Here is a 138,366-nt window from a genome sequence, read left to right on the forward strand (position 1 = left end):
CCTGTTATACTTGCCTGGCACCAGCTGACCTTGCCCTGGTCAGAGGAACCCTCAAGCAAAACATTAAAAACAGAAAGCAGGCGGGGGCCCAGATGCGGTCGACCTTCCCATCAACCAAACCATTCCCAGTGCAGAGGGGAACACAGGAGAGCTTCCACTTCTGCTTGAGGTGCTGGGATCCCATGCTGGTTGGGACCCTAAGAGATGCTGGGCCAAAACCCCCGAAGGGTGCAGGGCTGGGCAAGGCTGCTTGACAGAGATAGGGCAGCTGTGTGACGCTTCACAGGACCACCAAATTTTATTAAAGCCCCAGTGATTCAAAACGCTGAAAGGCCAAACTGCGAGCCTCGGCTTTACTCAAAACTCCGAAGTGGCCGCTCCGTGCCCTCGGCAGCCAGAGAAGCCTAAATGGCTGAATGTATTCTGAGATACCAAATCCTACCCTGGCTATAAGCTGCTTATCAGGCTATTTTAGGGCCTGCTGGTGATGCGTTAGGAGGTGCCTGCTCGCATCTCATGAATATTTATCAGCAGGTATTCAGGTCATAGCCAAAAAGCCAAAAAAAAAAAAGGTATCTCCACTTCTGGAGTAGGACGGGGCAATGAAAATCCGAGCTGCTCCTCAAGAGCAAGGGTGCTGTTCTGGCCTAATCCCCCAACTCTGACGGTCTGAGGCTAAGCGAGGCCCGCTGTTTAACTTTTTGGCGGCAACGTTACCTTGTCATGCAGGTAAAACAGGCAATAAAATCACTGAACGAGGATGGGGGAGGTGGGGTTGGCAGGCTCAGACACGAGGACTATTGATGAAACACTTCAGAGGGGGGGGGGGAAAAGAGGACTGGCTGTGCCACTTAACCTCCCCTCCTGCCTGGGGCAAAGGAAGCCTTCCTGTTTCCGAGGTGGCACTAACTTGGCAGCTCCAGCCTTCTTCGCCAGGAAACGGCCTGACGCAACAGAACTGACGGCTGAGAACCGCTCCACTGATGATTCCTGCCACCTTTCGATGCTCCGTCATAGCTGGCAACCTGCCTTTAAGATCAGAGGGTGGCAGCAGCTGCAGCCGCAGCCCAAGGCTGACCTTCAAGCATCAGAAGCAACAGCAGAATTAGTAGAATTCTTTGCTAAAATATGGGCATGGAGAGGGCAGGGAAGAGACCAAACTCAGTAGGTGACTCGGTGGGGCTCAACGCACGGAGGAAAAACCTCCAGAGCAACCTCTGCCATAAACAGACTTGCACCTACGCAAGGCCCCTTCTCCCAGGCAAGACGGGCGCTCGAATTCCGGCCCATGCGTTGTGCCCCGTGCTGTTAGTGTGAAGAATTCAGCAGAACCCGGGGCTTCTGGCCAAGCGCCCCCTCCCTCAATGAGCCCTTGAGCAGCAGCCCTAGCGTGGGGCCGCCGAGCATCCTTCACAGAAAGAAAACACACTAAACTCCCAGCAGCAGCGCAGGAAAACATGGGCGCTTGCTAGCCCAAGCGAGTGAGGGGCGGGGGAAGTGATATGGCATCGAACAGGACACACAGAACAGGGGCGGGGCGGGGGGGTGGAATAAACCCTGACGCTAAAGTGCAACATGTCCCACATGCTTTGCCATCCGGTGTTGCAAAGAGGAGCCGGCGAGGCTTGGACTTCCAGTTGCTGGAGGAAAGCAGCTTTTTCAACACCGCGGGAGAAAAATTCACACGAGAGTCAGCACTGGAAACTGGAGCCCTTTGGTGCAATACAGAGCGGGGGGGCAGGAGGGAGACTTGGCCATGTCCGTGGCGGTGCGAAAATGCCGCAGCGTCGGGAGCCTTTGGAAGTGGCGGCGGCATCGAGGCAGAGGGAAGTCGGTAACCCCTCGGCGAACTCAAAACCCATCACTTTTTGGCATCTTCAAGATCTGCTCCAGCCCAACGCCTGACGGAACGACGTAGCTTTTTTTCTTCCCTTCTTAAAAACGGAAAAAAAGCTGCCTCTGCTGCGAGGCACAGCCACTTGCCCAGCGAAAGCGGGCAGGCGGTGCCACATATATCCTAGCCAGCATGGATGCGGAGGGAGGAAGCGAGAGGGGAAGGAAGGAGCCGGATTTGTTTCAGCTCCTTTTCGAGATAAAGCAGGAAGAGGAGGGGGGATAAACGAGAAATAACTGGGGGGGCGAGGAGGAAGGGGACGGAAAAGATCCAACTTCACAGCCGGGAGGCCAGGCTCGCCCCTCTAAGACCGGGGAAGCTGGGGAGGGGGTGAAGGGCTCCTCAATGCCGCCTCATTTTCACTTTCCGGGCTGGGCTCCCGTCCTCCTCCTCCTCCTCCTCGCCAAAGTCTTCTGTGTACTCGTGCGACTTCCGCCAATAGTTCTCAGAGCTGAAATGGCTCCGCCTCCGGTGCTTCGGCAAAAGGACCGAGCGCCTGTTCTCCTCCTTATCCATCTCTAAAATCCGAGGTCTGCGGAGAGAAGGAGACGGGCGGGGTGGCCCGGAGGGTTCAAGGGACGTCCAGCGGCTTCCCGGCCGGCCCTCTTCCCTTTTGTAGCTTTGTGGTGGCCTCCCGAGAGCCGCTACAGGCTTGACGGAGGCATCATCACCTTTTCCGCCTCCGCAAAACTGACCCCGACCCCGACCCTTGGGGCCTTCTTACAAACTCCCTCCCAAGTGCTCTTTTTCTCCTTCTACCCAGGAACCACCCTGCAGAAAAGGATAGCTGTGTTCACACAAAACCTTAAACCCGGGTTACTAAAACACTGTAACTCCACTCCCATAATAAGCTGTGGCCAAACACCAGGACAGCTCGGTTTAGCGAACAGGCTAAGCCGGGTTCCCACAAAATGCTGAGCCACGCGCTACCCAACCCCGCTTCAGCCTCATCTAGCATGTTGTGCAAACGTGGCGAACGCATGTCCTTGCAGTTCAGAACTTAGAACCACCATCTTGTGGAAACTCCAAGCTCACCAGCTCCCACCAGATGTGTAGGGACTACAGCTCCCATAATTCCAGAGTTCTGCAAGGTGCAGACCCAGCCACGCTTACGATCAAGAGAAGGCCATCCTGCATATAAGCCCAGACCCAGATGAAGCCAGAGGCAAAATGCCTCTTTTATCAGCACTCCCACAGACCCCAAATGCCAACTTCATCTTGCAGCTGGAAACCCCTTGGGGGGTTCTAGTCTAGGTGCTTCACTCTGGAGCCCAGAACCTGGGAAACGATTGCATTCAGGGGCTATCAAGTGAAGCCGAGATTCTACTCAACCACAGCCTTGCTTCCCCCCTCCCAACACACACTCGCCAGCCCCAGCCTGGCTCCCGAGGAGCCTCTTACCGATGAGCTGCATCAGGGTCTGCTTTGCGATGGGACCTCTTTGGCTTCAGGATGGGGTCCCTGTTGCTCCCCGACAGACGGTCCGAAGCGTAGCCAGGTACCAACACGGAGCTGCTCAGGGATCGTGTCTCCAGCCGGGGAGCATCTAGTCTGGTTCTGGAAGTGTCAGACAACACAATATCATCTCCGCTACCGGGGGCAACTCATCGTGCATACGTCCCGCACCTAACGCTCTATGATCGCTGCGGTGAGATTATTATATGCACAGAGATGGAAAGACTGGACGCTACCCACCGTGGAGGACTGGTTGGTGAAACTGACGGATCCTGCTGAGATGGATAAATTCGCTTCTTCAATTAGACAAACACCTTGTTGCTAGCACCCACGCCGTCAGTTCTCAAATTTTTATTTTTTAAATGTAATTTTATTTTGTATCCCACCTTCATTATTTTTACAAATAACTCAAGGCGGGGAACATACCTAATGCTCCTTCCTCCTCCTATTTTCCCCACAACAACCACCCTGTGAGGTGAGCTGGGCTGGGAGAGAGGGGCTGGCCCAAGGTCACCCGGCCGGCTTTCAGGCCTAGGGCGGGACTAGAACTCCCCGTCTCCTGGTTTCTAGCCTGGAGCCTTAACTACTAGACCAAACTTTCCATTTATCACAATCTGTCAAATTATCCAGTTTTATTTTTCAGGCTGGACATCAAGATATTCTCAGTCTACAAAGCGTATAATAAATGCACCCCTCACAGTCCCGCACGATTCAAGCAAAGCAGTTAGTAAATGGATGCAAAACTATTTGCTCATTTAATTCAAAAAATCATTCCCTGAGAGTGAAAGACAAACATCCAAGTCTCAAATTAAGATTGGTATGCTGATCAGCTGATTAAATAGTCAAGTATTCTGGGAAGCGTAACGACGAGAACTGGCCTGTTCCAGTTTAGAATAACCGCTTTTAAAACAGCAATGTTGCCCTTTGTAGTTAGTAGCTTAAAAATAGCTTCCTCATTTTTAATAATTCATTTTCAGTTTGCTTTTGTTTAAATTCCCTTATGTTTTAAAGAACCTAACCGTTCCCTGCTGACATATTTACCTTAAGACATTGTACAGGTATGAAACATCAGAAGCCACAAAAAGCACGCCAGGGCCAAGGAACTGAGGTGCTCTCTGGTATTTCCATTCCGATCACAACGTTCAAACAGGCTCCAAAGTCTGCCCCGCAGTAAGAGGGCAGTGGAAAATTCTCACAGTCATTCATAAAATCTACTGAGAACCAAGCTGGACCATGGTGTTCTTTGTCTGTGCTTATCCTACAAACCCAGCACGTTTTTTCCCCCGCTCACCTCCAAGTTCATCGACTACTTTTCTGGCCTACAAGAAGATCCCATAAAGACACACTTCAGCTGCCCTGAAGTGTTTACGATCAGGCTAAGGGAAATTCCACTGGAGCCAAACAAGCGCCAGATTGTTCCCCGCAACGTGCTCCTGTTTTTTGGCAAGGGCTGGGTCTCCAGGACTGCGGGAATACAACGTGTGCAAACACCTTGGCACAGAGCTTTGTGCTGCACTGCTGGATAAATGCAGGGGCCAGCTGCTAACCAGCGCAAGGTGCGGGGAGCGTGTGATAGCACTGGAAGATCCATGCTGGCAGCCAGATGCTTCGCACGCACAATTTGAGATGCTGGTGTTGACTTCTGAAGCCCAACAGCGCTAAAGGACCGCCACTCCCAGTACCAACCTGCCCAGGTACTTGAGACCACAAGCGAAGCCCTTCAGAAACGGCCTTCAGAGGGGTGACCACGGCATGCAGGGGAGGGTCTTCCCCAGGGGGGCTCCCAGGCACTGGAATGCTCTCTGCAGGGAGGTGCATTTGTCCCCCTCCCCCCGAACATGTTTTTAACTGTTGATTTTCATGGTTTAGTTCTGGAGGTCATCCTTTTAGTTTATATTCTAGGTTTTGTTTTATTGTTGTAAACCACCTCGAATGCTTATAGGAGCATAACAACGAGGTATAAACTTAAACGGTAATTATTACTGTGCAAAGCCTCAAAGCCCCTGCATGCTCTTCCAACAGCTTTCCTAATACAGATTACTGGAGACACCAATCTCAGAGGTTAACTGAAATAAGATGACACCGTTGCTTCCCTCTTGACTACAGAAGTAATTAATCTATTTCCTGCCTGCAAGAGCTATTTCTGCCTCCTGTTGGTGTGTTGGGGCATGAGATCTTCAAGAGAGAAGCAGAAAGGGGGAAAGGAGACCTTTAGTGTGGTCAGTCTGGTGTGTTTCCAAGTTTTTCAAGCCCTTAGAAAACAAGGCAAGACATTTGTGTGTTAAAAGGCCCTTTCTCAGCCTCCCCCCCACCCCCAATTTCCAGCGGTTCAGTGGTTCGTCAGATGCGACTGCAGAAAGGATCCAAGGAGTCTGCCCTCTCATTAAATGAATGTTTCAAGAGCCAGCATCTCAGAAACAGAGAGGGAGAGAGTGCATGGGTGAGGACAGTCGGCGTGTACCAACTCAGGTGTGGCATCAGAAACCAGCGAAAGTGGCTGGCTTTGATTTTTTTCAGAAAAACAGACGAATAACCTTCTCTTCAAAGAGATTCTGCCACTTACTTCCGAAGGATGATCACTGCTCTCCTCTCCTTGATGTCCTGTGGTCGAATGCAGTGCGTAATTTCGTCAGCTGCGTAGCCACTGTATGAAACAAAAATGCATCAAAAGGGATTTTAGAGCCAATGAGTTTACTCCGGGCCCTCTTCTCAGCCAGTCTACAGCCACAGCCCCTCCTTCCAGGCTTACTAAATATTGTGCCTCTTTCAAACACTGACTGGGCAGGCCTTGCAGAAAAAGTTATTGGGGGCTCTGAAGCCCAAGGGGCTGCCCACATTCTCAATACTACTTGTAGCACTCTGTTGCCTCCCCAAACCCCTATTCTGAGCCACAAATACGGGCCCAACGCAAGTTGGGTCCCCTCGTATGCTCCAGGTCTCCAATCAAGTTGCTTTGAGTTTTCCCAATCACCTTCTGTATCCTGATATTCCACTCTGAGCCCTTTCTGACAGAAGGGCAGATAAGCATCTACCCTGTCCAGCATAATGCTACAGCAGAGAAGATGGAAGACAACAGAACGTAACAGTTCTCGTAGATGTACTGGGACAGCAGCACAAAAATTCAGGTGGCTTTGAAATTCCTTGGCAGGCGGCATTTACACCACAGCATCGTTAAGACCCCAGTGAGCTAGCAAAGACAGGAAAATCTGCCTTTTGCTAGATACCAGGCCACTGCCTGATCCTTCTGTGAAAAAACATCACGCATCAGACGTTCTTGGTCAGTTTGATAAAGTGTTCAACTCAGGAATAGGTTGCTGCCCACAGCTAGTGTGACCGAGTATCTGTGCTCTAGAAGATGGGCCCCCAGAGGTTCAAGGGGCCAGGACAGGTGATGTAGCACAAGTTCAGTGGTATTTTTCAGCCAGCTACCAAAGTCCTAAGATACTTGAGATAAAGTATAAAATTTTGTAGGGCCAACACTGGTTCCAAGAAGATATTCCAAGACTAAACTCCAGTTCTTGCTCTGAAAGTTAACTGGTCAATACTAACTGGTACTCCTTCACTGGTACTAACTGGTACACACATAGAACTATCTATGGTATCCCTGAATGCTGGAAAATACTAAGGCTATGTGTCTCAGGACGTTTTTTAAGGAACATTAATGTGTAAAATAAAAACAGAATGAAACCAATTTGAGGCAAAGCAGATGAGCACAAATTGCAAGATTGGATAGATCAAAAGACTGGGCCAATAAACAGGATTTTGGGCTGGTGTCTCCAGTAGAAGACATTTCCCAGAAACGTCAATGTGGGGGTCATCTTGTCTCTTACAACCAGCCGCTACACCTTGGGAGGCAGGACACTCAAAAAGGGCCCCAGGTTAGCTCCTACGGAGAGTGGAAGCTTTTATTTACAGCCTGGCAACTTCCCTATAAAGCCGTAGTTAAGACTGCCGTTTCATTTCCAGAATTCACTGGAACAGTCATGGCTATTAATCCAACTTTGGCCTGCAGTGGAAACATATGTCAAATGCATTGTAGTCTTCCAATATGAACTACCTCAGCTATTTCAATAGTGCCACAATATGGCTACGTTCTCAATACTTTCATCAGACACAGAAGGTTAACTTCATGCCCGCATCAAGCTTTGGCAAGAACTGGATGGGAAAAGAAACCGAACTGTTCTAATTTGTCCTTAATGCAAAAACTCCTTGCTACCTCTTAAGAGAAAGACATCATTCCAACTGGACTGCAATCAGCGTTGCAACGGCTATGCATAGCGTTCATACCTAACACTTTGTATGGTATTCTTCTCCCACTAAAGAGGAATTTGGGGAGCGATTCTTAAGTTTGGAGACAGAATCATCTTCCAAACCAGCATGAGATGTGGCTTCCAGAGAAGCATTTCAAATGTACGGTAGGGGGAGAACAGGAAACATCGACACTGACTCTCTCCCCCTTTTCCGCACCTCTTTGTAATACCTGAAGTGGAACTTATGGAGCCCACCTCCCTTCCTAAACCAAGCAACTCAGATGCAGGAGCCAACTTGCAGCTGTAAATATGAGAAAGCACAGCCTGGCCATCACACACCGGAGAACCGGGGATGGGTTTTGGGAAGCCACGTTATTGAACCCTAGAAACTGTGGGAACCCGACGGCCATCCACATTCCCCACAGAAGTTCTCTAAACAAAATACAGACGGTTTCTTGCAACCTCTGTAGAGGGCCGCCTTGCCAACAGAGGCCTCTGATCAAGCAGGATTAAGAACCTGTCGCTGTCTGCCTATGCTACCGAGCCACGCCGGATCTAGAAGTGCCTACTTCCTCTCTGACCAAGTGTTCAGACCCAGTACATCCCCTGGATGTGAAGACTCTTCTGGTAGTTTCAAGAAAACCTGAAAGAAGTGGGTGTGTCCCCTTACTGAACCAGCAAAATTCTCAGCCCAGGTGATGTCTTCCTTGGTAGGCTGCCTTTAGGTTAATGCTTGAGAACCCTGTAGCTACTGCCCTCAGACTGAAGTAAACTCCTCGTTTAAAGGGCATTTAATTGCGAGATGTTTGCGCCTCACCTTGGAAACCAGCCTGCCAGAAAATAAATGTCAAGGCACTGCAGGCTGCCCTTGGCCCTATAGTAACCATAGAAGATTCCTGCTCCTAGAAAAAACCCACTGGTTGCCCTGGAAAACTGGCAGAGGCAACCTTGAATAGTCAAGCAGCTCTACAGACAGGTGATTTTGTAAATCTGCTCACCAAACATTTCCCCCAGGCAGATGGGCCAGAATCCCATTCCCCCAACTTGGGAAATCAGGAACACAGGAGGTGGGCGTTAAAACTGTCAAAAAGAAGCACCCATCTTTTTATAAATAAGGCCCTGCTTGACACAGGAAACAGATTAGAATGTCAGAGAGCTACAGTGATTCCCAGCCAGACTTAACAATGAAAAGGCCCAAATACAGGAACACCTGCCATCCTGCAGAAGCAACTCTTAGATAGAAAGAAAAAGCTGTGAAACCAACATCTGCTCAGCTATCTGTGCCATGCAGATATAAACTGGTGAATTAGAAACCTCCTTCTTTGGCTGGGCAGGGCTGAACGGAGTCCACTGTACCAGCAGAGGCAGTAAAGTACATACCAAATGCAATGCCTGCTGGTTGGGTTCATCTGGTGTTGAGCTTTAACTTGCTTTAACCATGTTTGTAGGATCATTGGGAACACATATTTACATAAACCAGAGGTGGGCAACCCATCACCCCAAGATCATGCAGCTAAAATTCAGGGGAAAAATGGCCACATTTCAGCAGGATAGTCTGTTTTTCAGGGTTTTATGTTTTTAAGAGGAAGAATGGGAGTGAGTTGTCCTGGGAGGCCTCCCTTGCCCATCCTCACTTTTAATCCACCTGAAGACCAAAAGATTCAGCAATGGTCCTTTCAGTGATGTGACAGCATCACCAGATAAGCCCTTCAGGGGGTCAGGAGGCAGTGCTGAAGCTCCCAACTCCTCAAATATTGCCCCCCTGCACTTGGCTATAAATCACAAAACACAACGATCGAGTTCACATGACCTAAGCCAAAATTTTAATTTAATGTTAATATGTGACCCGTTATTTTGATAGTGTTGTGCAACTTGGCTGCATCACCAGAGCTGCAAAGAGCTACAGCCAGGTTAACAGAGTTTAAGTCACACGCTGCTTGGAACACAAAAACCAAACTAGAGAAGGTCAAGTACCAGCTGCAAGTTGGCCAACTGAACAAGAATAATTTTTTGCTCCACACACAAGTCAGAAGCTATCAAAATATTCCCAGTTATTATCCTGCCTGAAACTGCTTTGCTACCAGCGCACCTCAGGTTTTCAGTTTATTTTTCTGTGTAGCAGCTTAGCTTCTTCCTGAGAGTTGATGCCACTTTGGCTCCTATGTGAACCTTGGTTAATGTGTGCAAGGCACCCTGGATATAATGCTTAGTTTTTGCTTCTCTTTATTATTAATGCACCTGGGCTATTGGACAAGACCATGCTTAAGCTAAGGAGAGATCTTCCCTCCAGAATTGTGTGGAGATCAGCTTACCAAGGCAAGCAGGGGATCACATTACCCCTCAAAGAGCGTTTCCAAGTGGCAGAAATGTTCACTCCTCAGACCCTCAAAATACCAGTTGCCCTCCATTTACCATGGCAACACCGAATCGTTAGGGAGGTTTGACTCATCCTGGCAGAACACTGGTTTTGGCTTACAAGCCTATAAATACAGTTTGTCACGAGTTTGTCCTGACCCAGCATTTTGTACTCTTTCACACTTAGTGCTTGTGAAGCAGCAGCATCTTCACTAGGCGCTGTCACAGGCAATACTATCTCTTGATTATCTATGATCATCCACCGTTTTACAGAAAAAGAATCAGAGCCAGGAAGCGGTGGGATGTACAGAAAAAATAAGAGCTAAGGATTGCAAGTTCCAGTCGCAGCTTTAGCAGAAATTGCCCTGGATCGCTGAATTATCGTACACTCCTCCAGAAAAAAAGAGGTATGTTTTAGAGAACTAAGTGCATCTGCAGAATCCACCTGATGGGAAAGTACAACCCTCACCCCTTGTTTGTGAACATGGTAAGCAAGTCCTCGCCAGGCCCTCCCAACGGGCCAAAGACAGAGGTTCTGCTGACTCAAGAAAAGACCCTCACGGTCTGGCATGCCAGTGTTAGTTTGCTTCCAAGTGGCAGCTACTGCTTTACTGTATACTGTAGGGGTTGTGTTTTGTTTTTAAAAATACTGCCATGGAGAACTGATCTCAGCTATATAGTTCTCCAATTTGCATTCTGAATGCAAACACAAATTATTAGCTTTGAATTCAGCTGGAAGGTGCACCCTGGGAGTCAAAATAATTCCTGCAGAGATGCAAACTCATACAACCCTTTTCTGAAAGTGCATGAACCAGAGTAGTTTCCCTCCTTCTGCCTTCTGGGTGGGTTCCTGATGTCTGGGGTCTTCTCCCCACACTGCTCTTTCTTCTAATGTACCTATCTTACAGTGAACTGCATTCTACTGTTATGGCTTGGATGCTGCTCATGTCAAGCTTCCTTCTGCTTCTATGGTTTTCAGACTGCCTGCTCTCTGCAAACTCACTCCATGCCAAGTTTGTGGAAGTAAGGAACTCAACTGCACTGCCAGCTGCAATCTAAACGGCACACTTAGTTTACCCCACCAACCAGTCTTTAGTCTTACCTTACCCAAATCTGAGAATGTGCTTTGAAATAACTTCTTTGCGCACAACGGCAGATTGCTGAGGCGGCTTAAACCATATACGGATGCTGGTTCATCACCTTGTCAACTGAGCCTCACTTAAAAGGCTCTGAAGGTTCCCAGAAGACAGCTTGAAAATCAGCCTTTCAATAATCAGGAACCACTTATAGGAAGGCAGACTGAACCAACAAAATCCTCGGTGGCTCATCAAGGAATCTCTATCCAATACTGAAGCCACTCACTCCCTCTCAGGCTGCTCTCCCCAAACTGCAGACAGGGAAAACGGCTTTCATAAAGACGGACGGGGCCCAGAGAACCTTGAGCACTCCAAACACACCAAGCAAAGTGGCTGAGCGGTGAGCCAAGACAGACTCAAAGCTCAGGAGAGCCTCCCGGGTGGCATTTCCTTACCTGAGTACAGTGACACTCCCCCTTCTCACAGGCAGGAAGAAGACTGGCTCGGAGACCCTGATCGGCTTGAACTGGAACTTGCAGCCAAAGCAGAGTGCTGAGTCACTGAAGAACGACACGGACACAATCGGCCTCTCAAAGATGTGGATGGGGTCCACGTGGGAGACTATGCAGCCTCCGGGCTGGTAGTCATTGATCACCGCACTGTTCACAAAGCCCTCGGGGATGACCCGGTGTTCCACCAGCTTGCGAATGACCAGGCCGTGAACCCACTCAGGAATGGTGTCCACTTCCCCACGCGGGTACAGCCGCTCCTGGCCGGGGCCTCGCCTTTGCAGCTGTGACCCGTACGTGTAGCCCTCCCCAAAGAAGTACTTATTCCGGAGTGGGGCCCTGTCCACCGTGTGCTCTTTATAGAGGCCCTTCTCAGCCCTGGAGACCACCTCGTCAATGCGCGCCTCGATCTTGACACATTCCTCAGGGCTGAACAGGCGCAACTGCCGGATGCCGCTTTTGACCTTCTGGGCCTCCTCCTCCTCCTCCTCCTCCCTCTGGGGCTCTTCGGAGTCGGAGGGCTCTGAGTCGGAATTGTTGCGGTGCTTGCGCTTGCGCTCGGCCGCTCCCGCCCCAGCTCCATAGGGGGGCTCTGCAGGATCCCGCCTGCTGCTGCTCTTGTAGCTGTCCCGGTAAGGCATCATTGACTTGAGCTTCTCTCTTAGGTCTGTGTAACCACTCCCAGCCATGGCAAGTCCCCCGGTGGCCGCTGCCCTCCCTATCAAACTCCCTGAGGTGCGGTTCGAAGGGCCGGTGAGTGGGACGCACTGCTAACGTTCATGGCATCGTCTGTCACGGTGGAACAATCTCCGGGGAAAAGAAAGAAAAAAGCCAACAGCTTAGCTCCCACCAAATCAAGGGCCCTTCCAGATGGGCAGGATGCTCCCCGCTTCCAAGAGTCCCCCCTTGCCCCCAGAGCAGGGGCAAGGGGACCCAGCGTCTCGTGAGAAAGCTACGTATTCGGTTTCAGCCCAAGCACTGAAACAAGACGGGCACCGAGCCCAGCATTTCCGCCTGCAGCAGAACCAATCTGACTTCCCCGATGTGTGCCAAGACAACGGAGACCTTGTCTGCAGAGAGAAAAGTTACAGAATACGGTCACAGTGCTGAGAAAAGGTTTCAGCATAAGACAGCCCTTGTGCACCACTCCACCCACATCGCCCCCAACAGCCCGGCCTGCCAGCCTTTACCCGGCTCGGGGCAAACGAGCTCTCCCTTCAGCGATGAGCTGTGGGTCCCATTTTAACCATGGATAAAAGTTAGGAAGTGCTGACCGGAAAAAGGGAAGAGAGGACAGGCTCTGCTTCAACTGTACTTCCCCTCCAGCCAGCCAGACTTCCCCCGCGTTCGACCTGCTCAGCTACACCTTACTCCTTCCAACCTCCCGCCTCAGCAGCGAGCGATGCCCCGTGACGACACCAACAGGGAAATCGCAGCGTTCCCGGCCGCGCGTATCCTCCGCCGGGGAAGGACGGGGGAAAGTGACTCAGGCAGGCTAGCCTGGCCGGGAAGTTCCCGCCGGCGCCCACCCCCTTCCCGCCCGCGAGCAGGGACGGAGGCAGCCCCTCCTCTGCGGATCCGAGGCCCTTCCGAGCCGCCCCCCGGCAGACTTTGCTCTCCGCTCCTCATCGCCCCCCCGGGGGAAAAGGAGGAGGGGGCTGCCCCCAGGGAGGGGCCCAAGAGAGGAGCCGCGCGGCCCTCTCCTCTCCGGCAAGCTTTCCGGCAGGGGATGCTCCTCCCCGGGGGCGCCCCAAGGCCCCCCAGAGGAAGAACCCCGCCGCCCCCCGACCTCGGGGGCGTCCTCCGCCCCCCCACCTGTCACGTGCTCGCCAAGGAACCGAGGAGGCCCTCCACCCGGGGGGGCAACCGGCCGACCCCCGGGATGCAGGGGGGCCCCGCGGCTGCGGGCCGGGACCCCGGGCAGAGAAGGGGGCGCGAGAGGGCAGCCGCCCGCCGGCCCCCCGGAGGGGAACGGCCCCGCCAGGCCGAGGGAGTCCCGCGACGGCGGGGCGGGCGGGCGGGAAGCGGCGCCGGGGCCCTGCCCGGCCGGACTCACCGCGCTCCGGCCGGCTCTCCCGCCCTCAGCACGCGCCGCCCGAGTCCGGCTCCAGCCGCAGCGCCGGCCCGGCTCCCTCCATGGCGGCGCAGGCCCGGCGAACGAGGGGACGGGGCGACCACCGCTGCTCCCACTGCCCGGACGGCTCGCTACGTCACCCGCGGCCGGCCCGACATTATAAATAACTTCGGGGCATCCTCCTCCGCCTCCTCCCCCTTCTCCTCACAGCGCAAACCGCGCCTCCCGCGCAGGCGCAGGCGCCGGCGCGCGTCATTGCGCAGCCGCAGCCCAGCCCCGCCCCCGGCCGCACTCCGAAAGGAAGCGGACTCCCGCCTGGGCGGTCACTGCGCATGCGCGCTAGGGCTCGCCACCAACGAGTGGGCGGGTAGAGCGGCACGGGAGGCGGCTTCACGCTCGGAACGCTTCCGCGGGAAACTCTTTTTGCCGCCCCCCTCGCCCTTTTCTTAGGGCAGACAAATGCAAATCAGGAAGAAAACTGCAGGCGTTGCCGGCTGGTTGCAAAACTCCCCTCCCCTCCCCTCCCCTCCCCTCCCCTCCCCTCCCCTCCCTTCCGTTCCGTAAAGGTTACGCAACGGGTTTTTTTCCTACGGCAGCCGGAAATTCAACCAGCCTGCAAAATTCATGCGTGAAAGGGCGGCTTGAAGGCCTTGGAGGTAACCCATTGCGCATGCTCAGCTGGAGAAGGGCGCAGGCGCACAAAGCCTCGCTGCCTCGGCTGCCCACGCAGCCTCTCGCCGGGCGGTGGGAATGCGCGGGGCGGAGCTTACGCCGAGGGACTTTGAAGTGAGGACGAGGCGGGGCCGCCTTGGCGCCGATTGGCTACGCTTCCCCCGCCAGGCGCGGCCTCCTGAAAAGGCTGCCCGCTGATTCGCCGAAGTGAAATCCGCGCGCGGGAGACCCGCGGAGTTGAAGAAGATGGTGTCTCTTCGGAGCGCCTCCCGTGATGCCTTGCGGAGGCGATTCTGGCCAACCCTGAAGCATTGTGGGAAACTCCTTTCCCAGATGCTTCCAGGCAGGCTGCAGGCAGGACTCCTTGGACTCCCAGTCCCATCATCTCCAGCCAGCCCTTCGGAGCATGCTCGCAGGCCCTAAATGGGTCTGGGTGGCAATACAGAGTGCAGAAAGAACCTCTGCCTGCCTCCCTTCACTGAGGGCATCCTGGCTGTGCCCACCGAGCCAGTTGAGAAGCACCATGGAAGGGGCTGCCCCGTGTGAGCCCTGTTTTTAGCTCTGGGGAGTGGAGATGCCCGGGGATGGGAGACCACTAGGAGATCCCAACGGCATCAGGGACCATGCAAAAGCAGGAGGAGGAAATGGGAACCAACTTCCATAATCCGGCTGAGCATGGAGTCACCAGGGGCTGATCCTGCCCAAATGAAGCATCGCTTTTGGGAGCCAAGCTTAGAGCAAGGGTGAGGGGAGGAAGAGCCACCCCAGAACTCTGCTCTTCTGGCTGCAGGGAGGCGGAAGAAACAATGCTGCTTATCTTGCATTGCTCGAGGCTGCAGACCACCCCTGCCGTCACAGCTGCAGAAAGACCTTCCTGCTCACTGGCTCGCAGGTCATGTTAATTTCAGAAAAATCCCTGGGAGGCCAGATGAGAGGAAGTGGAAGTGTGCCCAGGCTCCCTGACCTTGTTTTGCCCTTAGCTCTGGGATCTTGTCCTTGAAACCGAACCCTGAGTAATAGCCGTCTTGCTGCAAGTCCTAATCAATGGGGAAACTGAGCAGACTCCACTGAACTCGTGCTATTAAGCACGTTGGTGTCTTTCTTCACCTGGAAGAAAGCCGGTCGGATGTCACAATTCCAAACCCACTATTTTGTACAGCCGCCATGTCCTACCTTAACACGAAACCCAAAATTTTTAAGCAATGTAGATTAAAGTCGCTTCTGTCCCCAGCCCGGGTTAGGGGCCCTGAAGCTTAAGCTTCATTAGTTTCATAGTAGATCCGTCCCTGAACCCATGGGCTGTTAGGAAATTTGGAATAATTTTGACCTAGCTGAGCAACAAAGCCAACGAAAGATTCACTCGTTGGTAGAAAACCTAATTTGAGTTCTGTGGACATAGGGAAAGGATATATTACCATAGTACTTTGAACCATAAACTGGTCAACACACTTCAAGCATGTATATGAGCAAAACTAGCTGTGGGTTTTTATGTTGTGGGAACCCAGTCGACTGGGCTAATTCGGTAAACCATGGTGAAAATTATCCAAGCATATTATACAAATGCAGTCAAAGAATTCTCTCTCAGATTTAGGGGCTTCAAGAGATGAGCAGCAAGCATATAGAACTTTTTTTTTTTAACTTTATCCTCCTATGGGATGCATAGAGGCTTAAGATTTATGGTAGGAGCTCACAATTGCTTTCCTCCATCCACATACGACTTGATTTTGTTAGTGCCCATATTTGAGATTTTCTCTGACTTGATTTTGAAGTCCCAACAGGTGAGCAATGAATGAGAGACTTTTGGGCATAGAAGTAAAAGGACACTGTTAATTTGCATTGTGAACAGTAACCCATGAATAATATAATTGGGATGTACAAGTATTATAAAATAAAGATGATGGAACATTTATTTGAGATGGTGACATGTGCAGTATGTCATTTCTTCTAAATATAGATCAACTGCTTTTATCATGAATAAATAAAGAGCTACAGTTTGGGGACACATACCATGAAATAGGAGAATAATTATTTTAAAGAAACAATAATTCTAAAAACCCTTTTTTGAATATAAACAGCCTGAATACAAACAATAGATGAATCATCGTATTTTGCTCAGACGTTTCTACACAACATCTGGCCAACAGCTGTTGGAAACAATATTGAGCCAGGCGCAAACTTGGCCTGATACAGCACAGCAATTTCTTGCTTCGGCCTTAACCACAAATTTTCACCCAAAGGAGAATTTGGTGTCTGGCTGATCTCTTGCTGGCTGAGTAAACCTGCTAATATAGGATAGTCTGCATGAAAAATCAGAGGATGCAGAAATTCTAGTCCACGTGAAAAAAATAGAGGATGCTGTTAAGAACCAGCTGGAATTGCTGGCAAGTTAGGTGATTCCTCTTCAATTACAGCAACTGAAAGATGCTGGGAAGACCAGCATATATTGCATCACACAGCTTGCTGGGAGCTATTGCTGCTTGTGTGATGGTCCCAGTACCAGGATCTTAAAGCCTGACAGTTTGTTTTCTCAGGTTTAAACACCCAATTTCATGTGCAGGCAGGATAGTAATGTGTATTATCCATGTCTACTTGGCTGGTAGTGTTAATGTTCTTGAGAACCTAGTCTTGATATAAAAACTCCAACCTTCTTAAGCTTCCCCAAGTCACTGATTTTGAGGACTCTAAGAGGCAAAGCATACATTCCAAACCTGTGTTAAGAACACAGCCACTGGCTGCACCTGAAGCTGAGGTATCCAGTGAGTGGCTAGCCCAGTGTTCCTCAACCGTGGCCACTTGAAGATGTGTGGGGAATTCTGGGAGTTGAAGTCCACACATCTTCAAGTGGCCAAGGCTGAGGAACACTGGGCTAGAGTAGTAGATTAAGGTTGGGGAGACCCATATTTCAATCGTTGCTCAGCAGAGATGCTGTCTGAGCATGGACAAGCCACAATATCTTGGCCTGGTGCACTAATCATAGACATGGAAGAAAAGGTGGTGTGTTTGTGTGCATGTGTGGTGGTGCTGAGGGAACAGGCATGCCATCTTTTGGTCCTGGAGGGAAGGTGGAATACAGATTTAAGGAAGGCATCTAATAACATCCTATGGCGTGGTAATAAATGGAAATGCAATGACACCATGACAGAAACGAAGAAGTCCCATGTCTCTTCCACTACACTGGTTGCAGGGCTGGTGTTGGGATCAGCAAAGGTCCCTCCGGGTTTCTGTCCTTAAGCCTCCTGCCTTCTCCTTGTAGCCCATGCTTTAGTAAGTGTGCTAAAAACTACGCAAAAGCATTGCCTTTCTCCACTTGCTTCACTAGTTCTGGGTGGATGGGGCCTGGAGGGATTGGCCAGCGAAATGGACAGGATGAGATGCCCTGGGGTCACTTGCTCTCATCCATGCATTCCCTCCCCTAAATCTGGAGATGGCAATGGGGACATCATTGAGCTCTCCAGGAAAAGCTGTTGACAGCTCAGAGGTATCTTCCAGGCTGGTTTAGAGTAGGACCAAGCTCTGTTCTGGAATCTGGAAGAGAGAGATGCAGAACAGCAGATCCGGTCACAACAAAGTAATCTCGCTTGGGGGCAGCGTCAGCCGCTTTTCACGTGCATGCAGCAGGCTCTCCATGTGGGTGGCAATGACACGACACAGTTCCAGGCCCTGTGGGGAGAAAGAGGGCACAGCAGAAGTCAGAATGTACCTCTCAAGGGTTGATTCCCTGCTTTAAAAGCTGCATGATCTGCCATGGTGGGTTGTCCAGCTCCTCCAGTTCCATCAACTTCAGCAAAGAGACCCCATCCTTTCAAGTTTCTTTTCTACTGCCTTTGGATACCTGGGAGGATCACCTCTTCCAGATCTGCCCACAAAAGTCATTTTTCCAAGACCTTGGTCCTTTCTATTGTAAGAAAGCCTAAGTCCATGTGATGGGATATTTTTAAACTTGACTTTTAAATCATTAGCCTATTGGCACAGGGAACAACTTCATTTGAACTCTAAAGTATGATGTACAGTATATTGAGGGTGCTGCGTAAATAAATATGGCCAAAGTTTTCATAAGAAATAGAATAGCTTAGCTGTTAACATTAATTCTAATATTACTAATAATAATGGCAGGAGCTCAAAGTTCCTGGTGCTGTACAAAAAGGTAAAACAAAATAAAAATAGCAAGACTGAGCTGATTGGTAAAAATTGTGCTCCTTTAACGGTTGTGGCTGAAAAGCCCTACCTTATTAGCTTCCTCAACCTGCCACTTTCCAGATATGTGGAATCTGAAGGCCATGTGGATATGGAAGTCCGTCTGGGAGTGATGATCCCAGGATATCTGGAAAGCTCCAGGTTACAGAAAGCTGATAAAGTTTCTTGCAATTTTTCTTAATTCATGAGTTTTTGTCCTGAACTGAAAGCAGTGGAATTACAGTGTACAAAACCACAATTTAGGGGGGAAAAGTTCAGAAACTATGGGTTAACTCAACTTGTAAATGATTCTTCTGAGATAGGAGCGCACTCTGTTTATGAGGCAGGATTGCAACTTGGAGACGGAAGAGCAATGCCAAATTTCAGCAGTTCGAATGCTCTCCCATCCCAAGCTCACAAGTAGATCCTAGATCCACACCCGCCCCTCCCAGCCCCTCCGGTAGAACTTGGACAGCCATCTTGCCCTACTTTGCAGGTGTGGGGTAAGGATAGCAATATAAACAGGTGAAGCATCTGGAACGCTTCAAATGCTGTACCCCAATACCTTATCAGTATTATTATGAGAAAACCACCTACCATCTGAAGGTTAAGCTTCACAAAGCCAGTGGAAGGAGACAGGGGAGGAGACAGAAAGAGACAGAAAGAGAAAGGAGGAGAACGAGTTAAGCTTATTTCACAGAGTTTCAACACATTTCCAACAAAGCCAAAATACGTCTATCATATCATGGAGCCCATGTTCTGAAAAGATGGGCCAGATCTGCTGCATTTGTAACTGTAAGGCAGTTTAAATAAAAAAAAAAAAAAGAATTCTGGCTGCAGAGTCAAATCTAGGGTCCTGTTCAAATAATGGGTTTGAACTCTGCATCTTTCTTTTCCTGCTTGTCTTTCAGACTTTTTTCTTTCTTTCAAACTTGCTTTGGCAAGCATTTTGCCCGACAAACAGCACCTGGAAGTTTTGAATATTTCCTTCCATGTGTATGGGGTTGTGCACAGAGGCCAGCTTAAGTCTGAAAAATCCCTCTCTAGCTTCCACAAGAATCTGCCTGAGCAGCAACTCCTTAACTTTTTATTTTTTTAAAATTCAGTAATTTGAATGACAGCCCTAGACCTGTGGAACCACCTCCTTGCACCTGGGCCTGCCGTGGAGAAATTGCTCTGCCATCCTGGAGCTGCGTTTCCCTTCCTCTACCTGCTTCAGCTGCAGCTGTGTGATCCGGCAAGACATCAAGTCTCCCAGCATAATCTCCACGTTGGGGTAGCTGGACCCGGCCGGGGCTCGCTGGGTGCGAGTAGAGTGGATCTCCTTCAGAGCGAACGTTGCAATGGGCTCCTGGTGCAGCGGAAGAGAAACTTGTTGGAAGGAGGGTAGGCCAACCATAAGGCTGCTGATGTCCCCCCAGGCCCTCGCTGTCCACTGTTGCTAAGAACCGGAGAATCCCAGGCCCCAAGCTGTTGTTTTGCCCCCACATCCTGGATGTAGTCAGTTGTGAGAACTACGAAGCAGGGGACCAGCTGGCCTCCCGGAGTGTGGGTGCTCCATCGCTGGAGGTTTCCAAGGAAAGGTTGGACAACCGTTGGTCTGAGATGGTATGAGGACTCCTGCCTTGGCAGGGGGTTGGACAAGAAGACCTCCAAAGGTCCCTTCCAACCCTACGATTCTATGGTTCTAATTTACTGCTCACGCCCATCACGCTCCAGTCTTGCATGAAGCCAAGAATGTTCCTGCAGAGATTCTCCCACAAAACAGCTCTTTGGAATCTCCCAACCCCCTCTGCCCATTTGGCCCCTGGAGGACTCCCTCCCTCTCTACTGTTCTTCCTTTGGGGTACATATATTGTGTGATTGTGAATGGAATGTGTTTGTGTGGGTGCATGCACTTGCAGAATATATTCTAAAGTAGTTAGTAAACAATCAATTATGTTCCTGTCTTGTTCAGTGGGAGCTTCGCTGTCCATGTTCTGATGCCGCATATGAGATCCTTTATATTTTGCAGCGGAGATGCCATCATTTTTATTATCCTGTGGGATCATCTGCTGGTAAGCCACTGGCAGGCTTTCCCTGATGCCCAAGGAGAGGCGTTAAGACCAAGCATCCTTTCCTTCGGAGAAAGTCAGCAAGCAGCTGAGCAGAAGGAAGCATCTTGAAATGTCAAAGGAATGAACATGCAATGCCTACATGAGTTTCCTTGTTGAGAAAATTCAGCCCATTCTGGTTCACGGCCAGGATGCACGGGGAAATGATGGTGTTGTTGCTGCAGCTCTGGATGTAGAAGAACGAAGAGCCAAACGTGGGGAAAGCGCTCAGGAGCCCTGCAACGAATGGAGGTCAACCATCAGCACCGAGAAGGGGACCTGAACCAGGAGGCCGAGATGCTCCTTGCCCAGTGAAGAATAGAACCCAGGAATAAGATGGTTCAGCACATGCTTGTGGAAAGCTCTTCCTTGAACCAAGGTTTGCAAACCCGGGGAACTGTGTGAGGATTAGTTGTTTAGAAGACATTCGAATCACTAGAGGACTCTTAGAGCATGAATAAGAAATCAAGGACTTCTTAGTGAGCGGATATCTTGCTCACGTGCTTGATACTCATCTCAGGAGAGAATTATTTCTTCCAGAAATCACATCTCCTGGAAGCCTCTGGTCACTGCTTTCCAAAACAACCATTGGACCCTTGAATCCAGACAGATGACCAGGGCTCTTTCTGTTCGAACCCTTAGTCAACCCTCCTTGTATGTTTATTGTGCGGCTGCCAGAGAATCCAGGTGATTAACAACCAAAAACTCTTGTAACAATAAACACAGGACTATGTTCCATTGCAGGCGTTTCTTTTTGCCAACTCGCATTCTTGCAGCTTAATCCCAGAATGCTGGCTGGCCTGCCCTCCCTTCCTGGCCCCTTTGTAAGAAAAGGCCTTACCTAAGAACTGTGCCCGGGCCTGGTGGGCACTCAAGGCCTGTGCTTGTTGCAAGTAGGGGGCAACCATGTCCAACCACGCCTGAGCCGTCTGCAGATGGTAGAATTGGGGTGGGATGTAATCCTGAATTTCCGGTCTTGGAGGGGGAACAGAAGCACAAGGTGAAAAGTCACAGACAGCTGAGGAAATGGGGGCATAAGGTGCTAAAGTTTCCATAAAGGGGGCCTCCACCAAGCCTCCTCTCCTCCAAGCCAAGGAGATGGAGGTTAGCCATCCCAAGGAGACGCTATGGCCTCGCACCCAGGATGTGAAGAGGGGACCACCCCAGCCAGCATCTGCCTGCTCCGCGTGGACTCCCAGGAGACAGCCACCCTCTTGCCTGCAGCATCAGCCTTGGCCAAGCACCACCATATCCCAAAGCCACCTACGGGGTTGCCAGGCCCTTCACCCAGAGCTGCAGAGCAGCCAATTTGGAGACTTGCTGGAACTGTTGTTCACTTGGCTTTGCAGAAGACGAGATACTGAAGAGACCTTTCAGATAGTCAGGTAGCACCTGTTGGAGAGACACCAGGAAAACCCCACAGTGACGTAGTGACTGCCATTTAGCGGCCTTAACCCAGCTTGATACCCTCCAGGTGAGTTTTGTGGGGAGGACAGCAGATGAAGCTTGACCCACTTGGAAAAGACCAGCTTGCAGAAGGCTGTGTTCTGCAGTACAAGCTACACAATGTATTCTAAAGTATTTTCATACTGCATGGCTTTGCATGATTGTATCGTATTAGTTGGATGTTTCAGTATTTTACTGCATTTAAATGTGGGTAGGACAGGCACTCTACTTTAACTAATGAAATCAGGTTAACTTAAGGAGGGTGCTTGAGTCTTTCCAAAGCAGAACAAGGTCCCCGGTTGCCCTGAATTTTTCCTCCAAATGCTTCCTGAAAGGATTTCACCTGATTGTAATGGATGGTGACGTAGAGCTCGTTGTCGAATTTCAGCGGCTGGGTCCAAATCACACGCCGGTACCAGAACATGTAGCTGCTGTCCACATTCTCCATTTCCATGGCAACGTCAAGGATGTACTCCCGCCTGTCCAAAGGCCGGACATTCTGATCTGGGATGGGGAAATTGGGACACCCAATTTTTTGAAGCAACCTACACAGCAAAGTGGGGAGGTCTGGTGGATGGACCAGCTGGCTCTTTGCAACTCCACGCACAAGGCCAAGTATCTGGTAAAGGGAACATCTACTTTTTTCCTGCTTAGACCGAGAGAAAGAGAACCACATCTCTTGGCTTTAAATCTATGCATCTCCAACTGCCATATTCGATGTTAAGGTGGATTGCTTAGACAGACAAAAACTCGTCAACAGCTCCAATGAATGAATTCTGTTCTGCCCAACCAAGAATGTGAATCTGGGCTTACAGCCTAGCTCTATTGCTTTTACATTGGTTTAACCATCACAGCTTTCTATAAACCTTCCTGGGAATTATAAATGGATAAGGGTGAGGCAAGTTCCGGGTGTGGGGGAGAAGCCCACAACCTCCCTTAGTATTAGAGGCCCCAGGAAAACTTGCAAGTAATTATGAAACATTGGTTGGCTTTGTAGCATGGGTACAGCTGGACATCTGAAGGATAAACCAGTCCACAGAAAGGAAGGTGATTATTTCTAAATGCCCGGATGAGGGAAATTATCTCCACTCTAGCCTCATCAACTCACTTCTACTAGAGACAGCAAAAATGATATATTCTCTGAAGGCTTCAGGCTGGTGCAGACCCATTTCAAAGCAGATCTCTTCTATGACATCCTGGGCAACCTAGAAAAGTGAAGGAGGGGACAGAAAGTTGCACCACTGGGAACTGGAAAAGCCTATCCACGGGTCATAAGGTGGAATGTGCAAGTTTCAGAACTACACAGAACTCTTCTGCCAGATGAATGTTAAATCTAGGTGTTTGTAGAGGAGTCTGTAAGAAGAAATGTTGAGAGAGGGAATGTTGTTAACCTGACTTTGTGGAAAAAGGTGGAGTAGGGCCTGTCTTTCAGGGAAGTAACAGAGTTGACTCAGCACATTTTTGGCTGAAAACACATTTTGAACGTAAGAAGATTTAAGTGGAATGGAGTTTGCTCCCTGAAAAGATACGTATGTTTTTCTGTCCGGGAGTAAGCTCTGGAAACAAACTGGTAACACAGAGATATATATTCTTCAAGTTTTCATTGAATGGGAATGTTGGGCTGGCTGGTGCAAAATGCCTTGCACTTCTGGCACCTGAAACACGCCACCCAAACCTTTGGAGTTTTGTTGACAAAATATTCCCCCATTTATTTACTGGTTCCATCAGATCGACAAGCATCAAGGGGAGGGAGGGTGTTTCTCCGCACTCACCGAGCAAGTCTTGATTTTGAGGTGCCTTTCGATCCCTCCCGGAAGGAGAAACAGCTGACGCTTTGAACTTCTTCCAACCTTGGGTGGAGGAACAGCATGGCAAAAAGCAAAATTATTAGGGACATAAACAGGGGGAAATGGCGTGCTGTGGGAGCTTTAAGGCACCTTGCTTGCCCATCTCTCTTTCTTTGTCCCCTTTCAGCCCGTAGCAAAGCCATCATCCTTCCAGAGCCTCCCTGGGTGCCCCCTTCCCAGCTGATGGGATCTCAAACTTCCTTCCAGGTTCTCCAAGGATCGCTTGTCAAGTACTCACCACCACGGCTCTGAGCTCCACGTTACTGGGAAACTCACAGCGGCCACCAAACTTGAAAGTCTTCCACAAGTTCTGCTCGCAGGCCTTGGCGATGCCTGTTGATGGATAACAAAGGGAAGCAGAGAAATAAGCACCTTGAAGAAGAGGTAGAAGGACTCCACTCTTGATCTGCCAGAGAGAAATCCCACTGTTGGGACTACTGTAAGTCTTCCCATTCCAGCCTGGGTGGAGCTGATTGCCCACATTTGCTACCCTCTGCTGAATTTAGATTTGGGCAAGCTCCTGAACCTTGAAAGGAAGGATTGTGTGCCACCTGGAGGGTGGCAATCCTCTTTTTGGTTCATTTCTTAACTTCTCATGGTGCGCACCTCCCAAGCTCCCGATTTTCTCCAATAGCAGCAATGTTTCTCTCCAACAGAAAAGATGTGCTGATGGGCTGCAATCATCGCCCAGCTGGAAGTCAAGCTGGGGACAATCCATCTTTGCCAATAACATGCATCCCTCTGGACAGTTTTTAATGAGAACATAACCATGGGTTGTGATGTGACCTAACAGGCTGTCTTCCAGCAAGACACAGAGCAGATGGATTCATTTCCGCGTCTGAAGGACTGGAGAGGGCTGTCTGATTGATGAATTTTGGGCTGGGCCCTGTCAGTTTTCTCCCTCGTACCGCTAGATTCAAACACTTCCTTGTCCCAGGAATCTGAAGCATTTAATTTACTCTACATCCCCACGGAGAGAATGTCTTAGGTGGACAAGAGAAGGAGAGACCACCACTACTATCAATGCAAACATATTTAGGGGGGGGGGGTTAATCCCATGGAGTGATTATTAAAAATGATAAAACCCAAACCCTACAAGACCCCCGTTTGATCCTTTCAGATTGGAGATTGGGGGCTGCACAGAGGACCAGTGGCAAACCCCTGGGATTTCCCAGACACATTCCCTATTTTATGTATTTATTTATTGATATTTCAAATTTAGTCACCACCCCTCTCACTCAAAGATTATCTATTGTCATTGGCAGCCATTTTTCAAATTTTAAAAAATTAAAATTAAAAAGTGAACGTATAGACAAGTTGGTGCGTATGGGCCTCAAAGAACAAGCATGAAGCCCAACTGAAATCCCCATAAATTTACAAATATAGGCAAGCAGCCCATCCCACGCAAGCCTATTAGCTGATTCGCCACCCTCTTATGAAGCAGGAAGGACTCCAGGCTCATTCTGGCCCTCTTGAAACGTCATGCTTGCTGATCTGCCATCCCAGGAGGAATACTGTAGTCCTCCACCCATCCAATGCCAAAAATTGGCTAGCCTAGACCGAGAAGGGCCAGGTTCGCGTGTGGAATAATCTTGCGTCCTTTAGTGGAAAGTTCTACCAGCTCACCTTGGAAATGCAAACCAGGGCAGCCAGAGACCTCCTGGAGGAACTGTAGAAGGTAGGGCTTGAAGACCTCGGAGCATCTATAGTAGGCACTCAGGATATAGAGAAGCTTCCATCCTCTCTGGCAGCTGTTCCTGTGCCAAAGGAGCCAATGCGAGCGTTCAGCCGGATCTTGTGTCTACACAGAGCTAGAGGTAGGAGCAGGAGCTGACTCGGGCAATGGCTGTCCTGGCCTGTCTTGGGACTCCAGAGCTAAAGCCAGGCTTGGCTGGCATCGTCCTTCAGCCAGTGGCTTGGAACATTAGGAGGCTGCACCTCTGCCTTCCACCAGAGAGAAGATGCCAGCCTCCTCCTGAGAAGTCCCAGCAGAGTGAAGCTTGCCCTGAAGCAGCTCTGTCTCCCAATTCATTTGGGTTGAGAAGTATTCTGCTCCACCCCTTGACTGCCCAAGGATTAAAGGTGAGTTACAGTATATGAGTAGGGTATGTCCACACTTCACTATTATCTCCTGCGGCTTTCTCCAACATGCTGTCCAAGGAGCATCTAAATGCGCTACTTCAACTCCCATACTGGAGCTGAAATACAATTCACCTGGAGGACTCTAGGGACGGGACCACTGGACTCCTGAAAGCCAAGAGCATGCAAGGTTGAGGGGCTGGCTTACATCTTGCTGCTGACATTGTCTGTGATCTGCTTGAGGATCTGGCAAAAAACTTCATCCCGGATGACCTCGTGGTCTCCACAGAGCTGGAGAAGAGGCAGGAAAAGAGGCATGGGAGGAGGGGATCGCCAGAAGGTGTAAGTTCTTGCTCTCTTCTCTTTTTCATAACTGGTCAACCACTACTTCCCCCAAAGACCTTCTCACCTGGGAAGTCTCAGCCAGAATCGAACACTTCTGCAAATCCAGAAGCCCTCCTCTACAGAAGGGACAAACCATCCCTGGTTGGTACTGAGCTCCCTAACTCCTAATTTTGCAGGGCCTCAAACTCCCAAAAACAGTACCATGGAAATTTGGCAGCAAAACACTGGTTTTCAGTGATGTGATTTTTAATCAGAATTCAAAAAAGACCAAAAGACTAGAAGATTTAGGGCTAGCCTTCACTTGGCTTAATGTATCTTCACCTTTCAACTGCCTTTTCACTGCACTCCCTCAACTAAGAAAGCACATAACAAAAACCCTGAACTTGTTCATCACGCCCTTCATGGACATTGCTGCCAAGACCCCCTGGCCTCTGGCTGCGAAAAAGGACGTCTTCCCCTGCTCTAGAATAACGTGAAGCCATGGCCCTGGAGATGATGGGAGTGGAACTCTGCACACGAGGTAAGATGTTGGGTTGGTTGCTGGAAAGGGTTAAAATAGCCAGGAGGAGGAGGAGCACCTTGGGGTGACAAGGCAACCCAACCTTGCAACCAAAGTGGACCGACATGGAGATGGAAACAACCAGCCTCTTGTTCCATGGCGGCTCATTCCAGCATCTGCCTTGCCAGGTAGACCAGACAGGAAGCACAGACAGGTGAGCTAAGTCTACTTTACTGTAAGGCTACATTGACAGAATCTTGAAAGTCTGAAAGGACAATTCTCCCGCCGTCTCCTTTACAGCCAGAGAAACTAGGGAGGGTCCCTCCTGAGCCTCTTTCTCCTCCCATTATGCAGCTGCGGGCTCTGCCCTCTCTTATCTGACCGTTCCCTTGGCAGTGTCTCTTTACTCCGCCTCCCAAGGTCTTTCCCACACACCGTTACAGATATTACAAGTCAACATAGGAACGAGGGTTACCTTCAACAAAGTATAGACCACATCCAGTTCAGACAGTCCTCTGAGTGGAAGGTCACCCATGAACTTCATCACAGCTAGGGGAACAAAGAAGGAAAAAACACATACACACCCCGAACAACTGGGATTGTCCCTTCAACTACCCATGCCTCGGTTGGGTTCATATGTCATAATGTAATCTAGCTTGTTTGGTTTTGACCTGGCATGAGGGAACCGGCCACTGTTGTTTGCCCATCGTACTGCGTGATCAGCATTATGCGTGGACATTAACGTAGACTGTGAAGCTCTATAGTAGCTCCTTGCCTGCTGAATGCGGTCATCTCCCTGATTCACACCAGAAACCTACTCAGCAGCAAAGCAGCTGTTGATAGCTGGCTGATGGAAGACTCTTCCAAGTCTGCTGACCTTTGGAGCGGTGTCGGAATCTCCAAAGCTTTGCATATGAAGATAATAACCATAACCAAGTAAATCATAGAGCTTGAATCACTTATTACTGTTTTTACGTGCAAAGCGTTTGGACGAAAGCAACCTGTTCCAGGACTTGGATAGCTCATGCTGCTATCATAAGCCAACCAGTCCTTGCCAAACTGTCATGGCTGCCAAGCTTGTAGAACTGATCTTCGGAAGCTGGCGAGAGAAAAATAAATGGTCCACGTTGACTGAAATGCAATGACTGCAAAACCCGGGTCTCAAAACTCTCCAACCATAATAGCTTTCTTCACTCTGAACTCACGGCGCAGAGTGCGGATTGCTTCCTAGGAGAGGTGGGCACCTGGCTGCAGGAGAAAGACTCACCCTGAAAGGATTCTGCTGCTATTTTGTTCAGGCTGCTGTTGGTGAATCCAATGAGCGACTCCTGGATGGGGCACTGGAGGGCCAGCAAGGGAGAAAATGTAAGATGATAAGCTGGATGTGGGAATCACCCACGCTGGAGGAAGTCACGTGTGCAGATAAGTGGGCAAGACGGTTGGCACACTCTGGGGGATTTCTCCAGAGCTCCTTGTCTTGGTTCAAAGGGGAAACTGCCAAGAGCATAGTTCTGCTGTGCACAGGATGCTCATTCAAAGAAGTGCTTGGAAAAGTGGGAATATAAGCCAGCAAACCAGGAGATCTGTGCTCCTGAAGGAAACAATCGTTGTTACCTTGGTGTATTTCAGAACATCTGCCACACTCTTGGATTCGACACCCTTCTTCGATTTCTGCTTGTCCCTGAAATCATAAACAACAAAGTAAATCAAGAATAAAAACATGAATGCCGTGTGCGTTGGGGGACAGAGGGATACCAACTGTAGGATGCCCAGCTCCAACCAAACTCTTGACTGGAAATAAAATAAATAGCTTCTTTTCCCATGCCCTGGTGAGCACTTTAGATAGTTGTTATATCTGCACACTACTGGAATCAAAACTGATTTCTGTTATAAAAGGTTCTCTCTCTCTTTTACCATGCCTGCTTCTCCCACACACCCCCTCTTGACTTACCTCTTGGCCCTCCCAGGGCCCCCCTAAACAATAACAGGGATTTCATAAATAACTGGTGTTCCAAGGTAACATGAGAGGTGGTGACCTCCTGGAATTCTTTCTCAGGCCGCTGACCCCTTCACCTCCTCCTTTTTCCTTCAAGGGCAACACACTCACGTCTTTGCCCTCTGCCCTTCTCGGAAATACTTCTTGGCAAACTCCAGCATGGTGAAGGGGCCTCCTTGTGGTCTCTTCTCTGGGGTGCTCTTAAATTCCTCCCAGCTCTCCAAGTATTCCTCGCCACCTGGGGAAACCTGCAGTGAGGGCAAAAGAGACCCATAACGGTTTGCAATGGAGCCTCTCCAACAACCCTCAAAGGTGCAGCCGATACATTTGCCCAGCACTGTTGTGCCAACCCAGGAGATGGGTTGCTTGGGCGTGTTGGCTGAAACCCTCAACACGCACACGTATAGTGTTTGCAGAGGTCAGAATGCTATTCAAGCATGGGTCCCCATTTGACCCAATGAAAGGGATCCATATTTTTCATCCCCAGCAATGAGTTAAAAGATTGAGCAAGGGAACCATGGGCCCCATATGCCTGCTCCTGCCTCCTTCCTCTTGAATCCTGGCTCCCTGCCAGACAAGGACATTCACACCTCCATGACCAACTTGCCTCAACCTTCCTGTCCAGCTCCTGAGCCACAGCCGCTGATGCCACAGCCACAGCCACCGAGGCCGGGCCAGCCACCTTGGCCTGCTTGTTGTTGGGGTCCTCCTTCTTCTCCGTGGGCAGGTGCGTGAAATCCGGGGCTGCCACTGGTTGGACGCAACTGGCGGGGAAGAGCCCCGACTTCCCGTAGATGGCACCGAACTTCCACCCTATCCCAGGAATAAGAGATCCCGAGAACAGTTGTCAAGAGATCTTCCCTCTTTATGGCCCTCCAAGCACCTTCCCCCAAGGAAGGGGAGTGGGTTACATAGAGGCTTGCTTGTTTGCCTGATAGATTTCTACTCCACCTTTCCTCTAGGAGAACAAGGTAGTGTTTTTCTTCCATTTTTCCCCCAGCAAAAACTCTGTGACATAGGTTGGGCTGAGAGAGAGGAAGTGGTCCAAAGGCCCCTTGCAAGCTGCTGTCTGGCTTCCAAGATTCTGTTACCATACCCTATTACAATAACGTCAAGTTCCAGTTGCCCTTGCATTGTCCTTTCCTTGATCTGACCTCCCTTGAAGGACCGTCATCAGTCTTGAAAGCCTGACCATGACCTTCCGTGGCTAAGGGAGACTTGAACCTGGCTTTCCCCAAGTACAGTCCAACACCTTCACCAAACTGGCTCTGATTGCTGGCTTTTTTCTACTACAGCAGAGTGAAAGGCAAAGCAGGAGGAAGAACAGCATCCCACATTGCTCGGTGGTAGAAGAAAAGTGCTTTTGACTTTCCCCCTTTGGGTCAGGATCCAGCAACCTCAGGAATCATAGATTTGGATGGGCCAATCCATCTGTTTCTCTTATTTTTTCTGACTCTGTCACAATCCCTCTGTCAACACTTCCATTTTGTTTAGTTTGACGTTTGCTGTAAGATTGGGCAAAGTGGGTGCGCTCCAGGTCCCGTTGATTAAACAGTGTGATCTGTTTGGACCTAGGAAGCTCTAAACATCTCCAACCAAGGAATGAGTTTGCTCAAGGGGAAAAAAACCCCAGCATGCAGCTGAAAGGTAGAACAGGTCAAAGGACAGGGGCCTGGAAGAGAGCAGAGCAGAGCAGAGCAGAGCAGAGCAGAGCACACCACACAGAAGCCACCCACCAAAATCCAGGGTGCCTTTTTTGACCTCTTCCAGGAGCATCACTTTCTTCCTCACCACGCAGCCATAACAGTGGTCTGTGGGTGGGAGAAGCACAAGGGCATCAGAGGGACCCCAGAAACACTTCCACATAGAGTGGGGGACTCAGGCCCACCACAAATCTCTCCTCTTGCATCTGCAGTGACGCCGCTAAACTTTGCGTTAATTCTTTTGCAAAATTCATTTTTATTTCCATTTCTCTTATTGTTAACACAGGCAGCTGGTGTTGTGAAAGTTTAATCTGTGAAAAAACATTTTTCCTTCCTGGAGACCTCATTAATTCTCCCTCCATCTTTATCTCCATTAAAGTCTTTTGCATCTTCTCTTGTCTTTGTCTTTCCAGTGTGCTATTTTGCTGTATAAATGGCCCTCTCATAAAGGCTTCACTAGCATCCCATATTGTCTTTATGACTGTGCCTTTATTGAGATTATTCTCAAAAAAAGCCTTCAATTTCTTTTTACAGTCCTCCATTACTGATTCCGTTTGTAGCAAAGTCTCATTTAACCTCTATCTATAGGTTTTAGCTCTCCTCTTATGTATTAGTGGAGGATTGCATTCATTCTTTACGCTCCTCCTTCATAGTCTCTATTGGAATTCATCTTTCTGGTGCACCTTCCAGGCTGGAGGGTGTTTAGGTCAATAGCATGTTGGAAAATATGGAATTCCCATTCATGCTCTATTAGCCACCAAAGTGGCCTGGGGAGCAAACTCCGGTTTGACCTTGATGATTATGAGAGGGAATTAAACTTGCAGACAGCAAGGCAAGGATTAGAGCTGCATGCGAAGTAGAAAGGGGCAGAGAATGATTTTTCTGCTATTTTAGGAGTTTCAATTAATACCCCAGATTCAGTTAAAGACATTCAGAAATGGGATGACTGTCCTTCAGAATCCTCTCTAACCTTAGTGGGTTAAACACATTCTTTGTTCATTGATAGGCCTATGTTTATAAACGATTGTTAGAATATACCAAATCAGATGTTCAAGAATATCAGAAGAACTGGAGCATCTGGTCCATGAATGTCAATGGAAGGAGATTGTGGCATCTGGGGGACACATTTCTATTCATTTTAAATGATGATTAATTCAACAAATATTAGTTTGCATCTGTTGGACACCTGTGCATTTTTGAGGAAGGAAGTGGTGGGTGGGTTCAACTCTGTATGCCAGTGTTTCTCAACCTTGGCAACCTTAAGACACGTGGACTTCAATTCCCAGAATTCTGGGAGTTGAAGTCCATGCATCTTAAAGTTGCCAAGGTTGAGAAACACTGCTGTATGCCATAGGTGAATTTTCCGGCTCTCAGCAAAGTGGAATATTTGAGAGATGAATGAAACTGATCACCTTGGGAAACTTCCTAATCATTGTGTCTGCAAAGATAAGCTGAAGCAATGCTTTCTCCCCCCTGCACATACATTTGCAAACATTTATTACAGCTGCTGTTGTTATGGTTGACTGTACAGTCAGCCAGATGTTAGGCTGGATTTGGCATTTTTCTCCACCCATCAAGTCCTTCCCAAGGACCTGGGATAGTCAAATGTTGTTGTTTAGTAATATTAAAGGTATTGTTGCAGGATGGAAGCTGTTCCAAGTAAAGCTGCCTTCTGCAATTGGCTGACGGTGATTATTATCCTCCTGCTCCTGCTGCTGCTGCTGCATTACATTTCTGCTAAAATTCTTCTCCTGTTATGTTGCTCACCTGGTTCCAAGCCCTCCATGGGTCGCAGGCAAATGATGTCTCCCTTGTGAAAACTCAGAAAGTTTTCAGCATTTGTGATATGGTTCTTAATGGCAACCATATATTGTGAGTCCTAAATCAGAGAAAAAACCACGAGTGTCTGGTTCAAAATGCTGGACCAAGCAAAGCTGTCCTGCTGACCCTCCATCCCTGCAAGGAGACCCCGGAACAACTCAGGAGGCAGTAAGCAAAATTTAGCCCCCCTCCTGCATACTGCAGTCTGCCAGAGGCAGCGGAACCCCAGATTAATCAACCAACTGGAGAGAGGAACAATACTAATACTAAATACTAGTACTAAAAAATACTTATGTTAAGATCAAACCCCTTGTCTTTTGCACCACCCAGCCTGGCTGACAAGAATCAAAACCAATGCAGTACAACAAGCCACAGAAAGGATTACAGGAGGAAAAGGGAAGTATTATGTCACAAAAAGAGGCAGCTAAACCAAAGCACGGAATAAAGAAATATGAAGGGGGGAGCAGGGCCTTCCTAAGTCAAAAAGCTTTTCACCAGCTGGGATAAGGCTACTCCGGAGAGGGCCAGAGAGACATCCAGAAGGTTCTGCAGTTCAGGGCTGGTGAGCTACAGTATGTTTGGGTTAAAAACATTTTAAAAATCCCTACTGGTTGAAGGTGAACTTCCACCCCTTCTAGGATCCTGTTTCCAACGCAGTGATCAATGAATCAACAATACGTTTCTTTATCATGGTTTATTCTAAACAGACTGCTATTCATTAAATGCAGTCCCCAAGTAGCTGCAACCTTCTCCCTCTCCAATATAATTTCTGGCCCCACAGGATTCCCACCACCATCATAATCAATAGCCACTCGTACCGGAGACTGAATTTCTCTAAGCTCTTTTTAAAGCCGTTTATCTATTATTATTTATTGAACACATTTCTGTAAGTTAGGGGCTGTTCCCACGATTTGGGGCTGTGAAATATTGGCCCCCCATCTGTTCTTTCTCCCTGACAGCCACCTCCCCCACCAGATCCACCATCTGAGCTCTTACCTTCTTGAGTTCCATGATAAAGTGGTCAATCAGGGCCTTTACCTGGACAGCTTTGGGGGAGAAGAGGATCAGCTTCTCATTGACCAGGTTGAATTCCAGCATGTTCTTGGAGGGGATGCTGACAAACAGGAGCTCGCTATAGCTGGGGAGGAGGGGTGTGGAGAGAGAAAAGGGGTTCCTTGGTTAATTGCTAAGCCAGGATGTAGTCCAAAAGAGGCACACTGAAGACCTCCTTGTCATTGAGATGGGCTGCTCAACCTCTTCCGTCTTGGAACCCAGATAAAAAGGTCTTCTAAGGAATCTTGAATTCCAAGGAACTTGGGAAGAACAGCCATTCTAAGGGTGATGAAAAAGGCCACCACTTCCAGCCATTTGTGATCTGGCCAGCAGCCAACCATGAATCCAGTTCAGCGGCTCTGCCAATTTCCCTTTTTGCTTGATCTGTTGCTGACCGTCAGTTCAATCTGGCCCATTTCTCGACCATCTAACGGGCTCAGCCGCCCCAACCTGCAGAACACCTACATGAAATTTATTCAACCTTTTATTTATTTTATTTATTTATCAAACTTTATCACCGCCCATCTCCTCCACATGGGGGGACTCTGGGCGGTTTACAATTTCATGCATTATCCTTCTCATGAGCCCGTTTTTATATGTACTTCCCCTAACGTTTTTCATTTTGTTTGCATGGTTTTTTTTAAATACAAGCATCCTTACGCATTTTTTTACTCTTTCTCTTCTTTTTTGCTTTAAACTTTGTACGTGTAGTCAATTAGCTAAAAACTGGATAAGAATTTAGATGGGAGACGTTTCTTATCTATTCCCTATCTGTGAGTTCAGGTGGAAAATTTGTAAAACCCGATGAGACTCAAGTGATGTGAAAAATGCCAGCAACTGCTGAGAGAGACGATTCCTTGCTAAATCCCCATCCCACCCCTTCGCTTTGCATTTTCCCCTCTGGACAGGGGCGCGCTGGCCTTACCTATAGCCTCGCAGCACCCGGACCTGCTCCCCAGGAAGATTGGCCCCTTTGACCAGTCGCAGGAGTTTAATCCCCGTGTCGGACACGGCCAAGATTTGCACTCCGGTGCCAACGCTGCCCTAAAGGGTGAGAGAGATTGGTTTGCGAGGCTGGGCCCAGCCCCCAAGGAAAGCTGAAGCTTCAAGACAGCCCAGGAGGAAAACTTTCTTCTGTTCATGAGTTCACGCCATCGGAATGAGAGCTGTTTTTAAAATTAAAACATAACAGTGGGGGATATCAATAGTTTGGAAGGCCAAGGGAGGAAATCTCTGAATTTTGGAGCAAATGAAGCCACGGCTGGCAAATGAAGTCTCCAGATGAGGGCAGAAGCGTGCCAATGGGCTGGGTGCCTTAGCCACCCAATTTGCAGGAATTGCGCTCAGAGTCTACTCCAGTGTTTCTCCACCTTGGCCACTTTAAGACGTGTAGACTTCAACTCCCAGAATTCCCCAGTCAGCATGGCTGGCTGGGGAATTCTGGGAGTTGAAGTCCACACGTCTTAAAGTGGCCAAGGTGGAGAAAAATTGGTCTAACCCATAGGGCAGAGTGCGCTGTCTTCTTTCAAGCTTTGGCTGCAGCAGCAAATACCATGTGACGCTGATCTGTTGCATTGGTTTAAGTCAAGTGTGTCCGTGGGGTATGGTCAAAAAAGTCAAGATGACAGCTGCAGCGATGCAACCGGTGTCCATCAAACCTGGATGGAGCTTCACAGAAGCCATCTTGCTGTTTTGACCACCGCCTGGTTTAAGTGAATCTCACAGCTTTGTGGGGTGGGGGAATTCTCTTACTGTAGCTGGAAAAAGACGGGAGAAATACACCTCCCAATTCTCCCGGGCCACACGGATAATTTCCTTCTTGACGCTTTCATCAGCTACCGGGCTGAAGGAGTCCAGCTTGTTTTCTGCTGCAGGGAGAAACCACACCAGCGTTCTCAGAATGTCTCTGAGAAGTTAAAACTGGCACCCAATCCCTCTCTCATCCTGATTTCTTTTAAAGGCCTGTGAGTTGAAAAGCCAAGATTAAAGGTCAGTATTGAACCAGCAAGAATGCATCCAACTTTTGCAGAGGGAAGAATCTCCTTCCCTCAACGGCCAGCCTAGAATTTCTCGAAAGGACTCCCAGCAAGAACGACAAGGAGGGCAATTTTTTCCTCTCTTTTGGCAACCGGTGCCCAGAGGTAGACTGCTCTTGAGCACGGAGCCTCCAGTAGGGCTCTGCTCATTACTGCCGGCTGATATAGACAATTCTTCTCCTTGATGAAGGGCAGAAAAGATGCTCCAACCACTAGTACGTTTTGCCACTGGACACTTTTCCAACATAGCATGATAACACCTGGAGATCTTCCCTCCTCCCTTCCTCTCAAAGAAGGTTTATCTATTTATTTATTTAATCAAATTTTATCACCGCCCATCTCCCCCCCAGAGGAGGGACTCTGGGCAGTTACCAAAAAGCGTTTTCATGTGTAACTTCTCCCCCTCCGTGACACGAATGCAGGCGTCAGACAGAGTATCGTTGAAGATCTGCGAAGAGAGTCACACAAGGTGGGAAGGAGAGGTCATTGCTGGCTCTCAGAAGGGCCCTCAAAGCAGAGCGTTGGCTTCAGTCATAGAGGATATGCACGGCTCCAGGTTGAACTGCTTTGTTCCTGGCGTTCTCTGAGCTTGGTGGTTTTCCTGCAGACCGTTCATTATCAGGTTAGGCAGCATCCCCATTGCCTGGAGGAGTAGAGTTCGCTGGCGGTCTTGACTGGAGTGTGGTTCAACTCCACACCCCCACGCCTTGAGGATGCTACCGAGCCTGCTCGTGAAACTTTTGCAGGGAAACCACCACGCTCAGGGAAGGCCAAGAACTCAACCCACGTTTTCTTGTTGAAAACAGTTTTCATTGCAATTTTATATTCAATCATCCTAACCTTCCAGGAGACCTCCGTAGTCTTGGGGGCACAGAAAGTAAAAACAATGCAGCTTTGCAATAGCACGGCACCCCTCCCAGGGAAAAATTCAGCCTTAAAAATCCTGCCCAGGGAGGCCTCTGAGGTCCGAGGGAACCGGGAACATGCCTTCTCAGGTGACCAGCGGTGAGATTAGCATCAGTGGCAGAACTACATGCGGAGGCCACTCACCTGCCGAAAAAGGAGGTCCAGCAGAAGAGGGCTGCTGATATTCTCCTTTGGGTAAAAAACCTGCAAGGCAAGGAAAGGGGAAGGTAGGGCATCCTGATTTGGGGGAGTGCCGGTAAAAAAAAGAGGTCCAGCATCTTGTCTTCAGGGCAAACCGGGGCACCCCTGCAACAGCTTTCTCTGGGATGTTTTCTGCAACCCAAAGGTAAAGTGCAACTGAATATGGAGGCCTGATCTCGCTCTCAGAGCCTCCTCGCCATTCATGGACCTCTCTTCCCCCCCCTCCTGTGCCATGATGAGTTCCGTTGTTGTTGTTGTGCGGGGTGTGTGTTGTGCCCTTTCTTTGACTGCCATGAAACCGTGTCACGGAGGCTGCTTTCTAATATTTGAAACAGCAAGCCGACGTTTCTCCTGCACCGTCTTATAAAACCTGGCCGTGTTTCCCTCCCCCCGCCCCAGCCGGAAGAAGGCGCGAGAGAGGGGTCCGTAAAAACATACCTCCTTCCTGAGATAGATCTTCCAAGAGACATTGTGGTACCCATAAAACCCCTCGCTGCTTCGACGGTGGAGCCTCGTCTGGACCGGCTCGTCCTCAGATGCTAACGCTCGCGAGACCGGGGCTGGACAAGAGAAAAGCCGTCTGTTCTTTCTCATCTTTCTGAAGGGGAAAAGTACCCACGTGGCATGTGCTGTATGTACCACCTACCCCCAAAAGCAATCGCCGTCATCACAATATCCACATTTCGTGGCTCTAATCAACTGAGTCGGGGGGAGGGACACTGGTGCTGGTGTGGCAGAGGCAGCCACGCGTCAGCGGGCAGGAAGTTGGTTCTCCCAGGCCAGGAATCCAACCAACAGAGAGCAGGGGGTATTTTCTTACCTGAAGAGGCATCAGGGAAAGGCCGGGCCATGGCAGGGGGCTCAGCGGCCTTGGCACTAGCCACTGGCCTCACCATGGCAATGGTCTCCCTTGGTGCTGTTTCTTGGACAGCCTGCAAGGAAGCCATTTCACACATTACCCAAAGGGGAACCCGTGCTGTCCTTTGCTGATGTTCAGCCTAGTTCCAGTACCTGGTTGCCTTTTTATCTTGCCTTCTTAGGAAACCTAAGCCCTAAGTTTCAGGGGTCCTTGGCCAAGATGCTTTTCAAGTGCCCACTGCCGTCACCCCCATTCTAAGGGATCCAATTTCCACATTAGCACTGCCCCTTCATTTGCTGCCTCTCTGGCATCAGTTGGCATGGCTGCCCCAAAGGAAATGCTCCAACTTCTCCCTCTGACCCCTCTTTACAGTGGCCAAGAGGGCCAGTGAGCAAGCAGAGGTGGCAAAAAAAAAAAAAAAGAAAGGAACAGCAGGAGGCTCAGGGACCAGCTACCAAGATTTCGTGTCAGCTCCTCATTTTTGAGTTAACAGACTTTTGGCTGTTCTCTTCTCAGCTTAAAGTTCTCTACATTTATTCCTGGTTTATGAAGTGGCTTTTTCTGGCGTGAGAATCAGGGCCTTCTTCTCACCTGCCTCACCTTTCCTACCAGCAGCAGAACCACCAAGTTAGCTGGGTCTCGGAAAACACCACTTGCTCATGGACAAAGCCGGTTTTGCTGGGGGGCTCCAACAAGTGGGTCTGCTCAGCCAGCCATCTGGCCATACCTGAAGGGGTTGCCGGGGTACCTCTGTAGGTGCCATCTGTCTCTTCAGGATCATCAAGGCTTCTTCATGGGGGTCCATTTTCTTCACAAAGACCTTCCCCCCTTCCTTTCTGAAAAGACAGGCCGGGGCAGACAGGGGTGTACAAATCCAATCAATCGATCAGTCAGTCAAAAACCTTCCCAGCAAAGCCCCAAAACAGAACTCTAAGAAATAGAACTGATGATCTGGAAGCATTCCCTAACCGCCGACGTTTTGAGATACACTGCCTCTAAGCATGGAAGCTCTGCATGATCAGGAAGGAGCGTAAACCGTTTTTTCAAATGTATTCATGGGGGGGAAGGAGGCGAAAGGCTGTTGGAGGAGGAGATCTGACCTGATTGGCTCTGGAACCCGCGAAGGTTGCTGGCACTGTTTGATGATGTTGCGGATATTCTGCGTAGGCTCGGGGTTGTGTTCCGAATTCAGCTTGGAATGGCGGACAAGCTCACCAGCCTGAAACTTGGAGCCGGACTCTAGACAAGGAGGTGGGAGAGAAACCGAAGTAAGTTGGTGGCAGATTCTTGGGATGAAGGTTTCGCTGGGGCTGGCCCAAGGGCTGCATTCACACATTGTCGGAGGACACAAATGGTTTCAAGCTGAAGAGCTTGTGTGTCAAAAAAGCTGATCCCAGACATTGTATCATGCCACAAACTATGTTTGCAAGCCACAACGACCAACGACCGGGCTTCCACATCATCAAAGCAAACAAACCATATGAGCTTGATAAGAGTCGGTCTTCTGAACCTGCAACAGCTGACCTTATAAAAGGACTTACACACATTGGGTGAATCACAGAATCTTAAACCCAGATTAACAAGCCACAACTGCTGGCTTCCACGACATGCTATAACCAAACCAATCAACGATATGATGGCTTATCCAAAAGGCCTTGTTTTTACACCCCACAAAAGTTGGACCCCCACTACTCAGCCCCTTTTAGCCCATTGTGTCAATACAGCCTCTGTGTGTGCGGGGAGGGGCGTAAGCAGATTTCTGTGCCTTGCTAATGGAACGCCTGCCACGGATGAGTGTTAATTTTCAGATTAAGCACACGGTATTTAAAGCAGTCTCTTCTTCTGCGCCACTTGCAGCTGGCAAGTCCTCTGATTCCTCCTTACCTGGTTTCTGAAAGGTCGTCGTCCTCTGGGCAATGCCTAAAGATGATGCAGATCCACCCACAAACCTTCTTCCAGCTTCCCCCTGTCAAAGGGAGGGTGGGGGTGGTGGAATTAATTACCACTGGGAATCATGCTTCTCCCGGGGCAGGGATCTTGGCCTGTCTTGTCCAACCCAGGCCCCCTCCCTGAACTTCTGCCCACCCTTACCAACTTGCCTTCGACTAATCTGGGGGAGCCAAAGAGGACCCCCTGCGAAGCTGTTTCCCCTCCACCCACAATTCCCCAGACCTGGGCCATTGCTCCAGGGCAGACCGGTGGATTGAAAGCCTGGCCTTGCCCAGAGGACGCGCAGCAGAAAAAGACCCAGAGCAGCAGCGCTTGCCTCTGCCAGCCTGCAAGAGGAGTGAAATGGATACCAATGCTGCTTGGGAGGTAAGTATCCAATGTCGGGCAGCCAAGAAGAAAACAAAGGCGCAGAGTTGCCGGAAAAGGGGAAGGGATCGGCTGGTGGTGCAGCCTCGGTGGATGGCCAGATGCCACCCCAAAGCAGCTCCTGGCATCCTCGCCATCGCCCCAGCTGGCAGGGCTGGCAAGTCTGATTGTGCTTCGCTTCACCCCCCGCCCCATACTCCTGTGAAACTGAGAGGTGTCTGTCTGAGCCATTTCCCCCTCCCCTTAGATAGCTTTGGGCTTCTCGCTTCATTGCTCTGGAAATGGATCTGGCTTATCGCCGTCAAAGTCATCTTGACTTTCTACACCAGTGATTCTCAACCTTGGCCACTTTAAGATGGGTGGACTTCAACTCCCAGAATTCCCCATGGCTGGCTGGGGAATTCTGGGAGTTGAAGTCTGTTGGCATTCCTTTGTTTTTGCTCGGACCAAGCCATTAGGTTACCATGATAATTTAGTACTTCCTTAAGTATCGGCAGGGTGAAGAGGTCGAACTTAATTGTCCTCAGTTTGGGTGTTAATAGCTGCATTGCCTGGGGGAGGGCAGCTTGCCTGGGCTTGTTTAGTTTCACTTTTGTAGCCTGCCAGCCCAGGTGCAGCTCAGTCCTCTCTGAGTGCTTGTGAGTACACAGCTTGTAAAATATGTTTTTGTGCTTTCTGTAAATACATTTATTTTTATAGAAATGCCTGGTGTGTGATTTTTCTGATCTCTTGGGCCAAACACTTTCCAGCACTCTGACAAAGTCCACCCATCTTAAAGTGGCCAAGGTTGAGAAACATTATCCTACATTATCCAGTGTGTCTGCTTGAGAATGGGGGTGGAGAGAGAGACTTTTCTAACCTGGTTTGCAGCTGTGATAGCTAGGGATGGGCTAGAATCCACACCCCAACGTGGACCCCAAACCACCTCCTTTTAGGCTCAGTATCTCTTCCTGCTTCATCAAAAGATGTTCATTGGACCTCCTGGGAGATCTGGCAGCTACGGGGCTTTCTGCCCCTGGAGCAATTTTGGAGGGGGGATCTTTTTACTACAGGGTTTGATCACCCAAGTTGCAAAGGAGGTGATGAAGGGCTTCTGAATTTTGGTCTGCAGATGGAAGGAAAGCACATCTGATGCCTTCCCCCCCGTTAAGGAGAGGTTGGACCTCTCTTCTCCAGGCTCAGAGCAAAAGCCAGAGAGGTGGACATGCTTTTCATTTACTCTGCAGCCTCCTCGGTTTCCTAGCAGAACCATGGTTAATGGACTCACCTGGAGAGGTAGATTTGTGGGAGAACTGGAAGCAGAGCTGACAATCCTCTGGGCCCGGGAAGGACTTCTGTGTCTGCGGGATCTGGGGTTAGTGTTCCTGAACCCACTGGGGGAGGATGGACCTGCTGCTGCGGCCACAACTGCCTGCTGCTGCTGTCCCCACAGCGTAGAGACCGGTTGTGATGTGTGATGAGCCTGCCACAGGAAGCAAGGGCTGGGGTTAGTATCAGCCATGCGCCCTTCTGGTTGCGTAAACATAAAAGCTCACAAGCCTGGAGAACCTTCCTGAAAGCTGGTGATCCTGAAACAGGGGTGCAAAACGTGTAGTCTGTGGGCCTCCCACAAACCACCAACACCTCCTGTGTGGCCTCTGGAGACCCCCAGAGAAGATAGGGCCCAAGTATTTCCCCCAATTCATTTGGGGGAGGAAGTTTGAGAGATTTGGAGGGGGGGAAATGTGTGCCTTAATATTTGCCCAGGCAAATGCACCACCGCGTCCCTTCAGGACCTAAAAAGCCTTCCAACGTTGGCATTCTGGCCCTGCCCAGCTTTGAAAGGTAGCCTTGGTCACCCTTTGCGGTGCAGGCCTCAAGCCAGGAGACACCCTCGTGCAGAGACACGGGCTGGTGCCTGTGCTCAAGCTCTACTTGTATGATACCAAGGGTGCCTGGATCCATCTCTCGACTGTCTGGATCTGTCCCAGGAAAAAGTGTAGGAACCTGTCCAGCTCACCCTGGTTGCTCTCCTGACACGGAAAGCAGGAGAGAATTAAATTTGTACAGGATACTGTACCTCCTTTTCAGAAAGTCACAGCTCTGTCTAAGCATCACTTTTGTAAAGTACCTTTCGTTCAGCCGGACAGTTCCTGCCTTCGCTAACTGGAACTGACGCTTGCTGCTGGTCGTAAGCCGGCTGTGTCAACAGGGTCTCCTCGTTCTTTCCTGTGGAGGGAGGGAAGATGAAAATAGCATTTGAAGAGTTAGCCAAAGGATGCTGGATGCTTGCGAAAAACAGCCGACACTCCTGGCTAAGTCAGTGCTTGGCATTGAGAAATTCACGAATTTAATCCCTAGCAGCACCACCAACTATAAGATCAAGCCGGGAGCTTCTTGGTGAGGTGGCCCCTGGTCTTTGGAATTTCCTTCTTAGTCATTGACAGCCTTTGTACAAACCATTTCCATTCTAATCCCCGCCTGAGTTAACTTGGACTTACCATGTCTTCTTTCAGCACTGCTGAGGATGATGGTTGTAAGGGTTGGATCATGGATGTTATTGTTCCTCTTGTGTTTCTGCACTTCTAAATGTTTGTAAAGTGCCCTGGGAAGACTAGTACATCCTAAAACAGCCTTTCTCAACCTTTTGACCTTGGAGGAACCCTTGAAATATTTTTCAGGCCTTGGGGAACCCCTGCACATTCAGTCTCCAAAGGGGCCAGAAGCTACACAAAACTATTAAATTCATTTCATGGGTAGGCCTGTATAGATGCCTTAACAGTGTCCTTAAACTAAAAACAAAGAATGAAGCTAACCTCTTTAATGAGAAGTTGCCCGGATCTGAAATAATTTTTTAAACAAATCGTGATCTCCCAGGGAACCCCTTGGGACCTCTCGCGGAACCCAGGGATGCCACGGAACCCTGGTTGAGAAACCCTGCTCTAAAAGGTTGCAGAGAAATCTTCTTTTTCAACAAATATATAGGATAAGGCAGCCCAGCTTGTACTCACTGGAGGTCTGGGGGACCCCAGCAGTCACATCGTCACCGTTGCCTTGTCCAACGCGGCCACCCCCTTTCATTCTGCGCGAGATAGCAGCTGGCTTCTCTAGTTCCTGAGCCGGGCAGAAATCAAAGCAGACACATTTTCCATTTCAGCCCCCCAAGGCCTGAACCCACACGGGATGAAAAAATGCTTTGAGCTGAGTTCCTTTATGTGTTCTTAACCAATCTGGTCTTGGAAAACCGATTTCTATGGGAAATAAGATGCAAGGCGCTCTGGGGTGGCCTTCTTTGAATCTAGGGGGTGTGGGAGAGAGGGATGTTGGTCTTACCCCTTTCCCATAGGAGAGCACAGGATCGAAGAGGCTATCCAGATAGTGATCCAGCCCCTTTTGGCTCCGGGGTTCACTGAAGGTATCTGAATCTGTTCCCAGGTTAAAAGAAACCAAACGAACAGAAATACGATTAATTGCAGATAGAAAATGACATTCTTGCAGTTTGGATTACTGGTAGAAGAAGGCATTTTTAAAAACACACGTTTCCTACATCAGCAGCCTAATGGGTGACAGGTTGCAAAAACAGTCCTAAACTGTTCTGTGTGGATGCGATCAACAGGACAGTGAGAAAAGTGCATCCCCTAATGCAGTGTTTTTCACCTGCGGCCACTTAAACTTCACTGCTCTAACACCAACTCCCAGACACAATAAAGCAGGAAAACACATTTCTTTGGGTTGCACCCCACGGGGATTTCAACAGACACGCCAGCCTTCACATCTACATGGCCTCAGCTCCACGGCTATCCCAGATCTTGCAAAGGTCGATCCCGTGCTTGGGCACAAACCATAAGCTGCATCCCGGCCTCTCACCGTGGCTGCAATATCCCTCGGAGTCTGGCAGATTGGCAGAGGCCACAGTGGGGGCCTTCGTAAGTGGTGGAGGGGGAACCCCCCCATCTGAATCCAGACCACGTTGGAATACTCTAAGCAGAAGGAGGAGAGGAGCAGCAGAAAATGGAGAAAAGACAAAAGCCAAGCTTTGAACAGGGGTTGTCCAGAACAGGTCTGGACCCATGATACCTAAGGGCAATCTCTTTCACAGCCTCAGCTAGGAAAAAAATAATTCTGTCGCTTCCAGGATCAAGACCACAGAAGAAGTCAGATTCCAAAACCATCCCGACTCCGGGACTTGGTGCTCCCGCTGTTGGGGTAACACTACCCCACACTTTGGCTGTTTTCTTCTTCCTTGGTAAACTGTTTAACGCCCCCCCCCCAAACTATTGAAAGCTCTTGAATGCCCCCAGCCCCACACTATTTGAAGGGAGAGCCAGCGTGCTACCTACAATTTGCCACCAGCGTTTTTCTCTGGATCTTCAGAGGCGAGGATGAAATACGATTTCTGCTTGGGGAAACCTCGGATCAGCTCCAGGTCAGAAATCAGATCCAAGACATAGTCGTGGCCAGCCAGCTCGGCCCACTGGGTGCCGTCCCTCATGGTGATGGACCAGCCTTGCCATCCATCTGTAAGACCCCTGTGAAGGAGCACTGGGGCTTGGCCACTGTGGGGTCTCCTGGGAGGAGAGGAGACCCACACTGGGAAGTTGGCGTCTCCATTCTGGGCTTGGAGACAACATCTCCAAGGAGCTTCTGAGCAGCTCCTTGCCTGACTTCCGGTGCTGATGGGCAGCTTCATCCCCACTTGGCTTGGAGGGCTGGAAAGGGGCACTGAAATGCACCCCGCCCCTCCCTCCCCTGCCACCCATATCCCCCACTTCTCATCTCTTCTACCTGTGCTTCAATACACTTGCAGCAAGGCCTTCGCCTGTGGTCCAGGAATGGACAGGGCAAGAAAAATGATCTCCTGTTAAAACAAAACCCAAGTCAGTTGTACTGATGGATGCCCCTCCTGGTGCCTTATGGATCTGTTCTCAGTTTCCTGCAAGTGGAAATCTAATTCTTTAGCATTACAGCTTTGGGCCTTGCCATCTTCCTGCAGAGGGTGTTTCTCTAGCAAGCTCCCCGCTCCCTTTGCTCAGCTCATCTGCCTATCGATTCCCAACCCGTCCAGTGGTTTCCCTTAACTCACCGTTGAAGCAGTAAACATCGAGGGCCATGTTCACTCGGTCCCGGCTGGCTGTCCACTCCAGCAGGGTGGGTGGATAGGCGCGGGTGGCTTCTGCGCCATCCTGCCCCATTGCCATTGCTTGCATGAGCTTGTGTTGGCAGACAGGTTTATAGCCATCAAAGGCATAGTCAGAAACAAACCTGGGGGGTGGGGAGAGGGGTGCAGAGGGAGGCAGTGAATAAAAGAAGATGCCAGCCATGGAGCAAGCTTGGCATCCACTCTCAGAATAGAGCAGTGTTCTTCAGCCTTGGCCATTTTAAGATGGGTGGACTTCAACTCCCAGAAGTCCACCCATCTTAAAGTGGCCAAGGCTGAGGAAGACTGGAATAGAGGTTCAACTAAGGTTCAGCTAACTGAGGTTCAACTGAGCTGTGTTAATATATCTCCTGGCCATGAACTTAGGCCAACTGGTTGACCCCCCTTTTTAAATTCCCCGTGTGGCCCTAGGAAGAAGATGAAAAGCACTGCCACCATCACCCAGTGCTCCTGCCATCTTCCATGGCCGCCATCGTCGCCAGCTAAGATCTCCAGGCCAATGGCAGAAAGCCAGGGTCAAAATAATGCGGATTTGGCACCCCAAATTTTGCAGTCAGCCTTGCTTCATAGGATGGGGAACTTTCATGGCTTTGCAAGCTGCAGTTGTTCATCATTGAGAGGCTACTTAACACAATTGTGTCCTGCATTTCATATAAAATATTACATGTTACATTATTTTATAATAGTATTTCAACAGGGATGCAATATTGGGCTTTGGAAATGGTTTTGTGGAGATGAGGGGGCTCGCGGTAGGGTAAAGGAGGAGCGAATGAGAAGGGCACAATGACAACATCACCCAAACAGCAGCATGAAATGCCTTCAACGGACATTGAATCACAAGTACGTAGTGGTGGCATTTATGCGATGTAATTGCACGCTCACGATGGCATTTGGTTGCAGAAGCTGCTGGGGGAATGGGTGGGTTTTGTTTTTTGGCTTCTCTGACGGTTAAACCTGCTTAACCAAATAGTTTTAAGGATTCACTGGAGCCAAAGTTTAGCCATCATGTTCTTGTGCCACTGCCCGAGTCCCTTCGGGGAGCAAGGGCTCCTTCGCCACATGGAGTCATGCGCTCAGACTCCCGGGTTGAAGTGGCGCTCCAGAAAGCAGCCACCCTCTTTGGGTCCCCTTGGGAGGTAGACCTGACCCCACTCACTTCAGCAGGTACTTATCCAGCTGGGGGGAGGGCACAAAAGTGCTGATGCACGAGGCCAACAGGAGCCAGCCCTGCTCTTCGTTGTGGACATTGGTGTTCCGCCACACTTGGTTAGCGATCTGGGCCAGGATCTCGTCCTGCAGGCTTGGCATGGAGAGCCCCTTCTGTACAATATAGTTCCCAAGCAGGTTCTCCTGGGTGCCATTGAGCTGGGCATCACCCATAAAGCGAAGGATCTGCCACAGAGAAAATCCAGAGAGTGACCCAAAAAACCCCACCACCCCTAACACAGCGTTGGTGGCCACCATTTGACCCAGCAGGAGGAATAAATTCAGATTCGCCTACCAGCTTGAAGAGGCTAAGGGCTTCAGGGGCCAGACTGTCATCTAACTGAGTCAGGGGGGATGAGAGGGTCCTTGTGAGCATCCCAAAAAGCGGCTCCTGTGGGATGACAGAGAGGTGACTGAAAGATTCATTCACACAACCTTCTTGACAGAGACAGATGGTGGAGGTCCTACCCGTAGCAAGAAAGACAAAGGTTTCAAAAGTCACGCAACCCCACAAATGTGGTTTGGGATCAGTTCAGCTTAGAGATACTTTATGGATCATCAAGCAAATCAGTCCAGAGTCCTCTCTTGAGGCATAAACAACCAAGCTGAAATTATCCTATTTTAGACGCATTATATCAACCCCCAGCTCTCTGGAGAAGGCTTTAATGCTGGGAAAGGTGGAAGGAAAGAGAAGAAGACAACCAGCAGCAAGGGGGATGGACTCAGTTACAGTGGCAATGCGGGCACTGTTGGACAGCCTGAAGAACCAGGTTGGGGAGATAACATTGTGGAGAAGGTCTATATGTGGTCAGGAAAAGTTGACATGGACTTACGGCATATAATCAATCAATCAATCAATCAATCAATCAATCAGTCAAGAGTTATTCTAGTGACTAGATTCTAGTGAATCTAGTCATGGTGGCTTGTAAACCAGTGTACGTGGCTTAATGTGTTCTGTGATTCTAGTCAACTCTGATTTTGAAAGGGATACACGCATGGCCAGCCACAGTGGCTTGCTGAGTAATACATGTTTTAAACACAATCCATGGCTAAATGCCATGGTAAACTCAACCAAAAATGTCAGCTTTTGGCTTACTTCCCTACAATGGTGTCTGTGAAGCACCCCTTACACCATAAAGCCCAGCACTGGATTCCCTGCTAGTCTCACTTACCTTGAAATGGAGCTGCACATACTTGGCCATGGGGTAGTTGTTGATGTCCAGGGGCAGAGTGAGCTGGGAGTCGGCCTGCATCTTGGGTGGAGGGACAGGAATGACACAGTCCTCATTCACTTGCTTGTGAACTACAAGGAACAGGAATGCAGCAGCCAGTGCAGAGGGCAAAGGAGGGGTCCCCCATCCTAACCAGTTACGTTCATTCATGAGAGTGTAAGAAAACTTTGGCTGGACCAGGTTAAATGGACAATAGGTTCTTTCTAATGCTAAATCTAGTCTCCCCTTTCTGGCAGCCCCAACAAGGCACATCCTGTTTTTGCCTTTTGAAACAATGTTTGTAGAGCACCTGTCCAGAGCTCCTTGCCAAGAATGCAGGTATAGCCCAACAGGAAAGGGCCACAGCCAGAAGCAAACAATTCAACATCTGGTGCATTCTGACTGCCCTGATGTTGCAGTCTACTCATACTTGCCCCTGGTAGTACAGATGAGGAATTAGCTTCCTAACTGGAAACTTATCCCAGTGGGACCTCAAAGATCCTTGGAGATGATTAGAGGCCAGATGTTCATCTGGCCACCATCCTTAAATTCCCTTGGAGAGGATTCCCAGCAGATCATGACCTACCAGCCACTGTGTTTAGGAGTCCAACCAGCTCTGCAGGGACTTCCAAGTGTGAGACTTTCATCACTTCCCGCTGACTCAGTTCCTGGTGGAACCCAGAGAAATGGGTCACTTCTAATTATCATAATGACTGTCTCCCTTCTAGTACATTACACAAATTCATCTTGCTGGGATTACAGGGACTCCACATCTCCATATCTGGATTTGGACACCCTGGAAACCAATTTCATTTGCATTCCCTCTCTGCAGGACTCCATGGGAACTCCATGAGAGCTGTGATCACAGAAGCAATATCCAAACTACACCTCCTGGAATTCTTCTGTACCCATAACAGATGAACCCCCAAGAAACACTTCTAAACTGACTGGGGGAGGCATTCCATCTGCAAACTCTTCCTATCTTAGGATGCAGCTTCCTGGCAACCTGGCTTTTTCTTAAAAAAAAACAACCCAACAACACTAGACCTTATGAATACAAAAGAAAATCCATCCATCATCCATCATCCATCTTCTTCCATCTTCCATCATCTACCTACCTACCTACATCTATCAATCGTGTATCTGGCAAAGTGCTTGAAGGCACTCCTTTCAAAAGCTATCAGAATTTTAAAAACCAGATTCAGACTGAAGGACAATTCCACAATTTTGCAAAGTTCCCTGCTCTTTTTCCAGAAGCCCAGCTGTGATGCATTATGCAAAGTTGCTCCATTTGCATATGCAAGTCACCAAAGTCATTTTTTTCTGCGGTGCACGTTCTCCCCAAAAGGATTTAGACCATTTGCCTTGGGAGTGTGTGCATGTTCAGGATCTTCTTCAACCTGATCACCCACCCAGGCCACCCTGAAGCACCAGAGAATTACCTGCTCAGCCTTCCTCTTCTCCTGTTCTGCAGTTTGACGCTCCTCATCCTTCCTCTGAAAGCAGAGTGAGATTTCCACAGTCAGAGAAGCATTGCACCCATCAACATAATTCTGTCTCAAAGATGATCCAGGATAATTTGCTCCAATTCTGACTCAGAAAGCCCACATGCAGTGACAAAAGAGAAAATGCAGACCGTTCAAAGACACCTTTGAGTGAAGGCAGCCTCTTAGAGATGGCTTCCGTGCTGTTTTCTTGGCAGCTTTATGGAAAACTGCACGGTGAACCTTAAGACATCTGCATCAGGGGTCACCGTGAACATCCGTTCCTTTCAAAAACCTGCTTGCAAGAGATCCCAGGTGCGTTTGGATCTCTGCATGCCAAAGACCAACTTCCAGCATCTCCAGGGACAACTAAGATGTTCAGGCACCACACAGGAGCAGTGTCTTGGACTCCTGACTGTTCAGAAGGCAATCGAACATGTTATTCCCGAGCACCTGAGGGCAGGGATAGAGCAAATGCTTTCCCTGGAAAAGGACCCCATCAGTTTGGGGTTATTAAGAGTGGAATGTGGCAGGTCTGGAGGAAGAGGAATGACCCCTGGCCAGTTATTGAGCATGTCAATATCACGGCTGCAATTTAGAAGTTTAGTCCCCTGGCAGGTACAAGCTGGAATCTAGCACCCTCCAGACATGTGAAAGATCAGTTCCTGTCATCCTCAGGCTGGGGGACGTGGCAAGCGAAGCCCATCTGGTCTGGAGAATACCAGGTGGGTGAAGGCTACAAACCCTTGTTAAAGCTGGGTGGGTCTGAGTGCTGGGAAATCTGCAGTGACCAGTGCTGGCAGGGCTGGCCTGCAAGAAAAAGCAAGTTCCACATCACCAGGTGTGGATGACGGGGAGCAGAGCTTTTGCGTTGACCAAGCCAGATGCTTCGCCCATCTGCCACTGCTCTGAGGCGCCAGCGGCTCTCCCTGAAGAAGCCAGGGACCAAAAATGGCAGCCTTCCACTTGGAGAGCAAGGGCTGATGGCGTTACCTTTTCCCATCTCACTTCCAAATGCTGGGAGGTTCTCTGCAGCGCCATAAAGACCCAGCATTCCTCCCCAGGTGGGTAATAAGCTTCAAAAAGTGTGTCTCTGCGTGCGTGTTAGAGCTATTTCCTAAGGTCTCTCTTAACAAAGGATGAACTTCAGGACTGGCCTGTCCAAGCTCCTGCTCCTCAACCTGCAGCAATGAACGAAGGACCTTCTACTGCTCCCTTTCATAGCAACTCACCCTGCTCTGCACCCAACCCCAGTCCAGCCTCTACTCACTGTATCTCTGGCCCCATCCAGCTGGAAGCAGACCCTCTTCATGGTGGTGTCCCTTTGGGGCAAATGTCTGCGGAAAAACCAAACCGAGCTCGCCAGGCGAGTGCTCAGGTTTCCACTGCTGGTTGATGGACTGGGCTGAATCAGGCTTTAACCCTTCCTGTGCAGCAACTCTCTTGCCTGTCTGGAGAGAGCCTGCCTTGGCTCTGCAAATCAAACCACTGCCACGTTCTCTTCCTGCACAAGGCGGCCTCCGCTCTCTGTTACACTCCAAAGTGTCGTTTCCCAAACAAGGAGCAGCCACTTCATGCTCTTTGCATGCTGCTGTGCCCGTGGACAGCACAAGGAAGGGAACTCAGCACCAGCATCTTTAGAGGAAGGAACGCCAGCGCGTGGAACCTCCGGCCACACAAATCTGCAATTTAGCAGCCAAGAGAGGTGTGTTCTGTACACCTTAAGGAATCCCGCTGTGGTACGTGGAACCCACCTGCACTCTGGCACTTTAAAAACCTAACTGGTGTATTATTGGCAATATGCTTTTCTGGACAAAGTCCTCTTTAGAGCATGATGCATTAAATAAATACAGTTCCAATTCAAGTATGTTCTGGAAAGGGCCGTGCAGCATGCCAAAGAGCTGGGAAAGTGGGTTCAAGTAGGAGGTGTTCCTACACGGCGGGAGGAGGCCTCCGCATTGATGTCTGTCTGCTGTGTGTTTGTCTTCTCAGCCATCCGTTCCTGATCCAGTGGCTATCTTGCATCCAACCAACCCTGCTATCTCTTTCCTATTTCTTCCTGAATCAACTGGGGGTTTTACACCCCCCAGCCATTTTTTGCACCAAGAACTGCGCAGTTCCTGAAAGTTACCCCTTCCGTACATTTCAGAGAGCAGCCCACAAGGGAAAACGCCTTATCCAACCCTGGCCTCTCTTCATCACATCCTCCACCTTGACTTGAAAGGAGCTATTGCCAAACTCCACGTTGTGGAGAGAACTCCCTTCTGGGCATCGCATATCATGCTGCCAGGCATCTGATACAAGCTATATTGATGTCATGCACGCCCCCATGTTATGGTGCAGATGGTGTGATTACATCAACAATATCGTGACATGCAGGTCTTCACTTCCCCCTGCTATTGACATCCTTCTAACACCAACATTCAATCTCTCCATCTTCATTGTATGACAGCCATGAGAGGAACCCGTCTCTCTCTCTCCCTCTCTCTCTCTTTCCAGGCTTGGCACAAGGGTGGGGCAGGAATATAGCAAGCTTTCAGAATCTCCTGCCAGGCAGACTTTGCATTTATTCATTTGGGGACACCTGGGTATCTTTGTGAATCAAGGTGGTTTCAAACAATTCAGCTGACCGTCTGAGTTTGACTCTACACATTTCTCAACAATAGCTGGTTGGGTGGGGACTATTACGATTGTGGAGACCTTGGTGCTCTCTGAGCTTGCTTGTTTGATCGCAGATGTTTGTTGTGAGGTTAACTCCTTAATCTCACAACACATGGACAGACTCAACCATACTTTCAACTGGGAAACAGGGAGCATCCTAGACCAAGCTAAATCCCAAAACGCTAGGGGATTCCTGGAAGCCTGGCACTCAGACAAAGCAGCCATCAACAGACACATGGAGGTAAACAGCATTTACGTACCATTCAAAAGAGACAATATGATGTTCCCTAGTTGGGCAATGAAACGTCTGGCAGCCAACCACCAAGCTCAGAGAGCACCAAGGACTCCACAGTTCAGCCCTGAGCTACAGATAGATTCAAGAGATCTACAATAGATTCTCTTCTATTATGATTGCTTTATCTGCTAGACACCAGCCACCTTTTATCTCAGCTTCCTCTGTCCATCAGGATGATGGGGATTGTAGTCTACCATACAGAGAAGTCACCAACTGACCTAGGCGATTCATTATGGGGTGCCTGATAATAAAATCCCTCTCTCCCAAACCCTCTTCCTGCACCCCCAGTTTGCACTCAACCACCAGAGACTCACCTTGAGGTATCTCCTGCGGTTCATATAGATGCGTACCAGGCATCTGAATTTGATGAGCGTCTGACGCAGCCTCCAATATTTTTGCCTGCAGGACGGGAAACCCCCGGGGTGGAGGTGGGAAAGATCACCCCAAGTCTCAACAACATTTTCTCCTACCCAGGGTAAAAAATCAAAACAAGACACAGTAATGGACAGACAGACCAGACCAAGGATGGCAAACATCTACATCAGAGGGAGAAGGTGGACCAGTTGGAGTAACATTCGCCAACCTGACCTCTGCAGATGTTTTGAAGAGTCATCATGTAACTCCAGCCAGCAAGTCTGTTGGGATCTTGGTTGGCAATTATGTGAGAGGCACTCCAGCATGTCTGGAGAACACCAAGTTGGGGAAGTCCTCAGAATTTCTTCTAAGTTAAGCAAGTCCGCTTGAGTGGCCCTTGAACCTGTCACTCGCTTTCAGAAGAACCTACCTCACAAGGTTGTTAAGATGCGAAGATGAGGGGATAAAAAGGGCATTCTCCTTTAGATGAACAATGTGAGTGAAATGGATGGATGAATCTGTTCAGGGTTCAGCTGGGAATTCATTTTGGACCGCTTCCTACAGTTTTCTGAAATCCCTAGCAATTAACCCCAAAGAAGGGAGGGACTCAGAAGATGATGTAATTGTTTTTCAGAGAATATTTGGTGGCTGGGCATAGAATTAGACTTTATACTGAATCGTTGGAATGGAATGCTAATGCTGAAAAAGGGCCAGTCTTCCAGCTTCCACCCCACCCCTTGCTCAGCACCAGATGCAGCTTCTTATCCCCAAGAAGCCACCATCTAGATTCTGCTCGAGCAGAGAAAGGAGAGACCACCATTTTCTGCAGCAGCTTGTTCTGCTGTGCATTAGCTCATAACAGCTTTTCCTAAAGTTCAGCTGGAATCTGTCTCTTTATCTGAGTTCTAACCTTACTTTCTGGGGGAAAAGAGAAAAAAATCTGCTCCCTTCAAATATCAGAGATATCTTCAAAAGATTCAGGGTTGCAACTTGCTGCTACTGTGCCATTTGTTATTCCTTCTTCCACCTTGTAAGGCCTAGCCCCACACAGGAGACACCTTTATGAGAGCAACCCAGCCCCAAAGCTGGTCACAAAGACAGGAGTGAGGGAACACAACGTACAGAAACGACAGATTGGGCCACCTGTGACAAAGACAACATCCAAGCCCTTCCACCTGCTTGCACGCCCACAAGACTCTCTCTTTCCAGGACAGTCAAACTCAGCACCTGACAAGATAACCCCGTGCCCGGGCTTGGAAGAGGATAATCTTGCAGCGTAAGGCGTAGAAGCGTTTCTTGATCAAGAAGCCACGGACGTAGCGTTGCAGCGTCACCACCGCCATGTGAACCATCTGTTCCCGCTTGGCCTCCAGTTGCTGGTAGATGCTCTCCTTCATGAAGAGCTAAAGGAGGAAGAGGAATGATGGCTGAGGAGAAGCAGAAGCCCAAGGGCCAACTGTCCATCACCCTCCTTTGTTGATGGCACTGAGATTACAACTTTTTATATTATCACTTGGAATTGTTGGCATTCTGTAACAACAAGAGCTAAGTGGCAGGACGCAAAATGAGGAAAAGGCAGGAAGCTGAAGCCAAATAAGACAATTCAGGTGATGGTGGCTTGTTCCTGTTACACGACCATTTCGCAGTGACCAGGTGGAACAGCTGGTGATGGAGAAAATCTGGCACAGGAGAACCTAAATAGAAGTTGGGGACTGTGAGCGGATTCAGCTGCGAAGACTCCACCAAGCCCTTCGCTGAAGACCAGGGACTCTGTTGTGCAGTGTCCATCCCCTATTTGCTCTATTACTTCTTGTGATTAAGCTCTCATCAAAAACGGCAGATTTACCTTGGTAGTTCCAATGCAGTACATTTCCGGGGTGACCGGGCACAGCTTCTTCAGCACCCCCACAGAATTCCACCCATCTGGGATGATGTCAGTACGGATTTCGACAAGACAGCGGTACCTGAAGAGAGACAATTGGACTGGGAGATGGTGCTAAACCATCGTGTGGTATGGGTGGACTTGTTTTTGCTGGGCTGTGATGGTGGCATGACACCTCAGCTACTGTTTATGGTTTAGTCAGGTGGCAGCTGCAGTTAAAACGCTCAACGTTTCTAAAAACGTTCCTTGTTAAAAAGGAAAGTGGCAGAACGATGGAACGGAGTTCAGACAATCAAATGAAATGAGTGTCCTACACAGAACCAGCCATGATGCAAATCATGTCTCAGAGGGACGTGCGAACCTCCTCAGTTAGAAGCTGAAGGTGGAACCGGGCCTCTGCCAGAGATCCGACATAACAAGAGGCAGAACGAGGTCAAATAAAACAAAATGGTCTGTAAGGATTTGAAGGCGGATTCCTCAACCCTGCTGCTCGGCTCCTTGGCTCAGGGCACTGGAGCTCTGTATCTTAGGCCTGGTATAGCTTTGCTCTAAGGATGCCAGAGGGCTTATTGGTACCTGTCAATGAAGATTTGGAAGGGGATGCGGACAGGAAAGCCTTCTTTGCGGATTCGGATGGTCTCCAGGATTCCCGAGGATCGTAGCTGGTTGCTGACTGTATCAGCCTCAAACAGTCCTGGCTCCTGGGTGTGAGATGGAGGAGGAGGAAACAAGGGAGTGTGATAGGATGGCAAACAAAATGAATGCCAAGGTACATTCACCCAACACCTTAACCTTAACCCATCTTCTGGGCTCACAATACAATAAGCCTACTCTAATGAATGGCTAGCTCATCAAAAACTGACCATGGTAAACCACTTAATTTTTTTGCAGCCTACAAGTGCAGATGCTGAACTTTCACTAGCCTGGGTATCTGTATTGCTGGAACACAGGTTGGGTGGGAAGTGTAATTCAAGACATCTTCTACTTTTTAAAGTCAATTTCATAATTACTTTATGAATTACTTAATTATAATTACTACCATAGGTGTCTGGTGCAAGCCATGATGGCAACATACGCTTTGTGAGGTCATTGCAAAGAGCATGCAAATTATTTAAGTTGCATCCTCTGTGTGATGTCACGATGGACACAATGTCCCTGGCCGCCCAATATCCTGGCACACTCAAGCTTACTATAATACAACCATGATTCTTTAGATCTCCATTCAGTGGACTTCAGGTGTAAGTTCTGAAGCACTTCAGACAACTGATGTCATTTATGCCATTGGTGACATTACATCAGCTTTCATTTGCGTCCCTTGATTCACGAATGACAAAACGGCAACAACAAGCACACAAATGATGCAAATGACACTGGTTCAGTAAGTTTGGATTTAACAGCCATTGGGACTTAACAGACACCCCTTCCTTCGAAATGGTGCATTAAATTGAGATTCAGTGTGATTGTTTTCAGCGTGCACCCGATTTCTCCTGCTTACCCCACATGCAGCTCCCTCATCAGCAGATAAAACTGATAGTACTGCAGTTTTACAACACAGTAATCCACTTGTTGCTGTGTGCCCAAAAGAGCAGCAAAGGACAGAGGAAAGCCATGATTTTTGAGTTAAAATGCAATCAGGGGACAGGATGGAGCATGGCGCATACTCTGTGATTAAGGCGGTCATCACACTAATGGAATATGAACCGACCGAGCTGGGGAAAGCTGGAGCAGGAGAGAGGCACACTGGAGCCACCCCTACCTTCTTATTGTTGGGCTTGATGCAGCGAACAAAAAAAGGGTTGCATCTGCAGAGAGAGAAAGATAAATTGCTGAGCTCAGTTTCTCCAAGGATAAAGTGGTACCCCTTGGAAAAGAAGACAAATGTGCCTGAGCTTTCTGTTGAGAAAGCAAGTGAAATTCAAACATGCTTAGCATTAGCTCATAACTAGGACACCGTGGACAAGAATGTCTGTGGCTTAGGGGTGAACCGTGGAGTCCTCGGTGGTCTCTGGGCTTGGTGGTTGGCTTGGAGACGTTCCATCACCCGACGAGGGACCCTCATCAATGCGTTGAGCACTGATGAGGGTCCCTCGTCGGGTGATGGAACGTCTCCAAGCCAACCACCAAGCCCAGAGACCACCGAGGACTTCCTAATTAGGGTATTTCCACCATTTACTCCAAATCCACCAGTTCCAGATCTCCATATCTACGTCCTCCTTCTGCAGCCACAGAGAACGGTTTGGCTCTATTTCTGCATCTCAAATGTTCAAGCGGAGCAATTGCCTCTATCCCCTTAATTTTACCTTCTCTGGGCTTGAGTTAATTTCTGCTGATCGATCGGTCAGTTCTTCGCAGTGGGATTTCATCCTGTGCTCCTCTCCAAGGGTTTCTCCTGGATCAGATCCTTGGCTCTGGCCCCCAGAGGACCCTTAGGGAGACTTCGCAGTGGCATGGGCCATGAGGTATTCGGTTCAAGTCCAAGTTGCATATGCTAATTGACATAAGACCGGAGTCCTGTTTTACGTACCTCTCCATCTTCTCCACAAGATCCAGAAGTGACTGCTGGAATTTTGCAGCTACCGTTTGGGGCTTATACTTCCGTTTGCCGGTGCTGCTTTTCCCCATCATGGTCCTCTGCTGGGCCACCAGCTGAGCGTGACTGAAGAAAAGGCTGGCAACCATCTAAGCCGAGAGCAGAGCAGATAAGGAGGAAGAAAGGGCTCAACGTAATGGTGTGTGGGAAGACCTTGGGAGATGGGCAAAGAGATGCTGCCAGGGGAATGGTCAGATAAGAGAGGGCTTAGCCCACAGCTGGATGGTGGGTGGGGCAAGAGGCTCAGGAGGGACCCTCCCTGAGTAATAGGGCCGTAAAGGATTGTACTTTCAGACTTGCAAGATTCTTGTAATAGTATGTGGGAAAGACCTTGGGAGACTGGGGGGTGGGGAGAGACTGTCCTAACAGCCAGGAACCACGCTGAGACAAGGAATAGATCTCTAGTGTTTTATTACTGCTACATTAGACAGAAAATCCTAACAAACTGAAGAAGCGTGGGAAAACCCAGACAGATAAACCCCAAAAGTTAAGGCGGGTCTGACCTGTGTCTCTTTGAATGACTGCTCAACTCCTTAGTACTACGCATGCGTTTCCCCCCCTGGATAGGGGCCCCCTCCTGCTCACCATCAGTGCTCATGACAGAGATGCTGCCTAGGGAATGGTCAGATAAGAGAGGGCATAGCCCACAGCTGCATAATGGGTGGAGAAAGAGGCTCAGAAGGGACCCTCCCTAGTTTCTTGGGCTGTAAAGGAGATGGTGGGAGAATTGTCCTTTCAGACTTGCAAGATTCTGTCAATGTAGCCTTACAATAAGGTAGAATTAGCTCATCTGGTCGTGTTTCCTGTCTGGTCTACCTGGTAAGGCTGACATTCAACCATGTGTTTATTCATTTATGCCCACTGGGATCCCAGCTTCTTCCAAGAACCTTGAGACACCATACAGTATAGATGGATTTCTCTTTCCCCCCATTTATTTTATCCTCCAGGGATTTGGGTAGGGGGCTAAGCTGGGAGAGAGGGATTAAACCAAGAACCTTTAGTAATTTAGAAGGAAATTGCTAGAGAACTTCAGATGCTGGACAAATCAGAATCACCATCATCTTCATCCCATTTAGACAAACCGTGATTAATAATAGTGGTGGATTTATTGCTCAGCAGTTACTTATATTTTATGTTAGACCACAAGCTGCCTTGCGTGTCCTATTAACTCCCCCCCAATACCTTTATCTCTTTGTTTCTCACTATCTCACTCCTTATCCCTTTTCCAAATACTGCAATTACAATTCTTTTGCAAACATATAAGCCTCTGGAAGAATCAGGGCCCACGGAGAGGTCAGCTCATGCACCTACTTTGATTTTACTGTTGACAAAAAGGTCCAGGACATCCTGGCGAACTTGATCATAGTTTTTATCCAAGAATTTATGTACCTAGGAGGGAGTAGGGAGAGAAAATGCATCTATATAATGTGCTGAAATTAGTGGAGGTGTGTCTCCAAGGAACAAAATGGCAGAGTTCCTTGCTGCTGTCATTACAATGATGGGGCAAGAGGCTGCAGTGTTCAGTCAACCAGGATCAGGTCAATGGCAGTCAATGCCAGTCAATGATTCAGCTTGCATGTGGCAGTGGGCAGTCTTCTCCAGCAGGAGCCACCCCAGTGTAGATTTCAACTCCCAGAATTCCCCAACAAGCAGGGCCATGACCGAGAATTCTAGCAGCTGGAGTCCAATTCTCTGGGTGGTATCCTGCCTGAGGAAGGCTGAACAAACCATGGCTCATTTCTTAACTTGACGTTCTCTGTGAAAGTTGGCCTCCAGCTCCATTTTCCTCAGGCAGCTATGATGGAACACATTATGCAGGATGACAACATCAACCCAGATGGCTCATGGAAAGTTGAGCGCTCAGTCTCTCAGCTTGTAATGGAAATAACCGATGGCACCAAAACTGGCTGCTGGGATCCCACAGATCAAGATTCCCCCCCTTCCTGGCCTCTTGATGGTGCAGGTAGGTCGCTGTGCCCTTTTTCAGCCCTCCCCTCTCTCTCTCCTCCTCCCTTCCTCCTCCTCCTCCTTTCCCGTTTTGAGCCTCACCTGGTAGGTCACTTTGCCTGCGTAGTGCCTAATAGAGAATTCCGGCAGTGGCAGTTTGGGCTTGGAATACAGCAGGTTGGAGCTGTGATGATAGTGGCATTTCTGAAGGAAGGTGTGGTCAGTGGCCTAGAAAGATGGTAGAGGAGTCATCAAGTCAGTCACCCGCAACACACTCAGACTTTCCTTCGCTATAGACTCCTTTTAAAGTCTATGGTTTCCCTCCCTCAAGCAAGTGGGGCAACCTTTGAAAGTGTCCAGAAAGATAAGAGGTAGTCACTTTCAAAAGAAACAGACCCCTGATTGGGGTGTTCTCTGACCGGGTCACCCGGAGAGGCAGCAGGCGGACTCCTTTAGAGGCAAGCGGTGTGCTGCTGTTTTGGGGTTCAGAAGCCTGGAGTGATCTAACTGCCAAGAAGAACAGCCACTGTCATGCCCAGAACACTGTCTGCCGACTTATCCCCAAGCTCAGAAAGAACATCCTCCTTGGACGGAGATGACTTCTCCCCTGCCCAAGACTCATGACTAGGTTTTGGGGTTCAGGCACGCTTTAGGGGGTCTATGAGCAAAGTTCTTCCAGGCCTAGGCAGAAGGCTTTCCATAGGCAGGAACTGTTTCTTCTAATTAAGTCCCGAGGTCTGCCTCGCACCGATCCAGTGGAGGCTGTGTCACCTGAGGGAAACTGCTTTGGTCGTTCAGGATATTCAGAACCCCATGAGGCCTTTGGGAAATCAGCTCGATGCATGGCTGGTTGTCAGCGAAAGCAATTTCTCTCCATTCAATCTGCTCACGGATATATTCTTCCTGAAGACAACAGCAGAGCAGAAGATGCACCACTGAAAAAAGAGCTGCTTTTGCTAAGCAACCTTCACGAAAAGGAAGCACTCGGAGCCCGGGGGACGGACTTGTCCCTTCTGCGTGCAAGACAACCTGCAAAGTCTTCTGTGGCCTCTTGACCATAAAGAGTGGAGATGTATTTTAAAAACTGTATTGCTGTTCGCACACGGCTATGTAGAACACTTTCAAAGCGGGTCACCTGCCTTCTTACACATAGCAGAAAGCCATCAAGCAAAATGCCAGCTCCGTTTTAGATTCCTCTGAACCAGCTGGTGGTGGGTCTGGTTCAACCACCAGCCTTTAAAATCTCAAGGGCTTTGGGTCCTCCTGGTCTTACCTGTTCTTCCTTAAAGACGATCTTGTTAAAGAAATATTGGAGATATTCGTTGGCATAATTAATACACAGCTGCTCAAAACTGTTGAAACCGAGATCCTGTCGGAAGAGCAGGGAGGGTGGGGGGAGCAAAAAGGAACTTAGAAGTGCCATTCATCCAATGTGGATCGTTTTTACAGTTTTTAGAATTCTGTTGCATGTTTTTTATCCAGCCCTATAAACCCCCAGGAGCCAGTCCTTTGACAGCCATAGATTGAATAAACAAATCCACCTACCAACCAACGTTCTTAATCAGATCAGTTATTAGCTGCAAGAAATCACCCACAAAAATTGACCAGCACCTAAGCAGAATTGTTGACTTTCATTAGCAAGCTGAACTGACTTAAGAAAAGGCCCCAGACTTGCAAGATAATTGCTCAAGGTGACGATCCATAATTTTTCTAGAAACTCTCCCTTTCTCACCTCAAAGCCGTAGATATCCAAGACGGCAATCGATAGGGTGTTTTGCTTGGGGTACATCTGCTTGTTGATCCTGTCCATGAGCCAGTTGAAGAGCAGTGAGTAAAGGATCTTGGCAACGGCATCTCTGAGGGAAGGCCATCAACAAGACAGAGTACCAGGACTGGAAGAACACATGCAGGCAGCTGGGGTTGCTTTAAGGGTGGGGGTCTTCATCTCAGGGCACGCAGCTGCACAGCATCACTCTCTTTTCCCTTCCACCATCCTCCCTTTACCTGGCATCCACGGCGCTTTCTACGGTGAGTGGCGTGAAGATCTTCTCCCTCATTGTCTCCTGTCAAGAAAGCAAAGAAAGAACCAAGATGGCTGTCTTCTCCCCGCTGCCTCCACCAGCCTCCCTGACATATTGTCCGCAGTGGTACCATTGGATGGGGTCGATGGCGTTTCCCGACTGTGGAATAGTTAAAAATGGTATTTTCATAGCTGTCTAAAGAGGGGACGTCTAGTTCAGAATATCTAAGTGTCCTCTTATTCTGCTTGTAAGAGGCTTACAAGACTGTGAGTTACAAAGGTTGGAAATGGGAACCGGGGGCTTTGGGCTGGACAAAAAGTAGCCCCTGGCTCATGATGGGACCTTCCAACCTTCCTAGCTTGTTCAAAATGTGTGAATGGAACTCAGGGTGGTGGTGGGCAGCGTCTCAATGGATCTTGATGGATCTACCTTCCTTGGTAAGACCTGATGAATCCTCCTTAGTAGACTCCAGTCTTCCTGGCTGACCCAGCAATGCTGTGGACCATCTCAAGGCTTGTTCCAACCTCAAGTTCTGACTCCACTCACCCCCTTTTGGCCCTGAAGGTGTTGTTTCATGCAAACAACATTTTGGGTGGGGGGAGCAGCAAAAACAAAACAAAACTCCGTAACGTGGCAAGAGGTGGTAAATGAGGTGTTGATCCCATTTCAGACTGAGGCCAACATCCGCTTTTTCTTCCAGACTAAGAATGGCCCATTCAATCATGCTGTTTCCAAATGTTCTGTGCATTTTGACCCATCGGTGCTGTTGAGCTTAAACAAGGAGATAACTGCTCGCATGGATCACCACCACATCCCTAGAGACCTTCTTCTAAAGCCCCAGATTCCCTTCTTTGAATTCTTATTCCCATTACCCTTCAGCACCAGCTGGGTTGGGAATAAGGGGGCCTGCATGCCAATAGTCCTGTTCCTGCTCTTTGCTCTGCCCTAATTCTCTCCATGAGTTAATTGCGCCCATCTAGATTTTAGCTCCCTCACCGTCACTTTGTAGGTGACAGACTTCTGCAAGCCCTCAGGAGAGATCTGCAACAGCTCAGCCACGACCCGGATCTCCTTGGCGCTCAGCACAGAGGCCACCTCCTGGCAGTCAGTCTGCAAGGTACCAAATCAAGCTCAAACAGCTTCCCTCGGACGAGGAATCGTCTCTCCAACGTTCCCTGGGGAACTGCCTCTCACCTCATACTTTTCAAAATAGACGTTCCCCAGGTGAAGGATGGAAGACAGGATTCGGAAGATGCTGTCCTGGTCTTGGAGGCTGAAATTCAGAACTTCCATGGTGTCGAGCAGCCGGTGAAAGTCTTCTAGGTCCATTTTGCCAGGAATCTCACAGTTGCCCCCCTGGAGGAGACAGCAGGAAAACATTTGCCTCCCACTGGCATGTGCAGACTGCATTTTAAGGGCAGGAGAACCAGAGCGAACACCTTTGTTTCCAAACTGAGCCATCAGCTTCTTCTGCTTAAACGTCCTGAGACCAAAGAGTTGAAAGGAAGCACAGCCAGGCTTCTCCTAGCAACGGGGAGAGGTGACCAATGCTGAGTTTCCCCAATAAAGCGGAATCAGCTTGTCCCAGTCTAGATCTAGGGCCATTTTTTTTAGCTCACTCCTTTGTCCTGGATTTTAAGGATTCATCCCATTTGCGTCCTGTATTTTTAGTCTGTGAGAAGTCTCTAAGAGGATACCTGGCTTTCTTTAGACCTTGAAGAAATGGAAGAAATAGGGTCAAAGATATAATCATGAAGAAATAACCATGAGGAGTTCTCACTCAGTTCCCTACCTGGTTCAGGTAATAGTACGTTTCTGCACCTTGAAGACAAAACGCCTGCTTCTGCTGCGTGGGGAGGCCAGCGAGCATCTCGTAGAAGATGTGGTAGTTTCGTTCGTTTTTGGCCTACGGAATGAGTCAGACAAGACTGAGGGACGTGAATACCAGGGTGAGCGAGAAACTGGAGATGTTTTAATCCCCGTGTGCAAAAACCCAGAATGGCTACCAATGAAAGTAAAGAAAAATAGAATTAAAAAAAGGAGTGGACTTGCCCTTGGCGTGATGTTTCCAAGCACACTTGGAGAATAATGTGCCATTAGTTGAGAGGGCTCTCTCTCAGCTTATAACGCTAGAACGGTCTTTCCAATTTTCCTTACTGTCAGAAAAACATCTACTTCTGTTATTTAATAAGTAGTCAAGTGCTGTTCAAATTTAATCCATCTCTCATTCCTTTGCTAGACAATCATCACAGTCTGGACAGATCTGTGCAGCCAGCAGTACCATTTGGCTAATTTTAAAGGATCAAAGTAACCACCCTAATCCGCTGCATTATTCATAACACGTCCATGCTGGACAGATGCCTTTTCCAAACTAGCTCACTACAGATGCTGGGGGTATTGCTAGCTGTTTCTTTTCTTCCCAATGCTTTATTTTCGATTCTTAAAAAGAAACGTGTTGATCCTTTGTTTGCAGTTATCAATCTCTTTTGCTAGAGCTGCGATTGCTTGCAATTACTATGTCAACAGAAGAGGAGGAGAAAAACTACCTGAAAGATGACTCTCGATTTCTCCAGAAGATACTGGGAGGTAATGGCACCACAGATCAATCCACTGCTGGAGAAACAAAACATCCTTTTTCCACCCAACCTCTCCGCACAAGGATACACAATAATTTAATACAATCAGGGAAAGTGGACAGCGATTTGAGGTGAAAGGCCATGGAAGAATCTTCCAGGGGATATTTCTTCTGATAGATTCCATCAAAAAAGAGGAAGTGTTGGGATCTCAGCTTGTAAGCAGCCATACTGCACTCCAATAGAACCAAAAGCCACTTTCTGATATAACCAACCCATGGGATGTTATTACAAAAACAAAGCCAAGGTAACTGGGGCGGATCTGGTTCTTTTGCATTTCCTCTCCTTGCTAAAGGGCAAAATGGTGTTCATGCACTCAATAAATAGAACAATGTCGAATAGGGTGGAAACAGCATCTTAGAATGAAACAAGCAACAACTTTGTAGGGTAGTCTTCAACATACAATTGGGACTGGAACTTCCATTGCTAAGCAAGGTGGTCATTAAGTGAGTCACACCCAATTCTACCACCTTTTTCTACAGTCGTTAAGTGAATCACCATGGTCATTAAGTGAATCACATGGTTGTTAAGCAAAGCTGGCTTCTCTCATTGACTTTGCTTGTCAGAAGCTGGCTGGGAAGGTTGCAAATGGTGATCACGTGGCCCTGGGACACTGGAACCGTCATAAATACATGCCAGTCACCAAGTGCCTGAATTTTGATCATGTGATCACAGGGATGCTGTGACCATTGAACATGCAAGGACTGGTTGTAAGTAATTTTTTTCAGTGGTGTTGTAACTTCAAACGGTCGCAAAATGGATGATTGTAAGTCAAGGACTACCTGTATAATAAAAGGCGGGGAAAATGGTAAGATGGTCCTGGAGAAACCAGAGGCGTGATATTAGGTGGGCAATATCAGGAGAGCTTTTGATGTCCTTGGTGATTGTGACCTCCCTCTGGAGGCAGGAGAAAAGATGACCCAAGCCCAGCGTCCCAGGTAGAAGGTTGCCTCACCTGCCCTCAGTCTAGTCCTGGGAAATGGGCCCCTGGCTGCTTTGTGGAGAGTCAGGCCAGTGGTCCATATGTAGCAGAGCGGCCCACGTGATGGAGGCCATTTCCAAGGACTCAGATGAGGCTCTTTCCAGGCTTCTGAAGAGAGGCCAGGAGCTTGGACATGCAACTTTCTGAGTGCCAAACCCATTCCACTACAAAGCGGGGCCTCTGGAGGCAGGATCGTATGGGAACAAAAGGCAGTGGAGAAAACGATAGGAAGGCCCAGGCGTATGTTTACTTACTCCTCCAGAAAGATTTCCACAAATTTCCCAAACCTGCTGGAGTTGTCATTCCGCACAGTCTTGGCATTTCCAAAAGATTCCAGCAGGGGCGTTGCTTCGAGAATCTGATTCAACCGGAGAAAATACGAAAGCAAGGCGTATATGTATAAAATCAAAGCACAAATAAAGGCGTGGATCTATATGAAAACCTCCAAACCCACAAGCACCACAGGTGATGGGTGCAAGGTCAAAGCTCTGGTTGGCTTAGCCTCCTTGTCCTTCTGGTTCCTGTGCTGGGGGAAGTGAAACGATTAGTCTCTCCCGGTCCCTTTCGGCCATCCATTTCTATATGTAGCAAAAGAGCCTGACTGTGGTGTTTAAAAAAAAAGGAAGAGGAAATACATAATGGGCAGAAATAAATTGCTCAGTCCTCTTCCCCCAGAAACTGAAACTGACTGCAAGGGGCAACCAAGGGGCAGTTTGTCACAATGCCCCACTGGAAGAGAAAAAGTAGAAAGGACCCGAGAACAGGATTCCATCAATCAAAGACACAGGAAGGTCTCTAAACCTCAAAATGCCCAGGCTATTGCATTAGTCTGGTTTTTATTTAATGGCCAAAATCCAGCCTGCTGATGCGCCAGAAAGTAATGCAGAAAACACTGCTGTGCGGGGGATGGACAAAAATATTCCCTGAATGCCCCATAAGAAGCAGGGAGAAGCTAAGAGGACAAGGGCAGAGAAAAAGGCTGGTGTGAAAGTCAGTAAGTCAGAACATTTATCTGCAGGGGCTTGACCTCTGAGCAACCTCTGAGCAACCTCTGGGAACTCTTGCATCAAGGCTCCTTACTGCATTCAGCCGTAAGAAATGTCCCCTGGGTCCGAATCATGTAGGGAAGGCCAGAGCTGATGCTTAATTACTCAGATATGGATGAACCTGCAATTCCGGTCATTAAGAATGATGGGAATTGGGTCGCAAATCATCTAGAAGACTAGTTCGTTGGGCGAGAAGGCCCAGCAGCAGTCTGGATGTTATTCAACCCGACGGACTAACTGCTCAGAGGGATGCCCCGATTCCCAGGACAAGTGGGAAAACGAGACAGAGACAAACTAATCCATGCGCAGCCCTGTCCACGCTTGCACCACTGCATTAACCGATGCTGAAGAACTGGCACAGCACACAACTGCTCCATACCTTTATCTAGGGAAGCGTCAAGAATCGCATGGCAGCAGAAGGGAGGGAGCAATGTCAGGGTCTTCAAAGGCTCAGGGTGGTTCCCCATTCAACCACCCACCTGTTGACCTCAACCGTGCCTCAGGTGAGCGCGGAGGCTCTGGCCGAGCCTGGCTGCCTTTGCTCATCCTGTCCTACCTGCTGGGTTGCAGCGTGTTTCTGGTTGATGGCTGCCAGATAACGAAGAACCAGTTTGGTGGCCTCGGTTTTGCCGGACCCACTTTCGCCACTAAAAGCAACCAGGGTGACATGTCAGGAGAGCCAGGACAATTGAAACATCTCAACAGAAGAAGGCAAGGGGGGGTCCTCTTTCCAGAGAACCGTAGCTAGTTTGAGGACTTACCGTCAGAGGGAACACCCCGAGCTCACCTGATGATGATACACTGGTTGAGTTTGGCATCTCTTAACTTGCTGTGGGCAACATTAGCAATTGCAAAAAGGTGTCTGCAAAAGGGAGGGAGGGAGGGAAGTTTCAAGCTGTCTTAAACATGTGGGACAGGTTGTTCTCAAGACAAGAACAGTGTCCTTCTAGCTGGCATTCCCACAAGTCTGTGACAATATTTAGAAACACATGGAAGGAACCAGTTCTAGAAACACCAGCAGAATCGTAGCTATTCTGCCTTCCCTCGTTTCCTCACCTCAACTGAGAGGGGGTTCTATCGACTTTCAATCCAAGAGAATCACTGCCAGTTAAAGGAGAGATATATGGGGGAAGACAGCCTGCCTGTTGATGCTTTCCAGCTATTTTGGACTCCCAGCCCTAACCAATCAAAGCAGAGAACCAGAATGATGGGAACTGTGGTTGCAAATCATCTGGAAGACTCTAGCTTGTTGGGTGAGAAGGCCCAGCGGCAATTGAGACACTATGCAACCAGACCTCCGACATTTCAAGAAGCACGCACTCTCAGCCTTTCCACAGAGAGAGTTTCAAGGACATACTTATGGCCACCAGGACTGAGAATATGTTCTTTCAAAAGAACCCAGGATAATAAAACTTTCCCCATTTCGGCAGGACTTACGGCGGGTTCTCTCCCAAAGCTTTGCCTTCATACTTCAGGACGTGGTCCGTTCCGTAGATGTTGAACGTTTTGTAAGGGTTCACTGACACCAAGATGCTACCTATGTAGGTCTGGCAGAGAGAAGGAGGAGCACGTTGTGTGTGAGAGAGAGAGGAAAAAAGACAGTCCTGGATGCCTGCAGGGCTCAGTGCTCTGTGTGAATCCAGACACTATGACTTCATGCTCTGCATGTACGAATCAACTCCTCAGCTTCCCTGGTTTACTCTGACATAGGCGATTCCTTTGCTTTATGAACAGACATTGCAAAGAACAAGGTGAGAACTTGAAAGACCGAGCAGCCCTTCAAAATCTTCCAGAACTTTGGGGTTCAGCAACCACATTTTGTTTAAACTTGCATTTGTGAGTAACCGGCAGGGAGTAAGGAAGAGGACTTGTTGAAGGTATGCCAGAGCAAACAGATCTTGACTGTCTCTGTCAAGGCCATCTTCCTTCCTTTCTACATAACAAGAGAATAAACTCTCTACATCTTGCAGAAAAAGGTCACCCGTAATGCACAGAACTCTCTACCCTCCATTCCAGCTTTATCATCACAACAAGGTTGTGAGGAAGACTAAGCCAGGTCCTCCTAGTATAAGTAGTTCTTGACTTACAACCACTATTGGGACCGGAACTTCCACCGCTAAGAGAGGCAGCCGTTAAGCCAGTCACGCCTGATTTTGTGACCATTTTTGCTGTGGTTGTTAAGCGAATCATGAGGCCGTTAAGCAAATCCGGCTTCCCCCATTGACTTTGCTTGTTGGAAGCCAGCTGGGAAGGTCGCAAGTGGCAACCACGTGTCCCCGGGGCACTGCAACCGTTGTAAATACTTGCCCATTGCCAAGTGCCTGAATTTTGGTCATGTGACCGCAGGGATGCTGTGACGGTCAAAAGTGCAAGGACTGGTTGCAAGTCACTTTTTTCAGCACTGTTGTAACTTCGAATGGCTGCTAAACAAATGGTCGTAAGTCGAAGACTACCTGTACATTTTGTGGCTTAGCTGAGGTTTGAAGCTAAATCCTCCCCACCACTCTGGGAGTTTTTCCCAGTGGTTCTGAAGCCCAGGAAACAAAAATAAGAACAACCAACTTACATAGATCAGTCCCCGCTCAAACCTCCTTTTGATGTTGTGAAGGACCACACTTTCTTGAAGCTCTCTGTGGCATCAAAAACAAACATTGCTGAGCACAGGGCAACTTTAAGAAGGGGAAATGCCTATTGCCATGGGCAGCTCCAGGGGGCACACCTGATAAATGAATGGGATGAACGGGCACAAGAAAAGCAAGGAAACTTGGTTCCCTGATGCCTGCAGGTAGCAGGGCTCCAAGCCCCCACGGTCCAGGTGGGAAGAAGTCTGGGCTCTACCCATGAGCAGAGAGAGGTTAGTCAGGATTAAATTGGCCCAGTGTGGAAGATGCTCCCATAAATGGTCTTCCCTCCCATTCATAAACCCTTGGTTCAATTTTGCCTCACCCCAAAATACCACAAGAGGAGCTGAGCTGCACAAAGAACATCCATCCAGATGCACGTGGGGTGGCCTCAGCGTCAGCCATTCCCTCTGGGAGGTTATGATGGTGGCCCTGGAAAGCAGGGGGCCAGGGGGACAAGCAAAAGTCCTACCACACTGTCAGCTTCCTTTTTTAACCGAATGACCCCAGAAAGAGAAAAAATGGAAGAAGTGGTGGAGATGAAAAAAGGAGGGGTCCAACGGAAGCCACCCCTTCCTGTCCAAAATCCCAGGACCACGGCAGGAGAGAAAACTTAGAAATGCCCATAACTGCTGATGTCCACTCTTATCTTAGCCCAGCTTCTGCTGCTCACTAACAGGAGAGGGAGGGAATCCCCATGAGTTTGCCAAAACCAAATTTGTTCATGCCTCCCGTTTGCCATCAAACACGAGGAAACGTCACCCATCCCACGAAGGGGCTGCCAATATTGGCCACGGCTGCTTCCCACCACAGCTGCTGTTCCCATTGCAATTCCCAGAATCCGCAGCTGGAGTTAGCTAGAGATTCTGGGAGGTGAAACACAACACATCTGGAGGACAGCTGGCTGGGACTGTTTGAACCAGGGCAACGTTTGAGGTTCTGGATTTGCATTTCTCTGGGATCCTCTACATCAATGTTCCTCAACCTTGGCAACTCTAAGCTGTGCAGACTTCAACTCCCAGAATTCCCCAGCCAGCTTTGCTGGCTGGGGAATTCTGGGAATTGAAGTCTGCACAGCTTAGAGTTGCCAAGGTTGAGGAACACTGCTCTACATCAGTATTTTTCAGGCTTAGCAACTTGAAGATGGATGGACTTCAGCAACCAGAATCCCCCAGCCAGTTGACGTCCACCCATCCTCAAGATGCCAATCTTGGAAAACACTGCTCTACATCTTTCAGGTGTGGACAGCTCCACTTGATCTCAGACTAGAAACCATCCTGCAATACTTACTCCAGCTGGGTCAAGTCATCCACACTGTCATTACTTGGCCCTCCTGGGTTGGCTGCAGATGGCAAGTTGTGAATGGAATGCATCTAGAAGTTGGTAGAAAGACCAGGAGAAGGTCAGGGCAGGCCTCCAAAATGCCCTTGCCCCCTTTTACCCTCCCCACAGCCCTGAGAGGTAGACTCGGCTGAGAGCTGGCAGTGGCTCAGCGCCACCGAATGCATTTCGTGGCACAGCAGGGATCCGACTGAGGCTGAAACCAACCATTCCTACCAATCTGTCCTTCCCTGTCCACCTTTCCATTCCTTCCACCTAGGAAAAGATGGTGGGTTTGCAAGGGCTGCCCAGCCATCAGTCTGCATCTCTAGAGGCTGCCTCACAACAGCCAGCAAATGCACATCAATCGGATTTCATGGCGGGCTGGATGTTAAACAGTGACTCACTCCACTACTCAGCAGACAAGGAGGAATCGGGTAGCTTGCTTCTCTCTAATTAATTCTATCCTCCGGTTCCAACCCTGCTCGATGTCCTCCCATTTGCATACTGCTCTTTGGTTACAATGGATTGTGCGCCCCCCCCCCCCGCCACTGCTACGTTGGGTTTCTTTGATCTAAGACGTTGCATGGATCACCGAGGGCGGAGCAGAGAGGCTCCTTCGCATGTCTCCCCTGCCAGCTCACCTTTCATCGGACAAAAGCGAGTTTGCTTTTGAGATTCTTTCAAAGGAGAAGAGAAGGTTGGGGAGGAGAACGCAGGACCTTGTGTACGAGAGAGAGACCGAGAAAGAACCAGCCGGCCTTTCCAGTGACTGTGGCCTCTCCGGCTTCTCTTGTCTCCATCAGACCAAGAGGAGACCTCAGGAGGGAACGCCTGTCCGGGTCAGGACCTTTCTCCACCGTGGTGTTTCTGTCACCACTAGTGGCTAATCCTGTCCTGGACAAACTGTTAGAAATCTGAGTGACTTGCCAAGGGCTCTGCTCCCCTTAGGAGTGCACAGACAAGGCTAAAAGTTCAGTGTGATTTAATTTGAATTCAACGAAAGGCAACGAATGGCAATTATTTGCTATGAATGCCGTTGTTTCCCCTCCTTTCTATCTCAATAGACAATATGGTTGGGCGTTAAGCGCTGGGATGGGTTTGGAGGCCACTCCTGAGGTTCTGAGGTAGGGGAGCAGGGCTTACTGTCTGGTCAGAGCCTCTCACCCAGGAGACATTTGGTCTTGCTGTGTGTCCATACCAGTCTCTCAGCCACGCTGGACAAGTCCACGAGGCTACTGATCAGCCTGGCTAGCTTGATATCCCTTAGTGCACGTACAGCCCAGCAGATGACTCAGAAGTTCAAGAGAAATGTAACTCAAGGGCACCTCCTCCAATTCTCACTCCTCCTACCAGTTCTGCCTTCCAGGGCTGGGGTCCCTGATTCCCCCTGCCCCTCTTTAACATCCAGCAGGTTGGGACATTTTCAATTACCTTGCATGGCCGGTCCCTGGTGGTCTCTCCATGTTCGTTGTTGAACTCAGATGCTCCCCGTGTCAGGTACCAGAAGACACTACTGCCTCTCCCTCTTCCTCTTTCTCCTCCATGATGAGCTGCCTGTGCCTTAAAACTCTCTGCTGGAGGGTGTTGGAAGAGCTTCTCCGAGGTCCATTTGTTTGGCATCTCATGCACGTTCACTGTGTGGTACTCAGACCAGGGCTGGTTTTGCCTCTGGGACCTTCTCCGAGGAGAAGAACCCATCCGCTGGACTTGGGGCATCACCACTGCGTATCTCCCGATGCTGCCTTCCATTTCATCTTCTAGCAGCTCCGTAGGTCTGCGGACAGAATCTGGTCTTCCCGGCTTGTTATACTGGGTGTGAAAGGAGGGCGGTCTGGCCAAAGAGGAACCTACTTTCTCCACAGTGTGGGGTCTTTTGAATGAAACCATTCTTTGGGACAAGGGGCTGAGGTTGGTTCTCCCCAAACTGCCAGGATTATCACCAGGGATGGTGCAGGGCAAATTCCCACCCAAGAGCTCATGTCCCACTTTTGGAATAGAAGGCCTAGGAGGGATGGCCTCTGCCTTCTGCTTCACTGATGCAACAGCAGCTGGAGAACGTGGGGAAAATCGCTGCCTTGAGAAAACTTGTGACTGCTCTGGAGATGGACCCAACTGTGCAAGGTATGGATTCCTATCTTCTAAATGTCCTGTTGTTTCTGCAGGAAGGAATTGAATGGGAGAAGCAGCCTGAGCCATTCCAGCTAGGGGCTGACCAATGCGCTGAATGAAGTTCTTCCGGGTGTTTGGAGCTTGATTTGGTGGTCGGGGCAAATCAGAAACATTTCTCAAGCTTTTAGTGGCTCCCATCTTGGGTGAGGAATTCCAAGGTGTCGCTATTTCCTCCCCTGAGACATGATGCCACCTTAGCTGGGGCTGCGCCTGAGCTTCCGTCGGTCTATCAGTTTCACGGGGAGGCTGGGCATAAGGAGATGACCCTGGTGGTGACTCTCGGATGCTGATTCTGTGGCTTCCTTGACGAGCCAACATGTGAGGAGAACTCCTAGCAGATAAAACTGGGGACCGATGGCCAAACTGCCTCATATGCTGGTTTCTCATTAATGGCTTCACTGCTTTGGTTGGGGGCTCAGCCTGCCTGTTCCAAGCCTGGGGCAGGCTTCCTGAAGCATCCATAGATGCCTGATGAACTGCCCTTGTTGGCCGCAAGTGACGTGGTACGGGAGGGGATCCAAAATGCCTAAGAGATGGTTGAGGTGATGGAGGAGCTTTCAAACTCCTGTTGGTGGGATTATGGAATTCTCTTGGGACAAACCTTCCAGAGGTCCTACTTCTGGCAGAATCTTGAAATTCTGGACTGCTGGAGACGTGAAATGATGAACGACTGAAAGGGATGTCCATCAGGCTTTTGACAGATCCTAAACTAGAAGATGAGAGGTTGCGTTGACTCCCCAAACACTTGTGTGCTGATGGGCAAGGTGAAGGAGGGGGCTGGAAGGTAAAGTCTTTTGATGAGTTTTTCATAGTGGCTGTCCTGTGTCCCCATGATGAAACTGGGTTTTCTTTGGCTGGCGTGGCAACTGTCCTCTGAAAAGAAGCAGCCATGGAAGTGTGTAGACTCCTCCCCTTGAGGGAAGGATTTTTATGCCCCGTTGTGGACCATGAGGTGTCCCTCTGTGAAGACCTCAGGTCATCAGATGATTGCTGAAAGGGATTCATTATTTCAGGAATGTGAACATCCACAGGGAGCTGGTTTGAGCCAAATGATCTCATCGTTTGTTTTAGAAAAGGGGCTGAGGGATACCTGTGAGAGAGTCGAGGGGAGCTGTGCCTTTGGGAGTCGGTGTCCTTAGCAGCTGCTTGATGGGATTCCCTCCTACTGAAGCTGAGGTCTCGGAGTGACTTTTTATTGGAAGTTGACTGGATAAACGGGAGAGTGCTTTGCAACTCTTCATGAAGAGCACCTCGTAGTAGTACTGCGGTGTGAGAAGGCGAGATAATAGGGTTGTGTTTCCCTGGATCGCTAAGCCGCCGGACAGATCTTGGGGGAAAGGTGGAACTTGGCTTTTCAAAAGTCCTCCTTGGGAGCTGAGGAGAAGATGGCCCCAGAGGACTGTTCTTCCCAAACCGTGGAGACAGAGTTCTTCTGCTTGGCTCGGGCACGGATGGTCGGTTCCTTCCCCAGTCCCCGTGGTGCTTTAGAATGGGCCTTGGCTGAGAGATGGATTGTTGTGGGAACTGCCCCAGAGGGCTCCCACAGTCTCTTGGAGACAGGTGAGGCTTCGTGTGACATGGATCCCTAACCCAGGTCCTCCTAGTCAAGTTGGTACCGAGGGGCCTCTGAAGCTTGCTCACAAAATGGCCAGGGAGCAGCTTTGGAAAAGTGCTCTGAGACCCAGATGGCTCCAGATAATGACCATCAAATTGGGCAAAAGGAGAAATCAGAGGGACCTGCTCTTCCTCCTCATTGGTGCCTTCCTCCTCAGGATCTAAATAAGCCAGAGAAATCTGCGGGGAAGGAGGGAGCGGGATGTCAAGCTTCTCCTTGCCAAACAACTTCACTTGGGGCCTTGGGAACAGTCGGAACTTCCTGTTCCAAGGTGACATCGCAGCGACCTTTTCTCCTCGTTCAAAAACAGAAAAATGGGATGAAGCAATGGGATCATCTTCTGGCTCAGCCTCAACTCTGTCTGCTTCTTCCACCTCAGCAATGTCATCCAGCAGACAGGCGTATGGGTTGCACGAAGGCTGTGCCTGGGCGACCCAATCTTGCTCACTGTCATTAACTTCCTGCTGACAGTAAACATCTTCCTCCTCATCGGGGTCTTCCAATTCTTGTGTTCTTCCATAATGGAACCAATAGGGATCCCCTTCCACTTCAGAATCACTGCTGAAGTCATCATAAGGTTCATCAGGTGGGAAATCGAAAGAGGGTCCATAATTTTGATTGTCACTGTGGTATTCATAAGGGTCTTGCTCATCGTAGTCCTCTGCCTCATCATAAGGCCCATATTCTTCTTCCATTGGATGCCTCCCATAACAATCCTGGTTATAATTAGAAAAGCCATACTTGAAAGGGGACTGTACATCGTAACAACCTTGTTCTTCTTCATAGCCGTCAAAGTAATCTTGTAGCCTGGCAGAATCCGGGTGGTCCCAGTAGCCAAATTTGTCCTGGTATTGGCCATAGCGCCTATTGACTCCAGGAACTCTTCTCATATTTGCTCGGTGTCTTAGAACTTCATCTTCTGAGGGGAAAGGGAGCTTCTTGGCTCCAATCTTGGCTAGCCAAGATTCATCGGTCACCCCTTTGTCATATCTGTACCCACGTTTGCTCAAGAATTTCCGGGTCAGCCAGTTGGCGATGGCAGCCACTTTGCTGACCAGCTGGGCCTGGGGCTTAAAGTTCTGATTTGCCTTCCTCCGCCGGAACAGGCTGCCCAAAATGCCCCCTCCTTTACTTCGGCGATCTTCCGATTTCCCCCCTCCCAACCGAATCAGCATGAAGGACGGCTTCTTTGTCTCCTTGCCAGCTGTGGCCTCTTTCTTCTCCTTCTTCCTTCCAAGAGACTTGAAACGCATCATCAGGTTGGAGGTGGACTTCAGCACCCCCTTGTTCTTCTTCTGCTTCTTCTTCTTCTTGGTGCTGTACTTCTTCAGCCCCCAGAAGAAGCGTGAGGTGCTCTTGAAATGGCTCTTCTTGGTGCTCTTCTGCTGGCCCATCCCTTTCATGCCCATGAAGAGCCTGGATGTGCTCTTCAAGCTCCGCCTCTTCTTGGGCGGGGCTGCTGGCTCTTTTTTGGCCATGGCCATGGCCTTCGTGGCTCCCTTCAGCTGGGCTTTGGCATGCTCCTTCTTGGCCACTTTCTTCTTCTTGGCGTCATCTGCAGCCAGGCCCATGACCAGCTTGGAGGCCCCCTTCAGCTGCCTCGTCGTCTTGGCAGGAAGTTCTTTGTCCTCCTCGTCTTCTGGCTGCCCTTTCTTCCCTTTGCCTCCCTTCTTGGCCCCTCTGACCGCTCCTTTCTTGTCCTTCCCCTTCTTCTTCTTAGGGTCATCTTCATTCTCCTCCTCCTCTCCCTCGACCAGCTCGCTGCCCATCTCGCTTTCCTCGGTGTTGCTCTTCGCCAAGTCAGTGTCTGACCCATCGTCCAGCTGAGTGACAAGCCCCTTTTTCCCCTTTCTGACGTCTTTCCCTTTGCCCGCTCTGCCCACCTCCTTCCCTTTCTTGGCCATTTCTGTGGGGGTCAAGGATGTTCATGCTCTCCTTGGCTGTGTCCCCTCCAGGGAGAGCTCAGTAAAAATTTGTCCATGGGGGAACAGAGAGGAGGAGGAAAAAGAAAACAGGATGAAGAAGCAACAGGATTTCAGGGCAACACTTAGATGGTATATCTTGGAAACTGGAAACCAGCCTCTGTCTCCCTGAAGCAAGAAAATATCCTTTTCCCCTTCCCTCGTCCTGTTATTGGCAATTACTCATTTCAGGGTTACGCAGAGAGAAGGCGCTGTTTTATTTACCTTTTGAACAAGCTGGACAAAGTTCTTGCAGGACTTCAGACATCTCTCCTTGGTTTCAGCAACTGTGTGGGAGACCTCAATAGTCCTCCTCAAAAGCTCAAGAACTTGGGAGGGTCCATCCAGGCCCAGCAGAGATTGCACTGAAGATTGATCTTGCCCGCTATGGTCCTCCCTTTGGGGCTGGCTGGGAGATTTTCCATCCCTCTTCCCCAGTGTGTTTCCTACAAGGTGCTGGGAGTAAAGGTATAGCCCTTGACGGAGAGCTTGCAATGTAACCGTATCTCTCTCGGGCTCTCATCCGTATGAATAATGTAAATGGACCAGTCCATCTCCAGACTGAGAGTCCTCCGAAGGAGAAGTGGGGAGGACAGAAGAAAGGAAGGGACGAGCCCCCTTTCTCCAACCCGGCTCTTTTTTACGTCCTTGGCTTAAATGCTGTCTTAAAATAGAGAACCTGCAGTACTAAAACCAGAACGTGGAGCAATCATCTGGGCTGCTCGGCTGGATCCCAAGAGAAAAAATCACTTCTCTTTCTCTCTCCCTTTTTATTTTTATTTTATTGTCAGGGTGGTGGCGGTAAAAGGTGCTTCTACCTCTTTCTGAAAAATGCAGCTGTGCTTGGTGAAGAAATGGCAAGAATGGCCCTTTTGGGTTCTTTGGGGGGCAGGGGCGGGGCTGGGGCGGGGGGAGATTATTTCCAGTTAAGTGCAGTTGCTTCAGGGGGGAAAATGGATTCTGCCAGGAGATACCTTATCTCCTCACTGCGCTTCAGGAGATATTAGCGTACCAAGGTCTCTGGGAAAGAGACTGCCAAGCTGCAAGATAAGCTGGAGGAAAGGGGGTGCAATTACATACTGTGGCAGGTGAGCAGAAGGTGGGTGTGCCTGTGCACAGGGATGTTTTCTATTGGAGCTTGTCTTTGTAACAGGTCTTGGGGGATTTAGAAAAACAGCTTTACAAAGCAACAGTGGGTTGTGGCTTGGAGCGAGTGGTGAAAGGCAACGATCAAGGGGGGAGGCAGGGGTATTTGCAGGATGCAGTCAAAAAAGTCAAGATGGTGCCCCCCATGGTCTGATCAAAGTGACCCACAGACAAAATCAGTCATGACCATCACGGCCCACCATCTTTGGCTCTTTGGGAGCACCTCCTGGGGACACCCTGTTTATAGGGCTGTTAGGAGTCCTTCTTTCACCCCGATATGAGATTGACCTGAACATAAATGTAGAAAAGACATGAAACCATTCTGAAGAACGGAGAATGTTTAAGCCTTGCAGATGAACCTCCAAGCAATTCCTCACCTTCATTCCTAAATATCATTCCTCGCTAGGAACCAACGGATGCAGGAATCATGTTAGGAAACAGAAACCTCCGTTCAGCAAGCAGATTCAAGCTTGGAAAGGTCACCCCAGGAACGCCGAGACCCCAAATGAATTTGTTTGCCTTTTCGCTGAGGTGCTGCTAAAAATGGAAACTAGCTGGGAGGAATATAGTTGAATTGCTGTTTGCTGGAAGTGACAAGCAGGACAGAAGAGCAGAAAGCTTGACCCAGTAAATACCACCTCCAGTCCTATTTTTGAAGGGAAGTGAATATTGACAGGCTGCAAATTTAAGGATGAGAAACTGACAAGGACAGGAAAGCTGTGAGGCTGAGGAGTGAGATGTTGATCTGAGTGGCTTCCTGCTAAAATCTGAATGTGCAGCTTTAAAGTGCCATCTACCTGGCTGCACAGATCAGAACCAAAGGGGAGGAGAAAAAGTTAGACAGGATCAAGAGACACCTGGAACCCAAATCAGACGGCCACAGGGCTTACCTTTCGGGGCGCGCACCATCAGGGGTCCCACCTGGACGTTACCCAAGGCAGGGGTCAGTCCCGAGCCCTTGGGTCCCCCGGGTCTGGCATGGCGTTGCAGCAGTTGCCCCCTGCTCCTGGCTCGGCTGACGCAAGAGTCTCTGAAAGGTCTGAAGACCTGCACAAAGCAATCTCAAGATGTCCGGTGCCACCAGGACCCCACGGCCACCATCTTCTGCCACCCCCCGCCGGCAGGAAGTGGCCATCACCAACCAAGAGCCTTGACAACTGTTTCACTCCCACCTGGGCAGGCCTCTGACGTCACACCCCGGTAGAAGTAAATCAAAGACACAATACAAGGGCAGCAGCCCCTTTGCTTGGCAGCTGGCTGGCAAGGGAGCGGCTTGCCGTTTCTTCTCTCGACCTGCCTGCAGTCAAGAGGAAGCCAGGCACATAGGCTGGGATGTTTGCCTCGTTAAAAAAAAATCCCACTGGCTTAGGGTGGGATGCTACTTGGACCCCTTACTGGGGGTTCAGTGCCCTCCAAAGTCTGCTACAACTTAGGATACAGGGCAGCCGCATCTTCAGCGCAGGCAAATTGGACTGGGCAACAGGCATCGGCCCCCAGCTTTTGGCAGCCGGGCTGTTACAGTTGGATGGCATAATTGAACACTTGCAGGAGACGGGACACAAACAAAAATTGTACTGTAAATCCTAGAACAGACTTAGAAAATCTGGACCAGGTCATATTTCTGTCACCCCCCCCCCACTGCCTTCTTGTGCACCCCCCCCCAAATATCAACCCCTCCCAAGATTACTCACATCTGGCACAAATGTGTGCCCCAAAATGCTGAGATGCCAATTCTATCATCCTATTCCCCACACCGGTGATACTTCCTACCATGGGAATCTGAAGAAGGAAGTTCACGAAAGCTTCTACCTTTTAATGCAACGTGTTGGTCTGAAAAAGTGCCACCAGACTCCTGATTTTTGGCTACCGTGGACTCACACAGCTCTCCTCCTGCAATTCCTTATGCAAATTGTAAGGGGGCTGCATTTCTTCACATGTACAATCCCCTGCAAGAAATCCACCCGCCTTCTGAAAATGGGGCATGATGGGCTGCCGCAATTTCACATTCATATTTTATGGGGGAGAAATAACTTTTTAGGTAGGTTAAAGGTGGCATCAGAAAGCAGGGGACGCCGCCCATGGAACAAACTACCCCCACTCCGCCCAGACATACTGCTGGACACCTGCAATTATTTAAAGGAAAAGACATTTTTGTATCCTATATTCTTTACTGTCTCCTTTAAATTAACCTGAGAATTCGCAATTGTAAACTATCTATCACAATACAAACTTATTGACAGAAGTTCTTAGGGCGGTGTTATAATTTTGCACAAGGCATACAAGATCAAATTCTCTCCCCGCTCTGCTTTTAAAGCAGACATAAGGCTAGAGATGAGGTTTATTGCAGAGAATTAGGAAGTTCAGTTTTAGCAGCGCCCTGAAATCCCATCTGAGTCCTCAGGTTTAAATCCATGCTTCACCCTTCCGTCTTGTCAGTTTCGAGCTTTGAAGGTTCCCAAAAGCTGTCTTTAATTTCAAAGCAGCTTTCTCCAGAGAACAAATCGGAGATTTCTGCTTCCCCGGCTTTACCCTTACAAACAGGGTGCTAGGACATACGTTTATGACGCTCACAACAATCCTATGAGGTAGGCTAGGCTGGAATACAGTGACTACTACTCATTAAAAGAGGAGGCAAAATATGTCACTGCAGCTCACCCTTGTGGCCCAACCCCAGCTTTGGAAAGCCTCTGATAAGAAAATTGCCTTCGTTCCCTCAGCAGATGACGCCTCCTTCGAGCTAGCCTACCTCCAAAGGTGGTTGTGAGGATTTCAGAGGAGGGAATAAAACTCAGCCTACCCCTCATTCGTCCAGAAGCAAAGCCTCACTCGATCAATTAACTAAAAAGCTAATAAATATGCATCAAGCAACCGATGCCGATTTCGTGCTCTGGATTACACGACAGCGAGGACCAAACCACATTTGGATGCTCCGAAGAGACTGGATGCTGCAACGAGGGATGTGCCCCACTTACCTGGGCTGGGGCTGCCCACTTCCCCCTTCCTCCCCTCTTGGCTGGCAGCAGGCTAAGCCCTGGGGAGTGCAGGTGACTCCATTTCCTTGCCCTCCAGACGGGCCCGGTAGGGCAGCGTCTTCACCCTGAGCAACCGCCCGCCCCGCATGGGACCTGCCCTGCCATGCGGCCGCCTGACACCTGCCAGCAACATGCATATTTGATGGCAGCTATTCTTCCTGGCAGTCACTGGACAGAAAGAGCTGGGAGGGTGTCCTTCTCTCTGGAGGAAGCATTTGCAAAGGGGCAGGAGAAGGAAGGGTGCACAGGGGCACCTCAATACCCAGGAGTGGCGGCCCACTTCGCTTTCTGCACCCCCAAACCAAAACGCTCTCAAGGGGACCAGGCCGGCTGCATGCTCTGCTGAGAGAGAGTAAAATGTGGGCTCAAGGTGGGCTTTAACCACCTCCCTCTTATTTCCGTTGATGTGTTTTAATGGTATTTGAGTTGTCATATGTGAGATGGGCAGTAGAGAAATTGGACAAATAAATAAGTAAACAAATAAATAAAATTTTCATCCCTTTTCCTTAATTTACACAAGCCTCATGAGGAAGCCCTTTGGGAGGGCTGAAAGCTGGGTGACCAATTAACTGGTGCCCCTTTAAACGCCTGGGAAGCAGTCTATGAACGCCAAGCAGAGAAACAAAGGGGGGGGGGAGTCCCCAAATTCTGCTCCTCTCTGCCAAAAAGACGGAAGCTGAAGAAGTGCCAGTCTCCACCCTTGGCGGGGCCAGACTGGGGACTGGAATGAAAACCTGCTTGCCTGGAAAAAGGCCAGAAAGCTGTGGGGAAGGCTGGTGTCCCCCAAATAGGCTGGGGTTGCCTCATGTGCCAAGCCCTCACTGACCCCGCCACATGGCGCCTTGGAGGAGTGGAAAAGCCGCAGCTGCTGCAGCCACCTCTCTGGACTGGCCCCTGCTCGCTTCTTGGACCGCTTGCTTTGTCTCCCGCAGCTACTGAAGGACAGAGGCGTTTGGACGCTCTCCCTGATGGGACAATCCACAGACTAGCCTTTACTGGGGGAACCAGCACCCCGCCCGCCTTTCCCCACCCACTTTGGCCCGGAACAAGACTTTTGCCATCCATTGTGAATGGCAATCGAGTTCTTGCTGGCGTGTGGCCAACAGGAAAGGAAAAACCACTGGAGGAACCCAGCAAACAGGCTGAACTACGATTCCGGCATGCCGGTTCATCAGCGACTGGAGAGCCGGCAGCTTCCCATTCCTGAAAGCCGTACCAAAATTTCAGCAAAGGGATTCGAAAACAGGGGACCAAAGTTGTCCCAACAAGCTGCCAAGCTTAGCAAAACTAGCTCCGGCGCGATAATGAGAGCGAAGGAATGAGAGCCCAAAACAATCACCAGGGCCCCCCCACTGGATGTTTTAAGTGTACTGGACTACCCATCATCCCCAGCCAGAGCGGCCAATGGCCGAGAGCCCTGTCGCTCAGGACTTCAGAGGGGCACCTGAGGGTGCAGGTGGCATTCAGAGCCACCTAATGAAGCGCTATGCCAACATTTTAGAAGTGCCAAAGGGAAGCGAGGGCTATTCTTTATTTCAGCTGAAGGTCATGGGAGAAGGGGGCGAACGGGCCTGGAGACGCAGGAGGAGATCTTGGGGGGGGGCTGGGCAGCCAGGAGATGGCAGCTTCTCAGCTGTCTGGTGAAACTGGGAGGGAGGAGGGGAGAGGCCTTATCAACCCAGGACGCCACCTGTGGGCAGATGCTCGCCCCAGAGCCTCCAGTCCGCAGAGAAGAGCTGCCGAGGCTGAGTTCTGAATGGGGAGCGGCAGGTTCTTCGTTCCGGATCCGACACCCAGCTCCGAGGCCGCCGGTTCACACATCCGAGGCCACCCTTCGGGCAGCAAGGATGTCACAATCCTTCGGTCCCCAATCGTCTCCCATCAAGTGCTCGAAAGGCGCTCAACAACAGGCTTTACGAAGGCGGCCATCGAAACAAGCCTCTCACTCGGGAGAAAGCCCTTTGCCTTTGTGTCCTGGATGGGACGGCGTTTCCACCCTCCCGCTCTGTCCTCTCTCCTTCCTGGAACTGGAGAAAAATGCCCCCCATCCCCCGTCTCCTTTGACCAGGGCGGGGCAGCGGGGTGTTTCGTTTTTGCACACTGTACGGTTCAGCTGCACGGAAGCTCCGCAGAGCGGCGCAAGGGACTGGCCGTTACTTCTTGACCACTTGGATGACGTCTTCATGCTCCACTACGTGGCTCAGCCCCACCCGCTGGGGGCTGTACTTGGTGCTGGTCCCCTTGAAAGGCGGAGAGAGAACGTTAGGAGACCCAGACAGGAGGAGGCAGAACACAGGTCTACATCCAAGTAGACCATAAAGGTCAGCTCTAGATGGGTGGGGATTGCGGTTCTGGCCACGCCAAGGGCACGAGGCGGTGGCAGATGTTGAAGGCGAGATGCTACAGCGACCGAAGCAGCAACTGATGAGCTACATTAAGCTCGGACAGGTTGTGACAGCCTCGGCTTACGCTCTCGGTGGTGGATCTCTATTTACGTCCAGGTAGTCCTCGACTTATGACCACAGCCCATGGGGCTGCCACAAGCGAAAGACAGGACTCCCCTCTCCATCAGCAAAAACTTACCCACACAAGGGCATACTTGAATTGATCAGCTAACGTCCGGTGAATTCGATGGCACTGAAAAGAGGAAAAGGTCAGGTGGGCGAGATGGGGGCCTCGTGAGTTCTCGATTCAAAGGACCCCCAACGACAAAGTCCCACTGTGAGGCTCATGCATCACAACAGCTGAGTTCCCGCAACACCGTCCAATGGCTTAGCCCGGCTGCCTCCACTTGGGGCACCCTTCAGATGAGTGGATTTCAACTCCCAGAATATCCGGCCAACACGGCCCTTGCTGAGGTTGCTGGGAGTTGAGATCTATCTTTCTGGGAGGTGTCTGGATCCGAGGAGACTTACAGAATGCGGGAAGTGAGCCTCAGATTGAACAAGATTCCCAACAGCCACCGCTCCAGCCCAAGGATCCAGTGAGCTTTAAGGGCTTACCACATGCTGTATAGAGGCCCCTTTTCGCAGAATGATAGCATCGGAAAAATCTGGTCTCTCTGCAAGGAATGAGGGTTTTTTGGTGAAGACAGTCGGAAAGGAGGAAGGAGAGAAAGAAAGAAATACTTGGTTCCCAGCAGACTGCCACTATGGGCCTTTCTCACCTCCCCTGAATCCCCAGTGAGGATCCAGCTTTCTCGGCCATTTCCAACCCGTTACTTACGGCCTCTTTTCTTGGTGAAGATGCAGGTGAGAGCGAGGTATTCCCACAGCATTTCCAGCAGGTAGTCCAAATTCAGCTTCATTCCACAGCTGGGAAGACACAACGGTCAGCGGACACAGCGATAGCTTGTGTTTTGTGCAGGACTTGGGGGCTCCCTTACCTGATCACTGCGCTGTGGGGCCTCCGAGCCAAGCGGTCCACCTCTTCCATGGAGATCTGATCGATTTTGTTATAAACCTAAGTTAAGACGCAGAGTAGGGAGAGAAAGATTCACGCTGCACAACAGTGCCGATGGAACTCCCATCCCCCGTGCCGACTTTCTAAGATGTAATTATGAGCCTCCACCCCAGGCAGAGGAATGCCCCGGGGCAACTGATTTTATTTTGGAGGAAAAATACTCAGGTGCATGATTTTGCATCAGTGTAAGTGCTGGGAACTTTACTGCTTCAGACCAAAACAACAGGTAGTCCTCGACTTACAACTATTCATTTAGCGACCATTCAAAAGTTACGACGGTGCTGAAAAAAGCGACGTACGTCCTCGCACTTATGACCATTGCAGCATCCCTGCGGTCACGTGATCAAAATTCAGGCGCTTGGCAACCGGCATGCATTTACGATGGTTGCAGCATCCCAGGGTCACGTGATCATCACTTGCAACCTTCCCAGCCAGCTTCCAACAAGCAGTCAATGGGGGAAGCTGGGTTCGATTAATGACCACTTGATTCACTTAGCAGCCGTGGCAAAAAGGTTATATAATCAGGCGTGACTCACTTAACAGCTGCCTTGCTTAGTGATGGAAATCCTGATCCCAACTGTGATGGAAAGTCGAGGACTACCTGTATTCTAGTCCCCGAGTGTAGCTACCTGGACACATGGCAAACTGGAAGTGAATGGGCCAAAGGGATGTTTCCGCTCAATTGGAACGACGCAACGATCACGTCACCCCATCGTGGTATGGAGGGAAACTTCCCACAAGGTACTCACGTAAAGGCAGGGCATATACACTCGGTTGCCAACGATCACGTCAATGAATTCGTCCGCGGAACAGTCTTCCCGGAACAGCACCTCGGCATTGAAGGTCTCTTAGGACGGACGAGGTAAGGGACATCACCTTTCTCGGGAACCCGCGTCCCACCTGGCTTACGGCCACACGAGCAGAGCACAGCTGAGATTCAAAGTCCAACTCGCTGGGCAAGGGTGAGCTCTCAGCCCGTTACCCAACCTCCCTTACAACGCTGGGGTGGGGCACCTGGGGAGAGTAACAGGCGATGCCCCAAAGCCTTGAAGAAAAGGTGGCTAACGTGTCATTTAATTTGTTCCTCTTCCTTTGCTGCCCCAGGCTACTGTTCACCTTTTAAGTGGCCCCAGGCTCCCTGAAACCTGGATGTCAGCTGCCACCATCCTTTCATCCTGGAGGGAGGCCGAAGAGATGCTGACAGCTTCAGGCACTGCTGGAGCCCGTCGCCTCACCGGTACCTTGCTAAGCCAGTGCCTGCTGTCCTGTCCCACCCTCTCCAGACCTCACAGGGCTATGTCCCATTAAGCAGAAATCGTATGCCAAAGGGTTTATGCCCTGAGGAAATTTGGTCCACAGAGCGGCTTTTCCAAAAGGAGAGAAAAACAACAAGGCCAGAAGGCGATGTTCTTTTTCACGGCGTCGGCTGTTTACATCCCAACAGCTCTGAAAGAGGTTTCTGTCTGCTGACCACTGAAAAGGGGATTCCGGTTTAATCCCGAGAGCCTCCCAACCAAAGAAAGGCGAACCCCAAATGTTCTGCCTGAAAAGTACAGACGGCCCCAGCCCTGTTTCCCAAAAGTGCCCCAAAGCGGCGGCGGCGGCCCGCCCCGGAGCAGCCGGCCCCAGCAGGGCTCTGGGTAAGGATACTGTATTCATGGAGGATGAGTTGCACCAGCTTCTCCGAGCAGTGGGTCAGCGTCACCGTGGAGTTGAAAGAGATGCCGCCTCCCTTCTTGGGCTGGAAGGAGCACAGGGGTGCTGTTAGGCTGGTGCTGGAATGCCCCTCAGCGTAGAACCCCCCCACAGGTGAACAACCCTTGTGTCCTTCGTCCACCTGGTCTGATGTTTCCCTGGCCTGATCAGTTCAGGACAAAAGAGGGGCCTAATCCAGCTTCCTCTTTAAAAACAAAGAAAGGTCTAAGCTTGTGGGAATGCAAATAAAAACCTGCAGTGACATCTGATCCCGGATTTCCCCAAACTGACCCTCTGCAGTTGCCTGGGATGACAACATGAATAATTTTGGATGATGCACAATGCTGGGTGGATGGGAATTGGAGTCCAACCATCTGGGAGGCCCAAGCTTCCCCATTCCTCCTTAGCTGGAGGTGCTAGGAGAGAAACCTCCCTCCCTCCCTCCCACAGGGCAAGCCAGCACCAGGATTTCAGGCTTCCTGTTTCTCACCTTGAAGTAGATATTGGGTTTGTTTTTATTCAGCCTGATGCCCACTGTTTCTAGTTCCTTTTCCAAGAGAGCTCTGTGGGAGGCAACAGGAATTGCAACACACTGTCAGACTTTTGCCCAAATCAGAAGCCTGCTTATATTTTGCCCATGCACTGAAAACACAACGATGCCACCTTCGAAGGGGGCAGACAAAGAAGGAACCCCCAAGCGACGGAGCACTCTTTCCACACCGTTCTGCCCCTCGGAGGCCCCTTCCCTCCATCTGCTGACCTCTGCACTTCGCCCTTGGTGGCGTCCAGCATCATGATGACGACATCAGCGGTCCGGGCCACAGCAATCACCTGGCGTCCTCGGCCTTTCCCTAAACCCACAAAAGAAATTACTCTCACGGAGAAGCTACGAAGAACCACAGCACCTTTACAAGAGGATGGGACCTGGTTCATTTATGTCCCATCCTGTCATGAGTAAGGATGGCGAGCAGGGGGCTCCCATCCAGGCTGTCAAGCGCATGCGTAGCATGGAGGAATTGTTCAGCCATTCAAAGAGACACAGATTGGGACCGCCTTAACCTTTGGGGTTTATATGTCTGGGTTTTTCCCACGCTTCTTCAGTTTGTTAGGATTCCTGTTATGTACTAGCAATAAACATTAGAGACCAGTTCCTTGTCTCAGTGTGTTTCCTGGCTGTTAGGACACATCCCTTGATCCAAACAAAGCCCCCTCTCTGAAAGCTGACATAAAGACGGCTTTCTCCTAGCCTAGCTAGCTTCCTCCCCCATCCCACCCTCCTCAACAGCTTCATTGCAGCCGATGGTTGCTTTCAACACCCACCCCCCAGTCCACTGAGTGACCTGAAGCGCCTTCCCCAGCTGCTTTTGCCTCATCCCTGGAGCAACTCTCCAGGGTTAGAAGTTGTTCCGTCATCTATGATGGAGAGGGAGCACATGTCTCTCTTAAACAAGCTGTGAACAAACTCAGACAGGGGTTTCACAGGTTGTCCATGTGCTTTTAGGCCTCTCCTGTCCCGGGAATACAACAGGCCTTTTTTCCCTCAAAATATGGACACTTCCTCACCTTCTCTAGGAGGAATAGATACTAGGTCCGTTCCCTCTCGTACTCCCTCAGTCTTACTTGGGAATGCATGTTTAGAATAAAATGGACCCGGGATGGAAAGACCAACATGAAGCGCACATTCATTGCATTTGGAAGGCACTGCATTTTAAAACTACCAACATAATACAGGTGGCCCTCATTTAATGATCACTGGTTCAGTGACCATTCAAACTTACAAAGGTGCTGAACAAGTGGTAGTTACAACCAGTCCTCGTACTTACAGCCATCACAGCTTCCCTGTGATCACGTGATCGTGATTTGCAACCTTCCCTGCCAGCTTCCGACAAGCAAAGTCAATGGGGAAGCCAGCAGGAAGGCACAAGTCGCAGTCACTTGAGGTCCTTGCTTAACAGCAGCAACCGGGACTGCTGGACCTGCCGTCACTAAGTGGTGTGGCCACGTGGTTTTTCGACTTATGAACATGTCACTTAACGATGGAGTTTCCAGTCCCAATTAGTGTTGTTAAGCCAGGATTACCTGTATCAACAGTTAAAAAGCAGATGGAAATTCCAACCTTGAGCAGCTCCTTCAATGATCCCTGGAAGATCTAGAAGCTGGATATTGGCTCCTTTGTACTGCATATACATGAAGAAAAATGAGAAGAGGCAGGGAGGGGTCAGAAAGAGTCCGCCACTAAATCATCTCACATGAATCTGAGGGCCAATTCAAGTTAACAGACGGTGAGTCTTATGTTCGCAGAAGCTATAGTGTCTACTCGGGGCAAATTGCTACCCCAGCAAAAGGCAACCCATTAGAAGTGCATTTACCTCTATGACTCCAGGAATGCAGGTCAAGGTGGTGAATTCATAAGAAGCAGCTTCACTAGCCGTGGAAGTCATTAAACTCAGAAATGTGGACTGGAAGAGAAGACCAAGATTTAGCAAGCAGCAAGGCTTATTTTCAAGGGAGGGAAATGCTACATGTATGCAAAGAGGGTGAACTAGGGACTTTTAAAAGGATTGTTTAAAAAAAAATTATTGAAGAAAAACATTTGTCTATAAACTGCAGAAAAATGCATGGAATAGTTAAAAGCACTTAAAATTAAAGCAGTTAAAAACACCCCACAGGATCTACATTGGGTAAAAACAGAAATTTCCCTCCCACCTCTAAGACAAGGAAAGGAACGTCATTCACAGGGACAGGATGTAACATAACATCCATACCTCTTGCTTAAGGGAATGTGGACTGTATGTACCATTCTGACAGACAGAACAATTAGCCTATCCTTAGATAAATGGATAAAGGACCTTATAGAAAACTAAAATCTCCCAGGCCCTGGACTAAGATGAAGGACAGCCTGTTTAGTTAATTATTGGCTGTTTGGTTTGCTGACTTTTGGTTCCAACTAGCTGTCTTCATTTTTCCTTTTGATGCATTTTGTTTTCTTCTAATTTTTATCTGTAAGTCTTCCAGAGTCGCCACAGAGTGTGGTGGCCTCAAAATTGAAATACCAAATAATAACTATAAAAAACAGAATTGTGTATTTCCTACCCTTCATCCAGGCCTTTCCTAGATATATAGATATAGATAGAATTTTCACTGAAGAAATTTTTTTGCAAAGTTAAAAGCTACAGAAAGATAAAAAAGAATACAGAAAAGCGAAAAAGAAAAATAGGAAGGAAGGAAGGAAGGAAGGAAAGAAGGGTGAACAACAGTACAGATCCAGAAAAGAGAAAGAAAAAAGAAATATTTAAAGAAGCAACTTCCAATCTTCTTTGCAGCAGTTACAAAAATAGTTAATACTGCATCCGCCCTCCAGCTAATGCTGGGCTTAAAAGGCTACTTTGCTCCTCATTTCGGCTCTCATTTTATCTCTCCTCCCCACACAGTTCAGACCTCGGGATAAAGCTAATCGAAGGCTCTCTTGAGGAGGAACTAAGCAATTCCCAAAGAGTCATCGTTTTCCGCTCAGCACTGACCTTACCCACAGAAGGAAAACCGATCAGCGCCACCCGTGCATCCCCTGACTTCATCACATCGAAACCTTCCCCTTTGGCCGCAGCCGCTTTGGAAGGCTCTAGCAGCTGAGCTCGGTACTTGGCAAGCTTGGCCTTCAGCAGGCCCAGGTGGTACTCCGTAGCTGGGGTGCAAATGGAGAAAGAACAAGCGTGTGACCTGGGAGCCAAATTGGCCGGAGGGGGCGGGGAGACTCAGGATCCGTTTCGTTTGATCTGCACGGTGCGATGGATTACACGCCGGTATGTTCTGGCAGAGTGGTGCACTTCAGGCCCCCTCCATTAAACACTGCCATCTTGCAGGACCAGGGAAGCGGGTCTTCTCTGCTGCGGCCCCACCCTCTCGAACAGCATCCGCCAGAGCCATGGATGGCACCCTCTCTCCTGGGGCTCCCCAAAGCCCTCAAAACCTGGCTTTGCTCCCAGGCCTGGGGATAAGATCTTCTTGTATTTTGGGGGGGCCTGTTTTGTGTGATTTGTGTCGCTTTTAGTTTGTTTTAGTCCAGGCTGTCTGTGTGGTTTTACGTTTGATCTGTGTTTATGGCATATTTGGGGGTTTTTACAGCACCCAGAGTCCATTGGAGTTGGGCGGCTATAATAAATCTAAAATAATAATAGTAATAATAATAGTGCATTACTTGTTTGTTTCTCTCTACAGCCTGCCAATATAACTGCTGCTGACCCTTTTCTGCTCCTCTTCCGACTAGAGGGGGGAATCCATCCTCGGCTTCCCTTTTCTGAAACGCAACGCCCCTCGGAGAAGGAAATCCCGGGCTGGACAGACCAGCAGGCAGCTTCTTTCATCCAGGGGCCCCTGATAAGACCCCACCCCAGAATTAGCTCTGCTTCCCCACCTCAATGTCAGCTTCAGGGTTTGTTCTGCCTGTTCGCCTTCTGCCTCCCAACGATTTCAAATATAATTTCGGGATTCAACAATTTCAAATACGATTTGAAATGCACAAGCTGCCTTTCTGCACATGCAACCTGCATGTCTCTGCAAGTTTCTGAGCATGCAACATGCAAGCTGCGCCGGCCATCTGCTCCCACCCGTGGCACCCTTGTGGACGGGCAGGGCGGGGATGATGGGAGTGGCAGTCCGCCGCTTCTGGAGACTGGTAGGAGGAGGATGGGGCGAGGGGAGGGTCGGCCTTGGGACTGGCCCAAACCGCCCTGAAAGCGAACCCTCGAGGTTTGAGCGGCTTTGCTATGCGCTTCCAGGGCGAAGAACTTGCGGGAGGCATCTCCCTCGCCAGTTCATTTATGTAGCCGTTTATTCAGGAAATCTACGGAAGGGCGTAACTCCGGGCAGCGAACCACACATTTGAACACATTTACAGGTTTTCTTTAGATCTACTTAATCCTGTTTTGTATTAAATAAATCCCACCCCCCCCATTAAATTAAATTAACACGGCGCAAAGACAGGCCAATAAATACCCGGCTGCATTTTCCCCAGTCGCGCTTAAAGACGCGAAACGAAGGCACCTCCCGCGCCCGGAGGACTGGGCGCCCCCCAGGCAGCCCTCCGCCCGGTGAAGCCTCCACTCCCGGCCCTCACCTTTGTTCTTCTGGGTCCGGGCGATCTCCTTCTCGATCTCCGCGATCTTCTCCAGGATCCCCATGGTGGCGCCCCGGGAGGAACAAGATGCGGGACGGGCTACCCCGGAAGTAGTTTCCGGGCAGGTCCGACGCGCCAAGCCTTCCGCCCAACAACCAGGACCGGCGATGTTTCTTTCCGCCCCGTTGGGAAGGGCTGGGGGAGGCAGAGGGGCCGCGCAAAAGAAGCCCCTCCTCCTCCTCCATTATTTAAACCAGTGTTTCTCAACCTTGGCGATTTGAAGATGTGTGGAGTTCAACTCCCGCAATTCCCCAGCCAGCCCTGAAGTCCACACATCTGAAAGCTGCCAAGGTTGGGAAACACTGACCTAAACTAAATTTGTACACCACTCAATCACTGACAGTCAAGTAATGTACTACTACTACTACTACTACTACTGCTAATAATAATAATAATAATAATAATAATAATAATAATAATAATAATATCAACACACTGGGTGCTGTCCCAAAAAGCCTGAGACAGCATTTAGGAAACCTGCAAGTTGGCAAACTTTCCATCTGTTAATTATGAAAGGCTGCCCTGCTTGGATCCGCACATGTGCTACGCCAACACATTATGACCTCTGAGGTTTTTGGGAAGAACTCGAAGCGAATGAAGGCCAACACCAGCTAAAGAACCGGCAGCTGCGATTTTCACATGGTTGTGTATATAATAAAAAAATCTTATGTTTTTCTCCCCTTGCCCTTCTGCCCCAACTGTTCCTTTGTGCTCATTGCTGCTGCCAAATGACACTGCAGGGCAGTTGTAAGCCCCCTCACCCTTTGTAGCCCAGGGGAACTGATTGGTCCCCTTTGCTCCCACAGGAAGCTTTTGTGGGCCCTCTGCCTTTGGGCTGTAGAAGTCTGGATGACTGCAACAGAGGGGGAGAAATGGGCCAAACCAGGTACACGATTGCTGCAGCTGAACTAAGTGTGGTAAACCACCTGGACAGTACCTGAGGCTGACTTGGGAGTGATGCTGCAATCACCAATTGCAGTACCGACACAAGACACGGCCCATGCTGATCAAATGCATCGGATGTAGCTGCTGTTCGTGTCTCACCCCAGCCCAAACACCTCGCTCTCACACGAACGATCTTGCGGCAGGCTGGAAGAAATGCTGAGATCAGCTGATAGTGACACTGCACACTACAAGACGCAGTGAGGAAGAAGGAGCAGGTCACTGCTGGGTTGCATCTACCCTGCCAAAGATGGGAGTGTTGACGTTCTAGATCCTTCTCTGCACAGGGAAATCAAATTATGTGAGGATTGTCAACATGGTTCTGAGCCTTTTTGAAAAGAAAGACCAGCCTGCTTATGAATTACAGGTAGTCCTTGACTTACGACCATTCGTTTAATGACTGTTCGAAGTTATGACAGTGCTGAAAAAAGTGACTTGCAACCAGTCCTCACGCTTACGACCATCACAGCATCCCCGTGGTCACGTGATCAAAATCCAGGGGCTTGGCAACCAGCACGTATTTACAATGGTTGCAGTGTCCTGCGGTCATGTGATCACCATTTGCAACCTTCCCAGGGGGCAAAGTCAATGGGGGAAGCCAGATTTAACAACTGCGGCAAAAAAGGTTGTAAGATCGGGTGCCATCCACTTAACGACCACATCATTTAGTGACAGAAGTTCTGGTCCCAATTGTGGTCATATGTCGAGGACTACCTGTATGAGCCTAACTCATTTTGGCAGCCCGTGGTTCAGGAATAAAATAAGGAAAAGAGCATACACAGATTCTTTAAATACACATTCTTTTATTTGGGACACTGATAACTCTGGAAAAAAAAAACAGTCTCTTTTCTGCAATTCATCTATAAATACTCTTTAATACTCTGATTAACTTTATAAAATCCTTTCCATACATGTTGGAAGATCCCACCTTTGAAGCCACTCTTTGACAAGCTTCGTCCCGTTTTCTCACCAAACCCAGAGGCAACTGCCCTTCAGTTGAATGGAGCAGGAGAGAATTAAAGACAAGCCTCGAAGGGGGGAAAAAGCTATTTTCAAAAGAAAAGTTACTGCCCCCCCACCACCAATTTAATTCCCACCTATTTTATCTCAAGTGCAAGCATCGGTTAGAAATAGTGTATAGAAGCATGTACCAAATCAGGGCTATATGCCAAAAATAAGCAGTCCTCTCTGAATGTCACATCAACAGCTTAACGAGACTGGAAATTCTGTCACCTCCAACCCGATTTTGCCTTGTTTGCTCCAACTTATTCAAATCTCCCCAATGACGGACAGAACCCTGATAAATTCCTGCTATGAGGTGTCCCACTGCACAATAAAGAACCTCACAAAGCAGCCTGGGCACTAGTGCAAAGGCCCCTGGCATTTTCAGTGGGTAGACTTAGAAATACATTATCCTGAGAGGGGTTCGGTTTCAAAATACACCTCAACCTGAAGTTGGAAAGGATGTCATACAGTCCTTGAGCCACACTAACTTCAAGCCCAGCTGGAGACCTGTACAGGTTTCCCTCAGGTGGAGCTCTGAGAACACGTTCCCCTCTGCCACTAATGCCATTAGTACGATTTTACTCCCTTAGTCGAAAAACCGCTTTCATGTCAATCATAAAAGACTGTGCCTGAAAGACATCACCCCAAAGCTCTCCAGGGTGCGTGAAACTAGACATTCCATTTCTTGAATCCTGCCCACAATCAGGGCAGCATTACCTTATGGTGGCTTTTGATATTGCGGTACAGTGGACTGGGGAAAAAACATGGATGCCTAGCAGGGAGAGTGACCAAGCATTTGCCCTCCAATGCGTCTCAATTTGGGGCCAGAGGGCCTCAGGTAGCCTCACTCGCACATTTGGTTTCTTCCTGTGTGTTACCAAGAGCAGAAGCACCACCCTCCCTGTAAATTCTCAATCCTTCCTGGCTAGAGCTTTTATAGGACGCCTCTACCACAGAAGTTCAATTCTTTAAGTTTTGCTGCTAAGCATCACCAGCCGGAGTGGCTCCAGGAAATCCTTTAGCTCAAGCTGAAGAAAGCATCATCTTTCCCAGGCAAGCTGTGACCCTCTGACCCATTTTGTTTCCCCTGTGCTCAAAAGGTTATAGGCAAGTTGTAACTCGCCCACCTGGGAAAGGCAGGTATAATGCCAGTCCAATTACAGGCACAGCTACCTCTCCGCAAGACACCCATTTGCCCAGAAATAGGGCCAGAGAAGTTGAAGGGAGGAAGCTGTGGTTTAAAAGGAGGAAGGACTTTGGGCATTCCTCAGGGTGCTCTTGACTTTTTGTGACTGGGCACAAATATATTGCCCGCAGGCCAAATGGGTTTCTTGCATGACTAATGGGAATGCTCGGCTTGGAGGAGGCATGTTCTTGCTGAGATTCACACGCTCCTGCCGAGCAAAGTTAGGCCTCTGCAATGGGCAAGATGGAGGTCAAACTGCCAATGCCAGTGCTCATTAATGAGCAACCTGGTCTACACCATGGAAAAGGGAAGCCAAGGGCCCTCGCTAAAATGCTCAGCTACCTTGGGCTAAAGGATAAAGAGGAGGCCTGCGGGCATTCTTTTAAAATGTCTTAACACACCAAATTCTGAATCAAGGAAAGCAGGACACTGCAATCTAGGGGTCAAATGAGCCAGCCTGAACACAGTTTTATCTTTTGCATAATTTATTCCAGCTTTGCTCACTATCAGGAAGAACAAAGATCTGCAGAGGCAAACTCTATCCTGGCCTGCCATTGCCAACCTCTTAAATCCTTTTTCCAGCGACCTCTCTTCTTTCTGAACTGACGCTTTTTGACCCCGCCATCAAAGGAAGCTAAGACTGGGAACCAAATTCCATACCTCAACAGCACCACCTGTGCTTTTTATCCCCCCCACCCCCAAGACTGGCACGCGCAGTGCTGTAGACAGAGAAAAGTTCTTTTTCAGCCCCAATTACCTGTCAATTTTCAAAAAATCAAGCCACTATGAATGCTTCTGATCCTGCCACACAGGAGGCTGAGCTCCAGATCCCACCCGCAACCCAATCTTTGGCCACTGGGAGCATTCTGCCCCCCTCCATTGCCAAACACTGCAAAGTCCAAGGCACCTGCGGAAGCAGACAGAAGGATCTTCAGGGAGGGGGAGCATTTTGTTGCAAGAAAGCAAGGGGAGCAGCACGCCCAGCTCACAGGCTGCATCACGTTCTTGCCCTGAAAACCCAAGCGGCAGAACGGTTTCCCCCCCCCATCAAGGATGCAGACAAGCAGGTTGCAGAAGCCTCTTGAGGCCACATTGAACAGGACAGCCACTTTTATACTACCACACATGCACGACATTTGGCACAGAAGCCTTAAGTCATTGAACATTTCAAAGTCTTAGGAGACCAGTTTATTTTGGGGTGGGTGGGGAGGAGGCTTTTTTTTTTTGGTCTGATAAAGTCCTAGCAAACATCCATTGTTTTCTGCAGCGCAAACCTGGAGCGCGCGTCAGAAGTTCAATTTTCACACTGCCGCCAAGTGCTTCCTCCGTGATGAGTGGGCGGCAACACTGCTGGATAATTAGAGAGCTCACCACCATCAACCAACGTGAGCTTGCACTTATTTTCACCAGGAGGAGGAGGGAAAAAAAAGTAAGCAGCCATGGTAAAATATAATGAAGAATAATTTGTGCACATACCACACAGTCTCTGAGACAGCGGTGAGGAAGTGGGCCATAAAAATAGCTCTTTAAAGAAGTCCTTAAACATTTTCCGTTTAATGTTGTGAATTCTGCATCGGCATAATTAGATTTCCCACTATTGCAGGTTGCACTAAGCTCATGCTGCTGGGACTGACTAACATTCCTGAGAAAGGCAGCCTTGTAAGCCAACAGGAGGGGATTCCCGCCCCCGCACAGGCCCTCCTTCCTTCAGCCAACGGTTTCCTTAGCAAACAAAACACCGCAGCTGTGGGCCAGATGCACAAGCCTCAAGTAGTGCTTAGACCAGACAGGACCCACTCTGGAGGAACTGCTACGCCAAGCCAAGTAGGAAGCAACATGAGCAGGGGGCAACTTATGTTTTCTTCTACTCCAAGGACATCTGGGGAGACGCAGGCGTTGCCTCCACCCAAAACGAACGGAGGGAGAGGACTGTCAGTGATCGCGAGAGGCGAGCTCTGCAAGAAAAGGGCGTTGAGTGGTAGCGGTTGAACCAGGCTACAGGGTCAAGTTGGCCGCGCAGCTGGAAGAAGGATCAGGCTCCGGCAGTCCCGTGGATTCCCATTCGTGCTTTCGGGCCGGTCCAGTTGCCCGACAAGAGGGGAGCCTGGTGTCTTCTGTCCTGGCTGAGACATCCCCGCGGTCTGAATAGAACAGGCGCCCTTGCACTCGCCTTCTCTCTCCCCACCCCCCGGCCTCTCTGGCCATCTCTTGGTGAAGCTCTTGGCATCCCTGTCACCGGAACTCATAAATGGGCGCACTGTACTCGGGGACATGGGTCAAATTCAGAGATTGATACCTGGGGGAACAAGGAAAACAGGGTGAACTGAAACAAGCATCCCTGATTCTGCAACACAGCAGCCGCTTTCAAAGGCTGTAACATCTGGGAACTGCAGCCTCAGAGCAGTCTGGTTATGGACCCAGCTGGCCCTGGGCAGTGGACTACTGGACTCGGCCCAGAAGTGATCTGGACCAGCAAGGACAGGTGGGCAAAATAAATTAATTTGTATCTCAGCTCATTACAGGAAACTCTTGACTTATGACCATTCATTTAGCGACCATTCAAAGTTACGACAGCACTGGGAAGTGACTTGGGATGGTCCTCGCACTTACAACCATCGTGGCATCCCTGTGGTCACATGACCAAAATTCAGGCACTTGGCAATCAGCATGCATTTACAATGGTCGCAGCGTCCCGGGGTCACATGATCGCCATTTACAACCTTCCCAGCTGGCTTCTGACAAAGAAAATCAATGGGGAACCATGTGATTGGCTTAACGGCCACTGTAAAAAAAAATGTCATAAAATCAGGTGTGGTCACATGGGACCATGTGATGCCTTGCTTAACAACCACACTGCTTAACGACAAATGTTCTGATCCCTATTGTGGTCATCAGTCGAGGACTACCTGTAGTCACCCAAGCACAGCCAAACACTCAGGATGGTGTCTCTACAACTGTGGCTCAGCTAGTCAACGAGGAAGGGGTCAAAGTCCCATCAGCCCTTGTCTTACCATTCTGAACTCCTGTGATAGTAATAGCCCTCTATAGATGCTGCAGATTTCTGGAAGCATATGTAATAAAACCCAGCAAAGGATGCCCCGCTGATGTCTTTAATGGTGTGATCTGGGACTAGGAACTGCTCCTGCACAAAAATTGACACACAAAGACAGGGAAAGCTAAAAGAGAACTTTGATTCATGATCTCCTTTTAACAGCAGCCATCCTGCTGGGGCTTTTGTGCAGCAACCTTCTCCTTTGCAACCTTTATCACTGCAAGATTGCGTTATTCCACCCAATGTTAGCCTGGGTAAAACAACAATTTCATCAGCTGCAGAGTCTCATCTGAGTTTTCTTTCAGGCTCCAAAGTACACAGACAGTGTGCGCAGAGACACACAAAATACAGCTCTTGTGAAGTCTGTATGTTAAAGAATCTTCAGTGTTGTCATATTTTTCGAAGAACATAAAAGACATGATAGTACCGAACAGTCCCTAAAGTATTGTTAACTGTTCCAGTTTTTAAAAAATTCTAAGTAAAGCTGTGATTATGACATACTAAAGACGCTTCAATTTCTAATCAAGTATTTCAGAGGGATTTTTTACTTAAAAGATGATCTTTTAAGAGAATTAAAATTATTTGACATATTGTTATTTATTAAACACAAATAAAACAAACACGCTGAACCAAATCTCAGTTTAGAGCAGTGTTTCTCAACCTTGGCAATTTTAAGATGTGTGGACTTCAACTCCCAGAATTCCCCAGCCAGCAATTCTGGGAGTTGAAGTCCACGTACCTTAAAATTGCCAAGTGTCCTGACTCCCAGGAAACACTCTGAGACAGGGAACTGTTCTCTAATGTTTTATTGCTAATACATAACAGTAATCCTAACAAACTGAACAAGCGTGGGAAAACCCAGCCATATAACCCCCAAGGGTTAAGGCGGTCCCAATCTGTGCCTCTTGGAATGGCTCACCAATTCCTCAATGCTATGCATGCACTTAACAGTCTGGAAAGGAGCCCCCTGCTCGCCATCCTTACTCATGACATCAAGGTTGAGAAGCAGTGGCTTAGAGCAAAGGAAAACATTTCAGCCACCCATCTGTCAAAGTTTCAGACTGAGTATTGCTCAGAAAACCCAAAATCCTATTCTGCTACCCTGGGTTCCCCACACCACCAGCCTGGCTGGACAACGGGCACTTCAATGTTCCAAGAGCTGTAAGGTCATAATAATTTCTTCATCATACTGAAAAGTTTTAAGACTTGTTGCCTGAATTTGGCACGGAAGGGAAAAAACTGTGAGAGTCTTCCATCACATCCCTTTCTCTAGCAGCTCCAGTCTAGTTGGAAAGCTATCTTCTACAGGTTGCTGGGTGGAATTTATAAAAAGAATCTTACTTTTCCTAGATAAAGGGGAAGGAAGAGGGCAGGATCTTTGTTTATACCCAAGTATAAATTTAGCCCCTTGCCACCCAAGCCCTTCCACAAGGCACCCTGGGGAAATGCATCCAGGTGACTCACCTTCCACCTCATGAAGACAAAATCATCGTTCTTCAGATCCTCATAATCAAAATCATCAGAGTTAAATGTCTTTGCAAACTGGTAAAATGCTGGGAACTTCCCCTAGGAGAAAAGGGCAGAGGTATCATTGACGCCCTTGCAATTTCAGCCCGCTTTAAAAGAGCACACACACAACATTATCCCAGGCTCACAGGTTCTCACCGAGCTGGGACACCAGGCCACAAACCCCCAGGAGATGTTCCTTCATCCCCCAAACGTGACCTCACATGGAAAGCTAGCAAGTCAGGGAGAAGGCTCAACTTGAATCCTTCTCCTGCAACATCTCCCATGTAAAAAAGCTCTTTGGTCTACCAGTCTGTACCCACAGGTAGGACAACCCAGACGGGTTTGCCATCTTGGTGAAACCAAGGGCAAGGCGCTCACCCAATGTTTACGATCCACATCTTCATCTGCGTCCCACTTCCGGGTTAAAAATGGATGCTTTTTACTGATTATTTCCCCTTCAAAGAAAGTAGTAAGTGTTGGATACTCCTGCGAGTGAATCAAGTGGGAACACGATGAACATACAGAAGAAATCCAGGGTTATTCTTCCTATTTTCATAAAGCAGTTGCAAGTGGATATTTAAGAATCCCTCCAGAAAGAAATAATCTGTTCCAGACACATACCTCAGTAAGGCCTTTAATCTTCAAGTATCCACAGAGATAGGAGTTATCCATGTCAACATGCTGGAAGACAAAATGAAAACCATCCAAAGATGGCTAAGGCTAGAACAAACAGATCAAAGAACCCAGAGAATCTTCCCCTGCTACTATGAAACAAGTAAGATGCTCTGAGCTTCAATTAAAATAAGAACAGGCCTACGATGATGTTAACACACCCGCCCCTCTTTCGCTACATTCTGTGAAGGTCCTTAGAAGTTTCATTCCTCTGAAAGGAAAAGTCAAAGTTTCAAAGAAGCCACAGCAGCGTCGAAAACTGCCCTGTTCTCCCAACCCCTGAGCCACATTCTGACCACCAAGTGCCGCTTGTTAAAGACAGTTCAGAGAAAAGCGCCAGCACCCATTTATGCATCCCGCGCTTTCCCACCCAGCCTGCAGCTCTCCTTGCCTTGGGCTTCCGCCTCCTCCCAGGTTCCAGCCCCTTGTGTCAAAGGCACAAAGCACCATCGGCTTCCTCTTTGCCTTTTCTAGCCTCCTCGGCCCAACAATTACACAATTTCCAACTGTCACGGTGGTCTTGGAAACAAAGCCTCCGGATTTACTAGTCTGCTTATCTGCAGAGAAACAACTTGTTGGGACAGCTTGGAAAACAAAAAGAACCTCCACCCTCTCTCTTTTATTTCAAAAGTCTCTTCGCATGGTCACCTGGAAGGAACTTCAGGAGAGTATATGAGTAGCTAGAGATGAGGCGACAGTTTCAGGCCATTTCCCCAAAATTCAGCATATGGCTCCAATGTAGTACTGGGGGTGGGGGAATCTCCTTTTCCAGAACTTTTCGAGCTGCCTGGAAACATATCCTCATCAGCACACTTGCCAGGTTGTCAAATATAGCCCAGGAAGCAAAGGCAGAATAATGACCAGCAGAGGCTATTCGTGGCTCCTGACCTTTATGGCTGTGGCATGATTTTGCCTGTACTTTGATAGGGCAAGTCAGATCACAGCAGTTCTAGGGTGGAAACAATGCAGGTCTGGATCTAAAAACTGCCTGGATTTTGGGTGGAAGGTTGTCCAAGAACACGCGAGTCCTTTGAGCTCTTTGGAAATACAGCCCACGGATGACCTGACAGAAGAAGAATGGACTCTGCTGGGCTAACTAGAGTTCTCTGCAGGCTAGCATTTTATTTCCAAGACTGGCCAGCCAGAAGACAATGGTTTGCTCCTTTGGGGTCTGACAGCTGGGACCAAGACCCTGGTTACATAAACTCGTGGAAAGAGGTTTAGGCCACATCCTCCCCAAGGTATCAGCTGCAGGCATCACATCCAAAGGGACCTCTGGAATTACTAACAAAGCTATCTTACTGACATAAAGGTGCTCTTAAGGCTATAACGAACTCCCGAAAGCCAGAATTGACAGCCACAGATCAGTTGGAAGGAATCTGAAAGTAAAGCTCCAGATGGAGTCAAAAGCTCATCGCCTTTCTTCCTCAAAAGGTACGGCCCAAAACATTCATTTCAGTGTTAAGTAAGAACGTAACAACTTGTCTACCGAAAGTCAAGCTTTCCAAAGCTTTTTTCCTTTTTCTCTCGGTCGGATGCCTTGCAACGTTTATTTCTTCATTTCACTTCATTTACAGGACATATGGCCATCTCTCTCACATAAGGATTCTAGGTGGCTCACAGCAACCCATCAAGACGAAGATAAAAGGAAAATCCCTCCTCACCCCACCCCAGACCAATCATCCTTGCAGCTCAACTCCCACCCTAGCCCAATGCTTGGGGGAAGAGCCAGGTCTTCAGCCCCCCCCACAAGCCTAAAGGACAGGAAACCCTTGGATCTCAGGGGAGAGGCTGTTCCAAAGGGCTGTGGGGGGCACCAAGAAGGAGCTCCTCCAAGGCCCCATCAGGTGGTAAGGTTTAAGGGAGGGGGCCTAGAGCGTGCCCGCCCTACCTAAGCTAGTAGGACAGAGTAGACCCCCCCCCCCGCTTCCTCTCCCCTCTTCTGCACCCGCAGGCTTGACAGGAGGACACAGCTGTGCTCCCAAAGCAGTTCCCTGGGGAGCCTCACTCCAGTCCCTGCGGCGTCCTGACGGCCTCCACGCTTTCCTCCCGCCTTGCAGCCCCCCAACTCCGGAGGGCTTTACAGCCCACAGTTCTTGCGAGGAGACACCACAGCAAAAAAGGCGGGGGGGAGATGCCACCAAGGTGCGGGGCGGGGGAAGCGGGCCAGGCAGCATCTCTCTGGGGCTTTGGGGGGAACCCCCATCCATCCCTCCCTCCCTGCCTGGGGCCCCCGAGGGCTGAATCTGGAGCCCAAGGAGCCCCCTCCCCTCTCCCCGAAAGGGGAAAGGACGCGCAGCCTTCTCCTTAATTAATGCCGCGGGGGGGCGCTGCGGGGCTCCACCCCCCCTGCCTTCGGGCCCGCCGTCGCCCCCTTCCCCCCGGCACTACAAAGCACATCCTCCGCCGCCGCGGCCCAGGGAGCGCCGCCGGGCAGGGAGCATGGGGCCGCGTTCCCGCCGGGCCGGGCCGGGCGCCGCTCACCTGCACGACCACCTCCACCTCGTAGGCGTTGCCCTTGGAGCGCTGCTGCCCGCGGAACTTGGCGCCGCTGTAGAGGCGGCTGGTGCTCACGCCGGGCTGCGCCGTGTTGATGGGCGGCGGCGGCTCCAGGCGGGCGGCGGCGGCGGCTCCCGGGGCCGGCTCCGGCGGGCAGCGGCAGGAGCTGCGCACCGGCATCTCGGCCGGGTCGCCCGGCGCCAGCGCGACGCGGGCGGGCGGGCCTCGCTCGTCCTCCGTCCCCCGGCCGGCCTGCCCGCCTGCCCGGACGCGGCTCGGTCCGCCGCGGCCCCTGCCCGCTCCCCTCGCCAACCCCGATTGGCTGCCCGCGGGGCGACGCCGCACCCCCATTGGCCGGCCCGCGTCACGTGCGGGCGGGAGGGGACGCCGCTTCCGCTGGGCGACGGCGCGGCGGCGGGGACAAGAAGCGTTTGTGACGCCGATTGGCCGCGCGGCCGTCCCCGTCCCGGCAAGATGGCGGCGCCCAGAGGGGCGGGTCGCTTACCTCAGGGAAGGAGGAGGGCCGATTGAGAGGCGCCCCCGCCGGACTCGCCTCCTTCCCGGGAGGGGCTCGGGGCCCCTGGGCGACCGGCGGACAGCCTCGCCAGGCGCCTCCGAAGGGCTGCTCCCCGGCATGTGGCGAGGGAGCCTCCGGCGGCTGCTTCCCAAACGGCCGCTCGCGCCGGCTCGCCCCGCGCCCCGTCCGGCGGCTTCCCCCGCGGCCTTCGGGCGTCCTTACGCGGCCCAGGCAGGTGAGGAGGGAATTAGCTGCACTGTGGGCCCTGTGGCCACGCGCCCTTTATCTCAGAAAGCTTAGACTTACTCGTTTTTCAAAAACTCACTTTTGTCCTTTATTTGGGTCGTTTAACTTTTACCGTACAAATGGTACCGTTTAATGCACGGCCTTTCACATTCACGGGAAAAATATAGAAACTGAACTGTCTTTTTAAAAAGTAAATTTACAGTAAAGTTTTTCTTGCTTTTGCTCTTGAATTTTCCTTTGGAAGGCAAAGCTATAAACAATTAAATTTTTTTATCCGTAGGAACCTCTTTCAGGTTTGTTCTTTATTTTTTTTCCAAGAAAATTATGGTCAGTGTGATTATGGGAAATGTAACTCTCTGAGAATGTGAGCTGGGCAAAGCCTTTGATCTGACACGGTCTAGTTGGGGAGCAGAAAAATTTGGAGGAAAAAAATGGAATTGCTACAGCTCTTCAGTTGCTCTGGATGCCTCCTGCTCTGGTGTCGGTGCTGCAAAAAAGATATTATGTAAATTTACACTGTCTAATGCAGGAACATTTGGTCGCTCTGGAGATGCCTGTACAGCGATTCCCGTCCCTTTTACCTATTAAGCTGATACTGAGCAAAACGAAGCTGCTAACTTTTCAGTTTCAAAGGAATGGGAGAAAGGTTGTATAAGATTGCTTGTGGTAAGGTTTGTTGATGTCACTGAGCCCAATTATGCTTCAGTTTATTTGGACAGTGTCCCTTAGGTACATAGAGTACTCATCATTATATGTGTATTTTTGTCTTGCAGAAAGGAAAAGATTTTACCAAAATGTTACCATCTCCCAAGGAGAAAGTAAGCACATTTTACATTGTAGTTCGTGTTTGTCATTGTTTGTTGATCTGGACCCCTTTACTCTATTTCACGATACGCTAGGGGAAAAAGGGGGATTTTGTGGCAGAACAGGAAACTGAATCTATATCTTGCTCATCCAAAGTCAGATCTTTCCAGAATCCCACTGGCATCTAGGTGGTGAGCTGGAAATCCATGTGCAGTGCAGGATACTGTGCTGTTAGAAACAATAAAAACACCACGGCTTTGGCAATACTGATCCAGAGTGTTTCACAGTGGTGAAAACTTTTGTGAAGATCTCACTGCCATTCTTTGCTGATTTTAATGCTATTTTAATTCCCTCATCAGTCACCCCATACAACTACTCCGATGTAGAACTCAGTGTTGTGCGAACTTTGGTTTTTGCGTCAATCAAATACCCCTCCCCCCCTTTGGGAGGAGGAATGGATTAGAATTGGAGACCATCAGCATCTAGAGGGACACGGATTCTCTAGTCCTGAAATAGAGTGCGTGCTGGTAACGTGGCAGAATTTCAACAATTGAAGAGAAGGCTGGATAGGATCCCTGCTAGTTAAATTTCAAGGCTCTTTATGTCTGTTTATGAGAAACATGAGGAACAGTTGGAGGCCTGTTTAGATTATGTCACTGAATACCAGCTGCTGAGTAGTAATGTGCAATTTATATCTGATGTGGGCTTGCAGATGGATATGGTTGGCCACTATGAGATGGTCCTTTCACCCAATCTGGGAAGGTTTTCTTATATCTTTATTTACAGCAAGGCTTGCAAAACTCATCCTTTCCCCTTTACTGAGAGAGGCAGGAATAGGACAAATGTTCACCTCTTGAAGCTGAGGTACAGCAAAATAAAAGCAAATTATTTCAGGGCAATATTTAGTGTCATGGTCTTTTATTTCTCTTCAGGTGGTTTTGAAATCAACCTGGACCACCGGAAGCTGAAAACTCCCCAAGCTAAGCTCTTCACGGTGCCCAGTGAGACACTGGCTTTGGCTGTGGCAACTGAATGGGATTCTCAGCGGGACACTATCAAGTTTTATACCATGCACCTGGTGTGTGAATGGAACGGCCGGCTGAGCAAACAAAGATTGGGAACCGCAGTTGGTTGCGTCTCTTTAAGTAAAATAGCGCCAGGTTGCTGAAACTAGAGTTACGTTAGGGGAATGTTGGTCATATTTGCAAATGCTGAAGAATTGTTTGGTAGATTTTTTTTAGGTAATAATGAACTGCTCTCTCCATTCACCATGTTAAAAAAAACAGTAAAAACAAAAAACTTGGCACATTAGAGTTAAAAAAAAAAAAAGGCAACCTCAACCTTTTAGCCCAATTTTGTGCAATTTTTTTTCTATTTACAAGGAGGCTGTTTACTGTTTTGGTTAAGACAAATACTGAAAGGTCCATAGACCAAATTTAATTAACATTTTGAATCCATAAAGTATTAAAGTCATCTGCTAGGATGCAAATTGCATAGGTCATGGCAGAGGGAACATTTGCACAAGAAATCTGCTGCTTCGCTGTTCAGTCAGGTAGACTCTAAGCTATGAGGTCCGGATCGCTAAAACTACTTTGTGCTCTTTAGACCACCTTGTGCAACACAGCTTTGGACAACCCATCGCAGCGAAGCAAAGATCAGCTCATCCAGGCAGCTATGAAGTTCTTGGAGACAGATACTATCTGGTAGGACTCCATTTTGGCTTCTACAGTTTATTCTAGGTAGGAAAGGTAAAGACTTCCTTGGCCGCCCTTAGCCAGGGAAACTATTGATAATTGGACCAGTCATCTCACAGGGAGGTTGTTTGTGGGAGACAACAAAGGAAGATTTCCATGTAAACTGCCTTGGATATCTGGAGGAAAGATGAGATATATATCTTACCAAAAAAAAAATCAAAGTAGGCAATAAAGGAAAAGAAACATTTCTACAATTTGGGACAACGTAGCGAATCAGGTATCATTTCCATGCGGCAGAACTACGTTTCTCTTTGAAATAAGGGAAGATTGGAGGCTGGAGCTAGACGCAGAAGTGAGTCGAAGGCCTGACTGTAGTTTTTTTTTTAACTTTTCTGGATTCTTAGCTGCCGGGTAGAAGAGCCACCTGCCTTGGTAGAACTGCAAAAGAATGAGTGGGATCCGGTAATTGGGTGGGCTGAGAAAAGGTAAGTATTAGCAGTGAGTCAGTCCTGGGGAGGTGGTTCTGATGAAAACACGCCCATCTCCTTTCTGCCAGCCCTTGACACGGAGCCAAATCTTTGCTGAGACAGAGTAGCAAAGCAGACAATGATGTATTGGAGTGAAATTGGCCGTTTAAAAGTCTTACTCAAGGGGTTGGGAGAACAAGGAAGCTTACAGTGTTCCAGCGTGACTGCTAACAACTTCCTCTAAAGGTATACTGCAGACTTGTGCTTTCAGGCATCCGGTGGCTCACGTAATCCTGTGTGCCCCCATTTCAGGTTGGAGGCATACCTTGTCACAAAAACTCCACACTTTTCTTTCTGAAGTATGTAAGGGAGCAAAATGATACGCCTCCCAAGAGTGATCCCATTTCCTTCCTGAATAACTGATCTGGCCACCCTCTTTATCAGGGGGAGGCAAACTTCTAGATACGTAAGAGAGAGATGGCTGGCTCTCTTTTTAGGAGCTGAACCACAGACACTTTCACTCTGCGAATCAAAGGGAGAAACTGAATAACAGAAAGATGAAGTGGGAAATATTTAGATCACCTAATTAAATACTTTAAAGGGGGCATATTGATAGTTTGTCTTGCGACTTGAAATCGAAGGGTTCCTGCTTGTAAACAGAAAGGGTGTAGGTGGGGTTTGTTACAGGCAGCAGTCAGAAAGGACCAGGAGGCGAGAGAGACACCGAGTAGAAGATAGTCTCAGACCATGTTTCATCCTCGCTCAGACAGCAATGTATCGAAACTCCTTTCCATCTCCAGGTACAATGTTGTGATTGGCTCCTCGACAAGCCTCATGGGCCCAAACCTCCCACAAAGCACAAAGGACACCTTCACTAGCCACCTGGCTTCATACAACAGCTGGGCCCTTCAAGGTACGTCACACGACACCCTGGAATCTGCTGCGTTTCAAACTGCATTGGGTTAAAAAATTATTCAGTCCTTTCTACACAGTGGCGCTGATTAGGGAAGGAGATGGGGAGATTAAGGGACCTTTTCAATTTTAAATTGTGAGGATGTAGCTCAACATCTGGTTCCCCAAGAAGGCAGGTACCAGATGCTCTAGGAAGTCATGAGCAAAGTGTCATGGCAACAGCTTGTTCCCAGCAACTGGGGTAGTGGAACTAGAGGTTCTATTCAACTCTCCCCAGGTCTTATCCTTCATAATCTCCTTCCAGAGATATCTGATGCCCCCCTGCATCACATCCCCGGCAGCAGGTTGCATAACGTAATTTTGTCTGTTTTGACCCCATTGCCAAAATTCTTTCATAATGAGAAGGGAGGAAATGTTCGCCCTTCAGAGTGTGCAAAATATTAGAAATGATACATTCCCCTTGCTAGTTGGCTTTGCTCCCAATTTAATCTCTCACTACAGAGGAAGAAAATCAAGTGGCACAGAATCAGCATTTCATAATTGAGTTTTGTTATTTAAAAACCTAAATCCATTGGGGGAGAGTAATCTGGGTATTTCTGCGTTCCTTGATCTGAATTTTTTTAGCCAACTACCCTCTCCTTGGAGCACAGGAGAATGTACTTTATAAGAGAAAGTGATAATGGTTCCCCTTCTTTTATTAACACGTAAACCTCATTAGTTATTAGCATAATCATTACAGTATCTTTCTCACCAGGCATAGAGTACATGATAACCCAGCTGAAGTCTCTGATTCTTTCCATGAGCCTGGTTGACAAACACCTAACGGTGGAGCAAGCTGTCCTCCTATCTCGGCTGGAAGAAGAATACCAGGTAAACCTTACAATGTGATGGGTCCTGCACATTCCTATAGGCTGGGTTCAGACACTGTGCTCAGCGGCATTGTGGTTTGTTTGGTTTTGGCTCGGCTGTCGTGGAAACCTGCCTTGGTCTATTTCCTAAGTGGTGGTTTACAGCTTTGCCTGCTGTGTGAATCTGGGGCTATTCAAGGAACCATGGTTGAGGAAATTGTGGCTTGCTGGGCTTGGTAAACAGAGCCCTGATTTGGCCAAAATGGAGGTCAGGAACAAACGTGATCTGTCCAAGCTGAACAGGGCTTTAGTTGAGGAATGTCCCCTAGGACGTAAGCAGAGCAAACGGTTCCTCTTCTAGGGATGGAAAGATCAGACTTCTTGAGCCTAGCCAATTGTCTCTGGGGAGGCAAGGCACAACCCATACGGTTAGCCCTGAGTACTGCAGCGGAAGAACTGGGTTGTGTTACTGTTTCTCTTTTGCTCTAGATTCGGCGCTGGGGGAACGTGGAGTGGGCCCATGACTACGACATGTATGACTTGCGGGCCCGCACAGCTGCGGCCACCCTTTTCGTTCACCTTTGCCTAGAGAATTCCACCGTCAAGCACAAGCTGCTTCAGCACTGAGGAACTGGGACACCGAAGAAGGGTGGGCAGGGGCTCTGGGTTAACCCGAAGAAGGGTCGGATGGGGTGGATGACAGAGAGGAGCTGTCAGCATGGCTGGGCTGCTCCCTCAGCCTCTCCGCTGGGAGGGGGCTGAAGCATGCGATGGAACCCTTCTCTTCCATGCCCTTTGAGGCCGATTGTCCCAGGAAGTTTTTGGGAGTGGCTTCCTGCCCAGCCCACCTGGGCTCGCCACCTTGGATGAGATTTCCCTGTATCGCAAGTTTTGCGTTTTGCCTGGCAGGCTGCCGAATTTCAGGAGCAGAGGGTGTGCTCTGAGCCTCCCAAAATGGACGGAGGGCCGCGTGCTCTGTCCTGCAGGACATGCAGCTAGAAGCAGTTAGAGGTGGGAACATACCACGGCAGTTGAGCATCTCTGCTCAGACTGAAGACACTCTAGCTGCAGTCCCCAGGGGTTCCAACATGCCACCAAGATTTCCTTTGGGGACCACAAAGATCCTGCCCCCCCAATCAAATTTAAAAGGGATCATATTGCAAATCAAAATGGCAGGATCTACTACCACCTTTATTTTGAAGAACATCTCTAGGTTCCAAAATAGCCCCATAAGCTTTCTTAGAAAATTAAAAAAAAACAGTTGGTGACTATAACTGAGTGCATTATTTAGAAATATGCCTTGAAGACAGACAAAAATAAGCTGATACTCTTTGCTCTTTTAAAAAGAAAATACATGTATCTGTTTTATTCTACTCCTATTGATCACTAAACATTTCAGGGATAAAGGATTCTCTGCCGTGGGACGTGTTCTTTGCATTAAATGGATTAGATTCGACCAGAAGGAGACCGCCAAGCATATTCACTGCTAGTTGCAGAATCTAAAGCCAAAAATGGAGTTTGCACAGCTTAGTACTAAAAGCAGCTACTGCTCCAGAATGTCCAAGTTGTCCAGCTCGCTGCGGACATGATCGATATAGTGATTGATTTCTAGCACACGGCTTCGGTTTCGGTGGATTTCATCCTTGTGAACCTTCAGGGATTGAAAAATGAAAATGGAAGCCCTGAAGGAGCTTCAACTCTTGCTCATGATGTCTCTTTTTCAAAATTCCCAAAGGCTAGCTAGGAGAACATTTTTCCTAGTATCTTCCTTCATGGCCAGCTCCACTGAGTGCCGTTGATTATGGTATACTAGAAGTTCTCCCTTTCTCAGTAATGACCTTTCTTTTGACAAAAAGCTAACACAAAGAATTTATGCTTACCTTTTCAATCAGAGTGTAAATCCTGTTATTGGCTTTGGTGATGATTTCATCTTCCCGGTTGTCAATCTTCAGGAGGTGGATATCATGGGAGGCGTTGACTGCATTGACAATGGTGTCTTTGTCCACAAAGAGCTGGGAAGAAAAGCCATTGAGAAAGGTTTTTAAGAAGCCTCTGGCTGTGGGAGGGGTGTCTTAGGCCTGGTTCAGAACAAGGGTGGTCCACCTCTTCTGGTCTCGGGTGGGTGAGGGAGCGGTAGGAAGAGCTTACCATGCGGACATCATCCGGCATTTCCTCATCATACTCGCTCTTCACTATCTTCTCCAGCGTGTTGATGGCTATTTCCAAGAGCTTCTCATGATGGTGGTTTTCAAGATCCCGGCACTGAGCCATTGTGCAGCAGAATGTTAAGAAACAGAACAGGGCAGCCTTGTGCATGTGCTCTCTTGGAGGACAGTGGCTAAATTAAAGGGACGATCATACTGTGTTCTGAATGGAGATAAAGGAAAGGAGGACTGGCACCATCTAATACTCACTACGTCCTCCATCAGGGCATGGTTCTTGGAGCAGCCCTTTCTTGATCACGGAGATCAGCCACTTGTTTTACAAAAGGGCTCTGTAACTCACTCCTCCCTAGTGCAAACCATGACAATAGTAGAGCACAACACGCTCATTTCATTCTAGGAGTAGAAGCCCTGCTCCACCATACCCCTTGCTCTTCTCAAAAAAGCTGCATCCCCATGACACACGAAGCTACAGTGAATGGTTAACAAGCTTGCGTGATGCTGCTTCACTGCCATTCCTTTTTAAATACTGGTGATCACCTGCAATCACTGTTCCCAAGTTTGAAACCCAGGACAGATGTGTGATAATTAGCCCTCTACGGTAGCTTAGCAAATAATTACAAACTTGGTCCACGTGGGCTTCTTGGAAAACTTAACTAATGACCCCAGAGAGTGAGAGGGATATCTACGTGTCCTGTCTTTGTGATCTTCAGAGTGAATTTTGGCACACAGAGCAGAGGAAAGCTTTGTTTTATGGACATGAGAGGCACCTCCAAAACAAGTCAGTGCAGGCCTATGCAGTTCCGGGTGGCATACGCGAAGCAGCTTGCTCACAGCTTGAAGCATTTGTTTACTTCAGTTAAGACACCTCCACACTTAACAATAAGCACTCAAAAAGGATATAATCCTTGCTCATTCTCTATAAAGATTGACACAAGATCAGCGATGTTCCTTTCAAAATCTTTTATAACTTCCTTGGGGGGGAAAAACAGATGAAGTGAGTTTGATGAAAACTACTCCACATTTTTTCCCATTCCAGTTGGCTTAGAAACTACATTTCTCTTGGTTTGCTGACATATCTAGATGTGAAAAAATTGGGGAATGATGGTTATGGCATAAGGCAGAGTGCCTGGGGAAATGGGGAACATTTGCTGTTGTGTTTAAGAACATAAATGCTTATCGGTCCTACATTCCCAGCCGGTGTTGAACCGTCTAGCAGGATCAGTACTGTAGATCCCAGTCCACCAACCCATGTTCAGTAGATCCCAACAGGGTCTTCAAGGGAGAGCTCCCCCAGGATGGCCACCGCCTTACCTCTAACTGGTCAACCAGCTGCATCTCCAGGGTCATCAGTGTTTCATAGAGCTTCGTGATTTCTTCGTTGTACTCCACCAGCCTTACCTCAGCAATCTGGGTGTTACTGAGGCTCTGAATTGCATCGATGGTCTACTTGTAGAATATGAGAAAGAAAATACTGTTTTCTTTTGCCCCTTTCCTCTGTTAACAGGGAGAAAAGAGATTCTGGCATAAACCACCAAATCTGAATGCTGGAACTATTTCCACGGGGCCGGGGCCGGGGTGGGGTGGGGGTTTCAAGTTGCATTTGTGGATCTTTGGAATATGCAGGTTCCTCGGTACAGCTACAAGCCTAAATGTACTTACTAGCAAGTGAAAAAGACTTGAAAGAGCCTTGTGCAAGATCCTTGCTTGTAACGGAATAACGTTTTCCCTTCTTTTCACGCCTGGTTTCAAAGGAGACTTCCTGGTTAAACCCTGGTTTGCCAAAGCGGTTTATCCCCCTATCCTGATCCACAAACTAGGGTTTATTATGTTTATGATTGCTATCACTAACAAAACTGATGGAGTGGGAGGGTACTGGAGTGGAAAGGTGCCAGCTTTCCCCAAAATTCACTCTGGGAAGAATCTACCTACCCCACAGTTCTTCTTCTCAAAGTCCTGAATGATTCTGGTGCCCTGGTCCTGACTGTCTTGCAGGGCTTCACTGAGGCACTCGTAGAAGATGGCGATCTCAGCCTCTCGCTTTTCATGCTGCTGCAGGCCGTATTCAAACAGAGTTTTGCAGATGTCTACAAATTTATTCTTGTATGTGTGGCTGAAGTCAAGGAAGAAGAAAAAACATTAAGGCTGCTTCATACCTGCTGATTTCCTGCCTGGGGAAATCCTGGGTGAAATAGGAAGAGGAGCTCGTGCCTTGAGGGGGCATGTCTGAAGCGGTTCTCCACTGCAGGAGGCACCAGGAGCTATTTCCCATGTTAAGCTTCTGGGATTCCCTGGGATCAAAGAACCATGCAAGGCAGACTTTTGAGAGCGCCTCTTGGGTTTGAAGCACATAGAAAGTATGATCCTGGAACTCTCCCAATGTTACTCGCTTTCCTCAAGGTCCCAGCTGGAGTATGGAACGGGGGGCAGTGAAGCAGCTTAGCTGCCCAAAAAAGATACTACTTCAACACAGATTTTGGATTCCCCCCCACACAGCTGCTTTTGCTTTTTGTTTGTTTCAAGAGTGACACTAGTCCTCATGACAGCAGAGAATTCCCTCAAATCCTATTTTCAAGATGCACCCCTTGTTCTGTGCCAGACCAGGAAGGATATGTCTCTAACAGTGCTGGTACTCCGGGAAGGTACGTCAGCTTAGGTGCTTCAGGATCTTCTGCAAACATGCTATCAAAGAGAAAAGACCCATCCAGATACTCCACGTAGGCAGACTCGGGAGAGAAATAACACGGGGGAAGAGGAAGAACAAAGTTAGTGAAAGAGGAACTTGGGCAGGGGGTTGGACTAGAACCTCCAAAGTCCCTCCCAACCCGATGATTCTATGAACCTTTTTGCCTGAACTCTAAATGGCCTTAATTCTCAGAAAACTGTACAGAGCAGTAAATAAATTGGATTCAGGATTGCTTTCCCTTATATAAGCACACCAGGTGAAAAATGTATCATGCAGTGATTATGTCTGTATCGCTTGTCATGTTTCCTGCCTTCCTGAACCCTGGATAATGCTGGTGGACAAGCTGCAGGCAGCTCAGAGAGTCCCAGTTGTTCAAGGCTGCAAGGTGGTGTCCGCTTTAGGAGTCCTCGGGCAAAACTATGAAAAAAAGCAGACTGTGCACACATGACCACATAAAAATTGCATGGGAAGTTTACGCTGCAAGGTGAACATGCATGTTAAACTAAAGCGTGGTGTTGGATTTGATTTCAGCACAGCATGATGTGTAACCCTAGCCCTTAGGGTTTGTAAATTAGGATTTGGGGCTTAGCATTACAAACCAACCAGGATTCTGTGGCTTGTTCAGCCAGCTTGGTGTGAGAATCCAGCTGTTGCCATTCCCCTTGAAACTTTTCAGGTTTTATATTTCAGCAGAAAGAATTGCGTTCCTGGGCTAGTCAGATGGCACACAGACATAGTATTTTCCTTTCAAAGAGCGAGACAGATGCCTGTTTCTGACTCAGTTTTAGCACAGGAATTTTTAAGGTCCCATCAAAGGCATCCAGCGGCTTCTCCCCACAGCCTCGTGACCCACAGCCAGTGAGAGTTAACATACCTTATGGTACTCCACCTCCTTTTCCCTGGCCTCTCTCTCCTTCTGCTTCATCAAGGCCAGCGTTTCTCCGTGCTTCATCTCCTCTATGGCATACTGGTATTTTATCAAGGCCATCTCTCGCTGGCAGGAAGGACACCCAGGAAGGACAGTCAGCTGAGATTAGTGGTTCTGAAGTCATGCAAGCAGAGTCTCCCCCAGGGCCTTGCTATAGCATTGGCTTATCATGAGGTACATGTCTTGCCATTCTTACCATGTTACCATCCACCAGTCTAAAATCCAGGTACACAAGATCTGGTAGATAAGCAGCAATGAACATGGAGTACAGTTCATTGTCACACACCGGATTCCCAGTGAGGTTCAAGGTGCGCAGGTTTTGGAACTTCCTGAGATAGATCACCTGTGGTAGAGGGACAAAGAGAAGCCCATGACTGATTTATAGAAGCACTTGGAATATTCACAAAAGACAAAAAAGGAGACAAGTATGGGCCTTTGGTTCAGTAAGTTTCTGTTTAGAAAAGTTAGTCTCATGCTTGGGCCTGGAGATAATTTTATCCTGAGATTTAATTTTTTCTAAGACAAGTTCAACAAAATGATATGTTCTTACATATTCACAATATACTGTGATTTCACTTTCTCGAGTAGGGCAACCCACAGATGTGTTGTAAAGATCATACAGATTATACGAAGTGCTATATACACCTTGGATTTATTTAGCATTAAATAAATTGCAATTAAGAGAGCCAGTTTGGTCTAGTGGTTAAGGCAGGGTTTCTCAACCAGGGTTCTGTGAACTAGGGGCTCCCTGGGAGATAATGATTTATTTAAAAAATTATTCCAAATGTGGGCAACTTCACGTTACAGAGATAAGTTTCATTTTTATTTTTAGTTTAAGAACACTGTTAATGCATATATACATTGCATTACCCATGAAACGAATAGAACGATTTTATAACCTCTGGCCTGTATTTGAGCCTGAATGTGCAGGGGTTCCCCAAGGCCTGAAAAATATTTCAAAGTTTCCCCCAGGGACAAAAGATTGAGAAGGTCTGGGTTAAGGCAATGGCCTAGAAACCAGGAGACTGTGAGTTCTAGTCCCACCTTAGGCATGAAAGCCGCTAGGTGACTTTGGCCAGTCCTCCTCTCTCAGCCTTAGGAAAGAGGCAGTGGCAAACCACTTCTGCAATCTTGCCAAGAAAACTGCAGGAACTAGTCCAGGCAGTCGCTGAGGATTGGACACAATTGCAGAAAAAAACCTAATTATTATGGTCATCTACAATAGCCTCTTTAGCCAGTGATTCATTGTCCAGCCACAGATGTGTCATTGTTCCCATGTATCATCTTACCATAAAGGGGAAATAAAAGAGCATGAACTAAAAAATACCTTCTGAGTTCAGAATGACTACGTGCCCAGGGAAATTGGTGCCAGCGATTCTTAAATGCTTCGTAACTGAAATCTTACATTTTCCAGATCCTGGATATTATTGTTTCCTATAGAGAAGACTTGGAGTTCTAGCAGGGTATCCAGATTCTCAATCTTGGAAATTCTGTTGTTGTACAAACTAAGGTCCTGCAATTTAACCAAAGCGTCTAAGCCTTCAATGACTTCAATATTATTGAAGGACAAATCTGTGTGAACAGAACGAGATTGGAAAATATGAGTCCCAAAAGGAAGCCATTCAACTCCTCCCAGACAACACCTGCAGACTCACACAGCCATTTGTAGCTACTGGTGTTAAGAGGACTCACAGCTCCTGAGAGAACAGCGGGTAGAGGCCATGGGTAGGGGGACTTCTGCTTAGCTTTGGCTGGGGGTCCACCGATTGCAACCCTCCCTGGCGCGAGAGGACAAAGCAAGTCATTCACGCTTAGGGCCAAATGACTGGATTGCTGCAACACGCTTTACATGGGTCTGCCTTTGAAGAATATTTGGAAAATACAACTGGTCCAGAACGCAGCAGCCCACATATTTACCAACTCCCGGCTTTAGAAACATAACACCAATTCTGTGGGCCCTGAATTGGTTACTGTTAAGCAGTGTTTCTCAACCGTGGCAACTTTAAGCTGTCTGGACTCCAACTCCCAGAATTCCCCAGCCAGCCATGCTGGCTGGGGAATTCTGGGAGTTGGAGTCCAGACAGCTTAAAGTTGCCACGGTTGAGAAACACTACTATCAAGCATTCCAAGTATGCTTTAAGGTGCTGGTATTAACCTGTAAAGACCTCATGGCTTGGCTCCTGGGTACCTCTAGGACTGTCCTCTCCCAACTATATCAGCCCAACTCCCAGATGTTGTGCTGCTGGTGATTCCACTCCTCTGGGAGGTGAGGAGAGCCAAGGCCAGGCGGCCTTGTTTCTGTGCAGCAGGGCCGTTGGTTTGGAATGGAATATTCTAGACAGCCTTTTCATGCTCTTGCTAACTTAATTTCTTGCACCTCATTTATTTATTGCCAGTCATGATGGTATTCTGCGTCCCTGTTTAAATTGCCTTTGTTGTATTCACTGTAAGCTGCTGAGAATCTATTGAATAGGGCAGGGCATAAATCCAATAAACAAGCAAATGAAATCATGCAACTGCTAGGTGGAATCCTGATTTATGCAGAAACATCGGCTATGAAAGATGCATGCAGGGTGGCACTTCCAGAGATTTATCTGATGTGGCTCTCGTTGCAAGAATCTTACCTAGCCAAACCAGATTAACCAGTAAGCCCAGTGATTCTATCTTTTCAATAATATTGTTGTCTAGCTGCAATTTTGTGAGGTTCACAAACTCCCAAAGATTGTCGATCTTCAGGATATCTGAAACCACAGAAGGATAAGAACCGCTTAGTTCAAGCTGGCACAAAGGTAACCATTATACTAGCGATATCAGTGTAGATACTAACCTAGTTTAAGACAAATCACAAGCCTACATTGCTATGGTATCTGATCATTTGTCTAAAAGACCCAATCTTGCCACATTATTATTATCACAGCAGCGTCAGTGTGCATAATTTCACAAAGAACAACAGGGCAGATTCTAGCTCAAGGAATAATTTATGATCTGACACATGGAAAACAACGAAGAACGGGGTAGGGAGACAAAGGTACATGGGGAGGAAGATGCATTTATCTCACATACTTGGGCTTTGCTACAGATGGGTCCTCAGAGGCTTCTGTGTACAGGTTTCAAGGGAAGAGATGCTTTGAGGATTTGAAGGAAGAAAAAGCGGCAGCATCACATAGGTGTTAAGCGAAGCAGATGTGGCAGGAAATGAGAAAAGAGCAGGATATTGAATAGCTGCAAAGGGTGGAGCTGGAGTTGCAAAGACTGTGGACGTGCTGGAGTGTGTTGAGGAAATGTCCCCAGTGTGACCCTCTTCAGATGTCCTCAGACTGCAGCTTCCAGAACTCCTAGCCAACCAACCTCGGAGGGCACCCCAACACATCTGGAGGCCAACAGATTACAAAAGGGTGGAGTAGAAAGATAAGGGGAAAACAACAGACTGATAGATTATGTGCCACCAAGTCAGTGCCAACTCTTAGCAATCACATGGATAGATTTTCTCCGGGAGTCCCTGTCCCCAACCTGATCCTTCGGGCCTTTCAATACCAACTGAACAGCATGCTAAACACTCTGACATAGCTTAAGCTGGAGTTAGCAAAGTAATAGTAGAATGCTTTCATAGAACAGCTTCTTTCAGCCCTTTTCATAAAACCCCTTAAATACGCAAGTTGAACCACTAGCTGTTCACGTGGCAACCTTCAGACCAGCAAGGCTTTGCAGTGAAAAGCAGGCAGGCCCTTCTAAAAACTGCTCTATTTCACTGCTCTGGTCCTTACTTCTAAAATCGAGTTGCAGGGCTTTGACATCTTTGAAATTGATGCCTTCCTTCTTGGCCAGCTGGCCTGCTTCTTCCTGAGGCCCTTGCTCCTCCACTGCTTTCTGCAGCATCTCCTCGTTGATCACGTTGGGCTCGATGCTGTCATAGAAGCGGCTCATGTTTGGTAGGGAAAGCCAGGACAAAGTTAGACAAACCAACTGGATTCTGTGGCTGACCCTGAAAGGCAAGGACATAGGATACCCATCGCTGTGATCTCCCCCAGAAGTGAAGAGCTTCTGGCACCCACCAACCACTAGATCTTGCCATGTCTTAGGGATCCCTTGGTATGCCCATGTAACATCTCCAGCTGCACTGGTTGCCGGTCTTCTTCCGGGTGCAATTCAAGGTGCTGGTGGCTACCTATAAAGTCCAACATGGCACAGGGCCTGGTTACTTGTGGGACTGCCTGTCTCCCTTAGTATCTGCCCAGCCGATCTGAACTGGCAGGGCTGGCACACTTCAGGGTCCTTTGATTAAACAATGCTATCGAACAGGACCTGGAAGCCTGCCTTCTCTGTCCCAAGCCTGCCCTCTGGAATGAGGTTCCCCCGAAATTCTCATGGCTCCCACCCTGCTGGTGTTTCGAAGGGCCCTGAAGGCCTGGCTCTTTACCCAGGCCTTTGGCAAGGGGCCTTGAAGCCCCCTTTTCTTCTCTTTCTTTCCTTTTTCATCTGGGTTTGTCACCTCTGCCATCTTTGGTCTTTTTCGTTTTGGGTTGTTTTCTTCTTTTAATGTTTTTAGCCACTGGTAAACCGCCCAGAGTTGCTGGGTGTCAGGGGGCAGATTATCTGTAAATAAACAGATCCCCGGGACCCCTTGGGGAGGGCTGGGATCTCCTGCAACTTCTTCCCGGCAGGAAGGAAGGTGACGCCTCTGAGCTTCTGGAGTTGGGGCACCAGCCTGCCCCCCACCTTTGCTGTTTGGAATGATGGGTGTTGCAGTCCAAGGCCTCGCTTCCTGCCAAGCAGTGGCTCTTGTACCCGCTGGACGCCCTTTCCTGACAGCTCCTGGCTGTCCCCTGTTGGAAACAAGCCACTGGGGCTGGGCCGGGGTGCGCAACTCGGGGTCCTCCCGGTTAGACTACGTCTCCCATAATTCTCCAATCTGGCTAGGGCTGACGGGAGGAGAAGTCCAAACTACCCGGTCGCCTAGGCACGCTGAACGGCGCCCAACACCCGGCGAGCAAAGACCCCCAGCGGCCTCCCCCATTGCGGACGGAAGCCTCCCTCGGCTTATCCCGAGCCCGGATCCGCACCTCAATGGTCCAGGCCCGGGCAGCCAACCTCGGGGACCCCCCGACCCTCAGTCCTGCCAGAGGAAGATCGCGTTGCTGCGGAAGCCGCATCCGTTGCTAGGGAAGGTCACGTGACCGCCGCTCGAGCCCGCCCGACTTTCTTCTGGCGTCGGAGCCGCCGGCAAGACGAGCTCGATTCGCGTTCGCTTTACGGAACGTCCGTCAGAGCTGGTGGCCCAATGAGAAGCCGCATAAACAGCCCTTCCCTCTCGGGATTGATTGACGGAGCCACACGGCCCGCGAATCATCTGCGAATGCTACCCAATCGTCTGCAGGCTTCTGATGGAGCCTTCTCCAATCGTGAAGCGGGGAAGGCGGAGTCCTCTCCGTCCCCGCCTCGTCGTCGTCCCTCAGACGCCGTCCGCTTTCCAGTCGGATCGCCTGGCCTGACAGTGATGGGCGTCCTCCGCCCCCAATGAAAAAGCGCCCTCCGGGAGCGCCGTCCAGTCGACAGCGAGCCAGGGCCGTCCTCGGGCGCGAGCGCCGCCGCGCTTGGCTGCCGCCGCCGTCGCTCAGGCCGGGGAGGCGGGGCGAAGGCGCGGAGAGGCGAGGCGGAGCGGGCCGGGCGGCCGGTCGCGTTTGTTGTCATCTCAAGATGGAGTTTCTGCTGGGGAACCCCTTCGCCACCCCGGTGGGGCAGAGCCTCGGTAGGCGGGCGCGGGGCCGCCGGGGCAGCGCCGGCGGGGGGAATTCTGGCCGGCTGGGCCTCCGCTGAGGCGCCCTCGGGCCAAGCGGGAGGCTGGGCCGGGGGGGGCTCCCCGACCCCTAGGCCTGCTGCGGGGCACCCAGAGCCCCCCATGGAGCACTGAACCCCGCCCGGCCGGCCCCTCCCGGAAGGGCCCGCCGAGCCCCTCTGGGCCCTGCAAACAGCCCCGCCTGCACCGGTGCTGCTCCCCGCTTGGTCCGCGCAGAGCGCCCTTCCCAGCGGGTGCTTTCCCTTCTCCCGCTCGGGCCGCGGCAGCCCGCTTGGGGCTCCCCTGGGTGGTTTTTGCGGTGTCCTTCGACGCGTGGCCGCGCTGGCCTCTCGGGCGATGTTTATGCCGTGCCGGGTCGGCCTCGCGGGGCCCTTTTCAACTCTGCTCCTGCAAATGGTGCTGCTCCTCCTTCCTCTCCAGAGAGCCCTGTAAGGTCCCTCTGAATACACACGGGGCGTGGGGGGATTCCTCTTGCGAGGGTCCTTGCAACGGCCATCCGGGCAACGGCCATCTGTTTCCCTGGATGGGTTTTGTGCGTGGCCAAAAAAATGTGCCGAGTCAGCTGTGACACGCCCAGCAGCTCCAGAAGCTTGGCCGGGTTGCAGGATGACTTACGTTTTGTGCATGCTTTGATTAGTTAAGAAAACAAGCGATTTTTTAAAATAGGTATTTGCAGGGGACAGATGTTTTTGGAGGGAACAGATGTAAAAGACGTTTGCCTGGCAGACGCAGGCTTTCAGCAATCTGTAATTGTTAGTGGGGGGCACTGAAATGTGGAAGTTGGTGTGGTTCGGTGCGAGGCCTTCTGAGAATCTGTGGCAGAGGGGATGGGAAGCCAGGAATTCCCTGCTTAGGGGAGGTAGATGTTTCCGGAAGATACAGCCTCAGAGTCAGTGAAGGGACCATGAAAAGGAGGGACGATGTAGGGAAGCCTGGAATGTTGTGGATGAGCCTGGAATGCTGGCAGGGAATGAAACAGAGGATGCCTTAGAGGGAAAACTGGCTTGGAGGAACCTTGAAAACATATCAAGGTGCAGATTTAGAGGCCCTGTAATCTTGAAAAAGATCTCCTAGGCGGCATCCGAGAAAGGATGATTGAATTGTTTGTGGATATTTACAGCAACCTCTTCACTAAGGCTCGAGAAGCTGTGGTTTTCTTGGCTTAAAAAACAATGACTAAGCAGGGAAGGGAACGGTGGATTGCTGTACAAAAGCCATGTGTTAGAATGCAAGGACTTTGATGATACTGCCTTGCGATGTGTGCCAGATTTTTTTTTTTAAAGAAGCAATGCCTTTCATAAAGCATGCATGTCAGGAAATTTGGCTAGTGGGCTTTTTGCACAGTGGCTATCGAATCATTTTCTTGTGGAGATAGGACAAGGAGAGGACAAAGCTGTAGAGCAAGGTTGAGAAATATAGGGGAGAAGATGTGCATGTGTGGAGACATCTGGTACAGGGAATTGGAAGGTAGAATTGAGAAATACAAGATCTATGTTGCTTTCTATCTAGTTGAGTAGGACTTTTAGTCAAAATTAGAAAGTGGGCTGTAAGCTTTTCTTATGGGTAAGGATCTTGGTAAGTTTATAAAGTTCATAAAATTCTGGAAGTTAACTCTTTGTGAGATTATGCACCCACTTGCTTCTGCATCATTAGAGTCAGTGTTACACACAGTTTACTCTTGCATAGTCTTGTGAATGCCTTAGAGGTGCTTGGTATAAAGCAGGGAAAGCCTGTTTACCTTGAGCCCACTTTTCTTTGTGGCAGATGCTAATAGTTCAGAAGGAAATAAAAGATCCTGTTCTAAAGGGCAACAGTCTAATAGGGTGCCTCTCATTTTGCCCCTGGTGAATCAGAGATAGATTTTGGCCCTTTTCTAACTAATTGTGGCATTTTATTCAATGGAAAATGGATTCCCAGTGCAGACAAGGAAGGGTTGCATAATGAAAGTGTTGTGCGAAGTCCAAGAAATGTCATTTAATTTTGACTCTGTTGACCTTTATCAAGACCTTGAATAAGTGACTTGGAACATCCCTTTATTTAAATGGAGACATTACTGCAATTCTAAGAATTTTCTTTACAGTGTATGTATTGTTGCAATTTATTGGTGTGCTATGAAGTTGAAAGTCCTGAGGCTTTCCACCAGTTGTGAGGGAAAAACATAACAATTTCTGAAACAGAAACAGATAAGAACAGGGCATCCTTTCTCTTCTTTTTAAAAATTTTGCTTTGTTAGGGAACAGTTTCTATGTGGTCCTGATTCTGAAGAGACTCCTGAAATTCTGATTAAGTTCCTCAGAGTTTCGCTGCCTTTGTCAGGTCTTTGACAGCTATGGAGACTATAGTTTATAGAGGCTGATCCAGATAATGTACTATGCCATCAGGGGATTTATTTGGTCTTCATTTAGGATGTTGTGTGAACTCAATCACTGTAATTTGTAAGGAATTGTTAAACATAACTATAACTTAGTTCAAGGATTGATCCCAGCCTGGATGGCACACACTTGAGTCAGCAGAAGTTCATAGCGAAGTTAGAACTTCACATGGAAGTAGCTGTGCTTGGAAAATTTTAGCTGTCCTAAGCCTAGAGTTGGCCAACTCTAAAATGAGAAAAGACATTGCACTTATACACTCATTATTTCTACCCTGTTAGGCAAGAGATGGGAAAAAGTAATTTGAAAACCTTTATTCTGAAGGGAAAAAGGTTAATAACAGACTGTATTTACCTCTTTAGCTATTGGTTACCAAAAAAAAAAAGAACCAAAGGTTTGCTATGCACACAGTGTTCATCAAAGATCAAAATAATCCAACTCAGCTTGCAGAGTAGAATCCCCTCAGATGACAAATAGTGGCTTATATATTTCAGAGTCTCATGTCAGAAATTGTCCAATGTTCACTAGCACACACCTCCCCACCCCCCATTTGGAGTTTTGGGGTTGAACATTTGGTAATCTTGCAGGGTCTGGTGTGTATGACACTGACATTATGGGACCCAGCTGTTGAATACCCTGGAAAAAAGGCACCCAATTTGTATTCCTAAGAAGTTAGTTTGGGAACTTCACTTGTAGCTGCAGTTTTAGATTGCCAAGCTTGCAACTGCTTCTCCCGCATTCGTTGCTTTGCATCAGCTGCCCTGCAAGGCAACAAATTATTCAACTTACAGCCTTATGTCGGTTTGCAAAGCCAATGAAGGCCTTCTAATATGAGAAGCTGATGTTGCGTAGGCGAAAAAGTCATCAAAAACGCCTTCGCCGTAACGGCTGCATGGAACCTCTCTATTCAGAGAATGCGTACCACCAACCTCCAACAAACAGAGATTTTTGTCTGTATAGGGGCTCTTCCAATCACTACTAGCTTTAATAACAGAAACCTTCGAAGTCAGAAAACCTGATTCCCACAAGCAGAACGGTATCTTGCATTCAAGTGGACTTAACTTTGCTCAACCAGGAGATGCCTCGCCATTTGGGAAAAATAAAAAAAACCTGTAGTGCGTCCATTTCCGCTGATGGTACTAGAAATATTGCATGCTAACCCTAACCATGAGACAGGGCTGTGCTGAGTTTTGCCAAGACTCTGGCACAGTATCAATGGGTTAGGATGAGACAAAAAGTTAGAGATTAATTGGGGCCTGCTGTAGCTAAGGCTTTATAGTTGCCGCATTGATTCACTGACCCTTTCCTTGATCAAGAATAAAAAATGGAAACAGCCAGAGGTGGTCTCTTCATTATTACCATCTCATTATGGAATTTCAGAGGTCTGCAAGTCATGTACAGCAGGGTTCCTCAACCTTGGCAACTCTAAGCTGTGCGGGCTTCAACTCCCAGAATTCCCCAGCCAGCCTTCTGGCATTCTGGGAGTTGAAGTCCGCGCAGCTTAGAGTTGCCAAGGTTGAGGAACCCTGCTGTGCAGTGTTAGAAGTTCTCCTCTGGTGGCATAGGGTGAATGGCCTTAAAAGCAAGAGAAGCATGTTAGAGATTTCATTTTAATTTGAATGGGGATGGAAAAGCAGGCATGTCTTCGAAGAAAGAAGTTACCCTCTGTTATATAACCTTGGGTGAAGCTGTTCTTAGTTCACTGAGTTTTGCTTGTTGAGTGTTTCCGTGGTTCTTCCTGGCTTGTGTGAGATGCAATTATTTGGCCATTTTGCATTCATCGGGGGCTCTTTTGATGTTAGGGAAGATGGAGAATAGTCCCATTAAAGCATGGTGGGTTGATCACAGCTTTGGCCTCTGCAGTTAAAGCTGGTGGCCTCCTAAAATATCTAGGGCTAGAAATGCATCAGCATTGTACTCTCTCTGCCCGTAAATGGAATTGATTCCCATGAAAATTTAATTGTGAGCACACTAGAACATTAGGTAAACATGAGCAAACTCTCCTAAAGAAATGTTTGAGAAGAGCAGAGGCTTATCTGTCTCTTTGTAAAATGTAAATAACTCTGCTGAGAAACAGGTTCAAGCAGTAAGGGATAAACACTTTCAGGAGGTTAATGAGCAACTTGTTTATTAATTCATTGCTGATGCAACTCCCTCTACATGTTTGTCGTATTTGTGATGGCAAAAGGTTCTTCTGGCAGAATTTTTCACCAAGAATGATTGGACAAGATTTCTGTAAAAGCACAAAGCTGGCCGAGTAGGCCCCCAGAGATGTATTAAACACTGAGAAGACCATAATACTTGTTCCTTGAGGCTGAGAGTTAGCTGATGAAGGCACCCACAGAATCTCACGCTACAGCAGCCTTTCTCAAGCTTTTGACCCTGGAGGAAACCTTGAAACATTTTTCAGGCCTCAGGGAACCCCTGCACATTCAGGCTCAGAAATAGGCCAGAAGTTACAAAACTATTATATTCGTTTCATGGGTAGGCCTGGATATATGCATATATACATATACTGGTGGTACAGTTATAGGCAGTGTACTAAAAGCAGAGTCTCTGGGTTGTGTGAAGTGGCAGCTCTGTTCTAATTAGTCCTCATGCAGGCCATACCTGGGTGCCATATTTTGAGAAGGAAATCGACCAATAGGAGGATAGGCCTGGGTGGAGATCTGGAAACGAGACCTTATGAAGAATCATGGAAAGACCTGAATATGTTTAACCCAAAGAAGAGAAAAATATAAGGGGAGATACACTAGCAGTCTTCAAATAGCCAAAGGATTGCCCTGAAGGAAGTAGAGGGGGCAAGTCTTTGTTGTTCTGGAGGGTAGGACTAGAACCGGTGACGACAAGCGGTTTGGCTGTGGTTTTCAGCGAGACATTAGGAGAAGTATTTGAAGAGTAAAAGCTGTTGGAAATCAGCAGCCAGGCCTGTGATAACAGTGGCTTGCCAGTTTAAAACAGTGGTTTGGGAAAAGTTCTATAGATGAGGGGTGGTGCATTGTTTTGATATGGTCCGCTTCCTCCAAGAAATTTGGGGAGAATCTCTGCCTCCCCCTCCCAGTTTATTCTTAGACCCTACCTGTAAGTTGAAAGGTTAGAAGATGGTGACTGTCAACAGGTCATCCAGTGAGTTTCAGGGCTGCGGCTGTTGCCGATTATACGCTTCAATTCCTTTCATCTAAGCGTAGAATCCTCCTTGGAATCCTCTAACTCCTCCCTGCTCCTGTTTTCAAAGAACAGTGCGAAATTAAATGTTAGCTTCTGGCATATCCGGTGGTTAATAGGCAAATGCTAATGCAAAAACATTCCTGAACACAAAAATCCAAAGAGTAATAGAACTATACGTTTTTTTAAAAAAAAGGATGAGAATGTTTAAGTTCTGTGCAGGATTCCAAATAATTTTTTTGAAAATCAAGTAGGTCTGGTTCGATGCGACATATTGTTAATAGAAACAAAATACAGCTTGGCCCAAATGTTGCTCAGTAGCACAACAAGAATAAAAATGATAATTCTGTAAAGCAAGCACAGGCCTGCAGGTTAAAAGAAAAAAAGACCAATTCTCTTATAGTTCTCACTGTGAACAACTGTTTCCAATTAGATTGTCTCCCGACCAAGAGAATGGCTTGGTTCACGCATCCGGCTAAGCCCAAATGGAAGTTATTTGGGTTTCAGCTGAGGGTATCGTGTGAACCTAGTTATTGTGGTTCATAAACCATGGCTCCTGACTTGACAACATCCAGCAACCCTTTCACTCAGGGTTTATTCCATGAACCATTGCTTAGCTCGGTCAGTCTGTCTTGCTGGAATTGGACCTTAACTGACCCATCACAGCATCCCGACGATGGCCTACGACGACGGAGTAAATGCGGTTGGCAAAAGTACCCAGCGGTGCACGGGCTTTAACCGCCAAGATCGTATTCCACTGCAGTAACTCTAAGTGGCAAGTGACCATTTTCTTGAAACAGAAGACGGGGTGATTATTTTTCCACTTCGGACCACAAAACTCAAAAGCTCATCAGTAATCTATGATAAAAACAGAGCCCTCTGCGTTACTTGATGGAAATTAGCTGCTGTGAATACCTTGACAGTGTGCTGGAGGGGCCTCAGACCAGGATGTAATCTTTGCCTGAGGTCTGGTGGCTTGACATTCCCGCAGACAAAACACGTAGCACTTGCCAAAACACGCCCCTGTGGTAAAGTGCTTCGGGAGTGCTGTCATCTTATTTCAGATCAGCTTTCCCTTCATGATAATGAATTACGCTGCCAAAAGGAAATCCTCAGGAACTGAAAATTAAATCTTCAGTAGGAGCACATAATAAGTGATAGATTAGCTACTTAGTATTGAGTACAGGTAGCCCTCACTTAACAACCGGACTTACGACGCTGCTGAAAAAAATGACTTATAACTGGTCCTCACACTTACAACCATTGCAGCATCCCTGTGGTCACGTGATCATGATTTGGGCGCTTGGACACCAGTTCGCATTTATGCCCATGGCAGTGTGCCGGGGTCACATGATTGCCATTTTTGACCTTCCAGGCCAGCTTCTGGGGAGCAAAATCAGTGGGGAACAGCGTGATTTGCTTAATGACTAGGTGGCTCGCTTAACGCCCACAATGATTCACTTAACAACCGCTGCAAAAAGGTCATAAAATCATGTCAGATTCACTTAATAACCACTTCGCTTAGCAGCCAAAATTCTGGTCCCAGTTGTGGTTGTTAAGCGAGGACTGTATTGTGTACTTTATCTCTTGTTAATATGAAGTACTTAAGGGTATGGTTATATATTGATATTGATACTGCACCCAGTTAGAATGCTCTGATTTTCATTTTTTTTTTTCCGGGTTTTTTTTAGTGGCACCAGTCAAAAGGCTTAATGAGATTTTGAGCTTCCCCTCCTTGAGAGGTTTTTGTGCAAAAATGGAAAAACATGAGAGGGCAGCACAGGTGATTATTGCTGTTAGCCGGAGGAGGTTGCTCTATAAAATTCTGCATAATATGGCAGAAGGCTGCCGGACTCAAAACTTGGTCTCAAAGTATTTTCCTTCCTACTTCTGAATTCTTTTCCTTCTCCTGCAATCTTCTATTGGTCATTTTCTAAACTGAAAGCCCTTCGGGTTGCTCACTTTTTGCAAACCGTGACACGCTCTGTGGGTGCTGTATTTTATTTAAATCTGAACAAGTTTGTGGCACATCATTTGCCTGGAAGGAGGAGAATCTTGGTGGAATATCTTGTTCTGCACGGCATGAAGCGATTCTTACCCGCCGTAGGTGAGGCTCGCCAGTTTGGCCTAATGAATGCTGTAAACCCGGAGGAGACAGCAACGCTTTTGGTTGTCTTGCAGAAAAGGCCACTGATGGCTCCCTGCAGAGCGAAGACTGGACGCTGAACATGGAGATATGTGACATCATCAATGAGACCGAAGAAGGGTATGTGTGTGGGCACCATGTTAGCTGAAGCCGAAGTTGCTTGGCATGTCTTTGGGGGCCTCTTTTTCTGGGAAAGCAGTCGCTCGTTGGTAGGGTTGGCTCTGCCAGCAGTTTTGATGTCCAGCACCCGATCAGTGCAGATAGTGCTTGCTTGCCTTAAACCTAACCAAGCAGGCAAGATGGGGCTAAATGGACCAGTGTCTTGAAGTTATATAAGCCAAATTCTTGTGTGGCCTCAGCCCCCAGCATTTGATTTTAAGCCTGAAGAAGCCACATTCAATAGCTGGAACACTTTAGTCCAAAGCCGCTCTCTGCATTTAAATGCCAGGGCGGTATTGTCGACCAATCTTCGCAACCTTGTTTTTGCCTACTGATAAGGCTGGCGCTGGTACCAGCATCACAAAAACAAAACCTTTTTGCTGGCTTCTTTTCAGCATCTACTTAGCTCCTGGCCTGCGGGTGGTGGTGGTTTTTTTGCATTATCTGCTGAAATTATTTGTGTGTTCCCTTGGGGAAATACATTCTCCTTCGAGATACTCTGCTGTAATGGAGCAAATACTGAAGCCTCCAAGCACCCGGGTTCAAAACAGGCATGCACAAACAGCTTAAAACTGGGGTTGCTGTGTTTCTGTACTTTGAGAAGCCCCTAGAGCCTTCACCGTCATCTCATCTTTCCCTCATCAGCCCAAAGGATGCTGTTAGAGCTCTCAAGAAAAGACTGAATGGAAACAAAAACTACAGAGAAGTGATGCTGGCTCTAACGGTAGGTGCGACGAATCAGGAGCTGGAGACACGGGGGCCAAGTCAGTCACCCTGGAACCCAGCCTAGCAGTGAACGAGGTGTATCCAAGCAGGTGTTTGCAGCGCCAGAGTATACTGGCTGGCCGGTTAAAAGACAAAGGGCCAGTTCCAGAGGGCTGTATTTTTGGTGGGCCTTGTGGCCAAGGAAGACGTTGTGGTTTTTCAACATTCTGCTCCTCCTCCAAAGCGGGTACCTTCCGCTAAGTGCATGCTACCCATCCAGGATGCAGGGTGATACCAGTCTATGATTTCCTTCTCCCTCTCTGAGTTGTACATTTGAAGCCAGGCACAGGTTATTCCTGCATCGCTTAGGCTCTCAGGCACACGAAACTGTGGGAGAGCAGGGTCTGTGCGAGGCCTGGCCTGCCACTAAGCCGAGAAAGCTGTGTGGGGTCCTCCCCATGCCCACGCTAGCTTAACTTTGAAGTACTCGGGAGACTGCAGGAGCTTCACTTGCCTTCTCTAGGTCCAAGCAGGAGACAAAGGGATGGAGGGTTTTTTTTTTTTTTTAAGTTGCATTATCAGGGATTTCTTGGGTTGCGAATGAATTAAGTTAACCTGAAAAGCCAGGCTCGTCCCGCTAGCTTCCTATACCATATTGTGTGGGTTTAGGGGGCTCTACTGCTTGCCCGCACCATACAACGTTTGTTTCAACTGCCATTAATAAGGTTCACATAGGATGTAAATCTGTAGGTTCCCTCATTTCATTTAAGTAGCACTTGAGTGCAGTTGCAAGACGTGCTTGCGCTGTGTTTTTGGAGTGGACGGAGCACCCCGGAGAAGCACAGATGCCTCCTCTGGGACAGTTGACCTCCGAGGCCGGACGGGTGGCTGGGGTTCCTCACGCTTACCAGGAGCGGGAGAATGTTGGCTGCTGTAGGGAAATGCGCGGGTCCCCTGGTTAAACTCTGCAGCCCTTCGCTCTCTGTCCTTTCTCAGAGTAGGCCCTTGGAAAAAGCAGTTCTGTTTCTTAGGACGCCGAGTGTCGACTCTCTCTTCCGCACCTGAAAGGTGTTTTTCACCCAAAGGTACTGGAAACGTGCGTAAAGAACTGCGGCCATCGCTTCCATATCCTCGTAGCCAACCGAGATTTCATAGATGGCGTCCTGGTGAAAATCATTTCACCCAAGAATAATCCTCCCACGATCGTTCAAGATAAAGTCCTTGCCCTGATTCAGGTATGTCAAGATGCTTTTAATCAATTATACTTCCTCTCTCTCTCAGCACAGAACGCCACAAACCCTACAGGTCTGTATTGAAGTTATCACTGGATTGCCAAGACATACATTTTCTGTGAATAATATTTTCTCTTTCTGCGTATAGAGACGCTCACTTTTTTCAGTCCCATGGGAGTAAAGAGGGTATAAATAACCAAACCTAACAGCTTAGAGAGAATATCCCAGCCTTCTCATGATTTCCAGCTAATGGCTGAACTGGCTGGGGATTATGGGAGTTGACATCTAACCCATCAGGAGGACATCAGATTGGCCAAAATAGTCACCCTGGTTACAGAATTTGTAGCTGGCCTTCCTGCATAGCCAAAAGATCTCTGCAGCTGTACAGGTAGTCCTCGACTTACGACCACAATTGGGATCGGAGCTTCTGTTGCTGAGTGAGGCGGTCATTAAGTGAGTCACGCCCGATTATACATCCTTTTTGCCACGGTAATTTCAGGAGGGTCTCTGGTGAGGCCCACTTGGGGTTGTGGGGGTCTCATGGTCCCTCAGGTTGACATGGAGCCCAAGAAAAACCAATAAAGAGTCCAGATATCCCAGTGAAAGAAACGTGGGTTGTGCAGAAACAGCATGACAATCCTCCCCGCTTGGGTTTTTTTTCCACTCCCAGGCTTGGGCTGATGCCTTTCGAAGTAGCCCTGATCTCACAGGGGTTGTGCACATTTATGAAGAGCTCAAGAGGAAAGGGGTAGAGTTCCCCATGGCTGATCTGGATGCTCTGTCTCCGATACACACCCCGCAGAGAGTAAGTATGCAAGACCTGGAAATAAAAGGCCCTGCCTGAGACGGCGTAGACCCTGAACCACGAATTAAAAGAGAAAGCTTTTAAAAGCTTCCTCTCTTTAGTCGTACGTTATTTTATTCATTCCGTTCCATTCCATTTTTATTTTTGGGGGGGAAACAAGATCAAAACCCCATAAAGACATGCCACACTCCTCTAATAACACTCATCTTGCATCTATATTCATGTCATGTTATACAATTAAATTACTAATCTGTAAGTCAGCAATAGGAAAAAGAGAGAAGAAGTGAAGCTATATTCTGGTATTGGTAGTTCAAATTCTCCATATGACCGCTGGTTTAGATATTTTTGAAAAGGATGTGTTTCCCAGCCTAGACAACTTCCAGAGGTGTATTCCCAGATTTCTTAGTGATGGTCATGCTGGCTGAGGAATTCTGGGAATTGAAATCCACCCACCTGGAAGTTGCCAAGTTTGGGAAACACTGATTTAGAAGGAGCTTGCTCCGAAGCATCCCATCTCCCAGGGTGATGGACCAGCTGTTGGGATGGGAAGCTGGACAATAGCACTCCACCCTCTTTGGGCCTCCAGACCATTTAGGCAACCGTTGTAGACAGAATTCCCCCCACCCCCCCGCCCCGATTCCCCTCTGCTTATTTAAATGTGGGCCGGGTCCCTCTTTGAACAACCTGCCATTTCCTTTTCTAGAGCGTTCCTGAAATTGACCCGGCTGCCAACATGCACAAGTCCCAGTCTCAGCAGAAGATGAGCTCCTCTACCTCTCCGACAGCTTTCCCGGGTTCTCAGGCCCCTGCCCTGAACGTGGCCGGCCCTATCACAGCAAATACGGAACAGGTAGTGTGCAGGCAGGGCTCTGGAGGAATGGGCTCGGGGGGAGAGGGGAGCTGTGGCACGCACACTCCTTCGAGAGAAGTTCATTGTCCTTTAAAAACAGAAGCCCTTTCCTCCTCCTTCCCCCTCCCAGATTGCACGATTACGCAGTGAGTTGGATGTTGTTCGTGGCAACACAAAGGTGATGTCAGAGATGCTCACAGAAATGATCCCCGGGCAAGAGGATTCGTCAGACCTTGAGTTACTGCAGGTAAATCTATGCGAGTGCAATTTTCCTAGGTCTTCTGTATTTTCTTCTCTTATCTTTCCTGATTTTGATGAACTTTTTAAGCCACTTAATCTGGAGCAACATAGAGAGCCATGGAGCTGGGAGGGGCCATTCAGTTATTGAAGACCGATCTCCTGCTCGGTGAAGAATCCAGATTCCGGCATTTGCGGCAAATGGTTTTCCAACCTCTATTTATACACATCTCTGAAAGGACACCCCACCCCTCCCTTCCATTCCCAGCTCCTCTTATGGTTAGCCGGAAATCAAAAGGAGTCTGCTGTCACAATGTTCCTACTGACAAATGTTATAAAAGGCAGAAGGTGAACTACGGCTCACTTCATCAGGTGCAAATTTTAGCTTTAGCCATTCCTTCTGATTTTTGGCCACCGTGGACTAACACAGCTCTCCTCCTGCCATGTCTCTCGTTGTTTGGAAATTTGTCCTAATTCAACCAGAAGCTGTCTCCCTGGAACCTAAGTCCATCGTTCTGCGCTCTACCTTCTTGGGTGATAGAGGACGAGTCCCTGCCTTCTTCTGCGGACGCCCCTTTAGCTGCTTGGATTTAAGAAACCGAGATAAGCGAGTGGTTGGCTATCGCCCCTTAGAAATAGACAAAACAAAAGAAGCCACGGAGCGGTTAAGTAAGAGAAAATTTCCTGGTGCAGCGCAAGCCGGTTCTGTCAGCCTGTCTTCGCTACCTGAGTCCAAACTCCTGAAACGTCACTGTCTGGCTCTAAACTGACAAGATTAAAACCGACGTTGGCAAACCGGCCCTCAAGCTGTTGCGGCAGCTGGAGAGCCCGAGTGGAGATTTACGCCGCTCTCTGAATGTCAGTCTCAGCAGAGGAAGCCCATGCAGCTCTTCCTGCTTCTCAGAGGTGATGTGCTGTCAGCGCTGTCCTGATTTTCCACTCTGGCAGGGCAGGCATCCAGATTCAGGGTGGTGGTGATGGTGATGATGCTGTCCGTTCAGTCGTGTCCGATGCTTGGCAATTCTATGGACCAGCTCTCTCCACTTTTCCCAATCTTGTACGGCTTCTTTTGGTGGTTTCATGCTCTGGCTAGTGTCGGCTTTAATGGTGTCTAGCCACCATGTTTTTTGGTGGCCACATTAGCTTTTACCACTGACCGTTCCGAGCATAACTGCTTTTTCCAGCGAGTTTGATCACATGACATGGCCGAAATAAGTAAGGCGGAGTTTTGTGATTTTGCCCACCAGCAATATGTCTGGTTTTATACTCTCCGGTACTCGCTTGTCTGTCACCTTTGCTGACCAAGGAATGCGCAGGAGGCTTCTCCAGCACCACAGCTCAAATGAGTCGGTTTTCCTCCTGTCTAGTTTTTTCACGGTCCAACTTTCGCAACCACAGGTAGCTATGGGAAACACGATAGTGCGGACTAATCTGCATTTAAGATTCAGGGCAGCTTTTGTTTAAAGGTCACCACACATGAACAGTACAGAGGGGGGAGCTGGTGAAGGGCTTCTCTTGTTGTTGGGTAGAACAGTGATGTCCAGTGGGCAGAGGGGGGTCACCTGGATAGGCCGGGCCCCTTGTGCAGAGGGAGCCAAGCCAAGCCAGATGTTTGCCACTGCCTCCCTTAGTGACATCTCTTCCCAGCTCCAGAAGCAAAAATACATTTCAAAAGCAGCAGGACCTCCTTCCAGCGCTGAAAATTCTGGCCCCTCTTGTGGTGCCAGCCATGGAGGCCGTTCCTTGCTCTCAGACATCTCCTTGTCTGCTCTCCCAGGAGCTGAACCGCACTTGCCGAGCTATGCAGCAGCGGATTGTGGAGCTGATCTCCAGGGTGTCCAATGAAGAGGTCACGGAGGAGCTGCTTCATGCCAATGATGACTTGAATAACATCTTCCTCCGATACGAGAGGTGACTTCTCTTTTTTCTGTGAGAAGTTAGTTCCTCTGGTGCAACGGCAGGGCAAGACCAGACCATCCCTCTCTAGTGGCAGCCGCTATCAGCATGGGGTGTCCCCCAGAGGAGGAGATGTTCAAGAGTCTTTTTTTAAAAATAGTAATTTTATTAAAAATTACAGTTGCAATGATAAAAAACTGATACAAACTAAAAAAAAAAGAATAAAAAATGGTGCAGAAAATAAAAAATAAAAAAATAATATAGTGAAGAAAAAGAAATATGTAAAGAAATGACTTCTCCCTTCATCACAAGTATAAACAATTTTAGTAACTTATCACCTTCTCTTAAAATACAACAAAGGATTTCTTCCCATATCCCATTTCTTTATCTATAAACAAATCCTTAAAACCTCATCATTTCAGTCCTGATCAGCAAAAATCCTTTAAGGATTACCAGAGATAACATATCTATTTTAACCCTGATCAAATAAACCCACTTTATATTCCTTCCTTTTACTTCTAATACTCTTGAACTTTAGTCCCTTCAAATAATGTCCTAGAACTTGATTTCTTTCCATTTTTTCTGTGTCCCTTCTCACAAAATTCTTCAAAGCTCTAACAAGCCTCTTTCGTAAATCCAATATAGGAAAATTATCCAAGAAGGCAGGGGAGATTACAGTTGTAAATGTCAGAGTTATGGTTCTTGCTCTGCTTTTCAGCTGTTGGTAATTGACACTCACATGCCTACCCTGATGCCTGGCTGTGTTAGGTGTTATGTGTAAAGTAGGACGCTAGATGTCTGGAAAGAACATCCCGAAAACAGCATCCAACTCAAAGGAATCCGAGTAACAATGCAAGCTAGCCAGGTGTCCAAAAACACTAAATGGTTGCATGCATCTAGTGGCTGTCTGGATATTTTCATTCCAGATGTGGGCCCTGCCCTGCAGAACAGATCACAAACAGGGATGTGTTTATTTGCTTAGAAGCACATATCAAGTCCGGCTCTGGTTAAGTGCCACAACGTAGCCTCAGAGAGCGAGCAAGTATGCCATGGAGGAAGCTTCCCCAAGCGCAATCCATCTCCAGGCTAGGGCCAAAAATACTCTCCTTGCAGACCACCACTTCCTGTGGGCTGTTTGTGTTACCCTCTGTGGCAACAGGGGAGATGGGAAAAGAATGTGGCAGATGGGCCTTGTGGTCCTCTCCTGGGTGTCTTGCCTGGAATCAGCCCCTTCCCCTTTTGCTCCACAATCGTTCCCTCTCCCCATTCCTGTTTTTGCGTTAAGACCCAACTTGTTCAGAACTGCCCCTGTCCTCACTTTTAATCTCTCTCGGTTCTTGGCCGCCTCTAGGTTTGAACGCTACAGGTTGGGTCGATCTGCACAGAACACAAGTAATGGGGTAAGTCCTCTGGCCAGCCTCAGATTGAGCTTAACTCGTGGGGTCCTTAGTGGCAGGTCAACACGGGAGGATCTGCTTGCAGATTGGAAGGATCAGGCAAGTGGGATTCTGTAGTGCTGCTTCCAGCCGTTTCAAGCCGATCAGGAGGGGGGAAATCTTAGAATCCTCGGGTTGGAAATTCAACCCTCTGCTTGTTGCGGGAATCTTAGAGCCTCTATTACTGTCTCCAGCGATTCTTTAAGCACCGCCGTCCTCATCAGAGTGTGGGTGGTGGCCACCATCATCTTCTGCTTGTGTGTTGGGAGAGGGGGCTCAGCATTGGCAGAATTCGGTCCCTTTTAGCTGAGATGCCATAACCAGGGAAAGAAAGAACATCTGAAGAAAGGTGGTAGGGGGGCACGCTTGTATATACGCACACATGCCTGGTCATAACATCCTGGGGCTCAACAGAGCAACCCGGTGCTCTCTGACGTGCGTGACCCAGCAGAGATGCCGTTCCTCCTGGGCGACCTCTGCTGCTATCCTGTATGTCCCTGCAGGTTCTCAGTGAAGTGACTGAGGACAACTTAATAGATCTGGGCCCTGGTTCTCCAGCAGTGGTCAGCCCCATGGTTGGGAACACAGCCCCCGCCTCCACCCTTTCTTCTCAGCTGGCTGGGCTTGGTGAGTATTTTTTTCTTTTTCTTTCTCAAGGGGAGGAAGCCTCAAGAAGCTAGCCCACAGCGAGAGCCTTTGAAACTTGAGATGTTGCCCATTATGTAGTATGTAGCTTATGTAGTTGCCAGTCTTTGATGCTGGCAGCTCTGTAGGGGCAAACATCTAGGAGCCCAAGTTTTGCATTTAAATGCAGGGGCCTTTTTCGTTGATAACAGTAACAGCTTTGTGCACAATAAGCCTCTGAGATGAGGTGCAGCCTTTAATCACCTGGTGCGCAATCTTTAGCCATGCTGTGTGCAAATCTGTTTGTCCCAGTAGGAGTCTCAGAGTCAAATTGATGTCCCACATTATATTCAAGCTGTGTATTATTTAACTCATTTATGTGGCCCCTTCTCTGGCACCAAGTCTTTTGCGCTGCAAAGAGGCGAGGAGAACTGGACGTTGTGCCTTTTCCTGCCCAGTCTGTTCTTCCCCCGAATTTTGTCTTCCTCCTCTTCCCATCTCCCCAAAGATGAGTTTGAGATCAGTGCTCATCTTTCAGGTCGTGGCGATGGACTGTCAAGGGAGATGAGACCAGACAGGGGCAGCCATGGCCCTGTTGTCCATGGGGATGGGAGGAGGAAGGGAAATGTGGCTGGCGTCAGGCCTGGTGATAGGGAATGTGCATATGCACTAAGACTCCCCATCATCAAAAGATAGAGTACTGATTCTTTGCTCAAAGCAAAACACGCCCATCTTCCTCTGTTCACTTGTCCCACGACAAGACTTCAAGCTTTTCTTTCTCTCTCTCTCTCCACAGACTTGGGCACAAACAATGTGAGTGGAACGCTAAGCACGCTCCCCCACAGCGATCCCCGTGATGACTTCGACACGTTTGCACAAACACGAGGCGGTCCCTTGGCAGATCAGCGCAAGACGTAGGTGGCCGTGGCGTGGACTCCGCTGTCCCTCCGCAATTGACCAAGGGGCTCCCCAGGCCCACAGTCATCCTCTGGGCCATGGGTTCAACTCCTGTGCCAGTGAATTACCAGGTGGCTTCATTTCATGGCCACTGCGCTCCAGCAAATGCATTCCTCCTTTCTTAGAAACACAGTTAGAGCTGATCTTACCCCAAGGGCTTGGAGAGAGCGAATGTGGATGGCTCAGTTCCCAGTTAGATCATATTTCAGACCATTCTAGGCCACTCAGAGCCAATCCAAATTCATTGAGAAGTCATAGCCTATCAGAAATGCGGCATGAGACGTTTTTGTGGACCCCAGGAACGCCGCCTTGCCCTTTCCAGTCCATTATTTTGGAAGGCACGGTGGTGATGCTGTCCCCACTTTCAGGGCCTTTAAAAATGGAGTCATCCTGGCTCTCTGGAGATTTGCTGGATGAATTACAGCCCCCAGAGACCTCTTAGAGACTCCTTGGTATTTAAGCATGAATGATGCATTCTTGTCTTTGTTTCATTGGCTCCACCCTGTGGCTGATTTAGGGGGGATTTTTGCGCAATCAACTCCCTCTGCCTTAATTGTGTTGGCCTTGTGGGCTTCTTGGAGATGTGAAATCCCCAGATTTAGGAGGTAGTGAAGTGCAACTTTTTATGTATTCAGCTCCCATAATAAAATTTGCCCCTCTGGGTGGAATAGTTAACGTGCTTGCATCTGGCTGTGCTCATTATTCTCCTCCCTTTTTACAAACAAAATTGGCATGCTGTTGTCTCTCCTTCGTGTGTTTTCCTTTGCTGTTGTTAGTTCCTGGTCATTCCACCAATTCTCTTCTTTCCTTTTTTCCAGCATGACAAGGGAGGATCCACCGGCAGCAAAAGGACCCGCACCTGCCCCGGATATCCGGAAACCCAGTTCAGGAGGGGTAAGTCATTACTCTGTTCTGCTGCGTTACAGAAGGGGTGTGTGTGTGTGTGTGTCTGTCCCATCTCAAGCTGGGAACACTGAAGGCAAATGTATTCCCTCATGTGCGATTGTCTGTTTTTGGGCACCTGGCTGGAACTGGCAGAGTGAGCTGGAGCCACCTCATCGCTTGGTCACTGGGGGGCTTAGCAGCCTTGTCTAGAAGCATTGGAGGACCAGATGTGAAATGGCAAACGGTCAGTGGGAAACTCCTGAGGACAGCCCGAAGACCCAGCTTCTGTCTCAGCCCCGTCTAAGTGTCGACTTGTGCCCAAAAGGGCCCCTGACTCAGTCTGGAGAAATACAGGGTGCTACTTTGTGGCAGAGGGACATTTTTCAGGTTTCCTTTCTCTTCCTGCAGTCCAGATTGAATTGTAAGCGTGGAGACCTGATTTTATTGTAAACCGCCCAGAGTCCCTTTTGAGAGATGGGCGGTGATAAATTTGATTAATAAATAAATAAATAAATTTTGCCGACCCCATTTCGCACATGAGGGGGCTTCCCCCCCCGGGGGGGGCTTTTCTACTTTCTCCAGCTGATCCCCACTTCCTTATATTGGCCTTTGAAGGATCCAAGAGGCCACTGGGGGCAGGACGGGAGCCCCTCCATCTCTAATTAACTTTATTTCATCGAAATAAATGGGTTATCCCTGTGTTTCTCCCAAGGAGTTCAAGGCAGTGTAAGTGGCTCTGTTATTCTCTTCCCCACTCCCCGTTTTTATCCTCCCAGCAACCCTGCGAGATGGGTTAGAATGAGAGGTTTGGATTTGCCCAATTAGCTTTATAGCCAATATATGAACCCAGGCCATGCTGGTGATACTCTGCGGTGGGGGAAACTTTAGTCCCATTTAAGGCCTGCATCAGACCTCTGCGTTTGGATGGGGAGAATGGTGTTGCCGTTCCAAAGGTCTGGAGGGCGCCAGGTTGGGGAAAGGTGGCTCAGAGTGTTGGCAGTTCAAAGGGCCTCCTGGAGTGAGGTCAAAGTATTTGAAGGTGTGTCTCCCCCCCGCCCCCGGAGACTTTGCCCACAGGTGAAGACATCCTTGAAGTATTTTGCTCTCCAGCTGACTCGAAATGTGTTGGCAGTCCCTTGTACCGGGTAGCAGTCACCGTCCCTTTGATTCTCAGCTGGCATGCTGTGTTGATTGGAATATGCCGAGTTAGGAATAGAAACAGAAAACGTGCTTCATGGGAAGAACGGAGCCCTCTGGCTTTCCTTTGTGGAGAGTAAGAATCCCCGAAGGGCATTTCTAAAATTATTCTCATTATTTTGTGCCCAGCATTACTCTGAACTTCTTTAAATATCAGCCATGCGATCCCAGGTGATGCAAATAGGGAGGTGGTGCAGACATCACGCCCGCCCGGTGGCTGTATGATCCCAGGAAGAGCTGCAGCTTCTTTGAAGCGTTGTGAGGTGTGACACGAGCGCCCCCTTGTGCTTCAAGTCATCTTTTTCCCCTTCAGTTTGCTGCCCAGCCCTACACACACACACACACACACACGCACCCACACACCCATAGAGTAAGTTGCTGTTTTTCAGGTGGGATTATATCTTTTCGGTACATGAGATTTCATGCCTTTCCTTTTCCTAACGTAAAAGCTAATTTCTGTGCTCAAAAAGAACAGTTTCTGCCAGAAAGGGAGGCCATCTTTGGTTCAGGAAAGAGTACAGAGAGACCTGCTTACCAACCGCCCCCCCCCCAGCTAAATTGACCCCCTTCAGCGTGGTCCCTTCACCGTAGTCTTGGCTGGCCAGAATCCAAAGCATTGCTTGTTGGGATCCTTGCGAAGGAAGACGCAGAAACCTTCTGCCAGCTTGAACGCCCTCTTGCCTCAGAAGGCGTGCATCCGAGGGATGCTTCCTCTACCAATGTGCCGTCAGTCCTTGGTATGGCCACCTGCAGGCTGCTTGTACTCACCACAGGCGAGGAGCTCTGGGCAGGTGGGAGAGTGGGATGCCAAAAGCTTTCCCAGGCGCTGCCGCTGGAAGTCAAATGTCTGCCTTTGGGGAATGTGGTTCTTTACTGATAAGTGGTAATGAGGCTTTCTGTTCTCAACACGCAGAGGAGAGGTAAAGGTGGGAGTTCACACATGGAGCCCATAGACAGGTGGCTCATCTCCCAAGGAATGGTGAGGAGAATTTTGCCATCCGGTGACACCCCCCCCCCTTCCATGTTGTCCTCACCCCTCCTGGTGTCCTTTCAGTAGCATCACCTCCCTCTGTTTACCTGTCACTCAACCTGTCGAAACAATACCGACTTGGCAGTAGAAGGAGGGGAGCCCCATCTGCCGAGATGGAAGGGTGGGCTGGTGGGGGCTGGATCGGCTGGGAAATACTTTACTCAGCCGGAGAGCGCGGGAGGAACGGGCCTGCTGCGATGCTGGGTTTGTTCTCAAAACTTGGCGCTCTCCCGTTCCTTGTACTGTCTCTCGTTTATTTTTAATACCTGCAGTATCCACTTTTTCCCCTCCAAGGTAAACACAAGTATTTAGTAAATGGGAAGGGTGCTTGGGGTTTGCAAAATGTTTTAACAGGCAGGACTTGTCACACAAAATAGCCGCCCAAACTCAGGTAAAAGATGCTTGAATCAGCCTCCCACGCTGGTGCCTTCAGATGTTTTGGACTTCAACTCCCATCCTCCTCTGGTCAGCCTAGGGCAGTGTTTCTTAACCTTGGCAGCTTGAAGATGGGTGGACTTCAACTCCCAGAATTCCCCAGCCAGCTCTGCTGTTGAAGTCCACCCATCTTCAAGCTGCCAAGGTTAAGAAACACTGGTCTAGGGAATTGAAGCTCAGGACACCTGGGCCGCCCTAGGTTCACCTGGACACACTTTTTTCTCTCTGCTAAGGTTCTTGGGAGGGAGAAGAGGAATAGTGACATGTCCTACAAAAGCAGAAAACTGAGAACATTCTCTCCTGCACTCTGCATTGTATAGCCTTACTCTGCACACACACCCAGCCGGCAATGAGATGAACTTGCTCCCAGCTCACAGGACTGCACAGAGCTCTGGATATAAACTTTGCCCTGGAGACTCTGCTGCTTTCAAACAGTTTTCTGCAAAGGAAGGGAGAGGAAGGAACTATCTTAAATATGGCTGGGGGTGAAAGTACAAGAGTGAGCGGGACATTATTCGCATTACACTGAAGGTATAAATTGCACCCTCAAGGAGGAATTTCAGAAGCAGCCATCCCCAAGCTGCAGCTCCCAGAATTCTTGCAGGAGGCAGCCTATTAGAAAAAAACCGAGAATTTGGTTGGCGAAAGTGGGCACAAGCTCTTTAGGGGGCATCCATCTTCAGCAGAGTGACTTATTTTCAGGGGGGTCAGACTGCTTGTAAGACGCAGGAGATGTTTTCAGCATTTTGGAAAGATGTGGCGTTGTAGCCAAAGCAATTGCAAGAGCAGATTGTGCGTCTGCACAGACCCAGACCGTGGAACGGCCGTAGCGGCTGCGGCATATTGCAGCTGAAGTGCAGGAAATCTGGAACGCTGCAACCAGGGGCATCCGCAGGGGGCAGTCAGAAGAGTCAAGATGGTGGCCCCGATGCTGCAGTCCAGGCTCCACCTGTTTTCTGTGAGGGTCACTTGCACAACACTCATAAAAAGTGCCTGGAGCTTAGATCACAC

At 49.0% G+C, this 138,366-nt stretch overlaps 7 protein-coding genes across 10 annotated transcripts in view; 2 read left to right on the forward strand and 5 right to left on the reverse strand.

The window, feature by feature from the left end:
• Positions 1-518: 518 nt before the first annotated feature.
• Positions 519-13,810, reverse strand: ALKBH5 (alkB homolog 5, RNA demethylase). Of its 2 annotated transcripts, none has more exons than XM_063314692.1 (5): positions 13,596-13,810; positions 11,486-12,609; positions 5,913-5,993; positions 3,296-3,451; positions 519-2,426 (listed from the first exon to the last, which is right to left on the reverse strand). In XM_063314692.1, the coding sequence occupies exons 2-5, from the start codon at positions 12,226-12,228 to the stop codon at positions 2,237-2,239; spliced, it is 1,170 nt and encodes a 389-aa protein (XP_063170762.1). In that variant the 5' UTR covers positions 12,229-12,609; positions 13,596-13,810; the 3' UTR covers positions 519-2,236. The 2 variants fall into 2 exon arrangements, with proteins under 2 accessions (XP_063170762.1, XP_063170761.1); XM_063314691.1 differs by having other exon boundaries at positions 11,486-12,604; positions 13,592-13,810.
• Positions 13,811-17,154: 3,344 nt separating this feature from the next.
• MYO15A (myosin XVA) lies at positions 17,155-74,777 on the reverse strand. Its single transcript, XM_063315061.1, has 66 exons — positions 72,311-74,777; positions 70,483-71,551; positions 69,019-69,101; positions 67,674-67,737; positions 66,545-66,654; positions 65,895-65,969; positions 65,664-65,754; positions 64,316-64,419; positions 62,993-63,059; positions 62,239-62,352; positions 61,641-61,802; positions 61,443-61,556; positions 60,430-60,488; positions 60,158-60,281; positions 59,699-59,794; positions 59,197-59,328; positions 58,528-58,653; positions 57,790-57,867; positions 56,413-56,567; positions 55,645-55,690; positions 54,465-54,589; positions 53,853-53,970; positions 53,234-53,409; positions 51,967-52,051; positions 48,655-48,708; positions 47,799-47,880; positions 47,174-47,304; positions 46,297-46,392; positions 45,952-46,187; positions 44,721-44,899; positions 44,423-44,495; positions 43,978-44,166; positions 43,505-43,617; positions 42,971-43,062; positions 42,649-42,751; positions 41,769-41,866; positions 41,584-41,670; positions 40,926-41,120; positions 39,227-39,308; positions 38,443-38,581; positions 38,070-38,178; positions 37,304-37,415; positions 36,922-37,043; positions 36,427-36,486; positions 35,749-35,824; positions 35,093-35,208; positions 34,266-34,384; positions 33,284-33,425; positions 32,234-32,345; positions 30,500-30,574; positions 29,371-29,576; positions 28,875-29,011; positions 28,382-28,448; positions 28,035-28,107; positions 27,243-27,316; positions 26,132-26,214; positions 25,471-25,601; positions 24,083-24,177; positions 23,770-23,847; positions 23,106-23,202; positions 22,341-22,501; positions 21,819-21,943; positions 21,393-21,526; positions 20,655-20,788; positions 19,669-19,809; positions 17,155-17,945 (listed from the first exon to the last, which is right to left on the reverse strand). Exons 1-66 carry the CDS (start codon positions 74,737-74,739, stop codon positions 17,844-17,846), a joined length of 10,632 nt encoding a protein of 3,543 aa, XP_063171131.1. The 5' UTR covers positions 74,740-74,777; the 3' UTR covers positions 17,155-17,843.
• A 5,787-nt stretch (positions 74,778-80,564) lies between these two features.
• Positions 80,565-89,361, reverse strand: DRG2 (developmentally regulated GTP binding protein 2). Its single transcript, XM_063314750.1, has 13 exons — positions 89,245-89,361; positions 87,653-87,813; positions 86,501-86,590; positions 86,248-86,308; positions 84,892-84,982; positions 84,622-84,694; positions 84,087-84,177; positions 83,186-83,283; positions 82,360-82,436; positions 82,200-82,288; positions 81,977-82,035; positions 81,558-81,611; positions 80,565-81,214 (listed from the first exon to the last, which is right to left on the reverse strand). Exons 1-13 carry the CDS (start codon positions 89,306-89,308, stop codon positions 81,128-81,130), a joined length of 1,095 nt encoding a protein of 364 aa, XP_063170820.1. The 5' UTR covers positions 89,309-89,361; the 3' UTR covers positions 80,565-81,127.
• Positions 89,362-91,029: 1,668 nt separating this feature from the next.
• GID4 (GID complex subunit 4 homolog) lies at positions 91,030-100,467 on the reverse strand. The gene is made up of 6 exons (XM_063314947.1): positions 100,155-100,467; positions 97,620-97,679; positions 97,377-97,484; positions 96,954-97,055; positions 95,449-95,579; positions 91,030-94,733 (listed from the first exon to the last, which is right to left on the reverse strand). Exons 1-6 carry the CDS (start codon positions 100,347-100,349, stop codon positions 94,670-94,672), a joined length of 660 nt encoding a protein of 219 aa, XP_063171017.1. The 5' UTR covers positions 100,350-100,467; the 3' UTR covers positions 91,030-94,669.
• A 122-nt stretch (positions 100,468-100,589) lies between these two features.
• Positions 100,590-107,066, forward strand: ATPAF2 (ATP synthase mitochondrial F1 complex assembly factor 2). The gene is made up of 8 exons (XM_063314946.1): positions 100,590-100,921; positions 101,706-101,750; positions 102,669-102,814; positions 103,342-103,439; positions 103,835-103,915; positions 104,698-104,810; positions 105,564-105,679; positions 106,147-107,066. Exons 1-8 carry the CDS (start codon positions 100,804-100,806, stop codon positions 106,282-106,284), a joined length of 855 nt encoding a protein of 284 aa, XP_063171016.1. The 5' UTR covers positions 100,590-100,803; the 3' UTR covers positions 106,285-107,066.
• Positions 107,067-107,141: 75 nt separating this feature from the next.
• Positions 107,142-115,453, reverse strand: DRC3 (dynein regulatory complex subunit 3). Its single transcript, XM_063314948.1, has 12 exons — positions 115,198-115,453; positions 114,058-114,174; positions 112,839-113,005; positions 111,630-111,776; positions 111,380-111,499; positions 110,433-110,545; positions 109,752-109,926; positions 109,134-109,265; positions 108,722-108,793; positions 107,806-107,928; positions 107,538-107,669; positions 107,142-107,308 (listed from the first exon to the last, which is right to left on the reverse strand). The coding sequence occupies exons 1-12, from the start codon at positions 115,430-115,432 to the stop codon at positions 107,201-107,203; spliced, it is 1,641 nt and encodes a 546-aa protein (XP_063171018.1). The 5' UTR covers positions 115,433-115,453; the 3' UTR covers positions 107,142-107,200.
• A 1,605-nt stretch (positions 115,454-117,058) lies between these two features.
• TOM1L2 (target of myb1 like 2 membrane trafficking protein) overlaps positions 117,059-138,366 on the forward strand; it is a 29,693-nt gene continuing 8,385 nt past the window's right edge. For 2 of the 3 annotated variants that reach the window (XM_063314670.1, XM_063314671.1), the window contains exons 1-12: positions 117,059-117,179; positions 124,943-125,027; positions 125,712-125,790; positions 126,857-127,006; positions 127,674-127,808; positions 128,512-128,658; positions 128,789-128,905; positions 130,673-130,806; positions 132,143-132,191; positions 132,731-132,854; positions 133,648-133,765; positions 134,627-134,702. In XM_063314670.1, coding sequence (XP_063170740.1) covers positions 117,128-117,179; positions 124,943-125,027; positions 125,712-125,790; positions 126,857-127,006; positions 127,674-127,808; positions 128,512-128,658; positions 128,789-128,905; positions 130,673-130,806; positions 132,143-132,191; positions 132,731-132,854; positions 133,648-133,765; positions 134,627-134,702 — 1,266 coding nt within the window. In that variant the 5' untranslated portion in view covers positions 117,059-117,127. Of the gene's footprint in view, positions 117,180-124,942; positions 125,028-125,711; positions 125,791-126,856; positions 127,007-127,673; positions 127,809-128,511; positions 128,659-128,788; positions 128,906-130,672; positions 130,807-132,142; positions 132,192-132,730; positions 132,855-133,647; positions 133,766-134,626; positions 134,707-136,771; positions 136,870-138,366 lie in introns of all 3 variants that reach the window. The other variant, XM_063314672.1, reaches the window with a different exon arrangement.

Source organism: Candoia aspera, chromosome 14 (assembly GCF_035149785.1).
Source record: "Candoia aspera isolate rCanAsp1 chromosome 14, rCanAsp1.hap2, whole genome shotgun sequence".
In the NCBI taxonomy this organism is placed as follows: Eukaryota; Metazoa; Chordata; class Lepidosauria; order Squamata; family Boidae; genus Candoia; species Candoia aspera.

Bases quoted from the DNA above. Each gene is read 5' to 3' on its own strand.
- ATPAF2 (XM_063314946.1), top strand. From the start codon at position 100,804: ATGTGGCGAGGGAGCCTCCGGCGGCTGCTTCCCAAACGGCCGCTCGCG. The intron at 103,916-104,697 runs GTAAGTATTAGC...TTCCATCTCCAG, and splicing joins ATTGGGTGGGCTGAGAAAAG to GTACAATGTTGTGATTGGCT. The intron at 105,680-106,146 runs GTAAACCTTACA...CTTTTGCTCTAG, and splicing joins GGCTGGAAGAAGAATACCAG to ATTCGGCGCTGGGGGAACGT.
- DRG2 (XM_063314750.1), bottom strand. From the start codon at position 89,308: ATGGGGATCCTGGAGAAGATCGCGGAGATCGAGAAGGAGATCGCCCGG. The intron at 87,814-89,244 runs GTGAGGGCCGGG...TTTGCACCCCAG, and splicing joins CCGGACCCAGAAGAACAAAG to CTACGGAGTACCACCTGGGC. The intron at 81,215-81,557 runs GTAAGTTTTTGC...CCGCCTTTCAAG, and splicing joins TCAAGTATGCCCTTGTGTGG to GGGACCAGCACCAAGTACAG.
- MYO15A (XM_063315061.1), bottom strand. From the start codon at position 74,739: ATGGCCAAGAAAGGGAAGGAGGTGGGCAGAGCGGGCAAAGGGAAAGAC. The intron at 59,795-60,157 runs GTGAGAAAGGGA...CTCTTCCGACAG, and splicing joins TGGATATCTACGGCTTTGAG to GATCTCGGTTTCAACAGTTT. The intron at 23,203-23,769 runs GTGAGTGCGGAG...TCACTTTTCTAG, and splicing joins TCAAAATCAAGACTTGCTCG to GTTGCCCAGGATGTCATAGA.
- DRC3 (XM_063314948.1), bottom strand. From the start codon at position 115,432: ATGTCCTTGCCTTTCAGGGTCAGCCACAGAATCCAGTTGGTTTGTCTA. The intron at 114,175-115,197 runs GTAAGGACCAGA...CTGTGGTTTCAG, and splicing joins CCTGCAACTCGATTTTAGAA to ATATCCTGAAGATCGACAAT. The intron at 110,546-111,379 runs GTATGTTAACTC...TTCTCTCCCGAG, and splicing joins AGGAGGTGGAGTACCATAAG to TCTGCCTACGTGGAGTATCT.
- GID4 (XM_063314947.1), bottom strand. From the start codon at position 100,349: ATGCCGGTGCGCAGCTCCTGCCGCTGCCCGCCGGAGCCGGCCCCGGGA. The intron at 97,680-100,154 runs GTGAGCGGCGCC...TTTGTCTTCCAG, and splicing joins AGGTGGAGGTGGTCGTGCAG to CATGTTGACATGGATAACTC. The intron at 97,056-97,376 runs GTGAGCGCCTTG...CTTTTCTCCTAG, and splicing joins ATGTGGATCGTAAACATTGG to GGGAAGTTCCCAGCATTTTA.
- ALKBH5 (XM_063314692.1), bottom strand. From the start codon at position 12,228: ATGGCTGGGAGTGGTTACACAGACCTAAGAGAGAAGCTCAAGTCAATG. The intron at 5,994-11,485 runs GTAAGGAAATGC...TGTTTCATACAG, and splicing joins GGGAGTGTCACTGTACTCAG to TGGCTACGCAGCTGACGAAA. The intron at 2,427-3,295 runs GTAAGAGGCTCC...TTCTCTCCGCAG, and splicing joins GACCCTGATGCAGCTCATCG to ACCTCGGATTTTAGAGATGG.